The sequence below is a fragment of the Castor canadensis genome, chromosome 7, assembly GCF_047511655.1.
Source record: "Castor canadensis chromosome 7, mCasCan1.hap1v2, whole genome shotgun sequence".
NCBI classification, from domain to species: Eukaryota; Metazoa; Chordata; class Mammalia; order Rodentia; family Castoridae; genus Castor; species Castor canadensis.
The window spans coordinates 107,345,042-107,463,979 of NC_133392.1; the positions used below are offsets into that span (position 1 = coordinate 107,345,042).

The 118,938-nt window shown below is 44.3% G+C and overlaps 1 long non-coding RNA gene and 1 other non-coding gene across 2 annotated transcripts; both read right to left on the reverse strand.

Annotated features, from left to right (window-relative positions):
* Window positions 1-10,846: 10,846 nt before the first annotated feature.
* LOC141424660 (uncharacterized) lies at window positions 10,847-55,931 on the reverse strand. The gene is made up of 4 exons (XR_012449526.1): window positions 55,819-55,931; window positions 54,450-54,590; window positions 51,147-51,209; window positions 10,847-11,250 (listed from the first exon to the last, which is right to left on the reverse strand). It is a non-coding gene; the product is annotated as an uncharacterized lncRNA (long non-coding RNA).
* Window positions 55,932-63,335: 7,404 nt separating this feature from the next.
* On the reverse strand, window positions 63,336-63,445 carry LOC141425216 (U6 spliceosomal RNA). Its single transcript, XR_012450304.1, has one exon. It is a non-coding gene; the product is annotated as a U6 spliceosomal RNA (small nuclear RNA).
* Window positions 63,446-118,938: the final 55,493 nt, after the last annotated feature.

The window sequence follows — 118,938 nt, forward strand, 5'->3', positions numbered from 1 at the left end:
GTGCACAGAAGACAGAGGAGGTGGACTGGGATGTTTTTTTCAGAAATACAGTAACCGTTATGTCATGGAAGGAATTTTGCCTCACTCCCAAATTCATATGTTGAATTCCCACCCCCCAGTGCCTTGGAATGTTATGTATTGGAGGTAAGGTCTTTAAAGAGGTGATTAAGTTAGATGAGGCCTTCAGGATGGGCTCTGCTCCAGTATAACTGGCATGTTTATAAGACAAGGAAGAGTCGCCAGGGATACATGGCGACGTCCTCACAGAGCAAAGGCCATGTGAGGACAGAGTGAGAAGAAGTTAGCCATCTGAAGCCAAGTAAAGAGGCCTCAGCAGAAGTTGAACCTGTTGACACCTTGATCTTGGGCTTCCAGCCTCCAGAAAATGTTGTTATTTAAGTCATGTGTCCATAGTACTTTGTTATGGCAAAACACCTTACTTCCTCTGTTGGGACATTACTTTCATGGTGCAAGAACTTAAGAGATGTTAACTGCATGCTGTTTGCTCTGCTGTAGATTTAAAAAATGAGAGAGCTAGGATTTGTCCTCTCCCTGCACTGTCACACAGGCGGATCCCTGCCCTTCCCTTGCCCCTGCCCCAGGGGCATCTGCTGAACCAGTCCTGGTGGGAAACCATTTTTCTTTCTGGCTTTTATAAGAGCCAACATTCATTAAGGAGGTTCTGGAGGGGAGGAAAGAGCTGTTGTGGTAGAGGCAGGTTCTCTGAGGCAAAGAGGTGATGGAGGTCTGAGGGTGCCAGTGGGAGGACCAAGTCTCACTTCTGTGCCACATCACAGAGTAGCTGTTGGACATGTGGTGAGGCTGTGGACATACATTTTCATTCAGTAGAGCACTGGACCTCAAAGTGTGGATTATAGGCATTTCAGCAATTGACGGTATATATCCGAACCACAAGGACTGCTGGGAGTTTCTCTCTGCTTAGGGGGCCCTAGAACTGACTTCTGGACAGCATGGGATAGTCAGTGCCAATCAGAGCTGAGACGGACTCTCCCATTAGCCCAGAGAGATGGAGGGCCCTTGTGAAGCCAGGCTGAGCTTAAAGTTGAAAAGACAGCAATGTGGTATTTTTGCACCCCCCAACCACGCTTTATTTTCAGAACTGGGATATCAAAAGACAGGGCAGAAGCCAACTCAAGGCCAGGCTGAAAGCACTTCTTTCAGCACGAGTGGCTAGCCAGGAGCAGAGGAAGAATAAGCTTCCCAGTGTTTTTCCTCTGGCTCTGCCTCTGTCTCCTGGCTCTGTTTTGTCTCCTGACTAGGACTAATTACACTTGTCATCTTCATCAGAGGGATAGGGCTAAGATTAACAGGCTAATGTGGGGAAAAGCTCTTGGAGCTCAGTAGATGAAAGCGAATTTAATTAGCAGGGCGGTGGACCCTATGCCTCATACTTAGCAAAGGGTTAGTTAGGGTTCCTGGGAGGGACTTCTGCAAATGCCACCCAAGCCTTCCCCACATAGAGTAGAGCCTCAGCCCTAGAATTCTGTGATACTTCATGAGGGAAGAAAAACAAATGCACGTACCTCTGTAAGTAATTTCCAGAAGGCAAAGCGATGATGCTCATCCCTCTTTTTTCCACACAGGCTGATCTGCAGGAGCAGGAGTTAATTAATGACACACAAAGAGGCAAGCAGACTGTAGAAGTCACACAAGTGGGCAATGGCAAGAGAAAACCTAAGTTCAAATCCTGACTTGACCACTTCTGGGCTAAGAGAATTCAGACAGAACAATATCCCCAAGACTTCTTCATTTACCCAAATGGGGGTGACAGTACCCAAGTCAGTGGATACCTTGATTCATGCTAATATTAGTACTGCCTGTGCTTGCAGCATTAGTTGCATTGAACTCCTTTGTTCAACAAATACTTATTGTGTGATTTATTTGGGTCAGGGAATATGGACATGTATACCTGGGTATACAGTTGTGCCCTTGCAGAGCTGATGTGTGTATGTACAGCATGGTGCTCTCAATGAACCCAATTTCTTCCTTGAAGCCTTGTTTCCCTTCAAAGGCATTACTTGAGTATTTTTTTTTAATGAAAAAAGCCAGAAACTTGCTTGAAGCTACCCCTTTAAGAATCAGAGGAGATGCTTAGTTTAGAGCACCCCGAATTAGCCAAGAAAGAGTGGGATATTTTAAAGTGTAAGTGCTGCAACAAACCTTCAACCTTTCCTCTTACATTCCAGATGTGGGACCAGAGCTGCAGCTTTACCTGTTGTGTAAATAGGAGCCTTCTGGGGAGTTGGAAATGGGGGGCAGAGTCTGTCCTGTTCCCGAGACTAAGAGACCAGTTCCCACCAGGCGCTTCTCAGCACTTCTCACCACTGCGGCTCAGCACAGGTTGGTGTAAATATTTGGTTAACCTGTGTCTGTCTCCCAGCTGGACTGGGCTCTGGACCCTCACACTGGGTTCCTGATTGAATCTCCTGGGCCTGCTGCTACCAATGTACTACTGTGGGGCTCAGAGCAGGCAGCATCCCCTGATCTCTGTGCACTCAGGGTACGTGCATAAAGGTCTTCCATATGCATGTCTTCCAACCCTCACAGCAGCCCACAAAGTGGTCAAGGAGCATATGGCATAGCAAGGTTTGTGATATGACTTCTACACTGAGCGACAGTCACACTGCTAGCTGAGAGCAGGGGACTGGCTCCAGGGATCTGGCACTCACGCATCCCACCATGTCACCTTAACGGATGCTTGTAGCAGGCCATAGGCTGGCTGGAGGCGTTGGGGGAAGGTGGGTTGGGTGCACAGGGGTGACATTCGAAGCCTGTAGTTTCAGCTGCTAAGCTCCAGAGCTGCCCCAGGAGGGGGACTGAGTGCAGGCTGGTCTCTTTACAGACTATGTGGGTGATCTTAGGCAAATTACCTCCTATTTCTAAGTCAGTTTTCTCTTCTGTAAAATGGTTATTAAAAATGAGTAGGTCTGGGTAAGGCTGGAACGGCCATTAAAATCAAAATTTGTATCACAGGAAATGTTATAATCTAATGAGCTGTTATTCATGCCTTTCTTGTATTTGCTCGTTGATGAAATAACAAAAAATAAAACAAATTAACAAACACAAAAAACTGAATAGGGTTGGTGACGTAGCTCCATGGTAGAACACTCTTGCCTAGCATGTACAAAGCCCTAAGGTCAACCACCAGTTCCACACACATGCACACATGTACACAAATCAACCATAAAATCTAAACCAAAACGAGAGAGTCACTTCATGCCTGTTAGCATACAAAATAGAAAGTGGTAGGTACTGGTGAGGATGTGAAGAAATTGGAGTCCTTGTATACTTCTGGTAGGAACGTAAAATGATCCAGCCACTATATAAAACAGCACAGTGGTTCTTCAAAATTAAGACTAGAATCCATATCATCCAACAATTCCCAAAAGAATGAAAAGCAAAGTCTCAGAAGGATTTGTACCCTCATGCTCATAGAAGCATCTTTTACGACAGGCATCTTCTACAATGCAGAAGCAGCCTAAATGTCCGTCGATGGATGAGTGGATGAGCCAGATGTAGTGTACATACACAGGAATAGTATTTGGCCTTAAAAAGGCCACAACATGGATGAACCTTCTGGACATCAGTTAAGTGAAATGCACCAGTCACAAAAGGACAATACTGCATTAATTCCACTTACATGAGGGACCTAGACTAGGGGCCTAGATTCACAGAGACAGAAAGTAGAATGGTGGTTGCCAGGGAAACCAGGTGGAAGAGAAGGAGTGGGATTGTTTTTTGCTTATAGAGGTTCAGTTCTGTAAGAAACAAAGAGCTCAGGAGACCCACAGTCATGACAGTGAACGTACTTCTGCTTTGGCATCAGTTGAATTCACAATAAACTGTATACTTTTAAGATAGTAGAGCTTATATCATATATGTTTGACCACAATTTTTAAAACAAGCTAATAAAAACCAATAAGCTAATGTAACCCCAAGGAGTGCTGTGAATGTCAAGTGAGATAGGTTGGCACATAAACTCTGTAGAGTTAAAGGGTTAATGGCTTAAATGTCCAGGGAACTCCTACGGGACCTTGCATTTTAAGACAGGGTTTCTGTACGTTGGGCCCTACTGAAGTGGAGAGCACTGTCAGGCTATATCCAGTGTGGTAGGCCACCCAGAAAGGTTTATTGTTGGGGTTAGGTTTGGGGTTGTTTTAAAAGCAGGGAGGATTTTGGGTGCAGTTGCCAACTTCAAAGCAGATGCATCTCACCACCCATAGTCCCCGGGAGGATTAGAACTAGCCTCCAGGCAGGTAGGGCAAGAACAGGGCCAAGCCCCATTTGTGTATCTCTACCACACGCTGGTACCCGTTTGCTACCAGGTGCCCAATCTTCCAATGCTGGGAAGAAAGGCTCAGGAATGCTCACCCAGCCAGAAACACCAGGCCTGCATCCTGGTGGGCACTTAGCCCAGTGATCTGTGCTCCCCGGCAGGCTCTGCAGAGCAGGAACCATGACTTCCGTTTATGGACGCCCTGGCATTTTGCATACCCTGTCTCACTTTTAATCTTCACAACAACCAAATAGGGTGACTGTCATCTGTTTTTCAGATGTGAAAAATAACATTGAAAGAGGTGAAGTGCCTTGCTGAAACTAGCAAGTGGGAAAAACTAGATTTGAATTTGGCTTTATGCAAAGCTGTTAGCCCTCTTACTATGCTACACTGGAAATGAGTGAGTAAACAGATGAATGAAAATTGTAGGAACTGCCATGTCCAAAGGCCTTTCAAAGCATTTCCCAAGAATTCTGCAGTCATTTATTGACTATTTGCTCTTTGGCACCTCAGAGGGCTGGGTTGAAAAAATCAGGCCACAGCTGTCCTTATCCTTATGGGGCATGCAGCCAGTTAGAGATGAGCTCTTGGCAACTAATAATAGCTAACATTTGCTGAGTGCCTGAGCTATTTTATTTAATCCAAACCCAAAAACTTAGCCTGTGAGGTACTAATACTATTTCCAGTTTTCAAACGAGGATATCATGACTTCAATGGGTTAAACACTAACCTATGGTGCTTTGAACTCTGCTGCTTTGAAGTGTTGTCCTTGAGCACAATGGCTGGTCAGTGGTCAGTTACAAAAATGAGTTGGGTATAAGTGTGTTGTTGCAATTTGGTAAAGCAATTTTTTGTCGGTTGAATATAGTTACTATTTTTAAAGTTGGCTTGTACTTCATAAATTCATTTCTTTTTTTTTTTTTAACTTCCTTTTTTTTTTTTGTCAGTACTGAAAATTGAACCCAGGACTTCCTGCATATTAGGAAGTGCTACAACTTGGACCACTCTCCCAGTTCTTTTGCTTCTGTTTCGTTTTGAGATAGGGTCTCTCTAACTTTGCCCAGGCTAGCCTGGAACTTCAGATCCTCCTGCCTCAACCTCCCAAGCAGCTGGGATTACGGGCATGCTCCACCACACTCGGTTTTATTTCATTCTTTTAAAGTAACTAACTTGCTGGGCACTGGTGGCTCAGGCCTATTATCCGAGCTACTTGGGAGGCTGAGACCAGAAGGATTGTGGTTCAAGGACAGCCAGGCAAATTTTCCCAAGACCCCATCTCTAAAAATAACCATAGCAAAATGAACTGGAGGTGTGTCTCCAGCAATAGAGCACTTGCTTTGTAAGCATGAAGCCCTGAGTTCAAACCCCAGTCCCACAAAAAAATAATTTATTTTGTTTTATTTTACAAAACTACTGATCAACAAAGGATTATATAAAGCAACTGTTCCTTTGTCACAAATAGTTTGAGAAGCAATGAAACAACTAGTAATAGCAAACCTGGGATTTGATTAGAAAAGTCTAAATCCAGAGCCTATGCTTGTCCTGAGGGTTGAAAAATGGCTGCTGTACTTACAGCTATGCATCTGCATTCCAAAGAGGAAGAAGAGAAAGGAGAAGGGTAAAAGGCACACAGCAGTGAAGTCACACTGGCCTCCTTGCTGATCGTCTGTCACTCCCAACTTATTCTTACTGCACAAACTTTGATCTTGGTAGTCTGTCACACATAGAGTTTGCTCTGCACTTCTTTCCAATCTGCATTCGAATGTTCCCTCCTCAGACACACAGTCTTCAGCTACACTATCAAAAATATAACCACTGTCCTTCTGCTCTCTCGCCTTGTGCTGTCCAACTAAGTAGCCACTGACCACTTGTGCCTAGTGAGCACTAGAAATGTGACCAGTCCCAATGGAGGTGTGTAGCAAGTGTAAACATACTGGATTTCAGAGACACTGTTCAAAAGAATATAAAACATCTCACTGATAATTTTTATTAAGATAAGTGAAATACATTAATAAATTATTGATATACTTCTGTTCACTCTTTTAAATGGGACTGCTAGGAAATTTGAAATCACATATGTGGCCATCATTATATTTCTTTTTACTTGTGGTTTGCTTAAGGCCTGGCCTTGAACTCACAATCTTCCTGCCTCAACCTCTGAGGGCTGGGATTATAGGCAATATCACCAGGCCTGGATCATTATATTTCTGTTAAACAGGGCTCTGCTTGCTCCAATATAGTTGATTTTTCCCATAGGCACTATCACCACAGACATTAGATGAACTATTTATGTTTTATTTATTTACCGTCAGCCTCTCCCACTGGATGTATGCTCCAGGATGCCAGGGACTTTATTTCCTGCTCATCACTCCAGTCCCAGGACCTAGAACAGTATCTGGCATCTTGTGCATAGTCTTCCAGAACTGTTGTACGAGTGGATAAGAACTGAATGAGCAAAACCAACTGGGTTAGAGATCTCAGCCCCTCTCATCTTCATGTTTATGTCATTTTGCATGTGTGGCAATTTGTTTAAACTAGGTAAAAAGCATAGTGCATGTGTGTGCTCACTTTCATCTACACCTCCAGGGCAGTTAGGTAATACTCAAAGTGCCCCACTCAGAAACCCAACTCTGGAAGGGATGGCTTAAGCTTTTCAAATACAGAAATCTACACCAGGGGTTTGTTCATTAGCACCAAGAATATGAAGAGTAATTGTTCATGCAGGAGAAAGGGCAGTGTTCAAGGGAGCTTGGTTAGAAGGCTACAGAGCTCAGCTTTCCTGCAAAACAAGGTTTGAGAATCCGCGAACTGGACAACATGGTCCCTTGGGGCAGCCCTGGGGTTCGGAGCCCAAGTGCTGGGCCTTCTGCTTCCCCTGTGCCGTAAAGGCATGAAGCTTGACTTGGGTCTCTTGGGGAGCAAGTCTTTCGCGAAGTCTTAAAGGACTTCCTCCTCTATCCCCCCAAGTTTGGGGGTTCGTGCCTAACTTTCTAATAAATCCAAGTCAGGCAGAATTTGGTCCAAGGCCTGCTTTGCTAATAGCATATGCCCAGGACACAAGGTAGGGGGACTGGGTGTATGCCCTCCCACCGTCTTGCCCTACCCATCCACCTCTGCTTGCTGGTGACTACTGTCGAAAGGCAGCCGGTGTTAACTGACACATTGGCCTATGCCTGTTGGTAAGACTGTTGGCTTTTCCTCTTCACCCAGGTGCTGCTCCTCCACGGAGCACTCTCTGCTGCAGAAGCCTGACCTGGCTTCACTGCAGTGTTTCTGGCCTCTGCCAGGCCTGTTGCAACAGGCCACTTCTGCCCGGCTGGCGGGCAGGCACCTCCTCGGCATCAGAGGTCAGGGTGAGTTGCTCAGCCTGAGCCAAAATTGTAGAGGCAGCTGACATTCTCACGGCCAGGCCTCTGGAATTAGCCTTGGGCCTTTCTTCCCCCTTTGGAGAACAGAGAACTTTAGTCTTTAAAACTCAGGAAGGGCCAAGGCCAAGTTCTCAGCCCAGGGCCTCTGCCCTTGGCTATCTCAGGGTATTGCAGGCAGGCCCTGCATCCACGCCCGCACCAAGCATTGCTTATAGATAAAAAATGATGATTCCTCTAGCCATGCAGCGTTTATAGAAGAATAAAATGTATTGTGGTTGTGTGACCAAACTTTGCGTCACTATCTGAATCCATGGGTCCTACAGGAAATAATGCCACCTCCAGTGTCTTCATACTGGGAGTCTGGGTGCCACTGAGCTTACCACAACCTCTTGAGCAGGGGAGAGCTCAAGAGTTCAGAGGGCACTGAGACCAGTGATTCTCACATTTTTCTGGGTAAAGTCTTTTATTTTTATGTACTTATTTTATGCACATTTATTTGCGGTACTGGGGTTTGAACTCAGGACCTCACTCCTGCTAGGCAGACACACTACTACTTGAGCCATATTCTAGCCTTTTATTATTTTTAAATGAAATCAATGTTTTAAAAAGCATGGAAATCTCCCTATGTAAAAAAGCTCTGCATCATACAGGAGACTGGCCTACTCTGGGCCAAGGCAGACGTAAGTTAAGATGCAACAGCGTTCATGTCCCACAGCTGTTTGCAAGAGCTCCACACCCCTTCAGCATGGGGCCCACTATCTCTCTGGAGAAGTCACGCATTTAGCAACACTTATGAGTGCCTACTGTATTGATAAACACCATGAGCACCCACTGTGTACTGGAAGAATGGTAGGCCTTGACTGGCAAAACATTGTCATCAGCCACAGGACCACAGGGGTAGAGCTTGTGAACCTTTTAGGGGCCAGGGAAAGCTTTCTGTAGGATGGGATATCTCGTGACCCTTGAAGAAGGTGAGTAGATAGGAGAGTGAGAATGAAAGAAGCAAGGATTGTGTGAGTGTTCCAGGCTGAGGGAAGGCACTTGTCGGTAGTAATCCTTATAAACAATCCACATGATATCATGTAGGAAACCCTCTGAGGTAGGTACTGTTATTTGCCCCATCTTGTAGGTTAGAAAACCAAAGTTCAGAGTGATCAAACCTTTTCCCAAAGTCACACAGTAGAAAGTAAAAGAACCAGGATTCGAACCCAGATTTTCTGGAAGCAGACTGTCTGTGCTTCACCACTCTGCTGAACTACCTGAAATTTCAAAGGAGCAGGAAAAAAAAAATCAAGTTTGGTTCAGTGCTGTGGTAGACTCAGAAGGAAGGCTAGGAGGCTGGAGGAGCCAGACCATGCCTGACTTTGTTCATGGTGCTGAGGATCCTGGCCTTGATGCAAGATAGTGAGAAGCTATTGGAGGGCTTTAATCAAAGTGAGATGAAGAGTTCGCTGTTTCCTGCTATGAAACCAGGTTCTTATGAGATCATCAACTTTGGTACCATTATTTCCCAACTCCCTATTCATCTCAGTCACCTCTAGAAAGTCAAGTTCACTTCCTAAGTCATCCACCACCACCCCCGCCCTCAGTCCCATGGGACTCTGTACATTAGCCTGACCAACTGCCCCTGCCATTCTTCCATCAGCCTCCCTTTCTGCATCCTCAACCTCTTCTCAGAAGGTTTCCTCACTTCATGCCCTGTCAAAGCTGCTGTCAAAGCTTCTGTCAAAGCTACTTGGAAGCAGCTTGGCACTTTTTCCCTAATGCTCAGCCCCTGGACCAGATGGGACAGGTATGTGCCTTGCTTCCTACTGCCATTTCCATGCCACTGACTCCCTTCTCCTTCAATGCCCTCTTCCTTTGTCTCTCCATTTTGCCACCTCAGAGTAGCTCATTCCTTTCACTAACGAGTTCCTTCAACGGCCACCATTCTTGGTTACTTAAAAATTCAGATGAATCTCAGGTGGGTACTCACCACTGACTGCAGCACTTCTAGTCTCTCTACTGTCTACTCACTGCAAAATTAGTGCTTGCTCACATCCCCTCTCTCCTCAAGCTTCTACTTCTCTCCTTCCATCAGTCTCAGCTAATGGCCTTGACCTGTAGTGCATTGAGAAAAAGAAGAATCATTTAGAAATCACCTCAATCTTCCAACTTAACTGAGCATGTGCCTACATTCTGCACCTTTCCTCCTGTTCTATGGACAACACAGAGGACACGTGCCTGCTCCCATCTCAGACCAGGCCCTCTCTCCCTTCTTGCTTGGTTCTAGACAGTGCTGCTGTATATCCCTCCACACTTTCTTCCTTTCTGCTGTCTCATTCTGCTTGCCCTTAGCCCTCTATCCCCTGCCCCACAGAGGCTCAAGAATCAAGGTATTCACAAACAAAACCATGGGACCAAGGATGTAGCTCAGTGGAGAGTGCCTGATGTGCAAAGTCCTGGGTTTCATCCTCAGTCCACAAAAAAAAAAAAAAAAAAAAACCCATGCAGAAACTGATAAAATTTTATTAGCCGCCATTCAACTGCCCAATATGGTGGAACCAGTTGTCTACAGCTGCAACCTGTTATTTCTTACCTCATGTTCTCTTTCTCACTCTTTCTTTCCAAGCTTCTGATTGCCCTTCTCTGCTGAGAGGGCTCTTGGCAAAATGTCCAGTGACCTACAGATGACCAAACCTAATGGTCAGTCATTTTGCTATTTTTACCAGAACTTTGAAGAAGGATTTCACACTTTTCTATGCCCTCCTTCTTGAAAAACTTTTCCTTCTGGTTTTGGTGACACCAAGCTTTCTTGGTTATACCCTACCTCATTGGCAGCTCCTTCCTCATGTCCTGAGGCCCTTATTAGTCTCCATTTGTTCTCTCCCTTAGTGATCTAATTCAGTCCCACAGTTTAAATACCTATTTAAATCTATGCTTCCCAAATTATGCCTCCATGCTGACCTCCCAGAAGAATTCCTAACTCGTGTAACCAATGGCCTCCTCAACACATCCGTGTGGTTATCAGACCTCTCAAAATTTTTATTATAAATTTTTATCAGGATATATTCATTATACAGGGAGGGATTCATAGTGACAAATCCAATTAGGCTTATATTGTACATTAGTTAGATCACCCCCATCATCTCTCCCCCCTCAACCCCTCCTGGCCCCACTTAAAGCAATTGCAAGAAGTATCTTTGTTCTATTTCATATAGGTATATGAAGTCCATCAATCATATTCCCTCTCCTTAATCTCCCTTGTTCACTCTCTCCTCTCCCACTATACCCCCCACACTGTACCTATTTTACAGTCCTGTCTTATATTATTAATATTTAAGTTGATGTTCAAAGAGGTTTCTCAATGCAGACCTCTCAAATTTAATGTGGTGAAAGTTTGACTCTCCATTCCCTGCCAGCCTGAACTTTACCAGATTTCCTAATAGCCAAAATGACATCACCATCCACTCAGTAGCTCAAACCCCAAACCAAGGAGATGTCTTAATTCCCTGCCTTTATTCGTCTCTATCAGCAAGTGCTGTCCAGAATCCATTCACTTCTTGCTGCTGCCTCATCTTCTGTCCTCGGCCAGGTTCCCAGCATCTAGTACAAAAAGGCATTTAATTAGACTCTAGTTCCTCACTTGTTCCCTCACTCCAGAACATTCTCCATACCCCCACCAGGATTGCCTTTGCAAAAAAGCAAAGCATTGCATGTCACTTTCCTCTGGTAATATGCAAGATGCTGCTGTCAAGGTCTGATAAGGACCTCAGTGTCTTCTCACCTTACTTAGAATGAAACCTATGCTTCTTGTTCCAGTTTATAAAGTCTCCCATGCCCTGTCCTCTGCCTACTTTCCCCCTTGCTCACACTGCACCACTCATGGTGACCTCCTTTGTGCTTTGGACCTGGAAGGCTCTTCCTGTCATGGGGCCTTAGCTTGAGCTTCACTTTGCTGCAATGTTCCTTGTGGATCTTTACATGGAAGGATCCTTCTCCAGTCTCAGCTGAACTGCAGGGTCCTCAGAAAACCCTCTCCACTGTCATTCAACTTAAAGCATTGCCTTCCACCATCCTCCCACATCCATCCATTTTCTATCACACTGTCTCGTTAAATTTTCTTCCTTGTAGTCAGTGAAGAACAAACACAACCTGACATTTGCATATTTGTTTGTATATTTGGTATCTGCCTCTATTCCCCACCTCAACACGCATGCATGTACACACAACCACACACATATACACGTGACAATAATCTACATATGTCCCTGTGACTAGCCTAGAAGTCCACCCGGCACTCAAAACATACTTGAATAAATGAATTATAAACTTAAGTATTCCCCATTCCAAAATCCAAAATCTGTCTTAATAGGTAGATTTACTATGAAGGAGATATACTCTATAAAAAGAAAGATTTTCAGATGAAATATGAAAAGACTTTTTGAAGCCAGGCATCAGTGGCTCACACACCTGTAATCCTAGCTACTTGGGAGGCAGAGATCACAAGGATTGTGGTTTGAGGCCAACCCCAGGTAAAAAACATTCACAAGACCCCATCTCAATCAATAGCTAACGTGCCTGTCATCCCAGCTATGGTGAGAAGGATAACACAGGAGGATTGTGGTCCAGGCTACCCTGATAAAAGAGAGACCTATCTCCAAACAAGCATAGCAAAAGGGATAGAGCTGTGGTTCATGCAGTAGAGTGCCTGCCTAACAAGTGCAAAGCCCTCAGTTCAATCCTCAGTACTGCCAAAAAAAAAAAAAAAAAAAAAACCCAAACAACCAAAAACAAGCTTTCAGATAATTAGAGCTAAGAATGGATTGGACTTTTAGCAAGGGAACAAAGTTAAGGAACTATTATTAAGTGCCTATTACAAAAGGATGTCTCATTTCATCCTCCCTACAACCCTGCAAGGGATGTATCATTATCTCCATTTACTGGTTGACAGACAGGCTGGGCGAGGTGAAGAAACTGGCCCAAGGTCACACAATAGAAAGTGGGGTCTGAATCAGCGGTGTTTAACTCCCAAGCCCACACTTTGGCCAGCACAGTGATCTGGCTCTCTTCCTTCATCCTTCACTTCCACAAGCCTCAGGGTCCTCATCTGCAAAATGATGACAGTGACATGCTCCGTAGGATTGTGGTGAGGAGATAATGAGCAGAGAAGTGTTTACCCAGTGCTCAGCACATTCAATGCCCTGGTTGTCTACTTGTTCTTATCAGCAGCAGCGTTGCCCAATATTGCCAAACTACTAAATGGAGTGGGTAGGACATGGAGCCAGGCCAGCTTAACTCCAAAGTCTGTGATTTTCCTATAGCATTCAGTAAGAGGTTGTCTGATTTGCTAGAAAAGATACCCAAGGATAGACGAACATCACCTCTGAGAATCTCTCATGGCCAACAGTAATTAGAGCTAGGTGTTCCTCCACCTCCCTCTGCTTCTGAGTGGAGCTAGCTCACCTGGCATGGCATTATGGGAGTACAGGTGAGGGAGATCACTAGGGGCAAACCTAGCTGGGTTTGGATACAGTCTTACACAGTCTCGGGTGAGAGTAAGCAAGTTCCTTTATCTCCTGAGGCCTGTCTTTATCTCTGGAACTGGGATAATGATAGGCCACCTTCAAATGGTAGGATTGAAAGGGTTAATGCACAAAGTACCTATCTCTGTGCCCACAGAACCTGTTAACCATGACAGAGGCCTCCCCTAAATAGTGGTGCTGGTTGTTATTCCCTCCTACGAGCCCCTGGGTGAACAGTGCATTGTTTAAGTGCCCAGGGCAGGGTGTTTGTGCAGAACTCACTTCCTACAGTTGGACCTGGTATATTTATAATCAGTAAGGCTAGGCCCTGAGAGGGGCTAGATCCCTGTGAGGAACACATAATAAGGCAAACAAGCAAGCTGTTGGTGTTTTTGAGTCTCCGGGAAAGACTGAGGGCTATTTTTAGCTGTGGTTGTCTTGATTCTAGGGAGGGCACGGGTAGCCGTGTTTGTTACACTACGTTTTAACATAATACAGAGTCACCCGGCTGAAGGATCTGGTTCAGGTTGTTTTTATTAATCAAAGAGTGTTGTGTTTTATTTTCTCCAAGTCAAGATGTTCAGACTTAATGGCCAGCAAGCAAACAGCTCCCAATACACAGATTTAACCTAATAAAAATAAATCCTTTGTTCTATCAAGTTTCCATGAGGTATCCTAAAAACAGGGGAAAAAGTCATAAACACAGCATTGCCTGTGCTTGAGTAAGCCATTCTTTTAGGAAAAAAAAATTTGTGATTATTCTTTTGTGGATTTCACAAAAATAAACTTTGGAAGAGTGTATGTGATTCAGGAATGAAAGCAAGACCTTCCTATGGAAATTTTTTTGAGCTCTTCAGGTGCAAACATGTATCTCTCCTCTAAAATGCAACAAGCAGGGGGCATGGATTTTGGGGGAGAAAATCATTACAACAACTCCAGATAATTTGGGCTTGGAAACAAAATGTTGATGGGATGTAATAAACCATGTCCTTCAGAATCAATCTCAACATGTTCACTGAAGAAACACTTGCTGAGTGCCCAGGATGGGCCTGCCACTGGAGACGCACAAGGGTACAAGACAGACTCCATCTTGTCTTAAGAAAATTTAAGGCTTAATAAGAAAGGTAGGTAGGAAAGCAGTGTGACAGAAACATAGAGGAAATACCCTTCTGCAGCAACTCAGAAACTTCCAACTTGCTTCATAATCCTGGCACGAGGCTAAGAATTCCCATTAACGATGGCAGATTAAGCGTGCACATATGGTCAAAACAAACAAATGGAACACTCCCATGTCCTCTTTCCCACGCTCCAAAATGAAAGAATAAGAAAGAAGAAAGCACAAGACTCAGAACTAAGGAGCTCCAACCTGAAAGAGAGTCCCAGGGTGATGGTGAGGGGACCCGGGTGACAGCTGTACACCAGGAGTAGAGACCACTTGTCCAGATCTGAGCCCATTACAAGCCCCGAGAGATGGCTCCAAAAAGATGAAATCAATGGAGCACTAACTACATTTGGAGATATTTAGAAAGTATGCTACTGCAGATACATTTGAGGTTAAATTTGAGGTAAGTACATGGAAAATGAAGCAAACTTTAAAAATAAGAAAATAATTCCACAGGCAACAAAATACTGCACAGGAAAAGTAAAATATACATATATATATATCTAATGTGCTAGATGACACAGCTGTGAAAATACTGATGTGGTTAAAATTAAGTTCTATCTATATTAGGAAGATGGAACAGGGAGAAAGTGCGTGCGCACGTGTGTGTGTGCATGCGTGTGTGTGTGTGTGTGTGTGTGTGTGTGTGTGTTGAACATTGGGCTGATGGCAGAGCTAACCCCTATCTTCCTTGGTGCAAAGCCAATAATAGATAATGCTTAAAACTGAGAGATCACACAAAGTAGCAAAAGGAGCATGGGACTGAGAGGAATAAGGAAAAGAATCTGCTGAAGTGTTGAAGGTGGTTGTCTGTGGCCCGGGGACATTGCACCATGTGGCTTTGGGGAAGGGGAAGGACACAGGGAGGCAATAAACCATTTTTGTATCTAAGTATGTAGAACTTTTTGACACTTTGAACTACATGCATATATAACTTGGATCATCATAAAACTAAAATAGCAATTATACGAGAACACAAAGTGCTGGAATTCCTTGCTGTGTTTGTTAGCAAACGTAAAAGTCATGTGCATGTCACATGAAAACCTTTCGAAGAAAGAACTGCTGTCACATGGTGTGCCCAGGCTGACTGGCTCTTCATGTTATTTCCCAGATTTGCAAAATTGGCTTGTTGATAAAACATAATCTGCTTAAAAACTAGCAGGGAAATAATAACAGCACCGTCTAGCACCACAGGATGGTTGCAAGGGTCAAGTGAGGAAAGGCAGTTATTTAGCCAGTGCTCTATAAATATTGGCAAGTTGTCCTGTCTGTTCTCCTCGGTATAAGCATAGATGATTATACCTCCGGGTGATGCCCTTCAAGGGGTGAGGGAAGAGCTCATCTCTTTGCTTCCCCTTCTAAGGCCATACAGGCTACATGGCTGGAAGATTACATGTGGTGGTGAGCCATCTGGGACCATGGTGACACAGTCCTCACCCTAGGGATGGTGAAGACACAAGCTAGAAGGAGATATGCACTCCCATCTAGCCCTCAACTTTCAGTCTATCATGTAAGAAAGAAATGCATTTTATCCTAAGTCCCAGATGGCTGTCTTATAGTCTAATAAGGGCCTCTCTTGAATTCATGAACATTAATTGCAGCACTAGGTGCAACAATAATTTACCCTTGACTGAAGAATGGTCCTCCTCTGTGTCACACATGGGTGCCCAAATCTTGACCCGTATGCAGGATTGAAGGAATACCAGGGATCCAGGAAAAGACAAGGACAAGAATGTTTGGGCAGAGAGAAGAGCAAGGACATCCATGCTGCAGATAAGAGAGAAACAGAGGTAAGGGACCAGAAAGAAGGTAAGGATGGAGGGGAAGAGAGAAGTTGCAGGAAGTGAGGTTGGAGAAGTAAGCAATGGTAAAGCCGCAAAAGCTGTAGTAGGGAGTTTTAACTCACTCAGGGACAAAGATGATATGACCCCATTTTCATAGATAGGTGTGTGGGATGGGGAACGGGTTGGAGACTGAGAGTGTGTTTGGAGTTCTAGCAGAGGAAGACAGCTACTGGACCACCCTTGACACAAGAATGGTCCTCCTACCAGGGAAAGTCGTCCTCTTCAAGTGCACAGCTTCAGAAGGGATTGCCATGGAGTGGCGGGGGGAGGAGGGGGACACTCACATAACCAGTCAGATTAGCTGAATCAACCCTGGCGATCAATGGGTTAAGATGGTACAGCCAGATCACCCTCACATGCTGGATTGGCGATTGGAAAGAGTGGAGGCAAGGATAGCAGAAAGGAGCCTGGTTCTGTGATCTCCCTGAGTGGTGAAAGGGGCCTGGTCGAGGTCAGAGTAGGAGGGATGAATGGAGATGAGATATGACAGATTCGCCTGGCAGGGAGGTTCACCTGATTCAATGTGACATGAAGGTAAAGGGGAAATGGGCATAGGGAATCAGGCCCAGTTTCCTGACAGTCCTGCTGAAGGAGGACTGTGACCTTCATGGGGGCAGGGAACAAGAAGGGGGAGTGGCTTATGGAAGAGCATGGAAAGTGCTGATCTCAGGATCAGACTTGCTTGGTTGGAGAAGCCTAGAAAACTCCCAATGCTGAGGTGCAGAAAGCAGCTAGCTATCCAACAGCATCTGTAGTTACCCTAGAATTAGCCTTTCTAACGCATGTTTTTAAAAGTGAATTAGGTACTCAGCACTGGTGGCTCATGCCTGCAATCTTAGTTACTTGGGAAACTGAGATTTGGAGGCTTATGGTTCCAGGCCAGCCCTGGCTAAAAACAGTTTGTAAGACCCCATCTCAACCAAAAAGACTCCATCTCCATGCCTGTCATCACCGTTAAGCAGAAAGCATAAAATAGGAGGATTGTGGTTCAAACTGGCCTGGCCAAAAGTGGGACCCTATCTCCAAAAGGACCGGAAGTCCTTTTCCAGTAGAACATCTGCCTAGCAAGCATGAAGCCCCGAGTTCAAACCCTAGTACCACCAAAAAAGAAAAAGAAAGAAAAGAACTAGGCACACTTCTGAACAGCCACATCAGGTGGGTGATTGTAATCACCATTTCACAGCAGAAGACCCTGGGCCCCAAAAGATCTAAAACTGAACTTGGGGAAGTGAGAGGGCTAATCCCTTTGGTTGCGCAAAAAGAAACATCTAGATCATAGTTAAGCACACCATGCAATACTGAATCTTTGCCAACTGTGACTGAAGCACAGTCACCCTACTTATTACATCACTCACTCATTCATGTCTGGTTTTTGCACAGTTCTAGTTGAACGTACATAAGGAAAACAAGACAAAGTCCCAGGTTAATGTGTTTTCTTCTTTTCGAAGAGGCCGTTCTAACTGGGGAAGGTGGAAAGTAAAAAAAGCACCCCTATCACCACCCAGAGAATGTCATGTAATGAGCAGGAAGCACTGTGGTGGAAATTGAGCCAGACAAGTACAAGTGGGAGGGGAAAGGGGGACACTTTCAATTGAGTGAGCAAGAAAGGATCATTGAAATGTTATCTGAGGATATGCTGTGAGTAAAAGAGCCCACCATGTTTTTTGTTTGTTTGCTTGTTTTTAAAATAAGCTAGGAAAAGAGCAATCCAGGAGGAGGTGCCTGCCAGTGCAAAGGTCCTGTGGTGAGCTGGCTTTGGTGTGCAGGACCTATCAAAGATCTGGTGCCTGGAGAGTGATGAGAACAGGGAAAAGTCAACAGAGATGGGGTCAGGGAGGTGGGTGGAGGCTAGAGCAAGAGGTCTTTCAGGTCAAAGCTTGGACTTTATTCTATGTACAGTGGGTAGTCACAGGAGAGTTCTAGTTCTTTTATTTTTTTTTTTAATTGTTGTACTGGGGGTATGTGGTGATATTTACCAAAGCTCTTACGATATATCGTAGTTGGATTCACCCCCTCCATCATTCTCCTTTATCCCTCTGCCCAGGACTCTAGCTCTTGACATGATGAGTAACCCTAGCTACTGTGTGGTGAGTAGATTTGAGCTGGGGAAGCAGGCAAGAGTGGATGCAGGAACAAAAGACCAGTCTCCTCCTGCTCTGGCTAGGCTTCTATCTACACAGCCTTCACTTCCACAGGGCAACCACAAAAAAGCCGGAATTATCACCCCTTTTGTATGAGGGTACTATTTTGATCCTTCCACAAAGCCAAGCAGAGTTTTGAGCACATAGCTGTCCCTTTAATAATGTCTGATGCTTGATTAATAAGTTAAACAACTCATTGAATCCATTTATTCAAAGGATAAATTACCCCAATTAAAAGGGGTAAGAACAAAGCGCACATAGCAGCTGTTGGCCGGCACTGGTCAGGTGCTGGAGCGGGAAGCCTTGTCAAGTTCAATCAACAGGGTAAAGCCAGTAGTCCACGATGACACAGAGTTCCCATGTCTGCCATTGTTCTTTCGGCCTATATCAAGCTGTGTCCCTGTGCCTCCAGGAATCTGGAGGAAAACAAAATGTTCTCTTTTCAACCCAGTATTTTCTTCAGTGACTCATCATCATGCAGCTGTAACAGGTGTACCCAGGGGCCCCAGTGTGGATCGGCAGGGCACCTAGGTGGACTGCTGCTCGGGCCTTATCTGCTTCCTCACAGATTCTCTGCTTAACACAGGATCTTCGGGCTTTCCTTGCAAAACAGGGCCTGAATCACCGTGGAAGCCAGGGACAGGCATGGTCACACTTCCCGTTCTTAGCCCTCCAGTTCCTGGGCCAGGCCCAGTTGTCGAGGCCAACCACTGGATCACTGCCATCCTGAGACAGACATCACAGTGCCCTGGTGCTGCCTGCCCCACCCAGGCCCTCCTGGAAATCTCCCCACCCCAGCTCTTGTTGAGAGACTGTGAAACTCCCTGACCCCGTGGTGTGACAGCAAACCTCTGAGTCAAGAGATTCCTACAAAAAATGGCCTTGAGCTTGCCGCCTGGTGTGAAAGATGGCTAAAGTCAATCAAACTACTCTGTAAAAAGTGGAACCAAAACCCAGAGGCACTGGTAGCCAACAGTGGACCCTGGGCTCTGAAGGGAGACAGTAAAGGTTGGCAGAGCCTGTGCTAGGTCACGTGCCAGCAAGATGTAGCCAAAGATGCCTGGGGGTGAGAGGGGAGGGGGGAGATTGAGAGAGAAAAGAAAGATACAGAACTGTGCTGTATGAGATCGGGCCTTCTGTACCCATTTAATTTTATTTAAATAACAATGTTAACCAATTGATTACCTTAAGTTAATTTGTTTAAATTTAAATAATATTAGAAGTTAAAATTCAGCTCCTCAGTAGCACCCTGTAGATACAGAGCAGTTTTGTGGTCACAGATGGCATGAAGGACACACAGCAGAGTAAGGAAGTTCAGTGGCCATCCCCCAAGAGGTAGTCCATGTCCTTACAGTAATCTACCATGTTCCTCTCCCATCACCACCTTGGCTTCAGCTAGTTAGATTTTAGTTCTTATTTTAGCTCTTTATAATCAAAAGAACCTCAGCTAAGCCAATCGCAGTGTCTCAAGCCTGTAATCCTAGCTACTTGGGAGACTGAAATCAGGAGAATGGAGTTTCCAGGCCAGCTAGGGCAAAAATGTTTGTAAGACTCCATCTCAACAGAAAAGGCCAGGCATGGTGGCACTTGCCTGTCATCCCATCTAGGGTGGGAAGTGTAAAGTAGGAAGATTGTGGTCCAGACCAGCCAGGACAAAAAATGAGACCCTATCTCCAAATAACCAGAGCCAAAAGAGCTGGAGGTGTAACTCAAATGGTAGAGTGCCTGTACAGCAAACACAAAACCTTAAATTCAAACCCCAGTCTGCTCAAAAAACAAAGAACCTCAACTAAGAACATGTCTACTGAGTATTAATAATAAAAACAATTTATCAAGTACTTCTATGTATGTGCATTATGCCTCAGCTTCAACTTCTTTAATCCTGTTGGGAACCTAAGATTGTAGATATTTTGTCTCCATTTGACAGCCAAGGGAACCAAACACACAGAGAGGTTAAGCAAGTTGTCCAGGGTTTCAGAGATGGTAGGTGGTAAAGCAGGAATTAAATTGATCTTCCACCTCCGGTGATTGGTGTGTGGGAACCAGCCTGCATTTTGACCGTGGAAGCAGGCTGTAACAGTGGACACCTAAGGCCCAACTCTGTTACACAGTAAGTAGAAACTTGACACCTAAAACTTTCTTCGAGCTCTCCAGATTCTAGAGCACCTTCTTAGAGCCAGTCTGGTTCTGATCATCTCTCTCCCTTGTCTCCCTCTGTAGAAAGAAAGTTTGTGGCCTCAGATCGACTCTGCTGAGCCCATCAGGAGCAAAGTGCATGTCCCATGAACTTGGGACCTGCCAACAAAATTCTCTGATGCTAAAACTTTGCTGGGAGAACCAAGTTTGTCTGAGTTTGAGGGGGGCAAGCAAGGGGAGGCAGCACATAACTTTGCTGGACTTCATTTCCCATTTGGCTTTGCCACTTGCTTTTAATGACATGAGGCCAATCCAAGAATTCCAAGTCAACCTCACTCCTTTTACAGGAACCTCAAATTCAGCCCCTTGGGACCTGGCTCTATCTTTGGGCAGACATCAAAAACAACTCCTTTTTAACTTGGAAATAAGAGTCTTATAAGAGAATCCTGCTTCCTCCCCTTTTTATTTCCTTCTGAGGAAGAAAGTTAGGACCAGGGTTTGTGGGCAGCAGTGCCCCAGGATTTGCTGTTGGCACCAGAGACCTTGGGGCTGCCAGGCTGTGGGGGTTCTCCACACCCAGCTGTCGGCTGTGCCTTTCTTGTGCTTCCAAGTCCCCACGGCTCCTTCCTGCCTGCCCCAACCCCTCATCACCCTGCCACAGCTGCTTTCATTTTGTGTCAGGGGTGGGGGCTCAAAAGTTGCTGTCACATCCAAACTCCCCTTCCAGGCAGTGAGAAAAGCCTGACACACGTTCATCAGAACTTCCACAGCTCTGCAGGGTTCCTTGCCATTGTCAGCTGCTCTAACACTTGATCCCATCCCACAGTGGGATGGTAGTGAGAGTAGAAAGAAAGTAACTGGTGATTAGTGGACAGTTCCAAGTGGAACCTACTTTTTTCCACTTGGGGAGAGAGTAGCATTTGCCACATGTGAGTTTCTCCCAGTGAGAGAGAAGGTGGGAGAAAACTTGACCTATGCCCTCTTTCCTGGGGCTCCAGGTCACCTTTCTCCAGGAAGGCTCTGTGACTCCTGGAGGGGTCTGTGGTCCTCTGTGTCCTCATGCCATCTTGCATGTCTTTCTTTTGTGGATCTAACTGCCCAGAAATTGCAGCTCTCCTTGCTTGTCTTCCTACGAAGGCCGTCTCTTTCCTAGGAGTCCCCAGTGCCATGTATACATGTGGAAGTTAACACGTGTACTTGTAGGGTAGATGAATGGCTTTCGGCAGCTCCTCGAAATGCTAGAGGAGGCACAGGTGAGGAGGTGGCGGGATTATTGCTGTGCTAAACAAAGCTGAGGCTCTAATCCAAGGATGGCATTGTGGTTAGGAGTGGACTCAGGCTCTGTCATGTGCTAGCAGTGTCATGTGTGCCTCACTTTTTTCATTTCTAAAATAGGAACAATATGAATAGCTGTCTAATAGTGTGTGAGAACTACATGAGTTAATACATGTTGGGTATCCTGCATCCAAAATACCTAGTTGCAGAATTGCTTCAGATTTCTGAGGTTTTTGGATTTTGGAATATCTACATAGATTCTATAGATTGAGCAACACTAATCTGAAAATATCCTTGAATCTGAAATGCTCTAAAATCCAACTTCTTGAATGTCATGTCCGTAATACAAAAATAATTTCAGGTTTTGGATCATTTGGAATTTTGGATTCTGAGTGCTCACCTTGACCTGAATCTTTAAACAAGTTCTGATCCATAGTAAGTTCTCAATAAATGTCACCTGAAAAATAATGAAAAAGACCCTGGGGAGTTAGGCTTTCACATTGTCAACATTTGCACTGAATTTCTTTGTGACCACTTTACTGCCACTTCTCTGGCTTCCTTCTATGGCTGTGTCAGCCCATTTTGTCTCGGGTCTTTGCCTGTCCCTTTCCCTTAGCTGGCATGCCTTCCCCCAGGAAGTCACATGGCTTCTCTTCTACTTCACTTATTCTTTACTAAAATACTGTTTCCTCAGAGTCTTCCCTCCAGACTCAGTTGGAAAAGCCACATCCTGGTCCAGTTTGTGCATTCATCATGAGATGCACAGGGTGCCAGACCTCACATTTATGCTTTCCTTCATTTGATTTTTGATTCCATCCCCACTTAAATATCTTCTTCGTGAAGACAGGTAGGTACCTTGTTTTCCTCCCTGTATCATTCCCAGTGCCAGGAATAATGTCTACCATATAGCAGGTGCCTGGGAAATAGTTGTTAAGTAAATGAATGGATTCATGGAGCCCTTTTGAAAATCTTCTGTGAACCATTTCCACCATTTTTCCCTTTCTCAGACTCCCAGTAACACTCCCTCATGTGCAGCCCCTCCCCCTACTCATAGACTATGCCCAAACTTGCTCCCTGTCTCCTCTTCCCCCCTCAGTTAACCCAGATTGACAAAGCCATACCCTGTCTGAGGAGGCAGGTTTCTGGCACAAGCAGTTTGGGATTTGCTGACTAATCCAGAAAGATCAGCTGTCCCAGTGTCAGCTGTTAAGGGGACACAGGGAACAAGACAGACAGGTCAGTGGGAGAGACAGATGAATAGAATGACAATAACATAGGCACTACAGCCAAGTCAGAGAAGCCCAGGAAGGGTGGGACAAGCAGAGGGGGGCCCAATACCCACACTTGGGACAGAAGTCCCCCCTTGACCCCAAGCAAGGCTCCATCTGTAGCCTCATCCTAAATAAAGCACATAAGGATGACACACTGGTAATCTGTTGAATTCATCCTCAGTTGAAAAAGTACCTGGAGAACTGAGCTCTTGTGGACCCTTTATCGGTCCAGGAGCTCAGATTCTCTATCATCACAGAGGCATTTTAAAGGCCCGAGGGCACACTGGTAGTGTAATTAGCAGTGAGAAGAGCACTGGCTACTTTCAAGCGTGAACTTGGCTTTCAGATGTCAGGCTCAGAAGGGAAGGGGATTGATGACTCTCAAGTCACTGATTGGAAAGGCAATGTCTCACCAGCCTTGTGGACTGGGAATCACACACCCAAAGACCTTTCTCTTTTATTCTTAAAGTCCCAGAAGACCCCTGCCCATCATAGTTCCTTGGTATGATTTTAAAATAACTTTCAGAAGTGTCATAGATTGGATTGTGACTCACCCGCCCCCCAGTCCCACCCACCTGCTTACACACACACCAGATTCATACACTGAAGACCTAGGCCTCAGCTTCTAGGATTGTGACCTTATTAGAGACAGGGTCTTTACATGGGTCCTCAGTTAGGGTGGGCCCTAAGCCAATACAGCTGGTGTCCCTATAAGAAAGGAGGTTTGGACTCAGGCACAGAGGAGAGGCACAAGGAGAAGAGGCCAGGAACAGATTTTTCACACACAGCCCTTAGAGGGAATCGGTCCTGCTGACATTCAGATTTCAAACTGCCAGCCTCCCAAGCTGTGAGACAATAAGTCTCGACTGCTTAACACCCAGTTTGTGGTACTTGGTGGTAGCCACCCTGGCAAACTAATACACAGAGCGAAAAGCTATTCTTTAGACAGGGAGAAGGACACCACCCATGTCTTTCTTAGTCACTGGTAAATTCAAGTATTTTACTGAAGAAGAGGGAGAGAGACTGATCGTGCTTTTATAAACTCGTGAGGATGCTGGTCGAGTGTTAGGCACATAGATTCAGCTTAATTTAACAAATATTTACTTATCCTACCATGTGGCAGGCACTGGGCTGGAGGTTCAGGAAGTTAGTTCCTTGCTTTTGTGATATTCACCATCTGGTAGAAAAAGCGCACGTGACCTTGAACCTTGATCCTCCCAATCTCTACCTCCCACGTAGCTGGGATTACAGATGTGATCCACTATGTCCAGCCCACCAAGATGTATTCTTAATTGTGCAAATTACATGGTATAACAAATGCACTTGGTATGATACCATTTATTTATACATAGAGGGACATACAAATACTTCCTTGTAGGAATGACTGCATAAGAAAGAACTCTAGACGAATCCAGGGCACTTTGGAGTAATAAAGGAAATGACTAAAATGTGCAGAGGGCACAAAGGTAACACAGGGAGAAGTGACTAGCTCAAGTAAAAGGGAGCCAGCCAGGGGTGGCTTCTAAGCTGAGTGAAACCTGCAGTCTTCTGAAGGTGAACCTACAAATCAGAGAGACAGGACACCCCCTTCCTAATAACATCAGCCTGCATGTGTTGGCAGAAGCAGAGAAATCAGTTGTGGATTGTTGCAACACTGCTTGTAATATCAAAAAAGAGAAGTAAGCCAAATCTTTCACAGACAGTAGTTAAGTAAATTATGGTCTGTTCATGCCATGGTCACTGTTTAGAAAACTATACAACTGTTAAAAATGTATTCTTTTTTTTTCTTTTTTTTTGTGGTTCTGGCATTTGAACTCAGGGCCTGATGCTTGCTAAGTAGGCATGCTATTGCTTGAGCCACTCTACCAGCCCTATTTTTGTGAAGGTTTTTTGAGACGGGATCTCATGAACTATCTTCCTGGTCTGGCTTCAAACTTTGATCCTTCTGATCTCTGCCTCCTGAGTAGCTAGGATTACAGGAGTGAGCCACCAAAGCCCGGCTGTTTTTGCTTTTTGTTCATTTGAGACAGACCTAGCCTAGGCTGGCCTTGAACTCATGATCTTCCTGCCTCCATCTCCTGGGTACTGGGATTGTAAGCATGTGCCATCATACCAGGCACCAAAATTTGTTTGTTTTGTTTTGTTTGCAGTCCTGGGGTTTGAACTCGGAGCCTCATGCTTACTAAGCAGGCACTCTACCACTTGAGTTATGCCCCCAGTCTTTTTTTTTTTGCTTTAGTATTTTTCAGTAAGGGTCTTGAGTTTTTGCCCAGGGCCAGCCTCAAATGGTAACACACCTATTCACACTTCCCATGTAGCTGGGATGACAGGCACGTGCCACCACACCCAACTTATTGACTGAAATGAGATCTCACTAAGTTTTTGCTTGGGCTGACCTTGAATCTCGATCTTCGCAATCCCTGCCTTGGAGTAGCTGGAATTTATATGTACGAGTCACTATACCCAGCCCATCAAGATGTATTCTTACTTGAGCAAATTAAATAAATGGTAAAACATGCACTTGATATCACTTATTTATACATAGAGAGACATATAAATACTTCCGTGTAGGAATGAATACATAGAAAGAAGTCTAGAAGAATCTGTAAAAGACTGGTAATAAGTTGCCCAGAAGGATGGGGAGAAGAAAGGAACAAATAGAAACCACCATATTTTATTCTACACAGGTGTATGTTCATTTATTCTTTGTATTTCTTTTTTGGTGGGGGAGTACGTATATTCATTTAATCTTTGTGTTTTTGGGGGTGGTGTACTGGGGTTTGAACTCAGGGCTTTGCACTTGTTAGGCAGGTGTTCTACTGTTTGGGCAGCACCTCCAGCCCTCATTTAATCTTTTACAATAAAGTTTTTAGAAAAAAATTAGCTATCTGTTGTATGAGTCATTAGTCCACCTCTCTGGGCTTGGGATCCTGGGAATCTGCACAGGATGCCTGAGCCGACTGTTGGAGAGGTCACCTCCTAGAGAAGTCACCTTCCATGTCCTATTGCTGCATCTAGCCTGCCCACATATCTGTTACCCAAGTGGTCCTGTCCCCAGCTCTTCATTCAAAGGCAGGCAAACCCTACTTCAGATGCAAATAACTTTGGAGCCCTGTGGCACTTTGGAGCTTCATTTCCCCCATCAGAAGGCCACTGCAGGAATCACATAAGGCAATGCCCATTAGGCACTCAATAAATCATATCTGAGATGAATAAGAGAAAGTTGAATCACAGGAAATGGCAGCTGTTCAACTGATTCTCCAGTGAAGTCAGGGCATTCCCCCAGGTTGCTCTGAGCTGGGACCCACTGAGCTACCCCCCATCCGGCTTTGTGCATTTCTCCCGTTCTGATGAAAAATCACATCAAATCAAAGCAAATAGCAAAATCTGATAGGTCTGCGGGCTTATTTTCAATAAGTCACAGATTCTACTTTCACATACATACACAGACACACACACATGCATGCATGTGCCTTAAAACCATCAAAATATTGAACAGAACTATTCTCACTGGAAGAAAGCTCAATACAACACCATCCAAGAATACAAACTTGGTATGTCTTTTATCAAAGCATGCATCAAGAAGTTTCTTTAAAATGCTTGCTTGATAGCATTTAGCATGTGTTTTCAGAATAAATGAAATTCACCAAGCATGAAGTCGGTTGTTATGATATTTAAAATAATAGTATAGTGGACCCTAGTCATTTTCATCTATCCAGTACCTGAGCCTATTTTCTGCTTTAGGATACTCCCTCCTTTTCTGGGTCTTAGGAGGAAGAGGGGCACTCCTCTATCTGTAGAAGCTGAAAGAAAGCAGTCATCAGTCCTGGCAACAGGACTGAAACCTGTATGCTGGACTCAGCCATTTGGACGCCTCGATCTGGAAGCAAGTGTTATAAAGACACCCAGTAGCCTGTGATGATCACAAACAAATGGTGTGGGCATCTGGTGGCAGCCTTGCAGCCAGCCTCCAGTAGCGGCAGTGGCACACTGGGTCCCAACCAGACAGCTCCTGGGGCAAGGCCTGGGCTGTGTTCTAGCTGCCAGGTCTACCTTGATTCATGCCCATTTTCCACACCCGGTTCCTGCCCTCCTGTTGATTCCATGAGCTACCCAATAGCTTTCTAAAAAATTCCTATTTTCCATAAGTTAAACAAAGTTGATGCCTATTTATTTGTAACCAAAAATCCTGACCGGAACTAGTAACTACAAATTATTGAGCAGGCATGAGCCAGGAATTATTTTAAGCTCTTTACATGGGGTATTGAATTTGACCTTCACAACAACCTTCAGAGAATAGGGCCTGTTGCTTCCATTTGACAATGCAAAAAATTGAGGCTTGCGAAGGTTACACAGTTCACTGAAGGTCAGCAGCTGAGAAGAGGCAGAGTCAGGATTCAGATCCAGCTCCATCTATCTGAAAGGCTCTTCCTCCTAACCACATCCCAGGTGCTTGTGGATGGTTTAGGAGTGAGTCAAAGTGGGTTATATCTTGTCTTATGTAATCCTCACTACTCCTTGAGGTTGGAATTTTTAATCTTTCTTTTACAAATGAAGAAACTGAGACTCAGAGGGATTAAAAGTGACTTGCACAAATATTTATCATAAACTTTAAAGTTGTGCCTACCCCTTGATACAACAGTTCAAAGACTTGGTATTTTCCCAAGGAAATAATCAAAGATATGACCAAATATTGCTTATAAGATTGCAGTTTTATTATAGGGAAAAATGAAATGTCATCCTATGTTCGACAGTTGGAAATAGACAAAAAAGTTAGGGAATTCCCTCAAATAGACTATCATGCAGGTGTTAAAAACCAGGTTGCAGGGGCTGTAGGTGCATTTCAGAGTCAGAGTGCTTGCCTACGTGCAAGAAGCCCTGGGTTCCAGCTCCGAGTTAGGAAAAATTTTTAAAAGCAAGCAGTAGAAGGAATAGGTGAGTTTCTGGGCACCAGTAGTGAGTGTATTCAGAAACTCTTGCAAACGGTGGAAATATTCTAACTGCTGATTGCATCAATGGTTGCATGCATGCCAAAATTCATCGGACCACACACTTAATTTATCGCATGTAAATTATTCCTCTGTTTTTTTGGTCAGTACTGGGATTTGAACTCAGGGCCACGCGTTTGCTAAGCAGAAGCTCTACCACTTGAGCCACTCCCCCAGCCCCTCAATCAATTTTTAAAATTCTTTAATAGAAATTTTTTTAATCCAGAGCAATGTTCATAAAATATTAAGGGAAAAAAGTTCACCAAGCAGCAGTTATGCTACCTTCGCTTCCATGTGTTACCTGCGTAGAGAAGAAATAAGACGGAAAATTCAAAAATAACAATAGTGGTGGTGGCTGACTTTCTTTATATTTTTCAGGATTCTTTGGTGATCAGAGGAAACACACAGTAAAGATATTTTAATGGTTTGTCGGCATCACATGAGTATCAGAGGCTTTGGAGGCTGGGAATTCGGATTTCACAGCCAATTCGTCTTTCTCCTCTGCCTAGAACTGCTGCGTTGCGTGCTTGGGAAAATCTATAAAACTTGTTCTTGCCTGCTAGGAACCTGAACTCTGCGCGGTAGGGTTAGGAGAGAGTGATTGCATCTGGGCAGTGGAATCAGGCGCGGCCTCGCGGAGGCGGACTTGGTGAGATGCCTGGGCCTGGAGGAACTGGGTCCGGGGTGGGCGTGGTCGGTGGGCGTGGCCAGAGGAGGGCGGGGCCCGGAGAGGGCAAGAGAGCGGCTCATCCTGAAAAGGAGGCCTGCCAGAGTGTCATGTGAGGGTGGCAAAGGGCAATGGGGCAAAGGGGAGCCTTGAGTCACATGGTAGGGTCCCTCGAATGAGGAGGCCTGAGCTGTTGGACCAATAGACCACTTTACAGATGGCTGGGCGGAGAGACCCACAGGTCAGCAATGCTTAATACGATTCCTAATAAAGAATCTGCACTATAATGTGAATTCATGAGAAAATAAAGCACCGTCCTGAAACACCCAAGTTAGGGCCACTTTGGGGGACACGAATGACAAGTTTGCCTCTATCCTAGCTAACTCAGACTCTGCCAGGACCCCTAGACTGCTCGGGATGCTCAGTTGCCTCTCTCCACCCTCCCATGCAGACCCTGAGAGCAGAATCGGGGGACCACAGCACAGTGCAAAGCTGTGACTGGTACCGAGGAGAGGGTGGGAATGTGGCTGTGAGATGAATGAGGGTGACATTTGCATCATGAAAAGAAATGCAGTGTGGTGCTCTGAGCATGGACTCCAGAACCAGATGGCTTGGTTTTGAATGGAGGCTGTTTGTTTACTGGCTGGGCGACCTTGGGAAAGTTCCTTAGCCTCTCTGTACTTTGGTTTCTTGTCTATAAAATGAGATCATGAGGGCATCTGCCTCCTAGGGTTGTTGTGAGGCGTCAATGAGTTAGCGCGTTAGCACACTTAGAACAACGCCTGGCACAGAGCAAACCTGATATGAATGGTAGATACTGAGATTATTGTAGTCCAACCTCCTTATATTAGAGATAAGGAAACCAAAGTCCAAAGAAGCGGAAGTGACTTGCCCAAGACCACAAAAGGAGTTGGAGGTAGTAAAGTATGCAACTGTGAATCAGTGAGTCTCTGGAGTAAAAGGACGTATAGGTTGGCTGCTCACCATGTGCCTGATATTGCTCTAAAGCCTGTGCAGGGGACATGAGTCATATTCCCAGCCCTCAGGTTGGGGAGCAAAGATGTCCACACAAGAACTAGAACCAGGGAGCAGTACAGTTTGGCATGCAGCCCTACCTGGATGACACAGAGAAGATGGAGGTAGAAAACAGGGGGATCAGCATTGGGAAGACAGGAGCCACTTCCCAGAAGCAGGATTTCAGGTGGGAAAATAGTTTGCACCCTGGGTTTTCATTTTTCTGTGAGGAGGCTAGTTAGGAACCCTCCCCCCAACTCCATAGACTTTCCATCCACACCGCAGCCCAGTCTGGATTGGACTCTCACCTCCACTGCTTATCAAAGCAGCTGAGTGACCTTGAGACAGTCACCTGCTATCTCTGAACCCCAGGGTCTTATTCTGTAAAATGGATGTAAAAATAAATACCCTGTTCACTAGATTGTTGTGAGACTAAAAGGGACAGATCAATGGAGACCCCAGAAGATGGATTAAGATTAATCCTGTCTCCCTCTTTGGGGATTAGTCCTGTTTTTGCTCTCTTCTCTGACTGACCAGATGAGGGAGTCCTTCAATACCTCTCCCATGAGGGCCAGGTTCTAATCAAATCGAGAGTTTAAGCTCCCTTCCCCTGAGATCAGCCTGGGTTTGGTGGAGCAGGGTTGGTGAGGGAGGTTGTTGAGTATGGAATGAACACAGGTCTTAGAAAAGGGTGTACTGAGGACTACAGGGGAAGGGTCTTGAAGAGGGGAGGTGGGCACTGAGGACTAGGTATGGCTATCCCCTTGTCCAGCTTTCCTTTGATGAAAAAGAAGGGTGCTAACATCTGTAAGAGTAACTGTCAGTGATTTATTTAGTTATTTATGGTACTCCTGGGGTTTGAACTCATGGCCTTGTACTATGGCACTTGAGCCACACCCTCAGCCCTTTTGGCTTCCAGTAGCTTTTGAATAGGCTTTCTATTTGATGCCCAGGTTTGCCTGGATGAGATCAACTTTTTAAAACGCTTCCCACTTAGATGGGATGACAGGTGCATGCCATCATACCCAGCTTTTACTCATTGAGATGGTCTTGAATTGTTTGCCTGGGCGGGCTATAAATCTAGATCCTCCCAATCTCCCCCTCTGGAGGAGCTGGGAGTAAAAGTGGTGGGAAAAGATGAGTGTAAGAGATAAGGGGGGGAGGGAAGAGAATGTTAGCCATTGTCCTGGAGTGAGGGTGGTCAATGAAGGGTTTAACATGAATGGAGGACTATGACAGTTTTCAAGTTAGAAAGACTTCTTTATACCAGGCATGGTGGCACACATGCCTGTAATTCCAGAACTCCGGAAGACCAAGAGTTTGAACTCAGCTGGATTACATAGTGAGTTCAAGCCAGCCTGAACTCAAAAAAAAAAAGAAAGAAAGAAAGAAAAAGAAAAGGGAAAAGGAAAAGACAAGACTCGTTAGACAGCAGCTTGCCAGGTACGTTAGAGTGGGGGAATCCTGAAAGCGAGATGCCGTGAGGACGCGGTGTGCGAGGGTCCAGGAGAAAAGGTGAGGGCAAAACTAGGAATCTATGTGGTCATTTTCTCCCGAGATCCTCAACTCTGTGCACACTTGTCCTCTCCTAAACCTGCAGCATTGTGACTTCTCTCACCTCTGCACCTATGCTCCTCAGCCAGTGTGGTAATGATTTGTATATTTGCTTTCCCTCCACTGCCAGGTTAGGAGTTCCTTCCCTCTCAGCATCCCTGGGCCAAGGAGTGGGCACACATTTGGCATGACATCTTCTGAGGGTCATGGGGTTTAGGAAGAAGGGCAAAGTAGGAACTCAGCCTGAGGTCAGTTCAGGAGCCATGAAGCCCTGCAGGCTCTTCGCTCACTCACTTCCCCTTCTGTGTTTGTCCTTAAGCACACTCTGCAAAGAAATGCCTTAGCTTCCTTCTGCATGGTTTTGGGAGTCAACAGAAAGTCCAAACCTTTCTCTTGCCCACTTACCCAGGAGAGCTTTAAGGAAATAACACATAATCGGGGAAGGAAAGACCAGTGGTGGGAGGTGGAGGCTGCCTGCGTGGTTGTTTGCCTCCCCTCTCTTTGAAAAGTAGAGGGTGGTTCAGAATCCTGGCATTTTTCTGGAATATAATTTGCCAGTTTGAAAAGACCTCTGAGGACAGCATCACTCTTTCCTTGCCCTTCCACGACTTGCCCTTTGTTTTCTGTCCCATCTGTGTAGACACGGACATATTGCAGGTTGCAGGTTAACTGGGACTGAAAAGTTATCACCTGACATCTGTGCCAATCGCTTATGTAAAATGAGCTGATTCGAGTAAGCACATGTGCTGGGCAGGAGCTGCACACTCTCTCCCCCCACCACCCATGGCCTGTGAGCTTTGTACAGCCAACTAGGAACCAGTGCCCAGGACTGGGACTGTGTAGGATGCTGGAAAGAGTTGCCACCAAGAAAGGCTGGGACCTGTGGGCAAAGAAGTCAGACCATAGAGGACTGCGAGTCCCAGGCAGCACCTGTTCTCGGGGAGTAAATAATACGATGCCCTTGTGTCCTAATGCCTGCTTGTCGCCGAGCAGGCATCAAGTTCATCCTTCCATGGAGGTGGCCAGCCTTGCACCAGCATGCTGCTAGAGGAAAAGTGCTTTAGACAAGAAATTAGAGGTCCTGATGATGGCTTTTGCTCCCTGCTCAGCTCAGCCCAGGGCCCCTCTCAAACTCCATTCTGCAGCTGCTGTTCAAATGCAGGGCTCTGGTGGGAAGCCTGCCAAATATTTGGAACTGTTGCCCCCAGGCTCCGGACAGAAGCAGGGTGATGGGGGCAGAGAGCCTGAGACTGCACTGGGCTGCAGTCCCAGGAGGACAGGTGCTGGCGGCTGCAGTCTCATCCGTTTCCCCCTCCCTTCCTCTCTTCCCCCTTGGCTTGCCCCTGTTTACAGTCTGTTCCTGGGATGATATTTGAAGTATTCTGAATATGGGCGTCATAGTCCAGGAGGGAATGTCAGGCCCATTGTGAGGAAAGAGAATTAGTGAGTTGAAGACAGGGAAGACTAATTGCTCTATTAGGGAGTGAATCAGAGTTCGGCAATCACCCTGTTTTGAAGGAACACCAGTCATTAGTTGCGGTAATAGTGTGGTGGTGAAGACTGGAGCGCTGAGAGCAAACAGGCCTGGGTGTGAATTCCATTTTGGCTGCTGGTTGGTAGTAGGATCTGTGTCCCTGTTTGTGGGCTGATCAATCCCTCCAAGTTTGCCCAGGATTTTCCAAGTGCTAGGAGGGAGCTAAGGTCACACTCAGCTTCCCTATGGAAGAAGCAGAGTAGGTGAGACTCAGTGTTTATCAATGGGCCTGGCACATACTGAGTGCTCCGCTGACATGCTCCTTTGTGAGTGCCCTGCTGTGCAAGAGAGCCACAAATCCTGTCTCTGTGCAAACGTGGGAGCATTTGTTCATGGAGCTCATTCAGTTAAGTGGAGGGTGTTAGCTCTCTCTTCCTGGGAAGGAAACTTGTGAAAGCTAGAAGGGTCAGTCCATCCTCCTTGAATCAGCTCTGCTACATCAGGCCCTGGACTCCTTTTGTCCTGGACCATGCCACTTCCATATAGAGAGCAATGCATAAGCCTCTTGACACCTTTGCCTCTCAGTCCTCCTCCCTGCAGTTGGCAAATGTCAGCCCTAGCTCAAGCATCCCCTTCTCCAGGAACCTGTACTGACACTTGCCATGTGTCTCTGTTCTCTGCTTTCAGCATCCCCTTATACCTCTTCATTGTTGCATTCCCCTATGGCTTTGCAATAACTTGCTAATGGACTGTGTCCTGTGAGCTCCTTGAAGACAGGGATTGTGTCTGTCTTTCCATCTCTCCCAGAGCCAAGCACAGATCTTAAAACAAACCCAGTACGCCATAAATGTGGCCGAACTGAATTGGAGGGCTGGTGAGCCCTCCAAGGAGTATGGCCCTGGGCACAGGATCACTGCTCTTGGGCCCTCACAGACAAACTGTCATGAGTGGTATGTTTGCAGGGGCTGCTGACCCCGAAAGGTCTTCTTAATTCTCCTGTCTTCCCACCCTTTCTCATCCTCCCAGGGCAAGGTAAGGTCTGAGAAAGCAAAGGAATGCAGCTGAATTGTCTTTAACAAATTCTTTGCTGATAAGACCTGGGGGAGTTTCCAGACATTTTCCTATTCCTGTTCCAGCTAAGACATGGGGCTAAGCTACAGTGACTCAGCTGTGGAAAGCCAGGGCTGCTGAAGGTTCCCAGAGAGTCAAGTTGCTGCTTATGTGTCTTCATCCAGCCAGGGCAGGAAGCCACATGCAGGCCTGTTGTCCCCAGAGCCTCCTTGTGAAAGGGACAGGCAGAACAAGCACCGTGCTTGGGGTCAGAGTTTCCATCTGGAAGACTGGTGATGAACCCAGGAATGGCCTTGGAGTTGGTTCTGGATTAGAGTCCTGGCCTTGCAGTGTACTAGCAATGTGACCAAAGCAGTGTGACCTTCCTGGGCCTCAGAGTCCTCCCTGCAGAATGGGGAAGAGGCAAGTGCTTGCTTCAGGGGGGTTGCTATGAGATTGAAAAAATTGATGTCTTTAAAGAAAAGAAGAAGAAGAAAAGAAAGGATTGATTTCTACACCATGCTAAGCACTCTCCAAGTAAGGTTGCTGTTTGGTAACTAGTTAGTATGTGAGCTGCAGCTCGTGGATCTGGGGGGCCATGAGTGGAGCCAAGTTCCATAGCTCACCAGCCTGGTAAGTCTACTTGGCTGTGGTGTCATCGCCTGCTCTCAGGCCAAGTGGCATGTCCCTTATTCCCCTAGCCACCTGTCCCAAAGCTCATTTTCTGAGGCTGGTATCTGCAGGAAGGACTGGTTTACCCACAGCCCATTGTGTTTGCAACATGTGTGTTTTGCCTTAGCCGGCTGGAAATGCATGACTGTGACTTTGTCTCAAGGGGACTTTTCCTCCTGAGGTCAGGCTGGGTCTGCCCTCTGACCACCAAGGCCTTGCCTGTGGTAAATTTCCTCTGGACACATGGCACGAGGCTCATGAATGCCAGTTTTTTTGTTTGTTTCTTGCTGACATTTAAAAAAATTTTTTATTCATTTATTCATGTATTATGTGTACATTGTTTGGGTCATTTCTCCCCCCTGCCCCCTCCCCCAACTTCTCCCCCTGCACACTTCCAGACAGAACCTGTTCTGCCCATATCTCTAATTTTGTTGAAGAGAAGACATAAGCATAATAAGGAAGACAAAGCATTTTTGCTAGTTGAGTTAAGGGTATACAGAAAGATTCGTAGCATTGCTTTCATGTACAAATGTGCTACAACCCAAGTTGATTCATCTCTAACTGATCTTTACACAGATTCCTGATCCCCTTCTCATGTTGACCTCTGTCGCTTTAAGGTTTCTGTATTAGTTCTTCTGCAGTGGGGACATCAAACGCTTTCATGTTTTGGGTTTCCTACCTATTCCTGTATCTCCCGTATGTGCTCTCCCCTTGTCATGTGATCCAAGTCCTACCACATTGCTGCATTTGCCCTAGATCTAAAGTCTGCATATGAGGGAGAACATATGATTTTTGGTCTTTTGGGCCAGGCTAACCTCGCTGAGAATGATGTTCTCCAGTTGTATCCATTTACCTGCAAATGATAAGATTTCATTCTTCTTCATGACTGAGTAAAATTCCATTGTGTACAAATACCACATTTTCTTGATTCATTCATCAATAGTGGGACACCTTGGCTGTTTCCATAACTTGGTTATTGTGAATAGTGCTGCAATAAACATGGGTGTGCAGGTGCCTCTGGATAACCTGAGTCACATTCCTTTGGGTACATCCCCAGGAGCGGGATTGCTGGATCCTATGGCAGGTCTATGTTTAGATTTTTAAGAAGCCTCCACATTTTTTTCCGGAGCGGTTGCACCAGCTCTGAATGCCACAGTTTGACTGTGATTCCCCTTCTCCTCCCCACTCCCTGCACCCCCTCCCTTTTTAATTTTTTTTGCAGAGACAAAGCCAAAATGGAAAATCTGTGCTTACATAAAGAAATATATTTAATATCAGATGCTATCTTTCCTTGAAGTGTATCAAAGAAAAGTCAAATGATGGCCTGTCGCTGATACAGAATAGCCTGCTAAGTGTGGCCATGCCTCCTTGTCAAGTCACCAAGTCTCTATTAGGCTGTCAGTCTTTGGAGAGGGAGTCCTGACACCTGTGTGGATGAAGAAACCCTGCAGAAAAGGGACATTTCCAAGGTTATCGGTTGGCTGCAGGAGAGGCGGAATTTGACTGAGGTCTCTCCTCTTCTGCTTTCTAACAGCCATGCAAAATTCAAACACTGAGAATTAAGGGGACTCCTGCCTCTGAGAGTCTTTCAGTCCTCTAACCCAAACAAACCAGTTGGTTTAGATGATGGGCAGGTGGTTCTTGACAGCTCAGCACCGGGGAAAAAGGAGAGATTTTCCTGCAAGGCTGACTGTCCCCTGAGTCTACACTGGATAGGCCCCACCATTCACCTTCTGTGGGGCTTGGGACCAGTTGCCCCACTTCCTGATAACCCTCTTTCCTCAGCTATAAGACCACCTGTTCTGGTTAAGAAAACCTCGCACAGACTGGTAGCAGCAAAAAGAAATCCACATCCTATTATGATGCCCTTCTTCTTATCCTGCCTCCTTGTGGATAGCCTGTCATTCGCAAAGTGGATTTACAGATTTTTCCCCTTCAGTCCTCATAAGAGCCTTCAAAGATAACCAGGAGAGATTATGAAGATTCATTGAATAAATGGCTATGTGGATGCATGAATAGTAAAGTAACATATGCAAAGCACTCACCAAATGGAAGTACTCTGAGCACTTTACCTGCACAGCAGCGCTCAGAGCTGAGTGCAATTATCATCCGGTATTACAGATGAGGAAACTGAGGCCCGGAAGACTTCGAATAATTTGCCTAGTGTTATTCCAGTGCTATGTGACTTAGCTGAGAATGACCGCAGAACATGGGCTCCAGAGTGTTGAATCAGAATACTATATTCACTGACGGACTAAATGACAAACGAATGAGTGTAGAGGCCAGGAAACCCCCATTTTACAAATGACATCATAGCAGACCTGCCCACGGTCACATAGTTGGTTTAGTGGTGAAATGGCCATCACACAACAGGGTTTCACGTCCCCATCTCCTTTCGGGTAGCTCTAGTAGCCCTTGGACTTGCTTTGTCCAATAAAATAAGAGTGAAAGTTGCAGATAGTATTTCCAGATGGAAACAAACCGTAGCATCTGCCACATTTCTTAGGAACACGTGTTGAAATGGAGCTGCTAGCTTCCTAGGTCCCTGGGGAGCTGCAAAGAGGGAGTCCACCTGCTTACCAATGATAGCTTCAAGTGTTAAGCCAGTGAGAGAGGGGGCGGGGCTTGTTACCATGGCAGATTCTACCTTCTCCTGACTGACACCAAGAAGGTAAGAATGAGAACTTGGGTTACCAAATGCCTAGTGCAGCTCCTGTTACATTATCCAACCCGTCAACCCTGCACTTGCCAATGTCGCTCCCCGGCTGGGCTCAGCTGATTGAATGAGCTGGGTCATGTATGGCATGAAGGGAAGACAGCTGTCAAATTCCAGCTCCTGAAACAAGGCCCTAGACAGACATTGACAGCTTAGCATTGCTGGTTTGAAACACCAGACCCTGAACTCAACCACCACCACCCAAAAATGCTGCATTGTGTTCATTTTTTTTTTTTTGCAACAGATACAATATTGTGTAAAGAATGAACTAATCTGAAAGAACCATAAGTGTGACATTGTCTCCTAAAGGTGAAGGGGTCAAATTTAATTTGTATTTGACTGACTTTTTTTGTTGGTACTGGGATTTGAACTCAGGGCCTTGAGCTTGCTAGGCAGGTACTCTAACACTTAAGCCAAATCCCCAGCTATCGACTGACATTTTAAAAGGTTGTAAAGAGTTTGGAGAATAATTACATAATCAAATATAATACAATTAAACAGCTGATATTGACATCAAGAATGCTTAACTAATTTTCAGAAAGTGTTTTGATTAGTTACTGAATCCAACCAGAACTGTTAGAAACCAGTTTCTCTATAAAGAGTACCCCTTGTTTTTAATTAATGAGGGAAGGTTACCCAAAAGGGAAGGATCAGGATTTCATTCAATCAAAAACTTGCAGTGGCCCACGCCAAGAATTTCATAGTGTCTTGATCCAGGTGGACTTCTCATACATTGTTATATTTTTCAGCGACCTTGACTTTTAAGAAACTCCACATTCCTCCTTATGTTTTCAGCATTTTCTGAATTTGTGTACATACCACTCATAATAAATCGAATAATCAGAGGGCGGGGTTTAATTAAATCGGGATGCTTCCTCTCCTGAGATTGTCTGGCTGTCTTTGGGGTCATTACAGGCCAAGGTGAAGATGAATCTGAGCCCAGCTGTGTGGCCTGGCAAGAGCAGACCCACAGCCCCGCCATGTCAGGGCTGGCTGAGACCTGGGAGCACACTGGCTACCATCTCTCCATTTTAAAGATGAAGAAACTGAGCCCAGAGAAAGGGAGCTCACAGCTAGTGAGTGATGCTAGATCCCATGTCTGGCAGATGGGCGAGTTCATGCATTTTCACTGCCCTCCAGTTTCATGAGTCTGAAGAGCTCTGCTGAAACTTAGGCAGATACAAGGTTATGCCCTGTGTCCTGACACCATCTTCTATTTGCAGGACACTGTTCAGATGTGCTCTCATTATGTTGCCTAGACAAGTCTCTGGATGCAAATGATTCACCTGCCTCAGCCTGAGTAGCTGGGTCTACAGGCATGCCCTACCATGCCTGGCTCAGTTAAAAGATTTTGAGGTATGCTATTTTATTTAAGCTCTTAGCAACCCTGAGAGCTACAAAGGACATTTCATACTAAAACTGGGTCTTCCTATTTTCTTGACCCCTCTTCCCACACAGCCAGTCCCTTCAAGTCCTGTATTCTGGATGACACCAGTCATAACCTGTTGTCGCAATTCCTTAACTATGTGGTTTGGGGCAAGTGACTTAACCTCTTACAAAATGGACATAATAATGTAGGTTGTCAAGATGGTCAGAGGAGATAACGCGGGGAGGGCAACTGGTCTACATTTATTTCTACGTTACAGCTCACCGGGCCCTCCATGGATGCATTTGACCAAGATCATTGTGGCATGCCCCTTCCGCTCCCTTCTACGGGGTCTTCTCCATGTCAGAGCTGGTGCCCTCCGCCTCACCAACCTGCCCTGCAGTGCAGGGTCCCCTCCTCTGAGAGACCTGCCCTGACTCCTTCAGCCAATGTAGGTATATTATAGGCGTATATTATATGTATGTATGTAATTTTTTTGTGTGACTGGAGTTTGAACTCAGGGCTTTGAACTAGCAACTCCAATCCATTTTGCTCTGGTTATTTTCAAGATGAGGTCTCAAGAACTGTTTTCCCTGGCTGGCCTTGAACTGTGATCTTGCTGATCTCAGCCTCCCAAGTAGCTAGGATTTACATATGTAATTTTTTTTTACCCCTCCCTACATACGTAAACTTTTAAAAGACTTCAACCATTTTTTTACTTTGTTAGAAGAGTAGATCAAGACCTGGAAGGTCTTTGCTTTTCTTCACTAGCTTTGAAAAGCAAGGGTAAGATGGGCTTGGGATGTGGCTTGGTGGTAGACTACCTGCCCCAGTACAGCAAAATTGTGCAATCAGGGATAGAGGAGAATGGGGAGAAGGGAGGGAGGAAAGCCAGGGAACGGAGGGCGGGGAGAAGAGAATGACTACATTTGTTACCTTATTTAATCCTCAGAACAACTCTGTTAGATTTCCACTTAACAGACGAGGGAAGTCAAGTGCCCCATCCAAGGGCATGGAGCCAGAGAAGATCCTTTATCTGCCTACTTCTGAAGCTGGTGCTTTTCCCGAAAAAACAGGCTGCATTCTTCTTGCCAGGTGATGTAGGGTAGAGGTTAGGGGCACACCATCTCAGTTAGACTACCTGTGCTGAATTCTACTAGCTATGTGACCTTGAATGAGTTAATTTCAGGCCTCAGTTTCATTGTCAATAAAATGATTAAAAAGAAAGTGATCACTTCATGTGGACTTCTACAGGCAAGTAAAGCCCATAGAAAAATTCCTTGTGCTGAGTCAGCCCACAGTCAGCATTAGTAATGAAGGCTCCTTCGGACCCTCCCTCCCACCTCCACGCAGGAAGGGAGCCCTGGACCTGGCAGAATCTGCCTGCCCAAGAGGCGCCAATTCGTCTATACTCCAGACCCAGCTTCTCCTTTCCCAGGCTCACGGCCCAGCCAGGATCACAGCTGCTCAGGTCAGGACGGGTAAGCTCAGGTCCTCTTCGCAGGTGATTTCCAACTAGGACACGGGTGGACTTTTGGTGACAAGAACTATTTGTAGAGAGCCGATCAATGAAAGGAAAGTTCTCTGTCTTCCCTTTGGCCAGTTTCATCTCTTGGTCTCCACTTGGGTTTCTACCTCACACGGCAAGAGTGTCAGCTTCTGTATTGTTCTCATCTCTCCCTCAGTTCCCAACATTGCTAGGGCATCGCCCAGCTTCTCACAGCTACTCAATGGAGGAACAGAGGTTTGAACCTAGAGGATCTGATTCCAGACCCTGCTACTTGACCCCTGCCCTACAGGGCCTCAGTGATCCTGGGAAGAGCACACATACCTTCAGGACAGCATTGGCTCCTCTTAGGTTTCCAGCTCTGATCAGCACCTAGCTTCTTACTCATAGTAATCCATTCCTGCTGGTTGCCTGACAGCAGTAAATGCTTTCACTTCATCTCTTCTCTTCAGAGGTGATTAGGCTCAAGTTTAATTGAGGACAGGTTGGAACAGTCATTCATTGATTCATTCAACAAACATTTACTGGATGCCTAGCCTGCAACAGGCACTACATTGCATGCTCAGATATGAAAATGAATGAGAAAAGACCTTGTCCTGGTGCTTAGAGTCTATCTCAGGGAGGCCATGCAAGGGCTCTCCATCCTGGATGGACATTTTAACCTCCCATGGCACTTTTTAAAAAAATGTTCATACCTAGGTCTGACCTCCAGTGATCCCAAATTTGATGTGAGGCCCGAAATGTTTCTATGTTTAATTTTGTTTGTTGATTTTTTTTTGGTTGTTTTCTCTTGTGAGACAGGGTCTCACTTATGTAGCCCAGGTTGGTCTCAAACTTACAACTCTCCTTCCTCAGCTTCCAAGTGGTGGAATTTTTTAAGATGGGCACTGGTAGCTCACACCTATAATCCTAGATACTAGGGAGGCAGAGATCAGGAGCATCCAGGTTCAAAGCCAGCCCAGGCAAATAGTTCTCGAGAGAGACCCTATCTCGAAAATACTCAATACAAAAAAAAAAAAATAGAGGTCTGGCAGAGTGACTCAAGTGGTAAAGCCCCTGCCTAGCAAACGTGAAGCCCTGAGTTCAAACCCCAGTGCTGCCAAAAAAAAAATCACCCAAGTGCTGGGATTACAGGTATGTGCCATAATGCCTGGGAATGTTTATTTTAATAACTTTTTATTTTAGAATACATTTAGAGTTACAGAAGTATTATAAAGATAGTAGGGAGGATAGTTCCTGTGTATACCACACCCAGTTCCCCTATCACTAACGTCCTGTTTAGTATAGTATATTTGTCACAATTAATGGACTAATATCACTGTATTGTTAGTAAATAAAATCCATGCTTAATTTAGATCTCCTTTTTTTCTTTGCTGTCCTCTGGTTGGCCCAGGATTCCACTCAAGGTGCATATTACGTTTAGTCATCCATGTTTGCTTAGGCTTCTCTTGGCTGTGACAATTTCTTGGCTTCGGTGTTTTTTTTTTAAGTTCCTCAGAATTTCATATGCAGCCAGAGTTGAGAACTTCTGGCTCATCCTGGAAGCAGGATATCTGCATTCAGTTCTGGCCTGACTACTTATTAGCACTGTGATCTTGGTCCAGTCGAGCAATCCCTGTCACTTCCATTTTCTCATGTGTAAATTGGGGCTATGAATAATAACCAGCCTGGAAGTTGTTAAGCAAGATTCTGTGAGGGCAATGTTCCCAACTTTTATACCATGGCACTCAGAGAAAATACGTAGTTTTTGTATTGTGTATTAGTATAATACACAAGGCAAATTATGAATCTGCTCTCACTTCCTGACGAACGCTGAGTGACCAGCTGGGGACAAACTCAGGACGCTGTGAAGAACAAGAACAGCCAGGCCGCTGACACATAAGGAAGGGCAGAGCACTGGCTCTTGGAAATTGAAGAGAGGATTGCTGAGCCTTGCACGCTGCAGTCCAGACCTACAGCAGGCCTGCCTCTCTGGCGCCACCATCTGGTGGCATCTGGGTAGTTCACCATTGCCGATACCTGCCAAGACACAGGTATCCCCAACTGAGATTTTTTTTTTTTTTTCTTTATGGAGAAGATTAAGACTCCGGCATAGCAAATAAAACCAATTTCCTAGTGGAGGGGGAATCAAAACCCACAAATGAAAAAAATTTAACACTGTCTAGCTCATAGCAGAACCTTGAGAATATATACATGTAATTAAGAAATTTGAACACTTGATAATTGATCTAATACAAAACAACTTATTACATTTGTGATTCATGGTGTTGAGGTTCATAGAACAGCTAGGAAGTCTTCAATGGTTTTTTTTTTTTTTTTTTGGTGCTGGGGAGCAAACCCAGGGCCTCATGCATGCCAAGCGAGCGCTGTGCCACTGAGCTACACCCCAGCTCTAATCTTCAAATCTTGAGCTGAATTCCACAGGGAAATATTTGGCTTTTGAACCTGGTTTTCCTTGTCTAACAGGTAGCAGAGACAACAGGCCCACCATGCCCACCTTCTGGGCAGCTTCTTTCTTTGCATCATGAGCCTCTAGTACCACCACACTTCACACACCTTGGAGCAGAGAAATTTGGGAGACTCGGGCATGTGCAATGAGTGGTATGTCTCCAGCAGCCTGAGTGGAGACAGCATTCTCTTGGCATCCACTTCTGTTCCTGGGACTGGGTGTGGGCAGCATGAAGGTGGCGACAAGCCCCTGCACAGGGTCCACAGGGTGCCCTGCCTGCAGAGGCTATACCACACACTGGAGCCATATTTGCACAATGCCAAGACACTAGTCACTTTAACCCCAGGCAAGAGCTTTGTTTCCTCAAAGTTCATCTCCAAATCAAGCCCCAGGTTCAAGTGCACCAGATCATCTTGAGTAACAAGGAAGGCCTATTTGCTCCACAGGTAATAGGTGTTCATTTCCTGAGGCTGAAGAAATTAGAGAAGGAAAGACGGCTAACTAGACATGGCTCTCCCTGCAATTTGCCTTCCACATGCCAGCACACCCCTTTCAGACAATTCTTGTGCTTTCAATACCCAGTGAGATTCATGGATGATTTAAACATAGTAATAAAAGCCCATGTTCAGAAAAAGAATTCTCACCATTGTCGAGGGTTTCTGTATTCCTCATTTTATAGTGAAGAGCATAAATGGCAAGAATTTTATAGTCAATAGACTAAGGTTCAAATTTTGGCCCTGCTATGTGATCTTGGGTAAGTTACTCAACCTCCCTGATCCTGCATTTCCTCATCTGTAATGTTGGGGTGAGAGGCAAGGGGAAGCTATCTTCAAAGAATTAGGTAGGGAAGAACCAGAAGGAAAGTCAAGAGCTTAATAGAGCAGCTGGCACGTGGAAAGAGCTTAAGTAATGATAGTTAAAACTATGGTTATTCTCACTACAACTTTGTAAGGCCAGGCAGGAATTCTCCCCCTTTTATAAATTAAGAAATTGAGGCTCAGAGATGCAGAGACTGATCTGTGTAAGAGGCAGAGCCTGCTGGGGCTCAGACTCAGTGTTTTCCAAACACCGATCCCTTCCTCACACCACACAGAATCTGCCTAATCTGCCTGTTCTGCTCCCTGTTCAGCTGGAACTGAGGCAATGTGGCTGGAGATGCACCTGGTCAGAGGGAGTCAAAGCAAAGATAGGAAGGTCCATCAGCCAGGTGTGAGCTGGACACCCAGAACTCAGGGATGAGGGTCCAGACACAGGATGCAGAGAGTCAATTCAGGCTCCTGGAAGGGAGAGCCAGAGCAGTGTGTGAGGCTGAGGCTCTTGGTGTCAAAGGACAGAAGGCCAAAGAAGCATCTAGTAAAGGTTGATTCAGGAAGAGACACAGTGACCAAAAAGCCAGTCAAGGGGGCATAAGGAGACATTCAGAAATGGGCAGAAAGATAAAAGAAAGACTTAGCTGGGGAGACCCCAAGACAGCATTGACTATGTCTAACTTACCCTTTGGGAAACGGGGAGGTAAGAACTCTCCAGTCAAAACATTCCTTTAGGATAACTTCTAATGTCAAGAAAAAAGTGTCCTTTCTTTCTTTCCTTGGCTAGGAGAAATAGGATTTGATCTGGGATGCTCTGGATGTCCATATGATGTTCACATGTCAGTCCAGTGGAAGTAACCAGAATTTCTCCAAGCATGCCTTCCAGAGGATGTGGAGTCATCCAGCTCCAGTTCTTTCTGGGAAGCATCCTTTCCAAAGTGATCTGCCAGATTCTGCTTGCACACCTTCGGTATTGGGGAGCTCACTGCCTCCCATGAAAGCCCTGTTCATATGTAGACAGCTCTGAATTTTAGAAAATCTTTCCTTACTATATTTGTCAGGACTCTTTCAGTTGCCAGTGACAAAAAAGCATGACAGAACTATCTTCAGCAAAAATAAATTAGCAAATAAATAAGGAATATATTGTGTCCTAGACCCTTGATATACCACCCAGAGTGCACTCCAGTAAAGGACTTCAGCACCAGCAGCTGGAGAGCTGCCAGGTGCAACTGCCAACCCCTTCTGGAATTGCTTTGCTGGTGCAATCGTTCTATGGCCACCCACAGGCAGTCAGTGAGCACTGCCATGGCAGATACACCCTGTTGTCATCAAGTCTGATGATGCTGAAAGGCCATGCTAGCTCCAGGACTCTTGGCTTGGCCGAGGCTGACTCTGGGTCTGTCTTGGGTTTGAGTCCTCCCTCTGCATCTTCCGTTCCCTTTCCCTCTCTTCCTTGACCCCTTGGGCACTCCTTAATAAATATCCTGCACTCTAACCCCCACCTCAGAGTCCCCTCTCCAGGGAATGAACCTTCAACATATTGGCTCACCCACCTGAAAGATCTAGGCCCCATCAGGCCCAGCTGGTTCCAGGGGCCCAAGAGGAGGCAGAGCACAGTGGTAGCCCTTCTCATGGCTCTGCTCTCCTGTGTCTTGTCTCACCTAGGCTCTCCAGCATGGTCTCCAGCAACCACAATTACCCATGCTGTGCTACATCCCATGGAGGGAAAGATTTTCACCAAAAAATTCCATAAGAGTTCAAAGTTTACCATTCATTGAGCTAATTTGAGTTGCAAACTGATTCTAATCCATTGTGGCCCAAGAGTATGGGCCATGCTGATTAGCTTAGGCTGGAGTCTTCTGTTTTCATGGGACAGAGTCAGCTGCCCAAACAGACCATGGGGGCCAAGAGTAAGGAGGGACTGCCCAAACCCGTATGTGTTCCATGGCCAGAAGAAAGGGAACCCAATACCGAGCTGGCCAACACTACAGAGGTCTAATAGAATTTTGCCATGTGGAAATTGGTCTCCTTGCCATTTCCACTCATGGAGGTCTTCCTCACCTTCAGCCTGCACCTCCTTTTGGTCTTCTGTCTTTTCCTATATGCATGGCCATGAGTCTTCTCATCTCTCAGGGCATTGTCTTCTAAACAACCTATTATTGTCTTGTCTTTAGTATCCACCCGTGTTGCCTAGAATGAAATGTTAATGCTCTTAGGGGAATATATGATCATCATTTCCTCCTTCTAGATAGTCCACTTCTGTTGATGGAGCCAACACTCGAAGTAAAGCACTTCCTTGGTTGACAGGAAACCTGACTGATCACCAATGTACTGTTTGCTACACTCTCTACATTGCATCCCAAATTCTAGTGCTGTCCTACAGTTCCTCACTCCCCAAGGCACCATTATATTTGGAGCAATGTCATATATAATAAATCAGAAATCTAAACACATTGATTAGCTATTAGAACTCATCCTACTCTGACTTGCTGTGTGTTGCTGTATAAAACTGCATGAGTGAGGAATCCATGGAGTCAAGTCCTGAGGTCCAACATGACAAGCTGTGAGACACATCACAGGTCACTCAGTCGCTAGTGCTCCATTTCCTCATATCTAAAATGACTTAATATCTATCTCATTAAAATGAATTAATAGCATCTATCTCATACTGCATCAAAACAAAACATGTGTGTCTGAAACGGCTTTGAAAACTGTGTGTGTCTATGTACACAGGTGTCTCTGAGCACTCATGGGGCTTGATTCCAGGTGCTCAGGTGTAGTATTTGTGTAGAACCTACACACATCTTCCTGCACACTTTAAATCCTATCCAGATTATTTACAATACCTAATACAATGTAAATGCTACGGAAATAGCTGTTCTTACTGTATTGTTCAGGGGATAGTGATGAGAAAAAAATAATGTATGCATTCAGTACGAATGCAGGTTTTAAAAAACATTTCTGATCAGTAGTTAGAAGCAGAACCCATAGATACAGTAAGCAAACACCTGGCCTCTTACACTGCCACACAACTGAACTATGTTGCAGTCTAAAATGTTTTTCTTACTGTAGGTCACAGTTAAAAAAATTTGGAAAAAAACAAACAGTGGTCTATACAGCATGGACCAAAATTTCCAGGCCTATATCTGTGTTCTTCACCATTACACATACACATACACACCACACACACACACACACACACACAACTGAAAGAAAAGCTTCACAAGACAACACTTACTCAGTATCTATAATTAAGTAAACACATAAAGTTAAATAACAAACCCAATTTTCACTAATATTCCAATACAACATTAAAAACTATCCCAAAATCTGTGATACAAAACTGAGAATGCTGGTCATCCCCTCTGCCTTGATTTCACATCCCATCAGTTGGGCGTAAGGCAGCCTCAAAAACTATCCCAAAATCTGTGATACAAAACTGAGAATGCTGGTCATGCCCTCTGCCTTGATTTCACATCCCATCAGTTGGGCATAAGGCAGCCTTAAAAACACAGGCCTGGGGTTGCAGACATAGTTCAGTGGTCCACCACAATGCCCTGGATCAGATCCTCAGTGGCAAAAAAATGAAATATCAAGTAAATACAGGTCTGGCAGAAGAAAGATCCAAGTATGTAGTAATGACAACAGTGCGTGGCAAGGACAGGTGCAGTAGGCAGGCTTGATGGACTCGTGGAGAAAGTGGTAGCTTTCTTGCTGAAAATTAAAGCATGACTGGGGGTCACCAAGTCTCGAGGAGAGAGAAGCGCCGGAAGGCAGGAGCACTGCTGGCAGAATGATGGGCCTGCAGGGAGTATGCTGACACCTGGCCTCTTGCCACTACAGCAGAAGGGAAGGAGCAGTTTTACTACCTCAACTGACACAGTTAGAAAAGGTCACTGAACTGAATATTTGCAAGGCAGAACATGAAAACATCCTTACAAAAGATATGCATGCACACAAATAAAAAAATATATGTCCTGCAAAACTGTAAGATACAAAGACAGCAACTATGACCAGGGCATCATTGGCTGGGTGGGATGAAGTTCATGATGACTCTCTCCCACTTCCTTAGGGACAAGTCAATTAGACACTATTTATCTAATTGCTCACACGCACTTGTAATCTCAGTGGAAATGAAACTGCTTAAGTTGCAAAGGTGATAAAGCTTTAAAAGATGTAGACAGGTGTGGTTCCTGGCTCCAGAAAGCTCCTTTCTCCAGTGTGTCCGCCCTCCCTTTCCTCCCCACCTCAGACCCTCCCTCCTGTCCTCTGTGTTACTCACACCTGCCCACGAGGCCCTGCACCTTGGGCTGCAGCTCCCAGGGGAGAATGGGCAGAACCACAAAAAACACCTTAACCACAGCTCAACTGTTCTTCCAGCTGACTCGGCGTCACACTCCATTTTCTGGCATTCTAGCAATTGGGACTCTGATTTGACCTATTTCCTGGTTCTGATCCATCTCCCTCCTGCCAGGACCTGGCTCCTGTCCCTCACCCCCTTGGTGTGGCACTTCAGCAAAGCTTTTTCTTTTTCCCCTTGGCTGGGGCCTCTGCCTTCCTTTCCTTTTTCCTCTCTGCGTAATCCTTTCACACACCTGCAAGCAAGCTAATTGTGCCAAGGATCCTTAGAAATCAGATGGTCTGAGGAGGAGTATGTATTGTCTTTTTTTTTTCTTTAATCATTAAAGAAGCGAAGGAAATTGAAAGAAGCACAGAACAGAGTAGTTTCGAAGGAGAAAAAAAGATCCAGGGGGGTATGAGGAAAACAGCAGCTGAGAATAGAGAGGGAAAAAGAAAGAGTGTACCCAAGTGAGCTCTGCATATCCACGAGGCAACAAGAAGGTAAAGGATTTAGAGGATGGCTTCAGGCAAATAAAGGAAGAAGCCAACAAAACAAAGTTCTTTCCTGCATTAATATTTTGCTGTGTTAGACTCCATGTACCTTGCTTTTCAGTTGCTCCAACACATCAAGTTCTGACCTATCAACTGTAGCCCTTCTGCCTGAGCACACCCCCATCTGCCTCCTTCTTACTCAGTCTATAAAGTCAGCTTACAGGTCTCTGCTCAGTGATGCCTTCCTGGACCCTGAGGCCTAATCCCCAATTGTAAACTCTGCTCTCCCCCTTCTTTTTCTTTAGCATCCTCTATGTAATGGTGATTACTACATTGAATCTGCCTTTATCTCTTGAAGGTATCTCTTCTCCATTAGGCTGTAAGACTTTGAGGGCAGGGGTCCAATCTAGCTTAGTTTTGTACCCAGCTATGCCTGATGGCCCCTAGATCTTCTAGTTAGTGAGACCATTCCCTAGCAAGTAGACTCTGAGTTGGGTTTAGAGTGTAGGATATTTATTAGGGAGTTCCCTAGAGGTCAACACTTGAGAAAGGGAGGTGAAGGGCACAAATATGCAGAGGGAGAACTCAGTCCCAGTACAGGTCCAATGACAGCCTCAGCTGAGTGGAGAGGAGCCCTGGAGCCAGCATGGCTTTCCAGAGTTATGGGAATTGGGTGGAAATGACCAGGCATTTATACTCCAGCAATGATCACTCATTCATTGTGGGTCACCCCAGTAAGTGTTGTCACTTTGGGCAAGGTAACTTGACAACAAAGCAATCCCTGACAGGAAGGAGTTGGATCAAAAGGTCCTCTATGGTGATGTCACCAATGGCCATAGCTAGTGTTGTGGTAGTGGGAGTCTTTTCTCACCCATCTCTCCATTCACAAATATTTACTATGTGCCTTCCAGGTTCCAGTCTATCTATCTGTCCACAAGAAGAACCTATTTATCACACCACAATTGTACATTTCCAAGATTGGAGAAAGTATGGGGGTAGGTGGAGGGGACGGTGAAGAATGGGGAAAAAGAGACCACCAAAGCAAAACCCATACCTGTGGCATAATTTGAAAAAGGAACAAATAGCTAATGGATGTCAACTGCAGAGGAGCACTAACTGTGCATTATTTTATGTTCCCAGTAAGTGACAGTCAGTCCTATCTCATTTTATGAGAGGAAACTGAGCCTTATACAGTTGGTATAACTTGCTTACAGTTAGAGAGAGTCAAGTCTCCAAGCGGTGCCAGATGTAAACCCAGGTCTTCCTGAATAGAGGGCTATTACTCAGTTTTGCCAGGAAACCTTGGCTCTGCCCTTGCCAGCAAGCCATAAGCTTAGCAACAGAAGCCTTCAGTGGCAAATGGACCTTGTGGTAGCCAAAGAGACATTACTGGAGGTAGCCAGATATCTGGCACACTGAGTCAGGTGCTCTGTGTCTGCTCCCCCTGTGGGTGAACCCCAACCTACTATCCTGACCTGACCTGACTCTTGGTTGCTCTATTTACTGGGTGAGTCAGTGCAGCCCTGCTGACCTGGGCTGTGCTTTGACTCTAATTAACCTGGCCATCACCACAGTGGCTCAGTCAAGAGGCCCATAACCCTTTCTCTGACACCCTGCCTATAACTGGGTCAATCATCACATGGAGTATAACACATGTAGGTTATACTCTGTGAAAATCTGCAAACCCAGGTCTTCCTAAATAGAGGGCTATTACTCAGTTTTGCCAGGAAACCTTGGCAAAACTGTGTGCATTGTGTGCATTGTCTGTAAAAATATAAATCTGAGCTATACCCTGCTCAGTTCATAAACTCTGGACAGGATCAAAATCCACCTCAGCTTTGATTCCCAGTACAGTACCCAGTACAGTAGCTAGCTAGAGCAAATGCATATGGTATATTTGATAAAAAAGTAAAACGAATCAACAGACAAGCAATGAGCAAAGCTAGAGTCATTCAACAGAAATTACCAATGTATTCTGCTGTATCAGAAAGATCTAGATCTAGGACAACTTTTATCCATTTAACAATACACATCGACGGTTGCTAGAGGCCAGGCATTGTGCTAGGTACAGGAAAGACATCACTGCACAAGAAGATACATACAGTTCCTAAGTCCAAGAGCTTACAGGAACCAATATTAAACAACTTGCTGACCAAATGGCAGCTATTGTGATAAGCAGCACGGAGAAGGAGCACCGTGCATAACCAGTCTGATCCAGTCTTGGGGACATTTAAGCAACCTAAAAGATGAATGTGAATTAACCAGGACAAGAGGAAACAGGCACTGTGAGCAGGAAGCAGCTCTGTCAGTCCATAAGTCTAATGAGCTAGAGAAGACCTGAGTGGTAAGAGCACACGATGAAGAAACAGGGCAGAGTGACACTGGATGAAGCTGGAGAGGAGGGTGTGCCCATGTGGGGCACAGCGAGCCGTGGCAAAGGAGTTGAATTTTTTAATGAAAGAAATGGGAGAGCTGGGCCCAGTGGCTCACACCTGTAATCCTAGCTACTCAGGAGGCAGAGATCTGGAGGATCTTGGTTTAAAGCCAGCCCAGGCAAATAGTTCATGAGACCCTATCTTGAAAAAAACCATCACAAAAAAGGATTGATGGAGTGGCTCAAGGTGTAGTTCCTGAGTTCAAACCCCAGTACTGAAAAAAAAAAAAAAGAGGGGAGAAACCATTGGTAAAGATTAAGAGGACAGTGACATTAAGAGATTGGTCTTTAGAAAAATCTCTCTGGCTGCCTGTGTAGAATATATTAGAGAACAGGGCATATGCCATGTCCCAGCTCAGCAAGTTGCACATGGTAAATAGGTGCACTTTTTGTTAGTATATCAATCATTTGTCAGTAACAACATAACACAAGAAGTGGGAAGAGACAGAGAGGGAGGGGAGGGAGAAAGGTGGCAAGGAGACAGACAAGAAGAAGAGGGGAGCAATGGAAATGGGGTTACCAGGAGATGTGGTGGTAGGTCACAGTGCTGGGGACAGGACAGGACTTACCTGTGGGTCAGCATGATTCTTTCAGTGCCTGGTTAAAGTCACCCACCTTTAGTTGCCATGTTCAACCTCAGGTCTCCAGACATCTGTTCCACTCTCACTCCCAGCCCATCTGTGAAATACAGGAAAGGTGGTTTTTAGGATACTGAGAAAAATGGTTCTGGGGGAGACTACAGGGCCCATCTTGAGAGGTCAAGTAGGGCACTGTGCTGGCACAGCCTCCATCAGGCTTGCTTAGGTAGGGCATGCAAACCCAGCTTTCCAAACTTGAGGCTGAGAACCAGAGCACCCTGGTGACACCCTATGGCAGCCTGTTGGATTGGCCTTTGCAAAGATTGGACAGAACATGTAGAGTGTCATGGCCCACCAAAAACAAGAATGTGGGGGAATCATTCAGAAAGATTGAATCTTGGAGTACAGTGCGGGCAGGGAAAATGAGAACTTCGAGAGGCCTCTGAACTGACAGGGCTAATGATTATCCAATCAGGCAGTAGGATGGAGTAGGGGAGGTGCAAGGAAGAGGAGGTGTAGATTCGGACACCTCCTGGATATCTTCCTTGAGTATCTGGGTGGCAGGTGGTGTCATCTCTGGGACTGGAAACCATAGGGAGGAGCAAGTAAAGGAGGCAGCTGACAATCTCATTCTAAACACATTGCGTCCCCAATGCCAGTATCCAGATGGTGATGACAAATGACCTGAGCTCAGAGAACAGATCTGAAATGGAGGTATAAATGTACAAATGTGAGACTCACTCATCATCAAATAGGCAACATTAAAAACCAATGGAGTGGAGGAGACCACTCAGGAGAGATGAGTGGAAAGAGAGAGTTCAGTGTGAGAGGAGCCAGAGCCTGGGGGGGATATCTTCACGACACTGTCATCAACAACAAAGGCTAAGGGAGAGGCCGGAATGATCACGTGAACGCACCACTGATTTTTCTGCATAGGGCTTGGAGCTTACTGGATCAGCAGTGGGTGAAGGTCAGCCAAACAATTTGGCAAGGCAGCCTCAGGGGGAGGGAGAGAACTGTGTTTATACCCTGATCACCCTTGAGTAAGTCAGCTCTTGAGAGGAGAACAAGAGGAACTCGAGTGCAACTCTTGAGCAAAAGACTCCATGTGAAACTCACTTCTGTCCCCCTCCTTGTTGTGTTTGTGGCTTTGAAATTCTGGACACCACTCTAAGTGTCAAAACCTGAGAAAATCTAATTTCACAGGTATGAAAGGGAGTCTGGCCCTTGAATGCCAGTCTTGGCTAGCAGAGCTAACTGGGAAATCTGGCTGGTTTTGCTGTGAGCTCGCCCACCCCCAGCACACCCATGGAACATCCATCCAGTTGTCAAGTCTCACAGCCCTCAAACTGAGTTATGTAAGCTCAGCAGATTTATTAAGAGTTATCTATCAATTATATAGCTAAAACCAGGGAGGAGTCTGACAGATTTATGCAGAGCGTGACTCAGGTGCCTTTCTCCTACAAGGCCCATAGTGTAGTCAACTGGAACCCACCTATACATGCTATAAGATCACCTGCTACCTTACAAGTGGCAGCCTCCAAGAAATACATTGCCATATATAGATAATGCACACACATATATCCATGTAAATGTCCACATATCTGTGGATATGTAGAAGTATGCAAATAATTTTTTTGCAAATAAGAAAAGCATTACTGGAAGTAAAGTCCTAAATTCTAAGCCTGCCCTTATTAATCTCCCTTTGCACACTTGCCATAATGTGTGTGTATGATTGTATATGTGGACAGAAGTATTCAAAAAAGCAAAGTGTATTTTGAGTAATTTTTTCCCATAAGGGAAAAAGCACTTGGTTCAGTTCCTAGTGCATTTGCTGGTGAGGAACAGGCTTCCTGGAGAAGGTGGCAACTGATTGAAGCCTAAGGGGTGGCATGGGATTCCAGAAACTGGGGAAGCCTAGGGAGTAACATTCCAGGTAGAAGGAAGAACCTGAGCAGAGGTGGGAAAAGGTAGTAAGGGCCTCAGGAAATGTCAGACTTAATGCTGCTGTGTCAGCTACATCAGAAAGAAATGGAAGAAAAAGATGGAAAGTCAAGTCGAAGGGCCTTGAATTTTGACTGAGATAATTTGGACTTTATATGTGGAAGTGGGGAATGGAAAACCTTGGAAGGGGTTCATCAGGAAAGCAATGTGCTCAAAGTTATCCTTTGACCTAATCTGATCACAGAGCAGAAAGAAATTGAGAAAAGAAAATCTAGATATTACAATACCAGACCAGTACAGAACTTGCAATAGTGATGTGGGTGAATGTCTACTAAACAGAAAGGTGCATATAATAAAGTTTAAGGCTTATTTAAGTCAGTTGCTAATTGATGTGTATTATATAATCTCATAAGAGATATACTCAGGGGCCAGGCGTAGTGTCACAGGCCTCTAATCTCAGCTACTTAGGAGGTAGAGGCAGGAGGATTTCAAATTCTGAGCCAGCCAGGGCAAAGTTAGTGAGATCTTATCTCAAAATCAAAACAAAAATGAAAGGGCCAGGGCCTGGCAAAAGTGGCAGAGTGCTTACCTTGCAAGTGCAAGATCCTGGGTTCAGTCTTCAGTAGAAAAAGAAAAAGAAATACACGCGGGGCAGGACATGTAGCTGAGACTCAGTGATAGAGCACCTCCTACAATATGTGGGGCCCTGGATTCGAACTCCAACGAAAAGAAGTACACCAAAATATAAACGTTACCTATTTCTTGTTTATTTTTCTATTGGTTTTGCATCTTTTATATCACTGCCTGCAATGAACATTTTCTTGTGAAAAGAAAAAAAAAAAAAAGAGGGGAAGGGAGAAGGAATCTGCTCTGTCAACCAAAAAAGTCCATCAAAGTATTTCTTCCACAATAAAATCATTGGCCTTAGAGTTGGACCATGACTTTCCCCTCATTTAACAGCCTTGACTAGGGTCATGGCACCCTGACCTCTGAAAAAGGGAGGCAGCCACCAGAACAGGACGGACATAGTCCCTGCCCTCTGAGGTTTTCAGCATGGCCAACCCTGGCCCAGGAGAGCCTTGAGATCTAGTTTAGGTGAAGACTGCCAACAGCCGTTGTGACTTGGGATTCAAACTGCACCGCTCAGGCTCAACACATTGTTGACAGGAGAGTTTTCTAGTCATCGAGACCAACTGTAATTAATGACTGTGTTTAAGAGCAGTGAAAACCAAGTCTGTGAACATTCCACAATGCCTCCAGACATTTTTTAAACTCAAAAGCTGTTCTCCTTTAGTAGTTGCTAAGAACAGGCTACATCAGAATCACCACCCACACCCCAACTCCACCCGTCAGTGATTCTAATTCATCCACAGCAAAAAAATGTATTTGCTCTTACCGTGTGCCAGACACTGTTCTCAGTGTGGGAGCCCAGCCACAATCAAGGCAGAGCTGGCGGTCAGACCCTTCCATTTCATTTCCTGGATGGCGCCCACCATGCTTTTTATTTTCTCAGTTCTTCCTACTCAGCTCCTGGTTTCTGGAAGGTGAGAAGGGAATGTCAATAGCCGAGATTTGAGTTGGATTTGGGGAGGTTTTAGTTGCTGTATGCAGATCCCAGGCAAGCTGCCTGGCCCACAGGCAATTCTCAGCCAGTGACTGTTGAATGAATGGCCTCCACATCCCACAAGTGTCAGACTCTCTGCAGAGCCTTCTCCCTACCTTTCTGCCTGCTTTATTCCCAGACTCCCTCTTCGCCACTTTCCCTGAAAGACTTTCTGGAATTTGCCAGGTTCTCTGTTGTTTACGCTCTTGGTTCCTAGATGTCTCCTTTGAGCACTTACCACCATAGAAATTATATCATTGCTTAATCTGTTTCTTCTGTTAGCTTAGAAACTGCACGAAGGCTGGAGCTCAGCTGGCCTTACCACTCTACACCCGGTCCCCAGCACACAGGCTGCCCGGTGGTACCCACTCAAACATATTCAGTACCTTGAGTTAGACCATCTCAAAAAAGCTAAATAAATAACGGAACTCCATCACAGAGTTATCCTAGATAACAAATTTCCTTTTCTATAAAATGAGTTGGCTCTCCCCTGGGAGGGAAAAAGTACAACTCAGCTCTCAGCTTTGGTTTGAAATACCATACTTCAGTGACATTAGGACTTGAGATTTTGGCTGGCAGAGTGGCTCAAGTGGTAGAGTGTCTGCCCAGCAAGCATAAGCCCTTGAGTTCAAACCCCGGTACCACCAAAAAGAAAAAAGAAAAGTCTTGAGATTGTTGTACATTTTGATCCCTCTGAAGCTGAATGTGCCTTATGATCCACAGATCATATATATGTGCCTTATTTAACAGAACTTTCAAGACTTTCAATAATGATGCACCTTATGTTACAAGAGGAGTTGATTGATGAAATGAGGATGGGATGATCATCTTCTTAGTTTTCTTGCCACAAGAGTAAGCCTTGCCCAGGAGTTTGGACTTAACACTGTAGGTAGTAAGGAGCTATGGAAGGGTTTTGAAGGAAGGAGCAACATGGCAGCTTTGCTGCTAAGAACCTCTCTGTCCCATGCTGGTGGAGACAAGTGAACTGGAATAACCTGCTTGGGGAAACAGCAGGTTCCCACTGCTTCCTTTGGAACACAAAGGGTTTCAGTTTCCTGTGTTAAGGCCCCTGGGTGCCATGTTACCAGCCCTCTTCCAAGGGATCCCAGAGTAGCATTCACTTCTTGTTAACAAACATCCCCTGCTCCCCCCGCTCTCTTACCGCATGAAGACCTGACTTTGCTGGTTGGATCCTTGGATCCTTCCTCCCCAGGCAGCGGGCCCTAACCACGCACGCACAAACTACACAGGCTGTCCATTCATTAGCTAGTAGAGGGTAGGAAAGCTAGAAGGGAGAAGCACATCCCAGTACAAAGGTCAGACCACCCCTCCCTCAGGGCAAGTGACTGCAGAAGCCAAGTTATAACCAGAAAGCCAATTTATTCACTTCTAATGAGAAAATCAACTTTCGAGAGTACTGGAAGTTCACACTGGCCAGAGCAACTTGTTCTTGCCCTGTTGAAAAATGAATACCAAGAAGCAAGCTTATCCAGAAAACTTGGTGAGTGAAGAATTAGGGCAAGGGCTGAACATGACACAAAACTTCCTCACCCACTATGGGGTTGTTTAGCCAGTGAACCTCCTAGCTCAGCTCCACTGGCCACACCTCCTTCTCACCTGGACACAGAATGGACAGACAGCGCCAACATTTGCCCCTGAAGCTTGTCATTTTCTAAGCTTCCAAGACTGGCTAATTTCCATCTCACACAATATGGCCCCCAGCCCCCCAAAGTAATCTGGGCTTTGTTTACTCCCTTATTGTCACAGTCAAACCCAGTGTCACATTTGAACAGTCTCCTGGATTTTTCCCACAAATATCTTATCCCAACCACAGCATGTGTTTTATTGTTTAATCCCTTCCAAATTGATTTACGAGTTCCACAGGACTCCTGTCATTTCCTAGGAACTGGCAACAGAGAAAATGACCTTCTTTTTAATAAGGAACTTAACTCCAACTTGACATCCAGATGTGGATCCCCTTCTTCCTCCCAGGGTTGGAGTTACCTGCAGAGCTTGCTTCCAGGGCACTATGAATTAACCAGGTTTAGGTGCCTGGGTGAGAGGCCCAGGAAGTTCTCCTTAGCAGCCTCAGGCCTTGATGTCCTTGGGTGTGCACTGCAGGGGGCATTCTGTCAGAATCTTAGGAGCACATATGAAGCTCCATGGAGCTGGAGTCCCATCCCAGCTTTGCTGTAGACATAGCATTGACATTTGTCCTCTTGAAAGATTTTTTGTGTGTGTATGTGGTACTGGGGTTTGAACTCAGGGCCTTGCAGTTGCTAGGAAGCCATGTCCCCAGCCCTCCAAGTCTTATTTTTTAAATGGGATAATACTTGTCTCTCCTTGGAGGATGAAGTAAAATAACAAAGCACAGTACCTGGTGCTGAGTAACCAGTGTTTCTTGTTCCTTTTCTTCCTAATTTTTCTCATCACAGTGGCTTATTGCACAAAAGCGTAGTCCTCTAGAAAAATGTTCTTCCTCTCCCCTCTGCCCACCCCACTCACCCATGCATTTTAAAGGTGGTGAGAGAAGCCTAGCAGTTCATTTTTTTTCCTTACAATATCTTAAACATACCAAAATAAAATAGGGAAGAGAGGGAAGACAATGAGCTCCAAGCTGGTAGTTATTGAAACTTGATATTAGGTACATTAAGTTGTTCTCTGGAAATTTTCCATATTAAAACATTTTTTTTTTTTGGCAGTACTAGGCTTTGAACTCAGGGCCTGGCACTTTGCCGTGTTCACGGACATTTCAAGCACAGTGACAAGGACAGAGTAGTGTGATTGGGAGTCTGGTGGGGCACTTTACCCAGCTTGGGAGGAGAGAGGCTGACCCCACAGCCTCTGCTTCTGTCCCACACCCAGCGGGTGACATGAGCACTGAAGAGGCAGCAGGATGTGCAGAGGACACTCCAATAGACATCATTTCATGGCCGTAGGATTCAGTCCCTGGTATATATGTCACCTTCTCTGAAAGCCTCCTCATCTTTCTCTCTTCCAGGCTGAGTTGGGCCTTCCAGAGCCTTTTCATGCTGGGGAGGGACCAGGAGAGGAGGTGTCCCTGAAAACCTGGGCTACTGCAAAGGTCCCATCTTCAGGACTTGACAGTGACAGGCTTGCTTGTCCACCAACAATGCTGGCGCCTCCATGTGGCTAAAGGGTGACCATCATCAGCGGTGAATTTAAGCAACTCTGATGGTAAGTCATTTGAGAAGCCTCTGGTCTCTTCAATATTTGCACATAAATGAGCTTTGATTAATATATTTCTAACACACTGCCTCAAAGCTGCAGCATAATTGAAATTTGCATAAAAATTGACTGCTGAATTGTAATTATCTGTTTACTTATCTGGCAGCGTCCCCTTCCTCACCTCTTCTCCTTTCCCAATGGAGTAGAAGGAGGGACAAAGGGAGGGAGGAAGAACAGAAGGGATGGAAAAAAGGAAAGAAAGGTAGGAAGAAGTGGAAAGTCTGCTTGGTCTTCCCCTCCCCCACTCCCAATGTCAATGCTATGTCATATGAAGGGTGACATTAGCCATCATCTTTTCTGTGCTGTTCAGGATTTGACATGTAAGTGACTTAAAATCCTGCTGCTGACTAGCTTCTCCAACTTGGGTTTGTCATTTCACTTTCTAGAATCTTCATTCCCTCACCTACAACTTAAGGATGGGCAGCACTGACCTGACATCCTAAGGGTCATGGAAGGGTTATGCTAGATAATGCGGGAGAAGTTTGAACATTCCAAAGCCCTGAAGATACTTTAGGGGTATGTTCACGGCTGGTGACATGGCCTCCACATGGCCTCCACAGCCTGGCACTTCCTCCTGACTCACCGGCCCCATGATGAGCCCTGAAGGTTGCTGAGCTAATGTTTGAACGCCCTTTAAACAGGAGAAGGACTTTAAAACAGCTTGGGTCACTTCTGGATAGGTGGCCTCTTTATGAGTACAAAGAAGAGCAAAGATGGACTTTCTTCTTCCCTTTAATTTTCTTTCAAAAAGGGAAGTGACTAACTTCATCATTAGTGCACACTACCATGTTTGAGTCAGCCCCAGAGATCTCTGGGACGGGATCATTAAAAATATTATTATTCCTCCTTTTTTTAATGGGAAAAGCATTGTGTGTTTGTTTAAAAAATGTGAATGATACAGGAACATAGAAAATAAAAGGTTAAAGCCCTGTTCTTCCAAATACGACTCCACTCTTTCCCTCATGGGCCAATGGTAAGAGTACAGAGGTGTAGCCTTCAGTTTTTAGAGACAGGTAAGATAGGTCAGTGGATAGATTATTCTGTACGTTCTGTCCTGCAAATTTCTTTTTCCACTTACTCATAAATAAGGTTTTAAGACTGGAAATTGAGAAACGAATGCAAATGCTTTAGCAAGTACTGTTCGTTCTGTGTTTCTTAAGTCAAAACACAGAGTTGGAATGGTATCCTAACATTTGAGAGGAAAATCATGCCCCTGAGCACACATTTATCACATGTGTGTCCACCCGGACTAGAACGTGAGCTTCTCAAAGGTGAGTCATATTCCCCAGGCCAGCATAATGTCTGGCTTCATGTTTGTAAGTGAATAAATGAATGAAAAAATCTACTATGACACTGGGATCCCTGCAGAAGCAGTCCATGAAGTAATCCATCCCAGGCCCCTTCTGTGCTTTATTGTGTCTGCTTTTCCCAGCTCTTTGGCACCTTGCATCATTTCACAACAGTCCGTTAGTGTATATGGCACTTGGTTCTTTATCTTATTATTTTACAGGTGGGGAAAACTGTGTCTCCGTGAGATGACAGAGGCAGGCCTAGAGTCTAGATATTTTCTGTTGCACTCCACTTTTTGGGTTCGCCATTGCCAGCCTCTGTTGTGCAGAATGGCCAAAGGAGAACAGAATCAGTTTGTTGTCCACACTGAGCACTCACTGTGAGGCAAGAGGTGAGTTGGGAAGGCTTCTTTTGTTCTGACCTGCATTAGTGGGCAGTGTACTACAGTCCTCTTGTTTGCAAATCCATCTTCTGCCATCTGCTGGTGAACCCAGCGTTTCATTATGGCCATTCATCAGCCCTCATAACAGAGTTTCCATCTATTGAAGGGCAACTTGGTGTCATGAGGTTGACATGTTGGATTTCTATTACTCATCAAAGTGGACCCATAAGTAGAGGCACATCGGATCCCCATTTTCAGTTGGAGCAACTGAGGCTCATGCTGTTTAGGAAACTCCTCCAGTGTGTATTGGTTTCTTAGGGTAACAAATTGCCACAAACTTGGTGCTTAAAACATTAAGTATTTATCTCCTCATGGTTACTGAGGGGACAAGTTTGAAATCCAGGTGTTGGCAGGGCCTCACTCCCTCCCAAGGTTCAAGGAGAAACTCTGGTCCTGCCTTGTCCTCCTCTGACACCTTGCTCAACACAGAGTTGCAGTCCTTCCAATCTCTGATGACCTGTGGTCTCCTCCTTGTCTCACCTCTCTGCTTCTCTTAGGATATTTGTCATCAGATTCAGAGACCACCAGGGTGACCTCATCTTGAGACCTTTTTCCCAAATAAGGTCATCCTACAGTTAGGATGTGTACCTGTGTTTTGGAGGTCACCATTCACCACACCACGTCATGCTGCCTAGTCGGTAAGCTGTACAGCTGGCACTCCACCCCACATCTGCACAACTACAAAGCCGGTGCTTTTTGTCACTGGCTGGCGCATTGGCTTGGCTGCCCTCAACGCTCCCTTCTATGTCTGCTCCACTTCCCGTGCCCACCATTTTAGGCATCTGCTTCTCTCCTATCAGTGAAGCCCCCACCCCACAAAAAAATCCTTGCCCCCTGACATTTCCCTCCATGGGAAATGTAGGGTGTAGGGTGTAGGGTGCCCACCTGATTGACTATCCAAATTTGAGAATGGAAAAGTAAGCATGAGAATTAATGACTGTCCTAGAGCAGGACAGGGCCAGGTGATCGGGGTGGAAGAAGTCCCTGTCCTGTGTGCCCAGGGCAGCCCTCTCCTGCTGGATTCCCCCAACAACTTCTGTGTTTCTGCATTCTGAAGTAGATCCTCCTCCCATGGTGCAGCCCCACTGACAGGTGTCAGGGGACCTTGAGGCTCCGGAGATACCCAACAACTGATGGGTTGCTACACATCGACTTTGTGCCACTGAACACTGGGACATACTCTCCACCCTGAAGGACTTTACACACAGCAGGCAAGCCAGGGAAATGGCCCCAGCTACAGAAAGGACAAAACAACATGAGCAGGCTGCTACCTGAAGGGGGAAGTCACACCTAAGAAAAGGCGAGGTAGGGAGAGGAGATGGAAGATGGCAGTGCCATGGGGTGTCCCACATGATACTGGGTTCATCCTGTGAGGAAGGTCTGGGTCCACACTCCATTATCAGAAGCCTTGGGCACCAGGTGTGTTTTGGATTCAGAAATTTCTGGATTTTAAAGACATAACATGTTGTCAGTTCCATTTATTATGTACCTCCTCCAGTGAGGTCTTGGGTCTGTGTCTCATGAGTAAAATTTCAGTAACACTAGGAAAACGTGTACATTCACATTAAATACAACTAACACAGACTAGAAAAAACCTGGTGTCTGTTCAGGGCAGGGTTTTATGGCCAAATCAATTCAGGACAATTAGATCTTACTGCCACGTGGGTTAAGAAGAAATGAGTGTTCATAGCTTTTGAGTTTGGGGATTGTACATAAGCCTGCGTTGTTTCCTCTGATTCGCAGACAAAGAAACTGAGGCACAGAGGAGTTAAGAAGCTTGTCTGCGACGCGCAGTAAGTAGAGGTGTGCTGGAATTGGTGCATGCAGCCGTCTGCCTGGCAGGTGCAGCCTTGTGCTGTTTCAGGTGACTTCCTTGCGTCCTACCAAGCCCTCAGGCACAGCACAACTCCTGAAAAGACCCACACCTCCAGTCCTACGCGATTTTGTAGAAGCACTCGCATCAAAGCCTCAAGTCATGTGAACGCTCGTAATCCTTCTGTCTGCAGATGTCTGGGACGTGTTGATTTTGAGACATCTGGTAGTGTGAATAATTCAGCCATCTCAGGCAGGAGGGTGACATTCTTCCTCGTGAACTTGGAAGGGACTTTTAATTAAAAAGGCATGCATGACAATGCAGGCAGAGTTGTTTAGGCAGCAGAACCAGACAACAATGCTTTGGTGACCTACTTCAAACACACGTGGGGCTGAGGGTGTGGCTCAAGCACCAAAGCACCTGCTTAGCAAGTGCAAGGGCTTGAGTTCAAACCCCAGTACCACCAAAATGAAAAAAGGGAAGGGAGGAAGGAAGGAAAAAAAGAAGGAAGGAAAGAAGGAAAGAAACACACGTGATTGCTCAACTTTATAAAAAGAAAATAAAGTTCCCAAGAGAGTAATAATTATTCCTGACAGCGCCTTTAGAAGAAATGGGCTAAGAGGAATGGAAATACCTAGTCTAAGAATAATTCAAAGTATTTGCTTCCTCACTGATGATGCTGAGTCAGGCTCCCTGCCACACACCCCCTTCCCTCTCTCTCTCTCTCTCTCTCCCTCTCTCTCTCTCTCTCTCTCACACACACACACACACACACACATGCATGCACGCATACCTTGTGTGCATCGTGTAGTTGGTGAAGCTTAGAAATTTGTCCCTTCTCTCCTCTTTGCTGCAGAGTTGAACCCTGCTGCACGGCTGTCCCCCTGCTAGAGTCAGCAGGCCCAGCATTCTGCCTGGTTAGGTTTAGCTCCTGACTTACCACCACCTCTGCCCCCTGGGAGAGAATTCATTCCAGGCTAACAAAAGTGGAATTTTTCCATCCAGAGTTGAGACTCTCAGCCTCTCCTCACTACTAGGTTTTTCGTTTGTTTCTTTGCTTGCTTTTTTTTTTTTTTTTAACCATTGTTTTGTCTCCTTTTTGATATTCTTTTTTAAAAAATAGTGGCCATTAATTGTACAGAGGGGTTTCATTGTGATATCTCCATGGATGTGTACAGTGTACTTTGATCAAATTCAAACCCTCTATTATACAGCCTTAGCCCCCCTCCAATCATTCCCTGCTTTTCAAACAGTATTTAGTAGTTCTATCTTCATATAAATATACATATATATGTAATTCAATTTTGTTCACCTCCCAATACCCTTTTCACTCCCCACTCCTTTGAGTCCCCCCATAATCCCCTTTCCCACTCATGTCCCATCATCATCACCATTTTAGGTCTCGATTCTACACATGGGTGAAAAGATGTGTTTGACTGAGCTTGGCTTATCACTTGACATACCTCCACGTCCATCCATTTTCCTGCAGCAACATAATTTCATTCTTCTTTATGACTGAGTAATATTCCGTATCACATTTTCTTTATTCATTCGGTTCTTGGGCACTTAGGCTGATTCCATAGCTTGGTTATTGTGACTAGTGCTGCAACAAATATGGGTGTGCAGGTGTCTCTCATATGTTGATTTAAACTTCTCTGTAGGTATGCCCAGGAATGCTATATAACAGAATCATCAGGTAAGTCTACTTTTAGGGTTTTTTTTTTTAGGAGCCTCCATACTGATTCCCATTCCCACCAACAGTGTGTAAGTGTTCCTTCCCACTCCCCACCCACCCTACATCCTCACCAGCAATTTGTTGCTGCTTGTTCTCTTGACGACTGCCATTCTGACTGGGGCAAGATGGAAGCTCAGTGTTGTTTTGATTAAAAATATGGAACACTTCATGAATTTTTGTGTCCTCCTTGCACAGGGGTCATGTTAATCCTTTCTGTGTCTTTCTAACTGTAGTAGATGTGTTGTTTTTTCTCTTGACACAATGTCATGCTCAGAAAATGCCCTTAACATGTATTTTGTGTTTTTCTCACACTTCAGCTACAGGGAAAAGATAACTATTTGCCTAAAACAACCCAGAGTTTTTCACTGAAATTGAAATACAATAATGATGGCTGATAACTTCACTGGGTGAGAAGCCAGATGTCTTCACTGTGTGCCAGACGGCTCCCCACACTGTGTGCTTGGCCTTGGGGGACATAAGTGATCAGAATTCAGCTTCCAGAACCAAACTGTACTATGTACAAATAATAACAGCTCGGGAGAACACCCTGATCTGGTTTTGGAGGAGTACTGGCAATTGAACTCAGGGTCTCATGCCCAGTAATCTGAAAATTTGAAGTCAGAAATTCTCCAAAATCCTAACATTTCGAGTTCTGATTTGATTGGAAAATCTCACACCTGACTTCATGTGACAATGGTTGCAATCCAAAACACAGGAGCACTAAGAATATTGTATATTACCTTCCAGGTGGAGTGTGTCAGGTGTGTGGAGGCACAAAAGAGTGTGCATACACATATGTATGTATGCATGCAGATATTACAAAATCTAAAACAAATTCAAGTGTGGAACACTTCTGGTCCCAAATATTCCAAGCAAGGGGTACGTGGCCTGTAAATGCCTCTAGTATTTTTATTTGCCAAGCACTATTACAAGGACAACCCTTATGTTCCTTTCATTGTAACCAAAACGACAGCCCCATGAGGTAAATTCCATTGTTGGGCTATCTTACAGGTGGGGAAACAAAGTCCCAGAGAGGCTAAGGAACTTGTCAGCTAGAAGCATAGTGGTGAAGCTGGAATTATGACTGACACACTTCAGCCCTAAAGTCCTTGTTCCCACCTGTCCTAACGGGACTGTTGTCTCTCTTTGGGGACAAGGTCTATGTCTCGTTTTCCCTGAATCCCAGCTCTCAGCACTGCACCTGCAGAAATAGATGCTTAAGACCTGTTTGAGGAGGAAGGCAAAAAGAAAGTGAGACTGGGGAGGAGAACCCTTGCAACCTCTCCGTGGCCCAGGGTCCCTTCAGCAGAGGCTGCTCATGACTCCAGCCCAGCCACAGGGCTGAAAGGCATTGCACTGGGTGGAGGTACTCTTGCGGGGCACAGGCGGAGAGCCATCATTGTGCAGGGTCCATTCTCCAGTCATACAGTATTTTCTAATATTCTTAAGGAAATATTTAGACTGGAATATTGTGACGACTATGATGACACAGTGCAAGAGCCAGACTGTGAGTAAGGAAAACAACTGTGAGGCTTCTTCCACAGGGCTCCAGAACATGTCACACCTAGTAAATGTAAGTATCATGTTTTACAGGAGTTAATTATTTGTATCTGTCTCTCCCACTGGCAAAAGGATTGCTGAGAAACTTTGTTACTCATCCTTAGTTTTGAGTAAGTAGTTAAACAACAGTCCTGAGAAGTCAGTTTATGTGTGGTAGGTAACATTAAGGGTTCATCTCTTACTGTGTGACATTTGACAAGTTACTTAACCTCTCTGAGCCTCCCTTTTCTTATGTTTTAAATAGGAATTAATAATAGTGTTTTCCAAAGGAAACTTCTCCAGTCATGCAGCAAAGTTCTCAGGCTGCTGCCTGAAGGAGGAAGTTGTATTTGGGTAAAGGCACTGGGGAAAAAGGGAAGGGAATGTCATAGGAGTGTGTCCCAGCAGGCATTATTTCAGATGGTCTTGATGATGGAGAGATTTAAGTCAGGTGAGAGGAACGCTGAGTCCTTGGCGGTTAGTGAACAAGAGTAACAAGCTCTGGGTACATATGGGAAAAGTCAGCCAGATTTTATGAGTAACCTGGGGAGAGAGGGAGACAGGCATGGAGATCAGGGCAGAGAGGGGGACAGGGGACTTCCAGCCCTTCAGCCTGGTGACATGGCTCACTGATCCTGAGGATGGCAGGGAGAACTGGGTTTGGGAGGCAGGTGGTAAGTGCAGTTAAGGACACGTTGGGGAGGACGAGCGTGGGCATGTGTCCTCCTTCTCCCTGGTGTGGGACCCGTTCTTTGTTCCCTGCCTCTGTGGAGTGACATTTCATCAATACCAGCCTTGAAAAGCCTTTGCAAAGAGCCCCCAGATGTTCCCTGCCTGCAGGATCGAAACAACCTGCAGTGACAGCAGCTTTCAAACACTCACAGCCGTGGCTAGCTTTCTAGTTGACTTTCCGTGCAGGCAGCTCAGATGGCCTCGCCCCAAACCAGGCTCCCTGGCTCCCTGCGCCGGGAAGAAGGTGCAGGATGACCACAGCCACCCCGTCAGCAAGGGTGCCCGGGAAACATTCAGTCACAGTGTGCACATTTCTTCGTTTTTGAGTGAAGAGTCATTTCAGTAAAAATAGCAAAGTATGCGAAGCCTCTAATGACAGGTCCTTCTCCGTTGCAGTTCTGCAACCTGCAGACATTTCCAGGAAAGTCCACTTCACACCAACTCGGAGGGCTCTTTCCAAGTGTCATAAAGCTACAACGACCTGAGCAAGTCTGCCACCCAGTGCCCAGACCTCAAGCAAGGAGAGGTCCCGCTGCAAGGGTGGGCAATTTCTTTTCTCAGCAGGGAGTTCTAAGAGGTGGGTCTCCAAGCTGGGGACATTTAACCACCACTTGCTGATGCCTGCCTCAAACTAAATCCTTCAATTATTCTCTCATTTAATCCTTAGAAGTAAACAACAAACACAGAGGATGAGTCTCAGAGAGGGAAAGGAACTTGCCTGACACCACACAGCTACTAAATGATGGAGAAGAGATTCTAATCAAACCTTTCTCCCACCCCACAGTTCCCAGGGCTTCTCCCCTAGACTGAACCCCCCCCTCCAGGATGTAGCCTCCCTGATGACCACAATCTATATGGGTGCTGCTTAATTCCACGTCCTCCAGCTACATTTGTCCATCTGACACTGGTTTTCTACATATATTCTCGCCTCACCAAGGGGGATGCTTGTGGTGTCCTATCATCCACCAGCATCAGAAGACTGAAAGTCACATCCGTGAAGAAACTCAGTAAAGATGTCTCTGGATGGACACTGGTTCTCCTGGGGCTGGGCAGAGGAGTAAACAGTGGCAACCAGTGTTGCTGACTCTGAAAAAGAGGTCGCTATGTGGAGAAGTCTGCACAGGTGACTGCCTCACCCATCTCCTCCTTCTGGACCAGGGATGTGACTTGGTGGTAGAGCAATGCTGAGCAGGTGCAAGGCCCCGGTTCCATCTCCAGCACCCCAGAAGTAAGGGAACACAATGTACTTAGGCCACAGCACTGAGTTCTATGCAGAGCACAGCTGGGAGAGGAATATTCAGAACTGAAAGACAAATCAAATGGGAGAGGATGGAAAAGTTTGAAGAGACGTTTATAGATTTGTTTCTCTTCTCTGAACCATTTCTCTTTCCTCCAAGTTGCCTTCTCTTTGCCTTGGGTCTCTTAGAAGTGGAGTCTGTCAGGCTAGAGCAGGCGAGGCTCACAGGGCTGGGGTGGCAGAGGAAGAGTCAAGACGACACATGCACCTGCCTCAGGCCCAGGCAGCACATGTCACTTCGGGGTGCACTGGTCCCTAGTGGGGTGAAAGTCCCCCTGTGCCCTAGTTGGGGAGGACTCAGCAGTCTCCATCCCAGAGGCTTCCTTTGGGTGTCTGCTGGTCCTTAGATACTGATGTGATCAGGAGCAAGGAGAATTCTTGGAAGACATCAAGGTTAATGGTAAAAGGCTAGTGTTAAAAAAAAAAATCTTGAGCTGGTGGAGTGGCTCAAGTGGTAGAGCACCTGCTTAGCAAGCACAAAGCCCTGAGTTCAAACCCCAGTACTGAAAAAAAAATTATCAAGTTACAAATTATCTACCATAAAATCCATTCAAAGTACAACTCAATAATTTTTAGTAAATTTACCAAGCTGAAGGATCCAGTGGTGGAGCAGTTGTTCTCAATCTCGAACTGTTATAAAAACTTCACAGCAACTAGGTTTGCAAATCATATCCAATGGGCAAAGACTGCAAAAAAAAAACCTCCAGGAACAGCAACTTCAGCTCTAAAACGTGAGTGAGTAGGGACCAGGTGACATCGAGACTTGTGATACCCTAAGAACTGGAGGACCCTGGTCACCAAAGGAAATCACAGGGAAGCACAGTGGACCACTTAGGGGTTGGGGAAAGGTAGTAGTCTTGGATGAGCCCAAGGAAAGACACCCGGGAAGCCCTGACCTCGCTGTGGTTGAGGTCACAGCCCTGTGAACTCTGAAAACCAACAAACCAACCCATTTTCAAGGACAAAGCCCTGCTCTGAGGAGAAAATTTAGTCTAAAGAATCAAATCCAAACTGAGCAAAGTAAGAACAATTGTGGGCAAAGAAAAGAGGTATCCAAGGGCTGGTGTAATCCTAGCTACTTGGGAGGATGAGAACTAGAGGATCCTGGTTCAAGACCAGCCCCCTGGGAAACAGTTTACAAGACCCCATCTCCAAATAATCAGAGCAGTAGAGTGCCTGCTTTGCAAGTATAAAGCCCTGAGTTCAAACTCCAGTCCCATCAAAAAAAGAGGTAAAACTAAAAGGGAGGATTGCGAAGATCTCAGAAAGTAAGGGGTCATATTTTAAAAATTACTTTGGGAAATCAACAGAAGGGGGAGCTCTAGATCCACGAACCTAGACATGTTCATTTGTCAGTGTGTCCTGAAAGCAGAGAGAAACTGGGATCACCAAAAATGAACTGCAGGATAGGACTGTGGTCAAACCCAACAATGCTTCATAAGAAAAGCAGACTCAGAAGAGAATCATTTCAGTATAGACAATGGGAGAACACCAAGACATGTCACAAACAGATGGAACTTGCAATATAATACTTCAAAATAAGTTTCAAAAAACAGAAATGATGAAAAACAACACAAAGCAAAATGAAAAACAACAACAACAACAACAAAAAACCCTGAACAGCAGGGTGATCCAGGAAAGGGAAGATTGAAAACAATGATATAGTTCAGAAAAAGAGCTAGAAAAGAATGAAAAACTGTCTCAGGAACATACGAGGGGCTAGAGGCATGGCTCAAGTGGTAAAGCACCTGCCTAGCAAGCCTGAGCTCAAACCAGGGCTTCTGGTACTGCCCTCCAAAAAAGACTATACAAGGAGATAGTCCCACAGATGCCTAAACCAAGTGGAAAATGTCTTGAGAAAAATAGAAAATAGGAGAAGTGTTAAATACCAAAAAGGAAAAGAGAGAGATAAAAGGGACTTGCAGGAAAGTGATGAATGTGAACAATAAGCAGTCTCCAACACGTGTGACAAGGTCCTCAAAGAAGAAAACCAAAGCCATGAAACAAAGGGAATTGCTAAAACTCAAAACTTCCTTCAGCCAGGCACTGGTGGCTCACACCTGTAATCCTAGCCACTCAGGAGGCAGAGATCAGGAGGATTATGGTTTGAAACTAGCCCAGGCAAATGATTCAAGAGACCCTATCTTGAAAAACCCTATCACAAAAAATTGGGCTGGTGGAGTGGTTCAAGGGGTAAGCCCTGAGTTCAAGAACCAGTACTGCAAAAAAAAAAAAGAAAAGTTTAGGGCTGGGGACATGGTTCAAGCAGCAGAGAGCTTGCCTAGCAAGTGCACAAGGTCCTGGGTTCAAACCCCAGTATTGCAAAAATAATGATAATAATAACAACCGATAAATCAGTAAGTAGACTTTAAAATTACATATTGCAAGACTGACCTCATAGGCAGAGTTGAATGGTGGTTCCCGGAGGCCTGCGTTTGGGGGAGTGGAATGTGGAGAGACATTAGCGAAGGTGCATACAGTCCACAATGGAAACACAGAGAGACAAAAGTAGGTAAGTGAAGGCCCGGAGTGCAGGAGCAGGGACGGGATGGGTGGGGAAGGAGAGGACTAATGCTTACAGAGTTTCGTTCGAGGGTAGGAAATGCTCTGAAATTGATCAAGATGACAGTCACACAATTCTGCCCTCAGACTGTACATTTTAAATGAGTAAACAACTGGATTTGTGAGTTGTATCTCAATAAAGCTTTAAAAAAACCTACATATTGAACAGATTCGTTGTATATATTTGAAAAAAATTAGCCTATGAAAATGGGGGGGTTCTTTGTGCAACCAGGCCCCCAAAACATTTTTATAAGAAAAAGAACATCAGAATGTTATTAGATGTTCAATATGTATGCATGAAGCCAGAAATCAAAGAAGTAACATATTTAGGATGCTCAAAAGAAAATGAGAGCTGAGGATTTTAAGTCCACCTAAACTGACGCTCAAGTACACACACCCCGAGTACACTGCGGGGGCCAATCCAGGACTTGGGAAACCGTATTTCCAGGGGCATTTTCTAAGGAATCTATTAGTGAGAGCTCAGGCAACCAAAGCAGCTAAAATGGAGCAACAGAGAGTCAGCGGAAGTCATCCAGCTGGGAAAGGAAGATGAGTGACAGAATTAGAGGTCGTCATTTTGCAAGTGCTTGTGAGTTAACAGACCTATTCAATGATACCCCGTGGCTACCTACATTACAGAAAAAGAGACAAAGATGGAAGGACTCAGCACCACGTGTGAGCCTTAAAAACCAATAAAGCTATTGAACCTCTAGAGCTGGGCACTATTTAACAGGAAATGCAGGGAAAGGCAAAACCACACCACAAAAATGCAATCAGTACAATTCAAGTTGATGGAAACCCTATGGGGCAACCAACATTTCTTTTCAGTTAAAAAGAAAGTGGGGGGCTGGAGGCTTGCTTCAAGCGGTACAGCACCTGCCTAGCAAGCACAAAGTTCTGAGTTTAAATCCCACACAGCCAAAGTAAATAAATAAATGGGAAAGGCCAGGTGTGGCAGTGTATCTCTATAATCCCAGCTCTTCAGGAGGTAGAGATCAAGAGGATCATGGTTAGCCTGGGCAAAAAATTTAGCAAGACCCCATCTCAACAAACAAGACTGGCATTTAGGGTTATAATTCCAGCTATATAGGAGGCATAGGTAGGAGGATCACTGACTAAAGCTGGCCCTGAGCAAAAATGCAAAACTGTATCCAAAAAATAACTAAAACAAAAAAAGGGCTGAAGGCCTGGCTCAAGTGGTAGCAAGTACAAGGCCCTGAGTTCAAATCCCAGTACCACCAAATAAATAAATGGGACAGTTTAGAGATTTTAAAATATTCTGAAGGTAAATTAATCAAGCTGTAAATCTTTTTTGATCTCAATTCAAGCTAAGTATCTATTGGGAAAAATACAGAAAAAGCAAGAAAATATAAACATTGACTATTTGATGAGATTAAGGATTTTCTTAGGTCAACACTCATATTGTGCTCATACTTTAAATGCATAGCCTTTTTTTTTTTTTTGAGATGGAGTGCGGCTAAGTGGCATAGGCTGGCCTTGGACTCACTGTCCTCTTGTCTTAGTCTCCTGAGTAGCTGGGATTAAAATGCACAGTGTTTATGTATTAGAAATTCATACTGAAATATTTACAGATGGAATTATATGAAGTCTGGGTTTTGCTCAGAGTAGCCTGGAATGAGGGCCAGAGAGTAAGTAAGGGCATCTAAGAAGCAAGCTTGACGGAGAGTTGATTGAAGTTGGGGGTGGCACATGGGGTTCATTCCGCTCAGCTCGCTACTTGTTTCTATTTGCAATCTTCCATAGTAAAGCATTTTCAGGAGAGAAAGCCTGTGCATACTCTCCTGGAAGGGGGTGGAGAGTAAGGGAACAAAAAACTAATTGGAGGGTTTGGGTGTTGCTTTCCAAAGTCAAATGGTCTGTAACACTTCTCTTCCTTCTTAATTCCTCCACATTTGACCATTTCTGCCTCTCTCCCTCTTTAAATAAGTTATTTTAACTCTTAGCACCCATCCTTTCTCTCTCCGGGTTTTCTTCCTAATTACCTGGAAAAATCTCTCTGACTTCTTCCACATCTCCATCCCGATACTTGATTGATGTTGGCATTTTTCAGGGTTCTCTCTCTAGACCCAGCAGTAGGTGCCCTTCAGGGTATTTTCTCGCCCATATGACAAATCTTAATTTCTCCTCTTGGGAACATCCTCATGCCATCCTACATTCATGGGGATGCACCTTTAATAGGCATGTTTGGGTTGCCTTCTGGCTTTCCTTTATCCAGGGTAGAGAACTGATTGAAGACTGACCAATCAAATTCCTGCTTCCCCAAATCAGGAACCAGCATCTAGTTAAACTCTGACTGGGACTGTGGCATGAGAAGGTGACACCTGGGACGGCATCATTCTAACAAGTAGGCTAAGATGTGAAGAAACCCACTGGGGAAGAAGAGAACACAGTACACAGGCAAAGAGCAGCTGAGGTGAGAGTCAATGAGAGCCCTGGCATGACGCCTCAGCTCCCAGCTTGCAGGACCTTTCAGGGGCCTACGACATCCCCACCTGTGGCTTCTAAGAGAGCCACAGCTCTGTCCTCAGCTCAAGTTCCTCCTGTCCAGACTCACCCACGGTCATGGCTACTAGCAATTTAAGTCCCACCCACTAGTCCTGCACGAGTTCCCTCACACTGGAGCGCATCCCAGAGCCCTACGCTACCCAGTTAGAAGACACCACTGCTTTGTGTTTCTAGAGGAGAGAACTCCGTAGCTCTGGAGAAATCCCAGCTGGTGCACCTTGCTTGTCCTTGCCTCATCCTGTCTTGGGACAGAGGCTTTCTACCTTGGCTTTCTGACCAAGAAGTAATCTGCTCCTTGGCCTTCCTCTCGGGCCCTGTCCTCCTTTCCCCAGAGTAGCTTACTGTGGTGCCCCACCTGACCTCTTATCTGGAATTCCCTTTTTTCTTTCTTTTTATTTTTTTCTGGTACTGGGGTTTGAACTCAGTACCTCATGCTTGCTAGGCAAGTTTTCTACCACTTGAGCCACTCCACCAGCGCATAAGAATTCCCTTTTCTCTGTGCCCGGTCACTTTGACTTACTACTTGTCTTCTCTCCACAAGAATAGCCGTGGCCTCAGCTGTGGCCTCCAAGAACCTGTACATTCACACTGGCATCCATTGGCACCTGCTCTGAGGCCCCAAAGACTTAACCCTTCTTAGAAGAGCCCACTCTAGAGAGAGCAATTCCATGGCATGTGCTGTCATTTTCCTCCATTCCCACGACAGAAATGTTCACTTACTGTCTCATTCTTTCTTGTTGATGCTAGACAGAATGTCTCAGAATGGGTTTAACATGGTTCCCCAGTGCCAAGGAATTAGCAGGCAGAGTGGGTTCTCAGTGTGAGAGAATGACAGCATCACATTTAGAGAACTATTTGGGGAAATGGGTTGGGTTCCACCTTAGCCCTGAGATTTCAGGAGAAAGCATGACTTCAAATGCAGCAGTCTCACAGGCAACTGGAACACCAGGATTGGAGAGGAATTCAGACCCAGGGGACAAAGGGAGGGACACTTTCTTCCTACCTTGGGATCTCTCTGCAGCTGAGCTTGCTCCTCTCAGCTGCCTTCAACCCTGGCCAGGGGCCCCTGCATCCCTGGGGTGGTTAAAAACATGGGTACCAGAGCCAGGCCCATCTCTGGGTTTGAAGTCCAACTTACCATTCACCAAGTGTGAGGCCTCAGGCAGTGTATATAGTTCGCCTCCCAGAGCGGGTGTTCTTCCCCTGCAAAACTGGATAATCAGTTCGATCTAGAAGTGAGAAGTAAATGAGTTCATATCGATAAAGGCTTAGAATGGAGCTCAGTAAATATTATCCCACAAGGAGACTAGAGTACAAGCTCCTTGAAGCCTCAGTTGATTGCCATCTTTTCCTGGCAAAAGATGAGTGTGACTAAAAGTGACTTCAAAATGGACTTTGAAGTCCCAGAGCTCAAATCTCAGCTCTGCCACTTGGTGGTTGGGTGACCTGAGAGTAAATGTCCTCCTTGTGAAACTGAGATGATAAGCACTACTCCATTGAATCATCACAAGTATTAAATGAGATGATGCATGTGACACTTCAAGGACACAGCAAGCCCTCAAAATATGCAAACACTTATATAAGCAAGGCTTTGTGTGGTGTTGTGGCTGTGGAACCAGACTGCTTGGTTTTGAATTTGGTTTGGCCATGCTGTTGCTCTATTCTCTTGGCAAGTTACTTAGAACCTCCTAGGCCTCAGTTTCCTCCTCTGTAAAGTGGGAATGATGGTGACACCTTCTTAGTAGAGTTAGGATGTGGGTGAAATGAGAAAATACGTGTATTGCCTAATCTCTGTGCCTGTGACATATTTCAGCTTATTATTGTTTGCTTAATAAGTGAATGAATTGTGGTAAGGTTTTTAAAAATGCACTTAGCTCGATTTGGTAGAGCGCTCGACTAGCATGTGCGAGGTCCTGGGTTCAACCCTCCAGTACAGAAAAAATAAAAATAAGAAATAAATAAATACACTTCATAATTACATATACGGAGGCTGAAGTCAGATTCAGGTGGAGACGAACTCATGAATGCAAGGAAAACCCTGATCAAGCCTCTCCCTAGTGTGTGACATGGAGACAATTTGCACCAAGACCAGGCCGCTGGAGCTGGAAGGATCTTTGTGGCTGGATGGCTGTGCCATGTTTCCTCCTGAAGGGTCAAAACCAGGAATGAGTCAAATGACCACACTCTTAGTTGTCAAGCAAGCTTGGACCACGATTCAGGTCATGTTTGTGCTTTTGTCATTGCAACATGCTGCTTCTCTACTCCGCAGCTGCCCCCTGTGAAAACGGACCTTCTGTTTGCAGGTAGGAGGTGTCAGGCAGCCATGAACTTCAAACTCCCCTTGAGCTAAAATTCAACGGGAGCGGTTGGAAGATGAGGCGAGAATAGCGTAGTACCAGCTTGCTGCCTGCAGAGGGAGCTCTGAGCACAGGCTGGGAAGCACCAGCCTGTAAAGCGCAGACTCCCAGGCCCTGCCCACCTGAAGTCAAGTCCTCCCCAGGCGTCCTGCGGCCGGCCCACCCCTTCCCACGCAGCAGTAGGAAATGCCAAGGACCTGATGGCAAACGCTTGCAAAGCCTTCAGGCCTTCTTCCATTCTAGGGAGGAGGGGGCATCTGTGTACATCCCATTACCCCTCTGAGCTTCATCTGAACGTTGGGAAGGGCTGCATCTGTTTTGCCCGTTCCAGGATTAGAAAAAGACTGAAGTGCAGGAAGTTACTGCAAATAAATAAGCAGAGACAGGCCTCAAGATTTGTGTGCCACTGCAGATAGCACACTTTCTGGTCTTCTGATTCATTTGTAATTGTAAAATAAATCATTGAGGATCACAGAGAGCTATTGTTTATATGGGTTCCATCTACCAGTATTTATCATATTACTGAGGCTGAGTGTGGTGGTTCACACCTGTAATCCCAGCACTCGGGAGGCTGAGGCAGGAGGCTCAAGAGTTCCAAGCCAGCCTGGGCTTCATGGCAGGAGCATGTCTCAAAAAAGACAACTGCAACATAGTAATAATACTGAGAAACGCTTAAAGTATATACTTATTTTAAAATAGCAATGTTAAATCATTATATATTCGCATAAATATCTATTTTAAATTATTTAATTTTTGAATTATCCTACATTCCTAATGCAGAGTGATTTCACTGTGGTAATCCCCTGTGTGTATATGGTGTACCTCGAACAAGTTCACCCCTACACTTATAAACAGAATTTCTGTGGAAAAATTTCTCCCAAAAGTACATTTTTTTTCAGATCCCTCTAATGTTTGGCTTAATAGAAGCAAGCAGAATTTTCCTGTCTGTTTAGGTCTATAAAGATTTCACAGTCGTGTAACCTCTGAAAAATTCCACTGTGCACTGTGTGAGGATGAGAGTGGAAAACATTTGTGACCTTGAGGACTCCCTGAAAGTGTGTGGAGGGCATGCAAAGGTCCTGGGGCCACGGTTTGAGACCTGCTGGTGTTCGGGGCAGTCTATCTCCCTGTTAATATAGGCACCAGCCAGGTCCCAACTTGCATGACACTGGGTGGGTTCCAGCTTTCCTTGCCCCACCCTCTCACCACTGCCAGCGGCAGAGTGATTATGTCAAAACCCTCAAGTGACTTCCCCGCCTGTCCATGACGCTCAGAGGCCTAAGGACCAGGTCCCTAATCTGATCTCTCAACAGCTGAATTTGCACCCTCCATTCAGCCTCCCGCCAGGCGCTGCGGTGCCCTCTCCCACCTCCTCCACGCCCCTTTTGCCTTCAGACTCTCGCTCCCTGCTGGAGATCCTCTTGGTCACATCTTCAGCATCCCTTAGTTATGCAATGTGACCTTGGCAGGTTTTGGGTATTACGAGGCAGACATAACTGGTGGTGCATTTTTCAGCCTACAGTAGTTACTAACACCAAAAGCTGAAAATCAAAATGCAACCTCCATACCGCCCCGGTGGCTCATGCCTGTAATCCCAGCTGCTTGGGAGGCTGAGATGGGGAGGATCGTGATTGAAAGCCAGCCCCCCACCCCTGGCAAATAATTCATGAGACCCTATCTCAACCAATAGCTGGGTGCAGTGGTTCGTACCTGTCATCCTAGCAATGCAGGAAGTGTAAGGTAGGAGGAGCTCAGTTCAGTCTGGTCTAGGCAAAGGTGAGACCATATCTCCAAAATAACTATAGCAAAAAGGGCTGGAGGTGTGGCTCAAGCTATAGAGTGCCTGCCTAGAAAGCATGAAGCTCTGAGTTCAAATCCCAGTACCGCTCCCCCATCTCACCTCCCAAAAACATGCAGCCTCCCTGAGCTGTGCAGGCTTTGGAGTCAGCCACATGTTCCTCCATGGAGACAATGCTCCTTCATCTGATCACTTTAAAGATGAAATGACATAATCCACGTGAAGCAGAACCGGTTGCACCATCACCTGCCAGCGTTGTTACTAGCAATAGTATAGCACCGACTCTGCCTCGGTTTACTTAGGCTCCCTTCACAGCACTTGTCATGCTTCATAGCCACGCATTTATATTGGGTGACTGTTAAGTGCGTGATGGTTCTTTAATTGATTTAATTATGTAAGCATTACCTTAATCCATCATCCTTATAAAAATTAGTCTACTTAGTCTGTCTCTCTCTTATTAGATCATGAACTCCACCTCATTAAGAACTGTTCTGCACACTCTCAGATTCCCACAACCTAGTCCAATATCGAATGCGTATGTAGCTATCATTCCAAGAATATTCCTGGAATAAATTAATTAACTCTAACCTTTAAACATTCCAAGAATATTCCTGGAATATTCTTTTAACTTTTTAACTTTTAAAGCATCGATCTGGTTTCCCATTGCCATCAGGATGAAGTTCTTTTTACTCGTCATGAAGAGATTTTTTCACTTCCCACCACTCCCTCCCAGCCTTGAGCCCTGCTCTGCAGCAGTAACAAATTTGGCTTCCCCTCTCAGGTCCCCAGGAGCTTCTTCTACCACTGCAGCTTTCTTTACCTGGAATGCCTTTTGTCCTCCCTGAGTGACTGAAACACACACACACACACACACACTACCCTCACCTTGTCCCCTGGATAATTCTCACTCAACTTTCTTACCCAACAGTTCCAACAGAGGCAATTCCCCATAGCACCCTCAGCCCTAGCATTTTAGATAAAGGGGCCTACCAGGTCCTCCATAGCACCTCACGCTCCTACTCACCCTAGTTTGATACCCTGCCCCCAGCCTGTGAGACCTTTAAGCGTGGCAGGGACTGGGTTTTCCTCCCTGTGCTGCTCCCAGAGCCCAGCAGGTGTGTGAACAGAGGAGGTACTCAGTGACTGTTAACCTGCAGGGACTGAAGATTTATCTCCACATCCTCAGACCAGCGGGACACCAGGTACAGCAACCCTCCACAAATGTTCGTCCGATGGCCAGCACATCTTGCCCCACAAGATGTCCAACCTCTGTTAACAATAAATTATGGGTGGTGTGTTAGCCCCCATTGCTAGGCTCCAGGAAGGACTTCAAAACACAACAAAGCAAAGCACTGTCCTTCCCTCTGGTACTTATAGCAGCACACAGTAGGCAGCTCCTGACCCTTGTCAGACACTTGTCACCACTGGGCACTCCTCTCACCAAACACAACATCTCACCAAAAGTGTGGCTGAAGTGTCATTCCAAAGTAGCCTCTATTTCCCCCATTCTGGGGGCGTTTCTCAAGCTCCCAATGTCACCACCGGCCCACTCTGCACCTGGCTGCACTCTCCCATAGGTAATACCAGGCTCACAGGTTCACAACAAACCAGCTAACCCACTGTGCATCCAGCCCTACTCCTCTGTTCTCTCTCTTCCACCTTCCTGACACTTCCCCAGGCACTCAGAAGAGCGCTCCTGCCTTGATCCACTCCTATCTCAGTGGCAGGAACCCAGAGCAACAGTCCTATCTTATGAAACAGAGCAAAGCCATGACCCTGGTGGCAGAAGAAAGGACAGTTAAGTGGCAGGAAATAGGTTTGAGCAGAACAGTCTGCAAAGCACACAGACACACCCAGTGAAACGGTGATAGAACCTTATTTCCTGTATTACGGAGGGAAAAGCGTGTCCATCTGCTACCAGGGAGCAGAGGGCTGGTTGCGCAATTGCATCCTTTATAACTGTTTTCCTAATTTGTTTCTTTCCAAACATGCTCACCATTTGCAAGCCTATTAAACATCTACCACCAACTGTAGGGCAGAGGAGATAAGGAAGGAAAGTGCCATGTGAGAAGAGGCTCCTGTGTGCCAGACAACTCCGTGCTGGATGGATGTTAACTCTCTGATCCTCACCAAAGCAAACACACAACCAAAAGATGATGCAATGGTAGATATTTGCCCTGTACCTCCCAGGTCCTCTAAGAGGTGTGAGCGGTCACACAACTGGTAAGCAGAACTGCATGATGGGAACTCAGTTTCTACAAAACCCATTCTTTGTGCACTACACAATTTTCTATTACTGAGCTACTGCTAAAAGACAGGCACTTTGCAAATGTTACTCCACAGTAGCCTCCCCATTTTACTATGGGAAGTGGTTTCAGTATCCATTGTATAGGTGAGAAAGCAAAGGCTCCGAAAGGCTAAGGACCTTGTCCAGTCCATATTTACAAGTCAATATTTCACATCTTAAAAAAGAATTACAGGAAAAACAGCTCGAGCTATATTGAGCAGTCAAGGATGACAGGAAATTAGGTCCTTACAAAATAGATGGAAGGCCTGGAGGAGCAGGGTCTAGGCTGGGTCCCAGGAGTGACGCTCAGAACCCCACCCAGACCAGTTGCCAAGATGGCATCCTAATTGCTGGTTATCATCACCTCACACCCACCCATTATCAGTGAGGGCTCTGTATAGGCAACCCAGAGATCTGAGCAACCCCACCCTGACCCCCACTTAACTCCACGGTCATTAAGTCTTCAGCGAGCACATCTCAATGGTGGACTCTCACCACACCCAGGACCAGGAAAGGAGGCTGGGATTTTACCTTCAATCTAGAAGGGACAGGTGCCTAGCAAGTCATTCTACATATCTGTCATACTCTGAGTTACCACAGAGCAGCCAACGACCAAACCTCTCCCCATTGGAGCACGTGTTTGTCACTGATCTGCCATGTAATGTCCCACTGTGACCCTCTCCCCTACTTTTTATCTACACCACCAGCATTGGAAACTCCAACCGCTTTTGGGGACTCTCTAGGAATTTGGCCAGCACATTTGTGGATTTCTGAGCTTGTATTGCCTGATTCAAGTTTCATCTACTGTAGAATGTGTTTAGGCCTTAAGTCAGGTACTCTGTAAACACTGTCCATGTACTAACTTATGTGATGCACTCCTCATGGAAATCCATGAAGATTAAATTAGGTGACATGAATACCTGGTACTTAATGCTGGGGACATAGCGGTGTACAGTAATGACAGCTATTATTATCAAAGATTGGGGAACAGACCGGCCTTGGTCAGACACAGTCTGGAATCCACTTCCAGGCAGGGTGCCTCAGTTTGCTTCCATGCTGCAACCCTGTCACCTGTGCAACTTGAATTCTCACCTCTAAAGCACAGGTGATACTAGTTCATTTTTCTCCCTGGCTCCTCACAGGGTTAGGAAGCCTTTGGGGCTGGTGTTGATCTTTTCTATGTTATAATCCCACCATCTAGCATGGTAACTAGCTCATGGAGACTTTCAATCCACAGCTGTGGTCTGAGCGCATCAGTGTGGAAGGGAGTTTATGGCCAAGCTGGACCTTGTAAGATAAAGACCCCGGTAGGTGTAAACTCTCTTGTAATAATATGGAATACAGACGCACTGGCCTCTGAAGGTCAAAAGAGGCTATTTTTTTATTGTTTTATTATTCATATGTGCATACAATGCTTGGGTCATTTCTCCCCCCTGCCCCCACCCCCTCCCTTACCACCCACTCCGCCCCCTCCATCTCCCCCCCCACCCCCTCAATACCCAACAGAAACTATTTTGCCCTTATCTCTAATTTTGTTGAAGAGAGAGTATAAGCAATAATAGGAAGGAACAAGGGTTTTTGCTGGTTGAGATAAGGATAGCTATACAGGGAGTTGACTCACATTAATTTCCTGTGCGTGTGTATTACCTTCTAGGTTAATTCTTTTTGATCTAACCTTTTCTCTAGTTCCTGGTCCCCTTTTCCTATTGGCCTCAGTTGCTTTTTAAGGTATCTGCTTTAGTTTCTCTGCGTTAAAGACAACAGATGCTAGCTAATTTTTTAGGTGTCTTACCTATCCTCACCCCTCCCTTGTGTGCTCTCGCTTTTGTCATGTGCTCAAAGTCCAATCCCCTTGTCATGTTTGCCCTTGATCTAATGTCCACATATGAGGGAGAACATACGATTTTTGGTCTTTTGGGCCAGACTAACCTCACTCAGAATGATGTTCTCCAATTCCATCCATTTACCAGTGAATGATAACATTTCGTTCTTCATGGCTGCATAAAATTCCATTGTGTATAGATACCACATTTTCTTAATCCATTCGTCAGTGGTAGGGCATCTTGGCTGTTTCCATAACTTGGCTATTGTGAATAGTGCCGCAATAAACATGGGCGTGCAGGTGCCTCTGGAGTAACCTGTGTCACAGTCTTTTTGGTATATCCTCAAGAGTGGATACCACATTTTCTTGATCCATTCATCAGTAGTGGGACATCTTGGCTGTTTCCATAACTTGGCTATTGTGAATAGTGCTGCAGTAAACATGGGTGTGCAGGTGCCAAAAGAGACTATTTTGTAATATGTCAGGGAATGTCATTCTCCCAGGGGATGAACTGTTGGGAAAGAACAAAACCTAAGGCTGCTCTGTGCACGGCGTGGGAGAGGTCAGAGAGAGGGCAGCACCTCTCATGGTGCTGAGGCAGCCTGCTCTTCATATGAGTGAACATTTCCTGAAAGGATCCTTGCAGATCAATTTTCCACTTCATATATTGCACATTGGCATCTTCCAGGGTCTTCAGCGCCATTGCCAAGATGGGTTCAAGGTCAACAACACGATCCTATCCAACTAGATTTATCATGTCCTTCCTGAGAGAGTCAGCTGAGGCCTGCTGAGCTGCTGCTGCCTGCCAGGCTCTGGTGGACCCTTCCCTCTGCATATTAATGTCACTCCTGCATGCCCGCCCCCTGGCAGGGACTGCCGTATCTACCTGTCTCACAGGACAGGAAGTGTGCAGAGCTGGAAAACTTGTTCAAGGCCTCTCACCTGAGTGGATGAGGAACCAGGCTTTACACTAGGGCTTCTGACTGCAGGGCGTGTGCTTGGCACAGCAGGAGCAAGCACCTTGACTCGTGTCCTTTCACAGCATCCCTCACAATTGCAGCCCACAAATTGGGTCACTAGCCAGAGCATCTGCTTAGAGGGCCAGAGTCATGCGTGTGGGGGTCACAGCTACATCCTCAGCACCAATGCATACAGGGCGTGGCCCAAAACAGAAACCTGCTTCTACTCATTGAAGGAATTTTTAAGTGAAAGAATGAAATTCACAAACAGAAATGACAACAATTCTGCTTTTCGGCTTGGGGTGATGGTCACACACATGATGCTCCCCAGAGTGTTAGAATAATTCATTTACTGTCTCTGCATTTCTACAAATGTTCTCCTCCCTCAAAGGGAGAGAACTTGAACTTTCTTAAAGTGCACTCAGAGCACTGTGGCCCTGCCATAAGTGGCACAATGCCCCACTCCCACAGGAAAATCTGAGCTGCTGGAAATGGCCTAGAAGGCCCCTGCCAGCCTCTGGACCCTGTTAGCTGCTCTGAGAACTGGGCTCCACCCCATCATCCCCAGCCCCCTACACCAGCCAAGCCACTCTGAACTAGCTCACCTTGTCCCAGGATGGCTTTTTTTATGTGAAATCTTCTCCCTGCCTCCAATCCCACCACAACCTAGAGCCTTGATCATGAACCTGACAGGCATTTCTTTTTTCCAGATGAGGTAAAATTCTCATATTTTAAAGTATACTTAATCACTTCCATGGCATCCATTATAGTCAATCGTCTGCAACCATCACCATTATCTAAGTCTGAAACATTTTCATCACCCTAAAAAGAAATCCTGTACCTCTTAAGCAGTCACTCCCCATCCCCAACCCTTAGCCTCTGGCCATCTGCTTGCTGGCTCTACAGCTTTGCCTGTTCTGGACATCCACACAGACAGGGTCATATAATTTGTGACTTTCTGTGTAACTCATCTCATAGGACTCAATTAAAGCTCACCTGCTTAACAGAGTCTTCTTGACCATTTTCAATGGCTGCGACCCCCTTGGTACACTGTTTCTAAGTTCTCATGGACACCCCGCTGTGACACCCATTCTCTTTCTCTGCTTCTCTCATAGTACTTATGATCCAGATCCCTCTTACTTGCATATGGCCTTTCTCCTTCCACTACTGTGAGCTCCTTGAGGGCAGACAGCTCCAGCTGTGCCGCTAAGCTTTGTTATATTTGCAGTAGTTAGCAGTGCTGAGCACATGGCGGGTTCTGACAGGTGTATGCTGAGTGCATGGATCAGCTGGTGTTTCTGGAGCCTGGATTTCAGGCCTGGCTTACTGCTTTCCAGCTGGGTGAGCTTTGGGAAATTACTTAACTTGGCTGTGTCTCAGATGCCTCTATGTGCAATGGTAACGACAGTAGACTCCAGGTCAATACAACGTTGTAAGGGTAAGACACGCAGAAAAGTGCCCAGCCTATAGGAGAGTTCCATAAGCATTAATTTAAATGATTCTGAAAAATAACTTTATTATCATGATCTACGTCATTCACAATAGAGGCTCAAAAACATACTGATGGCACATGGAATAGGGGTGACTGGGCAGCACCCTCACACCTTGAGGTTCACAGGCTCACTTTGAGAATGAGACAGCAGGCAGTAGGGTGCTGTGCTGCCTTCTGCAACTCCTGGGGTTCTTGTCTGGCTTCTAGGGGAGATCTCAGATTGGCCACTGGCTAGGGAAGCAGCAGGGTGGCGAGATCTGCCTTGAGAGATCCTTGATGTGTGGATGGAGGCCTTTGCCTTCACCTTCACTATCTAGAGTCAGGGTGCTTGGGTCTTGGCCAGCTCTGCTGTCTCATCCTAGGCCATAGTCAGGAGGCAATAGAAGACAGGGCTCTGGCAGGGATCTGGTGGACATGGAGTTCAGCTTTGCCTCCAGAACACAGCAGCTCTCTGATCTGAGACATACTACTTGCTTCTCTGATCCTTGTTTTCCTCATCAGTAAAGCAAGGACCCTAAGAGTTACATTGGGAAGATTCAATAAACTAAAGTTCTTAGCCCAGTGTCTGAAACACTGGATGTGTGCTCTTAGCAAACAATTCTGCTTTCCCTTCTGGGTCTCAAGTTACTCGTCTATAGAGTAAGGGAAATGAGGCTAGACTATAATTACTGGAGTATTCGTGAAGTTCACTCCAGCTTCAAAATATTCTCTTTTTTTAGGGGGTGGAGGGATAGGGACAGAGTCTCACTGTGTAGATCACATAGGCCTTGAACTCATGATCCTCCTGCCTCTCCCTCTTGATTGCTAGGATTATAAGCATGAGTCACCATGCCAGGCTTCAGCTTCAAAACATTCTAAAACATTCTATGTTTCTTTAGCTAATTTAAAGTGGTCAGAGTCATATTGCAAGCATTTCATGACACTACAGAAACACCACCCTCATCCAAACTCTTGATGCTAAAGTGCAGGTTTTAACTCTCTGGTAACCTTTGTTGAAGTCTTTCATGTGGTGATACTGCTCCATGTATTGTATATAACGGAATAACCTCAATGAAGTATGGGCAGCAGCCCTGTGGTGTTTTTAAAATATATTCACAAATTCTTTGCTATTTCTTTCCTGGTTTTCCTCTTCTTGAGTGTGGACTGAACTTAGTGACACTCTTCTTAGAAACAGGATAAAGTGGAAGTGTCAATGTGAAGCTTTAGAGACTAGGTCATAAGAGGTCTTGTGCGTCCTCCACCTACAGCCATACAAGTGAGCCAGCTTGCAAAGGGATCCCTCAACCCCGGTCAAGCCTTCAGATGACCACAGCCCAGCAGCTTCTTGAGAGATCCAGAGCCAAACCACCTCACTAAGCTTTTCTGAATTCCTGAACCACAGAGGCCATGTCATAATAAATGCTTATTGTGTGAAGCCAATAAGTTTTGGGATAATTTGCTATGTAACAGTAGATAATTAATACAGCCTCCTAATCAAGTGTATTGATACTTGTGGAGTGAAATGAATAAATATTCACAGCCAATGACTTCAACAATTGTGTCAGTTCAGGTCAAGCTTGGCTGCTGCATACATTATTTCCAACTTTAAAGAAGAATTTTAGGGGCTGAGGGTGTGGTTCAAGTGGTAGAGTGCTTGCCTAGCAAACACAGGTCCCTGAGTTCAAACCCCAGCATCACCCCCCAAACACACACCCCAGAAAAAGAAAGAGTATTTTAGAGCTTGGTATGTAGCTCTTTGTTAGAGCATCTGCTTAGCATATATGAGGCCCCGAGTTTGAATCCCAGCACCAACAAGAAAAACAAAAAATAATTTTGGCTTTCAGAGCATTTCAATTTTAATTCCAATATGAATTATAGAGGAGAAACTGTGCATTGGGGTTATATAATACAAAACTCTTGGGGGCACACTTTTCAGCCCCAGTGGGCTTGTCAGAGAATGATATACCAAAGAAACAGTGATGTGAGCTGAGTTAATTCATGTATATCTATATTACCTGTCTCCCTTATTAAACTGTACACCCAGTGTATGTGGACTTTCCCATCTTCAAAGGCTTGCAGCCAGTGACAGCTTTGGAGGTAAACCACGTAGGTTGAGTTACAAGTATAGGAAAGAGCTCGACTTATCTGGAATGGGAAGTGGAGGTGAGGGCAACTAATGCAGATTCTGAGGTCCTGCCTGGCTCTCCTGAATCAGAAGCTCAAGAGTGGGCCTGGCAATAGTGGTAGCTTCATGGCTTGGGTAAGTCAGTCTTTAAACCTGAGTTTCTGCTCCTATAAAGTGGCGATAATAATACCTGCTTCTTACAGTTATTGGGAGGATCAAAGGGAATGGTGTAAGAGAAAAGTGTGGTGGGGCCTCATGTAAACACGGTTTCTGCATTGAATTATACAATCAAGGTGATCTCTGGACTCCAGGGAGAATGTTTGTAAATACAGAACACCAGCCTCATGGCCCCCTGAGGCAGCAGCGGGAGCAGCAGCCTAAGTGACAACCACAACAATGAAATGTTGAATGTGCCTGGGCCAAGCACTGCTCTAACCACATAACTAATAAAAGTTCTCATGGTGACCCTATGAGGTAGCTGCTTCCTTTTTTTTTTTTAACAGATGAGGAAACTGAAGCATAGAGCAGTTAAATGACATACCAAGTTATAGTTTGTAAGTGGCAGAGACAGGATTTGAACCCAAACTATTTGGCTCCAGAGAACCAAAGTAATCAATAACAGTAAGCTTTACCAAGGTCTGCCAACCCTGAAATAAGAGAGACCCAAGTCCCAAAGAGTTTTCATTTCTTTTTGTTTTGTTCTTGGTGGTACTGGGGTTTGAACCCAGGGCTTTGTACTTGCTAGGCAAGTGCTCTACCACTTGAATCACACTGCCAGCCCTGCTTTCTTTATGATGGACAGCTATTACTCTGCCCCAGGAACAGAGCTGAAGCATGAGATTTCATAGGAATTTGTACGCCCAGCACAGTTGGTTCTCAAGTCCTCACTTGGAGTGGTTTGGAGCAGACGAAGAGGAGCACCAGCAGACAGACCCTCGACCTGGGGCAGGAAGACGCTTCTGGGGACAGCAGTCCAGGAAGGGCCATCAGGCTCCCTAAAGGCAGGCAAGTTTACTTCCATTTGCCTGGGCTGACACAATCCGCTCTCCTTGCCTGGAATTCTCCAGTGGCTGTTATCCTTTTGGTCCATTATCCTTCCAGCCTTTCGATCTTCAGAGAGGCAGAGACTGTGTCTGATTATTCCTTTCGAAATAAGTGTTCCTTCTCATCCCCCACTCTCCATCATTCTTTATAGTGGTCTATTTTATGTCCAATCACACTTTCCATAATTGGTAACATCTTCTTTGCTCTGTTACTTGTTTTTCTCTTTTCCCGACTTCTCCAGCAGGGCCAGAACCATGTCTGTTTTCTTTGCTATTGTAAACTCCAGGGCTCACGCCTGTCACTTGTTAAAAATATGCATGGATATACTGGCCTTTTTCTCTGCTGTCCATGTGGACATCATCTTATCATCACTGCATCCTGTGCCTTTCTCTGTGAAGGGAATTGCTGCACTAAGGCAAGGGACACACCTGCTTTCTGCACTTTCACTGTCTTCAGCAGTATCTCTTCTGTGCCTCACCCCAGTCTTTACCACAAACCACCACATCTTTTGAAAGAAAGACTGAACCAAGTGCAAAGAGCCACCTGAAAAGAGTGGACAGTGGCTCTGAATGCTGTGTTTTTAATAGGAACTGGCTTTAAAGCACTGGAATCTTCACTCCTAGAAGGAAAATAGAATGAATTAGGGGGCAATGGTTTTGTGTTTGTTTTTGGGTTTTTTTGGGGGGGGACAACACTGGGGTTTGAACTCAGGGCCTCATGCTTACTAGGCAGGTGCTCTTACTGCTTGAGCCGCTCCACAGCCCCAGCATCTTTAACCCCTGTATCCCAAATCTCTTTAAGCCAATTCTTTTGACACCCAAGGTTTGAACAGGTTAATCCATAGCTGAGATCACAGCTGGAGACAAATGATGGCAGAGAGACGGTACCAGGCCCCATGCTGCCACCCAGCTGCAGACAGTCCATAGTCCTATTGACCTTGGCAAGAAAAAAAAATGTCAAAACATAGTTGGGGACTGGAGAGTAACTTCCCTGTTGAGTGTGTTCTTCCCAGTGGCACCCTGGGAAAGCAAAACTGACAACTCAGAAAGACTTCAAAGTGGCAAATGGTGTAAGTCAATGAGGAAACCAGGCTGACACCATCATTAAATCTGCAGGAAGGATGTCCCAGAAGGCAATCCCTAGAAATAAAATGCCATGTACAGTCCAAGTCATCAGAAAGCCTCTAGAGCAGGAATTTCCAGCTTGACAAAAACCAGCCACTTAGTGTTCAAAGGGAAAGGAAACATTTGTCCCAATTCCTTGGACTTATGCTGGTTTTGAGAGTTGGAATTAGTCAATGAAATTTCAGTTTCTGAATTTCAATATTTGGCTGTGACCCTGGGTAAGATTTCTTGATCTCTCTGGGTCTTTCTATTCTTTTGTAGGCTGGAAATCACTGGAGGAGCTGCCCAAGAGGCCATGAAAGATTAAGCAAATTATAATATAGACAAGCGCTTAGTACTGAGTCTGACCATAGTTAATGCTATAAAACTGTTGAAAGCCAATTTTATCCTGCAGATGTTTACATGACTACAGCAGATTTGCTCACAATGGGGCTTGTGCATACATCCAGTACAGTGTATCCTAATACCAGTTTGCTCTTCATTTCCATCCTGGAGTACCTGAGGACAAGGACTCAGTCAATAAATCATCAATAAGTATTTATGACTAATAATAAGGGTGTTGAAGGGCATATAAGGGATATTGCAGATACCTGTTGGTGTCTGTGGGGTTCCAGGCCCTCCCCACACACAGATACCAGAGACAGATGCTCAAGTCTCAAGTGGTGCATTACCTGCCTATACCCTATGCACATTCTCCCATGTACTTTGTATTATCTTTACATTATCTAACTGATGTAAGTGCTGAGTAAATAGTTGTCATGCTATACTGTTTAGGGAATAATAGCAAGAAAAGAATCTGTAAGTGCTCAGGACAGATACAATTTTTAAAAACATTTTTGATGTGCAGTTGACTGAACTCATGGATATCGAGGGCCAAGTGTATTGTTCTGAGATTATGAAATGCCTAACACACAGTTCCTGCCCTTAAAGAGTTCACAGTCCAGTGGGGAGACAGAACTACAAAAAGCCCATGCTGTGATTAGTTAGATTTATAAAAGATGGATGAAAAAAACTGCTCTTAGACTTTGCTTAGCCAGAAGGAAAGAGGAAAAGAGGTAGTGTATAAGCCAATTTTAAGGAAGGAAAAGAAGGAGGCATTGAAGGTGGTGACATCTGAGTTGTGTCCTCAGATGAGGAAGGGCAACAGCGTTCTCTGGACAGTTGAAATCACATGTGTGCGTTTCAGGCTGTGATGGGAAAAGCAAATCCATCTGTGTGGGAGGGAGCCATTGTCCCACTGGACTACCAATTCCTATAGCACAGGTCAGCAAGTCTTTGTAAATGCCTGAATAGTAAATATTTTCAGCACTGAGAGCCCTCTAGCCTCTGTCACAACTACTCAACCTTGTCATCACAGCAGGAAATCTCCCACAGATGACACAAATGTCATGGGCAGATATGGTGCCCAGAGGCTATATTTGGCCTATGGTCCTCGTTTGTCAGCAGAATGAGGAAGCTGCCCTTCTGGCTTCGCAAGGACACAGTGCATGAGGGTGTCTATGCTGGGGAGCTCCTCACATAAGCAACCTTGCTCTCTGCACTGCTTATCAATTGCTGTGTTAGAAATGATCTCAAAACTTAGGGACTTGACAAACAGTGTCACAATTTCTGTAGGTCAGGAAGAACTTGACCCAGCTGTTCTAGCTGAGTATCTCTTATGAGGTTGTAGGCAGGATGTCAGCTGGTGTATCTTGGGGAATCTACTTCCAAGACAGAGCAATCATTTGATGAGGAAGCTGGTGCTGGCTGAAGATACTTTGCAGGAGACTATTTTCCCCCCATGGAGCTACCCAAGTGTCTTTCACAGTGTCGGGGCCAGCTTCCATCTAGAAAAAATGGTCCAAGAGGTCAAAATGGAAGCTGTGACGTAGCCTAGCCAGTCACACACTGTCACTTTTGCCCTATTTTATCGGCCATACAGACAAACATAGATTCAATGTTAAAACAGACAGTCTGCATGACATAAGTACCAAGAGGTGAGGATTTCTGGAGGCAACCCCGAGGCTGGCTAGCTCCTCTTTTCTCCATAACCACAGTGCAGTGTGCCCACTCTCGTCACTCTTCTTCCTCTATTTCCACCAGATGTGATCACAGAACTCCCAGAAAATCTGAATGCCCAAACCCCTTGGATTATCCTGAAAGACAATAAGTGGACCCGCTGCTTAATATGGAAACATTAAAAAGTTCTGTGACTCCTTGCTACCTTTGCTCTCCTGCAGAGCATGAGAAAGACCAAGGTACAAACACAGGAAGTTTATCTCTTGAGTTCTCCCTTAAGGTAGTGGCTTATTGGATGAAGCCATGAGTTACTTCACTCTACCTTTCAGCAGTGAAGTATACACTAGAATTGGCTAGGAGGTTTTACCTGGAGATGCAGTTTACTGTTGGCTAAACAAATCAAATGGGAGCTATTTAAGCACACGGCTCCTGAGTCAGCTCCATTCCTATTGAACCATTTGGGCACAGGATGCTAACATCTTAGAACTGAAGAGAAGTCATGGCTTCACCATTCTGCCACTGTGGCAGCATCCCTCCCTCCCCCAGGACCCCTGACAAACAGGGGTGACTTACTCTGCTTATAGGTATCACAGGCTGCTATTCTCTGGGCAGGGGCAGGAAGAAGCTAAGCATCATTTCTGCAGAAATTTGTCTGGCCCATGGGTTCTGTGCTTTGTGCTGGGCAAAAAGGAGAGGAGTCAGTTGTTTCATAAGTTATTTTGATTGTTCAGGTGATAGGAATCCGTGGAGAGAGAAATAAAGGTGATCCAGGAGGATATGTCATATGACCCAACTCCAGGTGTGGACTATATTTGAAACTCTACAGCCGGAGAGATGAGGACTGGTAGCTGAGGAAGACATGGTACAGTTGAAAGATGGTGGACTCTAGAACAATATGGTGGACTCAGATGACAAAACTGGCACACAAGTGGGACCTTTCTCCACAGCTCTGCTCTGAATCCAGCCACCACTGAGGTATGAGGGGGCACAAAGGAGGTACCCTTGACATGGGTCTTGGTGTCCTCACAATGACAGTCAGCAGAGATATCAGAGAGACAGCTTAAACAATGTGACAGCAGAGGCACCACTGAGAGGGAAGCTGCCATGCATGGTGGGGCTTGTACCTTATACATGAGGTTCTAGTCTCATGTGAGCTCTCCATTCAGACCTCCCGGAAATGACCAGAGCATCTCTGGGTCAGAGAGACAAAACACTCTCATTTGACAGGTAGGGGCCTACAGTCATCTTGCAGTGTTTTGGCAAATGTGACATCACTACAGTAGTCAAGTGCATGAATTTTGGAGCCAGATTACCTGTGTTTGAATCAGTGTGGCTTGAGCCAGTTACTGAACCTCTCTCAGCCTCATTTTTCCTCACCTGTAAATTGGATATAATAACAGATTTATTTCAGAAGGTTGTTGTGAATGTTCCAGAACTACTATAGATAAAGTACTTAGTGCATTGACTAGCACATAAAAAGACCTACTTAATTACTGAAAAAAAAATGTTTGCACTCTAAGGTTGATGATGCCTGAAACAACCTTCTTACATAGGCTTTCTGGACTAGAACTCACTTCAGCTGCAGAGCCTGTTGCATCTTAGAAAATTCCAGGCATTAAAATTTCTTTCTGAGCCAGGTACAAGTGGCTCATGCCTGTAATCCCAGCTAGTCAGGAGGCAGAGATCAGGAGGGTTGCAGTTTGAAGCCAACCTCAGACAAATAGTTTGAGAGGCCTTATGTTGAAAAAACCTATCATAAAAACAGAAGAAAGAAATAAAGAAAGAAAGGAAGCAAGCAAAGAAGGAAGCAAGGAAGGAAGAAAGGAAGAAAAGAAGGAAGGCTCACGGAATGGCTCAAGTGGTAAAAGCGTCTGCCTGGCAAGCATGAGGCCCTGAGTTCAAACCCTAGTACTGCCAAAAAAGAAAAAATTCTTTCTGATGTTAAGACAATTTGATTTGCTTTCTTGGTACTTCTCCATATTGTTTTCAATTTTTCTCTGAGACATTCCAAAATACACTGTTCCCAGGTTAACAGCTCATTGAGTTTTATCTTGTCCAAGCTAGGCAGCCCCAGGTCCTTCAAGCATTCCCCAGAGAACAGGCCTCCAGGCCTCGATGTGAACATCAAACAGGCAGCCTCGGGGCTGTCTCCAGAGATCCCTTTCCTCTGAGATGAACATGTGCTTCTCAGAAGAAAAATGTCAGATTAACCTAACTGTTTCAAATTAATTTCATTTGGGAGAGCAAGGGAAAGGAAAGGAGATTTCCAAATAGGGCCAAGGCTTTGTCAAAGCCCATCCCTCTAAGATAAAGATGGACAAGACAACTGGCTGGCCTGAAGAGAGGCCAGCTGAAAGTGTAACTTCATCCAAGGAGTGAGCCCAGCACCTGCCCCTCCTCATGAAAAAGCTGCTTTTCCCAGCAGAGAAAGGTGTGGTCTTCTTCAATATCCATAGGGGGCTTGCCCTAGAACTGGGTCACCAAAATCTACAGGTGCTTAAGTCCTTTATATAAAATCATCCAATGTTTGCAAGAACCCTCACAATGCTCTAATATACTTTATTTATTTATTTTCTTGAGACAGGATCTCACTGTGCAGCCCATGCTGGCCTTGAACTTGTGATTCTCCTGCCTCAGCCTCCTGAGGGCTGGTATGACAGGCACATGCCACCACACCCAGAACATCTAATGTATTTTAAATCATCTCTACATTATGTATAATACCTAATGCAATGTAATTGCTATGTAAATAAGTGTTATACTACATTGTGTAGGGAATAATGACAAGAATAAAGTTGGTACATGTTCATAGAGGCACAACCATCACAGGCCTAAACTACATTTTTGTTCCATAGCTACTTGATTGAATTCGTGAATGTGGAACCCATGGATACAGATGGCTATATATAGTATGAGGTCAAGGAAAAACAACTTCTCCATGAATCTGGGATGGGCCACAATTCATCCTCCCCTTCCATGGGGACATAGGCTTCCCTCTTCCCATACTCACTGTTAGAAGCCCTGCGGCAGCACCCACACCTCCAGGACACAAGGCTGCCAGATGTCAGCATGGCCAAATTTTGGTTTCACTTGTTCAAGATCTTTTCTTTCTCCCTCCTTCCTTCCCTCTCTTCTTCCCATTCTTCTTTCTTTCTTCCTTTCTCTTGTTGAGATGCTGGAGTTCAAACCCAGAGCCTTGGCCATGCTAGGCAAACCCTCTCCCCCTGAGCTACCTCCCCAACCCTTGCTCAGGACTTTCTGAATCATTTTCTTCTATGGGTCTAAGGTGTGGAGGACCAGGAGGTAGAAGGAAGGGTAGAAAACATCATTTTTGTCTCAAGCACACTTCATTTCCTGCAGAATGGCAGTAGAAACTCTCTTTAGTTGCTTTCTGTTTGGCCATATTTAATGAATTGTGCCCAAGTTTTACTTTGGAAATAAGACCTTCTCATTTCTCTCATTAAAAATATTTCTCCCCTTTCTCATCAAAAGAGAAAAATCTATCAACTATAGTCCATCATCCAAAGGCAGCCTTCATTAATGTACTCGTGGATTTCTTGCTGAAATGTATATCAGAGCTTGTTATCTCTTTTAAATAAATATATAGCCACAGTTTATAATACACAATTCCAAGTCATTCATACATATCACGAAGACTTCTTTCATTACAGTGTGCTTTACACAACTGAATTTTAGCTGTTTTACTGAGATACAGACAGCATGCCACTCAACTGACCTACGTAAAATGGACAATTCAATGGTTTTTAGTACATACAGTCAAGCAACCATCACCACGATCAATTTTAGAATATTTTTGGTAAACTACAAAATACCCAATAGCAGTCACTCCCCATTCTCACTTTCATCTCACACCCAACCCTAAGCAACTTTGAGTCTATTCTCCACCTCAGATGTAGACCTGTTTTAGACATCTCACATAAATAGAATCATATAATGTGTGATCTTTTATGACCAGCTTCTTTAAAGAAAGGATAATCTTTTTCAAGGCTCATTCCATTCATATTGCAGCACGTATCAATACATCACTCCTTTTTCTTGTGAAATAACACCAACTATATGGATATATGTCTATATCTTATTTATCAGTCTGTTAGCTGATGAATCTTTGGCCTGTTTCCATTTTTTAACTATTATGAAGAATGCTGTTGTGAGCAGCTGTATACAAGCATATGCTTTTATTTCTCTTGTAGGTGGGACTACGTGGTGTGCACTACCATACCTGGCTACAGATTCTTTAAAATTTTTTATTTTTTTTAAAGAGTTTTGTAGTTCAGGTTGGTCTTGAACCCACTCTGTAGCCCAGACTGGCCTCAATTTACAATTCTCTCACTTCAGTCTTCTGAGTGCTGGGATTAAGGGCATTCATCAACATGCCTGGCTTACAATTTGATTTTTGTGAGTTTCTGGCATTACAGGGGAAGGTTGATTTTGGGTACATGGCCAGTGGATTTTTAAATCAGTGCTAAATACATGTATACTTTTTAAACTTTATAACAGCCACCAGATGGCCACTATGCACCTCCTCCCCTGACACAAAGAAGAAGCATTGATGAACAGACCTGGTGGGGCAGACCAGGGAAGCAACAACAGCAGCTGCTCTTAGTCTGTATCTCCGACATCCTTTCTCACCAGATTTTTTTTAATGACTGCAAAATATGTTACTACCTTCAAGATGGTTTAATCTTTCCAATTGGGAATTACTACAATAAATTCTATGAAGTCAGCATATCTACAATTGTGTTTTCAAATAAATCAGTAAAACCTAGAAAAATCTATAAATGGCATAAAATTATCTATAAATGAAGCTATTAAATTCAAGAGAATATATACTTTAAAGGTGCGTAGTCTATCTATCTACCTATCTATCTATCTGAAAGAGGGTCTAACTAGGTAACTCAAGTTGGCCTTGAATTCACTAGGTAGCCCAGGATGGCCTCCAGCTTGAGATCCTCCTGCCTCAGCCTCTCTGGTGCTGTGCTGGGATTACAGGCATATACCACCATACCTGGCAAGAATTAGTATTATTTTTTAATCTTCACTCACTTGAGAGCAAATATTTTCCCAAGTTTTTTTTTTCTAGCTGTATCCCTTATTCATAAATTTTGTGATTCTTCCTTGCCCCATGTTCATCTGTTTTTCTTGCTTTTTTGTTGGAACTCCTGATAAGGCCCATCTCATTGTTTGGTTCCCTATTGTTCATCACCATGCTGCATACTGATCAAAAGTTCTTGCTGGGTCACTTAAATCTTCTGCCTCCACTGTGAGAACAGTTTTTACTTTTTTTTTTTTTTAAGTGCTGGGGTCCTGGGTGAAGGGCAGAGAAAGAGAGAAAAGAAAGAAAGAGAGAGAGAGAGAGAGAGAGAGAGGCACAGAGAGAAAGAGAGAGAAAAGGAAGGAAGGGAGGGAGGAAGGGAGGGAGGGAGGGAGGGAGGGAAGGAGGAAGGAAGGAAGAAGGAAGGAAGGAAGGAAGGAAGGAAGGAAGGAAGGAAGGAAGGAAGGAAGGAAGGAAGGGAGGGAGGGAGGGAGGGAGGGAGGGAGGGAGGGAGGGAGGGAGGGAGGAAGGAAGGAAGGAAGGAAGGAAGGAAGGCTTGTAGAGTGGCTCAAGCGGTCAGAATGCCTGCCTAGCAAATAAGAGGCCTTGAGTTCAAACCCCAGTGTTGCCAAGAAAGAAAAAAGGAAAAAAAAAAAAGCAAGCATGTTTAGCATTTTTTTACCAGCTGTTTCCACTCCTGGAAGAGCTTGTCTGAAGTGTTTGTGTGGCTAGTTCTTTCTTCTCATTTAAGCTCAGTCCAAATAACACCTCCTCAGACCACCCAAACTAAAATAGGGGACCCTGCTTCTCTTAGTTCATTCTGATTACATGGTTTGGCTTTCTGATCTTCTCAGCACTATCTCTAGAAGGAATTCTCCTGTTTCCTTTATTCCCTCTGGAATAGAAGTTCCGTTAGGGTTAGGACATTATCTGTCACATTCATTTCTATGTCCCCAGTATCTGGCACACAGGAAGTGTTCACTAAGTGTTTTTGCTGAATGATAAAATGAAGAATTGATTAAATGATAAAGGAAAGCAATCAATCATGGATGTTTGCAATATATACACATTTAGAAAACTGAGTTTAAGTGGACTTTTAGAAAATTAAACTATAGGAAAAAAATTAAGGCACATTAAACCACTTAAACCAAGAGCATCTCAATGATTTAGGGCTACACAGTCCAATATACTCTGCTACCTAGCTAATGAACATTTGAAATGTGTGTAGTCCAAATTGACATGCTTTGTAAGTATGAAATGTGCACCAGAATTTTCAAGATCTCATATGCAAAAAGAATATAACATATCTCAATAACTTTTCTACTGAAATGGAACTTTGGATATTTTGGGTTGATATAAATTATTAAAATTAATTTCACCTGTTTATTTTTACCTTTTAAAATATGGATGGCCACTGGAAAAATTTAAATTACATATGTGACTACCAATGTATTTCTTATGGACAGCTCTCTCTAGGACAATTGACTGGTTTCCTAGGAAGTTCTACTGTGATTCTTTGACAAGCAAACCTTTACCTTTTAATAAACCTTTGGAGCAGAGGCAGAAAGAGAGGTTAGAACTAGCACTGGCTTAGGAAACAAAGCAGGCTGGGTTTGGGCCCTGTCATATCATTAACTGTCAGTGTGATGGCGAGTAAACCTTTTAACTTGGCTAAGCAGGAAGTGCCCCCAGTCCGTTCAGTGGAGGGTGGGGGTTTGAACTGATGAGCTCTCTCAATACCAGTGATTCCATTCTGCACCTTTCTTACCTGGTTTCATCAGGTGGGTTAAAGCAGTGTGCAAACTGCAAACTGTTCTCTGGCCTTAGGCTGGACCCACGTGCCTTAGTATGAAGACACTATTTTGACAGAAATGGTCTCAGGCAAAATGGAGAAGCACACAGAACATGGCTTTGTAACTTTTCAATGCCCTTTCTGCCTCTGTCCTCTTGCCCTAGACTTAAAGAGAGGCTTTCTCCTTCTTTCCAAGATAGTCAACAGTCTCTATTTGGGTCCTGTCTTTTCCTGTGTACCATAGTATTTTCAACCCTTTTCTTTCTCCTGTGTTCCACTCTTCACAGTTCTTCTGGCTAACATATTAATTTACTAAACTGTGCAAATAGCATATTCATGTTTGATAAAGAATTTAGGGCCTGGTGTGGTGGCTCACACCTGTAATTCCAACCACTCAGGAGGCAGAGATTGTGAGGATCATGGTTCAAGGCTAGTCTGGGACAAAAAGTTAGCAAGACCCCATTTCAACCAATAAGCAGGTATGGCAGGGTGCACGTATGATCTCAGCTGCTCCAGAGGCCATGGGTAGAAGGATGACAGTCCAAGGCCAGCTGCAGGTAAAAATGTGAAACCTTACCTGAAAAATAACTAAAGCACAAAAGGGCTCAAGTCATAGAGCACCTGCCTAGCAAGCACAAGACCCTGAGTTCAACCCCTAGTACTACCAAAGAAACAGAAAACAACAATAATAATTTGCATACATTACCTTTCTTCAGCTCACAGACACCCTGAGAAATTATTATCACTGTCATCTCATCTCTACTATTACCCCTATCATCCCTATGGTACAGGTGGGAAATCCAAGGGCCAGAGATGTTTAATAGCTTGCTCAAAGTCACACTACTAGTTAGTAGTTGAGCTGGACATTGGCCCTAGGCCATCAGACTCTAAAACTGTTGGAGTAGCTAGTTAGTTACTCTGATCCATTAAATCACATCATGGGGAAAATTGTTGAATAAAGCCTGATGTTAGTATCCCAGGCTAAAATGCACACTCAGCCTAAAGTTATGATTAGTTTTGGGCACTGTGACTAGACTGGTATAAGGTAAAAAAGGTATTTTGGGGTCAAATGTCATTATCTTCCCTTCCTCAAAGCATACTACTTTGTTCTACTTTGTATCTGGGCTGAATATGTACAGGCCTAGCACAGAAGACATGCTCAAAGATGATTTTTTTTTCCTCCCTGTTTTCTTGGCTGCCAGACAATGTTCTGTCATTATCAGTACAAAACCTTAGTGATGGGATAGCAGCTTCACTAATAGCAAAATACAAAGAGGTACCCCTTGAGTGCAGACTACTGCCAGACGCTGGGCTAAGCACTTCTGGTACCCTGCCTCATGCACTCATTCCAACCTCATCACACGCCTGGGAAGTCAATCCTTAAACACATGGTCAAACACGTGTGAAAACAACCTGAAGGAGAGGTGCCAGTGGCTCATACCTGTAATTCCAGCTACTTGGGAGGCCAAGATTAGGAGGATCAAGGTTTGAAGCCAGCAGGGCAATTAGTTCAAGAGACCCTGTCTCCAAAATAACCAGAGCAAAATGGACTGGAGGTGTGCTCGAGTGGCAGAACTCCTGGTTTGCAAGTATGATGCCCTAAGTTCAAACTCAGTCCCACAGAAAAACAAAATAAACAAAACAAAAACTGGAGAGTAGACCTTTTCCCACATACATCAGATCATGTTATTAGTCTTCCACTCAAACCTTCCAGTGGCTTCCTAATTCATTTAGGGTAAAAATTTAAGGACTACATGGCTGACCGCCCCTGGAGCAGCTCATTCTTCCTCATTCACTCCAAGCACAACTCCCACCTTAGAGTCACTGCCCCTGCTGTTCCCCTTAACCAAAATCTTCTTCCCAAAACTGAACTCTGATCTCAGCTCCAATGCCATCCCCACCCCCAGGGGCCTTCCTTGATCACCCCTTACCCTGCTTTGCTCACTGCACTTGTCACCTAACATCCAATACATTTATTTATTGTCTGTTTCAACTAGATTGTCAAATACATAGGAAAAAGAACTATGTCTGTCTTTGCTCACTACTCCTTTTTTTTTTTTTTTGCAGAGCCTTGAATTGTACATTGCAGGGCTCAAAGAGTAATTTGTTGAAGGAAAGGTAGATGGAAGAAGAAATGGAGGGACAGAAGGGATCAAGGCAAGAAAGAAATATTAATATCTCCATGAAGAGTTGGAGATGTTAGCTAAGCAAATCGCTCAAGTTTACATAGCTAATTCAGCAGCAGCACTGAGCTCTTCAACTTCTCCTAGCCACTGTGTGGCTCTGTGGTTAAATATCACCTCAAACATGCTGGGGCATCAGAGAGTTTGTAAGCAATGCTACATGATCTCTAAAATAAAACAGGCCTAAGTAAGTGTCATTTATAGATTATTTGTTCTTGTTTTTTGGTAGTATTGGGGCTTGATTTCAGGGCCTTGGCTTGCTAGACAGGTGTTGTACTTGAGCCACCTTCCCAGTCCAGATTATTTGATTAAGAAAGAAAGAGAGAGAGAGAGAGAGAGAGAGAGAGAGAGAGAGAGAGAGAGAGAAAGAAAGAAAGAAAGAAAGAAACCGAAAAGCAGCATAGGTTTTCTAGGCAAAAACAGATAATGAGAGCGGCTGGAATACTATCTTTGGTTTTGGTGTAGTACTTTATTTTCATGCCTTCTCACACACACTCTAAGTCATGGAGGAATCCTTTTTCTGTGACATGGGCTAGTTGTGGCAAATACCTGGGCATGGGGCTTTTCTAGAAAGCCATGATCTAGGTATCTTAGAATGCTGACTTGTCCTTTCTATTTAGACCAAGATAACATAAGCCTTTAGACATCCAATTTGTAGGTCATCTGTAACATAGCTGGAAAGCTAGAGACTGGATATTATCCTTTTTTCACTCTTTCAATTTATAGTGAACAAAAAGTGAATAATAATGCCCCAAATACATAAACCGGAGAAGGCAAGCAATAGAAAGCCCCTTAGGCAACATCTGGTCTACCCCCTTCATTTTCCAGATGAGGAACATACATCCCTAGGAGGTGGATTTCTACTTATATAATAATTATGTTTGACATTTACTTTAAGGTTTAGCATGGAGATATGCCAAATCAACCAAAAAAGCTGAGAATACATAGCCAAGAAATTCCATGTGTTTCCTCAGGAACTGCACTGAATCATAACATCAGTTTTCTTTTCAAGTCTCTAAAATCTAAGTCCCACTAAAAATGATCTCATGTCTCAGGGGAAAATAAGTAAATGAGATGATTAACCATATGTAATCCAAATAGGACAAATTTTGGCACTCCTGGTTTGTCCTGGACCGCTTGATTCAATTCTCTAATCTTCATGGTTTAATCTCTGCTCAAGCATGCTGACCTTGTGCTGTAGATATGAGGCTCAGCCTTTAGCCAGGTAAGAATTCATGTCTAAGTGATTTATGTGAGCATCTTCCATGTGAGTTTATGCAAAATCCTCTGCATAGACTACTTATTAGCTCCACCAGAGACAAGTCTGAACTAACACTTTTTTTCTCCTTTTTTCCTTCTTATTCTATTTCTACTTTTCTTCTTTTTTAATAATTTCATTTATTATTGATCTGTTATTCCTTTTTCATTAATTTTCTTCATCCCATCTTTTTCTTTCTTTTTTTTTGTGGTAGAGGGATTTGAACTCAGGGCCTCACACTTACTAGGCAGATGCTCTACCACTTAAGCAACTCTGCCAGCCCTCTTTTCTTCTTTTCTGATAGTAAACACATATTGGATACAAAAATTCTGGGTAAGTATAGTTAAATATTGATAGCAATATACATCTGTAATTCCAAACATTAACGCATTTTCATATGTGGCGTTTAGAAGTCTATTAGCAAGGTGACTAGATAAAATTCACAACTTTTTTTTTTTTGGTATCACCAACAAGAACTTCCTTCATGTGTTCCTAGGATCAATATTCAGATGAAATCTCAACATGGATAATGGAGTCCATGGTGGGAAATCTTTTGTAATTGTGACCCTGAAATAACTTACATGGTGGGAGAGATTTGAAGGTTAAGGCCATTGTAGGCAAGCCATGGTTACACCTCTTGGCAGCCTGACCACCTGTGTTAGAATTCCAGCTCCATTACTTTTTTAGATAAATGAGCAATTCAATTCCACAGAGCCTCCCCTATAAAAATGGAAACAATCCCTCTTCTGTAAGATTATAAGCATCTTGTGGGATGTCCTACACAGACCCTAGTGCAGAGCCAGGATAGCATATCCTCCTCACTCAGCATGAGCCACTCTTATACCATGGCCTTCAGAACAGTACCATGGCAACCAGAATGAAAGGAAGTGTCAGGAAAGGCTAACTCTGTGCTCTGAATCATCAACAGTTTCTGCTGGCAACTTTATGTCAGGTTATTTATGGAAACCAAGCTGGACCAGGCACAGCCTGCCATTGCCTTGGGCTTGGGAAGCCAGGGTAGTGGTTGCCTGGGGTGCAAAGGCATTCCCTGGACTCCCCTAGCCCAATCATGCCCTTCCTCAGTCCAGCATGTTGTCCAGATAAAATCTGGTGGAAATGAGGAGAATGGACACCAAAGAAGCAGGAAGAACAGAGGCCATGGAGGGATAAGCCACTGACTAGGAAGAGGTGGTATGGAGTCAGAGAAATACCTCCTACCTCCATGCCCTACTGGTGGGGGCAGGAAAGGAAAACAAAGTCAGCCAGTTAGTAACTATGACAGGAAAGGGGCCTTCCCAAGCCAAAGCCCTAGGGAAATCAATTTAGGAAACTAGGCAGTGCTTAACTTGTTAAGCCATTAGAAGAACAAAAATACTGAGCAAGGGTTCCAGGTGTCTTGGGAAAAGAGACAAAGGGTGGCATATGCAGGGAGAGATTCAAATAAATACATTTTTTCTCCTGTTGTCTGTGGAAAGGAAAACACACATACCCTCTTTTCAGTAATAAGAGGTTTGGTCTGTGCCTCTCTTTGACTTCCTCACAAACAACCACAATGAGCAGGCTTCTCAGATTACTCTTGACCTTTGGATGTTGACCCTTGGAAATGCATTCTACAGCAAGATCTGAGAAAACCAAATCAAACCCACTGACTTCTTGTGAAAGATGGTTTATTTCTGCTGGGGGCCCTGTTTCCCCTTCTAGTTCCACTCCACAGTTATAACTCTTACAAACACACACACACACACACACACACACACACACACACATACACACACATGCACACACACACACACATCAGATCATCTCTGCTCTAATTAAAATCCTTTGTAGCTTCCCTTCTAAGACTAAAAGCCAAATAACAAACACTCACCCTCTGACTATTCAGTATGTTCAGCTACCCTAGCTTGTACTTCTTTCTACTTGGGCTCTTTCCCACTTAGGGCCTTTGCACCGGCTGTTCTCTGTATAAAATGCTCTTCCCCCTGATTGTTGGATAACTGACCATTTCCTATCCCACATAAATGTCACCTCCTCAAGAAGGCCTTCCAGAACCACCCAATCCAAAATACTCAGTTGCTCATCAGCAGTTTTCACTTTCTGGCATTTTTCTTGCATACTTGCTTATTGGTAGATGTTTCTCCCTCCTACAGGACATAAGCTGCAGGATTGCAGTGCCTTACAGTGTTTCCACACTGTAAAGTACTGCTGACCACTGGCAGAGCTCAATACCTACTGTAGACAGGAAGAATGAAACTCTTATTTCCCTACTCTTTCCCTCACTGCCGTCTTTGATGACCTCCTCATGCATTTTGCTGGTACCTAGTTCCTTCCCAACTCTCTTCCACACCATTCAAGTACAGCATACTCAAGACTTCATCATACCCTGGGGCTCCCACTTACTCATCTCTAATTTGGAATCACTCTGTTTTCTTCAAAACCTGCATATCTTCCAAGCTTCCTTTACCCCACCTCCCCTGAAGTCAGCTATCCTATTGCTCAACTCTTCTCAGACCCCTAAGCCATTAGCTTTCTCACAACTTGATTACATGAACAGATTTTTAGCTTCATGGCTAAGAACATAGGGCTGTGCTGTGGTGACACAAGTGACCCAAATGAGGTTTTCATGAAGATAAAATGAGCTCAATACAATGACTGGCACATTATAAGTACTCAATAAATGTTAGGCAGTCATATTACCATCACCATTATAACTAATTTTTCTTCTTTGCCTCTGTCCCCTATCCTCTCTTCCCCCTTTCCTGTTTACTCACATTTGGTTAGTTTTACTCTCCTGGGTACATTTATATGAGGTGAGGATGGGATCTCACTAAGCCTTCTTAGTAGTGATACAGGTATCTGATGGGTAGAACTAGCTTGGTGTGAACTGAGAAAAAAAGGAGACCCTTCCAGGCTTCCTGGAATCTCGTACACTTACCATCCTATGGTCTCAGAGCTCTAGCCATCTGCTCTCCATGGATGGCCTTTAAAACTGTTGGGGAGACAGAGGCTCCTTAAGTAAGGTGAGTGGCGGTGATGATCACCCGTGTTTTTACCCATCACATGCTTCAGAAGCCAGTTTCTGCCCTTTGGGAGTCATCAATTCAAGGCTTACAAAACTGCCTTAGAATTATTTGCCTTTCTTATTCAAAGGCTCAGGCATTCTGAGAGGCAATCCTTAGAAATGACCATAGATAATTCCTGGTCTGGTTCCGTGAAAGGAAGACAGTCAGAGTGAGCACAAACAAGAAGCTCCCTATGTCTTCGGGTTGTGGTTCTGTGACCCAGGGAGACAAATTGGGAGACCCTGTCTTTGCCTCTCTGCAGATATGCCTCAGGACCCAGTCACAGGCAATTTTTCATTTGAGAAAACCCAAATTCATTCCAGGATGATTGCCACTGATTACAAAACAGAATACCAAATGTGTATAAGAAGAGTTTATCAATGAATGAATAAAGGAACTCAGAAATGGGTTTGACTAGAGACTCTCTACTAGAAGAGATTGCCAAGTCTGAGCCTGTCAAATCAACCAATTGTTTCCTAAAACACTCTAAGCACATTCCATGTGCCAGGCACTGTGCTGAATGCTGAGAATATAGAAGTGACCAGGGCAAGCCCATTCCTACTCTCACAAAGCTTCAAGTCTAGCAGAATGTACAGGTGAGGGTGTGATGGTATAATAGATGCTACTGCCAGAAAGGAAGGTGCAAACTCAGCTCTCTGGAAGCACATGGAGAAGACACTTAATCCAGACCTAGAGCTTGGAAGGCCATCTTGAAGGACAACATGATGCTTGAAGAATGACTGAGTGCAGGTGGCAGGAGGGGAAACCAGGTTAAAAGAAAGGGTTCCAGGAAAAGCAAAGAACATATGCACAGTGCTTTGTAGGGGCTGACCTGGTGTAGTCCACTGCCAGAGGTTCAAATTTCATTGGTCTTGGACAGAGTCCAGGACTGGGGATGGTTTAAAAGCTTCTCAGGTGACTTTAATGTGTGGCCAGGGTTGGCAGCTATAGGCACCAGAACATAGATGAAAGGAGTGGTGAGAGGTAAGGTTAAAGAAGTAAGCTTGACAGATCACGCAGGGCATAGAAGACTGTAAGGAGCTTGTGTTTTCTTCTCTGAGCACTGGGAAGCTATTTAAACATTTAAGCAAAGGAATGGTGGCATGAGCAGACTTGCACAATTCAGAACATCCCTGTTGTGGAAGATGGATTGGGCTGGGGGTGGGGAGCACAAATAGAAGTAAGAAAACCAGTTGGGAGGCTTTTGCAATAATTCAGACAAAAGATAATCATAGTCTAAATAAAGTTGGCTACTGGCAGCAGGGATGGAGAGAAGATGAGTTCTAGAGATATTTAGAGGCAGAAATGCTAGGGCTTGATGAAAGATTGGCTGTGGGAGGGAGATGGAAAGGACCATCCCTTTGTTGATACAGTTGGGTGGAGGATGTATCATGCATTGAGATACAGATCACTGGACAGAAGGCACCAAATGCAGGGGAGAAGCTGGTTTGTGGGTTTGTGGGTGGGGACAACCTAGAACCTGTTGAGTTTGAGGTGCCCACAGTCAATAGAGAGTACCTTAAACTTGAGGGGACACATCTAGGTTGAAGGCAGAGATTAAGAAATCCTCAGAAAAGGTTGGGAATGGATGAGATCATTGGAAAGAAAAGTGTAGAGTGTGAAGAGGAGAAATATGCTCGCAGAATCTCCAAGTTGTTCTCTGCCTCTAGATAGACAGCCCTAAACCTATTAGAGGAAATTATGCTGAGTAGTGAGTGACGGCCTAGCTAGTTCTCTTCAAGTATGTGAGCTGGCTGACCCTAGCCAACGATGTGAACCTTGCTGCTCACCAGTCACTTACACTTGTGTCCTGGACCTGTGGAACTCAGATGTAGGAAGCAGTTCCTAATTCCATGGTTCTGCTCAGAGGTTTCTAAATAGGGGCGGGAGGCCGGGGGGTGGGGGGGGGGATGTTAGACATCTGAACCATTTTAAAGAAAGCAAGTCTGAATTATCTGATAATGGGAACATTTGAGAACTAACTGAACACAAAGGTCCTGGGAGGACTTTGCTGTGGAGAAGGAAAGGATGGGCAGTTAACTAGCAGGCCTTTTCTTAAGCTCTGTGTGATTGTGATTTTTTATTTTATTTTATTTTTTGGTTTGCAGTCTACATGAATCTGAGTGCCTTGATAAACCTCAGACTCCAGAATCAACTTCTCTTGTACTGTAAATAATGATGGCAAAGCTCTTTTAAATTAACCAGTTTCTTTTACTTCTTACAACAGCTTATAAAGTAAATAAAGTAGGCGTGAGCCCCATTTTAAAGCTCAGGAAACCAGACTTGAGCTAATTAGCTTGACTATAGTGCTGAAAATGTAAGTGGGGCTGAGGATCTAAATCAGTTTCTCAACACAAATTCACTTCAGCCTCCCAACTCTGGCTTTTACCTCTTTACAAAATGACGTTTTAAACCAACCCCCCCAAAGAGCTCCAAGACACAGGAGAATTTAGAGCAAAGCTTAGCAAGGACTTCCTGTGATTACTATGTGTCTTTTTCTTTTGCTCTTAATCTCACTCCAGCATGAAGAACACACATCCACTACAAAAAATGTTGGAGAAAGTTGTCTGAGGTGGACAGAAGGGCCCAAAAGTCCCGAAAGAACTGTAGACTCTGAGGACTGGAAGGGACCAATGGATCATCTACTTTAATCCATGGTTCACAAGCAGAGCAAGTGAGGGTCAGAAAGGAACATACCTCACATGTACTCATGTAGCCAAATGTGGCAAAACAGAGCCCAGAACCCTATGGCAGTGTGAAAATAACTTCAGATTCAGCATTGAAGCAAACGAACAAAAAAAAAAATATGTGGGGGGTACAAATAGCTGACCTAAAAGAAAGATTAGATACTCTGCTACACATTCTTCTTTTCTTCTGGATGTATCTTCATAGGACTCTGATTGAGAAAGTTAATTAGGAAAATTACTGTGGTGCTCTCTTTCTCTTGTCTTTTACCAAAATCATAGGGGAAGGTAGGTGGAAGTGCCTAGAAGGTAGAGTGGGTGGAATTGGGAAATTGCTCTTTAAGATTTAGGTTGGTGACAATGGGATTGTTGGTTCCACCAGTTTATTATTCACTAGTCACTAGAATTAACCATAATAATAGCTTGCATTTGTATAGTATATCCTAATTTATAAAGACCTTTTATGACATTATCTCATTTGATCCCACTGACAACCTTGTAAGATAGACAAGGGAGGTATAATTACCTCAGTTTATGGATGAGAAAACTAAGACTTTAAAGAAGTTATATGATTTATGTATTCAGATATTAAACTAGAGTCTGGACTAGAAACCCTGTGTTCTTACTTAGAAAGCTTAAATGTTACAAAGGTCATACAGCTAGATAGGACTTGAACTCCAGGGAGGATGCTCCCAGAGCCTGTGTTTTTGACTACTATGTTCCACTGGTCACTCAACAGACATTTATTGAGCGTGTCTTGTTTTCTTAGGCCCTTGCTCACTCTAAATATAATCCACGTGCTCTTGCTGAAGTAGGTGCTCATTAATGAAGGCATGCTTGGTAAAGGCTTTCAGAAACTTCTCCATACCTCAGCAACTCATTTGACCATGGGAGCAAACACAAGCCAAATCTCAGAGTCCCCACAAGCACTAATTGCAGGGAAGATGAATGAAGAGGAGACTGACTTGCAGCCCAAGACTGTCACTTCAAGTCTTCTCAGCCTTCAGGTATTAGGCTCACAAGTCGCTGCTGTGGTCCATGTCAGTCTGGATCCAGAAGTGATGAAAGCTCTTATTCCCAGGAGTCTTTGTGTGGTCCTATCTCTTGCCCTATTAGCATTTCTTCTTAAAAACTAGTAGCAGCTGTTGGCTGTCTTGGAAATTGTCCAATCTTAGTAGAGCATGTCACAAAGCACACAAGGTCTCTTCTTGGAGCTGGACCCCTGGGGCAGGTGGCTTACCCAGGCAGCTCCATAAATAGCACCTGTGATGTGTGAAAGGGGAGGGGTCAAAGGCCTGCCAGCTCTCCTCAGAGATTGTAAGCCAGTGAGTTCCAACAGTGAGTCCTGGAAAAGGACAGCTCCTGTCACATAGGTCTAACATTGAGGAGTCCTTTTAAAAATTAGTTCATATTGCGAGTGGTTTAGCACATTCCTCTCTTTCCCTCATTCCCTTGCTCCCCTTTCTCTCAGTCCTCTCCTAGCATGCTTTTTCCATCTTGTCTGTCAGATGATATTGTATAAGAATTCAGACTGAGATTTCCTGACTATTTATAGAAGATAGTTGTGCCCCGTCAGCCAACGCAGGAACTAACGTTTGGTTCCAGTATATGCTCATGTAAAACACTTACAGAAACGTGTTGGTTCTCAAGTGTGCCTATGTCCCCCTTGTCCCATCATATCAAAGAGTCCTCTTTGAATAACATGTCCTTCTCCTAGGTCCTTTTTAATTAAATTCTTTGTAGTCACAAAGGCATTTCATGCTAGTTCAAAGTTCATAGGCTATATAAATGTATAGTTAAAAGTGTAAATGAACTTTGATCTCTAAGAAAGCAACTGTTAATACTCCATCTCTCTCTCTCTCTCTCTCTCTCTCTCTCTCTCTCTCTCTTTCACTATCTTTCTCTCTTTTAGCTTGGAGGCTTGTGAAATGATTAAAGGGAAAGATAGGGTACTAATGGTAGGTACAGAGAGGAGAGAGCACAGACAAAAATGTTTCTAAATAAAATCAAAAGGATGTTAGAAGAAGAGAAAAAAATGAAGAAAATGTGCCCTAGTCTTTCAGCCTAGGTAACTGGGAAGAAAGTGTCTCATGGACACAGGACACATGCCAAAGGACAGAACCAGGAAAGATGTTTAGTCTGCTGTCATCTTGTGTCAATTATCATCATTCTAGGAGGCACAGGAACAAATGCTTGAAAGCCTTCAGTTAGCCTCACTGATGTGTTGTTTAGTATTCTGAACTCACCACTTTAGCATCTCAGCAGGAATTAGAAGCTAAAAGGGAAAGAGAAAATTCAAATGCAGAGAGACTGACTTGCCTATTTGAGGAATCTAAATTTTTCAATCAGTACCTCCCAAGGCAGTTGCTTGGAACATTTCAGCTGTGGAATCCACATTTTCTATAACTCACTCACAGCTTTTTCAAAGTTTAAGCATGATAACATATGCAAAACCAGCTTATTCTTTGACAAAAGGCTGGGGACTGCAAATTGAACCAAAAGTACACCTTAAGATCAAGGTGGGAGGTAGACTGTTTCTAAATTAGAAATGTGTCTTGGTAACTACTTTGGTGGCACATTGTTTTATAATTACAGTGGACCAAGAGTCAAACTTGCGATCCCATCACAATTGCCACTACTTAATGTTGCTGATGTATTATTGGAAAATCCTCCTTTTAGGACCTTAACAAACCGGTCCTACTGGTCTTTCTCTTTGTTAATGAAGAATCCCAACAGGTAACACTTGACATTCAGTAGGGAATCTTAACACTAGTTCCCTTCCATCTTGAGTGAGGCTGGGGAGAAGTTGGCCTTTGGTCCTGCTGACCTCGGTGTGGGAAGGTAATTGCTGCTGATTCACAGCGGTAGCTCAGGCAGGCCCCGACTCCGAGATTCCCCTTCTGGGAGGTTTTTGAAGAGGTGATGATTGCTGGATCTGTAGTTTTCTTGCTTTTTAATGATTACAAAAGAAAAATAAAAGTGCAGAGATAATGTTATTGATACTGTGTTGTTATTTTATTTCATTTTAATTTGTCATTTTAGATTTTTTAGTGTTGACTTAACTAAACCGAAGCTTAAGTTTTCTCAGCATTGTCTCAAGGGGTAGTATGTGGGAGGATTAGTAGGAAAGGAGGTGTTTTAGCATTCCTAAAGGCACCAATCGAAGACTAAAAGTGAGGTAGGGATGTGGCTCAGCGGTACAGTGCTTGCCTGTCTTTCTTAAGGCCTTGGTTCAATTCCTAGTACTGCAAAAGCAAATAACAACAACAAAAACCCCCAACATTGAAAGAGGTGACATGCAAGAGCTTTTTTTGGTTAAACAGAGAGACCCAAAGAGCAAACTCTCTCTCTCTCTCTCTCTCTCTCTCTCTCTCACTGTCACATGAGTTAAGTGTAGGCAGTATGAGCTGTTGTTAAGATATTGCCATTTGAATACAAAGGCCTGCAGTAATGTCACATGTTACTTGAGCAAGGCAAACTGGTTGAACGTCTAGACAATTTACCAGGCAGTGGCATCACTTGGATAATGTCGCCAGGTTTGTAGGAAGATCTATTTGTTTTGAAGGCTCATAAATTACAATTATACCAAGAGATGTTCAGATGCTATGAAGCTAATTTACCAAACTCAGGAGAGACATATGTATAAAACCTGGAGAGCTGTTTACTTATTCCCACTGAGAACTATAACTCGACAGCATATTGTACATGTCAGCCAATTGACTGCATTATCAACTGTGAAGGAACAGAACAAGATTTAAACATATTTACCAAATCCTGGAAATATGGCATCAAGATTGTATAATTAGAGATCTTATCATCCTTTTAGTACCCTAGGAATAGAACCAGTCTCATAAAGAAATTGGAGTTTTGGACCCAAGTTTCAAACTCCTGAGATTCCACATATCAGGTCCAACTCTTTGCCCCCCTATCCACCAAATAAAGGGCACAGAAAGGATATTTAATACATGGCCTGGGACACACCATGGAAAGAAACAAATTAAGCACTTCAGCCCATTTTTAGCCATCTTTGGGGTATTTAGCTTTAAATAGGCAAAGAATTAGGGCAGGGGACAAAAGGTATGAATAGTTAAACAGTCCAGTTACAAGTGTGGCCTGGTTGAACATTATCTCAGTCCTTGTTCTTCTAGTGTTCCAGAGAAGTTGCTATCACTGCCATCACTTGAGGGGAGAACTTGGTTCCCAAAACATGATTACTTCTGCTCCAGTGTGCAGCCTCATCATTATAGGCAATTGTCCTCTTTTGGAGGAGTAGGCTGTCCTGCCAGACTCTACTGTTCCTTAGGGGTAGTTTTGGCCCCTGGGTGTAATATAAGAGGTACTCATAATTTTGCTGAAAAGCATGGCCCATGAGGTTAACTAGAAGCAGGAGAAAGCATGGTGTCTCTGTCTCCATTTTGTATCTATTGCCCTTTGCTCTGAGCCATTCTCTTGAAGGAAGGACAGGAATGATCAATAACATCTTTATGACAATGGACTGAAACTTCCTGTAAAGAACAGCCGGAGCCTTGCAGGATAGACCACCCTTCCAAATGAGGACAACTACACTATAATGATGAGGCTGCAGCCTGGAGCTGGAATAATCATCTCATGGGAACCAGATTGCTACCCTCAAGTGATGACAGCGATAACATCTTCTCCAGAACCCTCGGACTGAGATAATGGTCATGCCTGTGACTGGGACTGTTTAACTTTTGTTCTGGTTCCCCAGTTCTTTGTCTATTTAAACCTCTAACTCATGTCTGTACCCCGAACATGGCTGAAGATGAGCTGAGTGCTCACTCTGCCTCTTCCGACAGCATGTCCCAAGCCATGTAATAAACCTCCTTTATCTATCCTTCACCATGCCTCTTATTTGGCATTTAGGGGCCAGGGGCCAGACCTGACATATGCAAGTCCAGGAATTTGGGCCTTGGGTTCAAAACTCTGGTTTCACTAAAGATGTTATTGATCATTCCTGTCTTTCCTTAATTTTGAGATGACTGCAGGAGAGAATGGCTCAGTGCAAAGGTGCAAAATGGAAAAAGAGACGCCAAGCTTTTCTCCTGTTTTTAGTTAATTCTTGGGCTCAACTAAGGAGTCATGCTTTTCAATATAACATGTGAGACTATTAACAGATTTTAGCCCACTCACCTTTCAAAACCTGTTTCCAACTTTTAATAATAGCTGTTTTCAAGGATAGGTCTGCCTTTATGTGGGGGGTTTAAGACTCTCTCGGATCATGTCTTTACTTACTGAGTTCATGGCTTCTATTTTGATTAATACTAAATGCTCTTCTCAGAGGAACCTGAGTTCAATAGGCTCTCAGAAAAGCTAGCAGGTTAACCCTGTAATGACTACAGGGTATCCAGTTATGGAATGAGAAACTATAGCAAATGATTTTTTTCATGGATCTGTGGATAAAACAGGAAAAGGAAGAAGGCGTGGAAAAGTTGGAGAGTTGAGGCAAGTGAATAAGGAGAGAGCTGACTTCAATTTAATTAACTAAAGAAATTATTTACCAAGGAGAGAAACAGGGAATTATGTATGTTGAATTTTCCCTTTTCACTGTTCATTGGCAAATGTCACATTTGGTAGCTGTACATCCAAGGAGGCTCCTCTGTGAGAAAAACTAGTCAGTGGCTCTTGGAACTGTGCCTGTGGAGCAGCCCCCACTGTGAAGTCACCTCTCTTTGAATCACCCTGAACACTTTCCACCTCCATGCAGGAATTGGTTTGGTCTCAATTCCAGCTTCCTCTGTCTAGTTATTAATTGGTTCAAAGGACTTTCACTGAGCACTGAGTGAGTGGGTGGTGTAGAAAATAAGTAAGACATTGTTGACTCACAATCTAAGGAAGAAGAAAGGTGTAGAGAAAATAGTTTTAAACTGAAAGTTTAGAGTTTTGCTGAAGGAAAAATGGAAATACTAGGGAACGCAGCACACAACAGGGCCTCCAAGCACTGCTTGTTGCACCCCGCAAATGCTGATACCTTTTGGACTTCCATTTCTTTGGGTGTATTTTTTAAAAATCTCCCTTGAGACTTCCTTTTTGATCCAGAAATTATTTACGTGGCTATTGTTTAAGTGTTTGGAGATTTTTCTGTTACCTTTCTATTATTCTAACTTGATTTCACTGTGGTTGGAGAACACACCCTGTATGATTTCATTTGTTTTAAATTTGTTAAGGTTTGTTTTATGACCCTGGACATGGTCTGTCTTGATATATGATCCATGAATGTTCGAAAAGCATGCATATTCTGTTGTTGTGGATAGAATATTCTATAGCTGTCTATTGGATTCTGTTGGCCAATGGTGCTAAGTTCTATATCCTTGCTATTTTTTTGTCTACTTCTTTTATCAATTTTTAAGAGAGTTGTATTGTAAAGTTTCTGACTATACGTATTGCATCTGTCTATTTCTCTCTTCAGTATATTTTTCCTCTTCTGTGGGTCTGGGGTTTGAACTTAGGACTTCATGCTTACGAAACATGTACTTTACCAGTTGAGAGACACCTCCAGTCTGGTTTTGCTGTTTATTTTTGAGGTAGGGTCTCTTGAACTAGTTGCCTGGGCTGGCCCCAAACCACCAACCTTTAGAACTCAGCCTCCCAGGTAGCTAAGATTACAGGCGTGAGCCACCAGCACCCAGCTATGCTTCGTGTATTTTGCAGCCTTATCATTTGTTGCATACATGTTTAGTTAGGGTTGACATGCTCTCTTGAAATAGTGTCCCTTTTGTATTATATATTGCCCTGCTCTGTCTTTGGTAATTTTCATTGTTCTGGAGTCTACTTTATCTGATCCCAATATGCCATGCCTGCTTTCTTTTGATTAATGTTTGTATGATATATCTTTTTCTATCCTTTTACTTTCAACCTGCATAAATTATAATTATTTGAAAAGAGTTTCTTATAAACATTTTGTTGGATCATACTTTAAAATTCAAATTCACTCTTTCTTTATTTGTCATTGGATTGGTATAATTAGACCATTTATATTGAATGTAATCATGGATATATTAGGTCTTAGGTTTGCCATTTCATTTTTTTGTTTGTTCTATTTTATTTGGCTGGTTGGTTGATTGGTTGGTTAGTTGGTTGGTAGGTTTGAGACAGGATCTTGCTATGTAGCCCAGGGCTGCCCTGGAACTCATGATCCTCCTGCTTCGGCCCCTTGAGTACTAAGTAGGATTACAGGCATGAGCCACCACACTTGGCTTTATTTTCTTTTCCATGCCTTCCTATTAGTTATTTGAACATTTTTGGTCATTCCATTTTGATGTATGCATAGTGTTTTTGAGTATATCTCTTTGTATAGCTTTTTTTTTTTGTACTTGCTTGAACTGTAGATTAGACACACATAATTTATCTGCCACTGTCATCATTTCATTAGTTAGAATGACACGAATAGCTGAATTTTAAAGTGTATAGCACTTTATTATAGGACATCACCTGAGAAAGACTTGATGGCATAGAGGTCCAGATTTCAGAGCTTCCTCAGGTCTCCAAGGGGCACCTGCTGTCACTTCCATAGGAAATAGAGATGTACTGAAATGCTTATCTAGAAAGCTACCAATTACCCATGGTAATGAACCCATGCTAACAAACAGACAGACTAGATAATTAAAACCCAGATGGAATTCCTAAACTCTAAATTTTAGCTGCATATATCAACTTGTTAAACTTTTAAGAAGGAAGTTTAAAAATAACAAAATTAAATTATTCAAATTTCACCTGATGATTTTACTTTTTAGCTAATATTTTATGCAGAGAAAGAAAGAAGTCATAGATGACTCACGCTGTATCATCAGACTGCAGGTACTTTGAGCGAGTTGGTATGAATTGGATGTTTGACTTTGCAAGATGTTGAGATTTGGATGTCACGTGCATATGGCTTTGAATTCCAGCTTTGCCATTCACTAGCTATGTAGCATTAGATAAATTGCTTAACTTTTTGGATAGCTTGTTTTCTAATTTGTTCTCTTGTTGTGCTCCTGTTGACTTTCACTGAGAAAAATCAAATACCTTTATTTCAGCATATTTCCAAACTAGGACTCTCTTACCAACTGAAGCTTGTATTTATTTATGCCATCTAGTTATAAACATGAGGTGGCTATCAGAGAGTAGAGAAGTGTGCTAATATCTTGGTAACACGAAAGAATTACCTATTTGTTCCATTTGTTTAGGTGTTCCTAAAGAACATTTGTTTTAAATTAATATTTGCTGATCACTGACCATGTGATGAACAGGGGGTTAGAACTTTGACATTTAGTGTCATGGTTTCCTTTGATTGTACACATCGTGTCATCTCTGAGATCCAGAGAAACTAAGAAGCAGGCAGGAAGGGAGCTGACCTAAAAATCAAAGTGTGGGATCCAGATCAGAGTTGCTGAATAATTATTTGACCTCGAAGAAGTTACTTAGTTTCTTTATGCTTCAGTTTCCTCATCTATTAGAGGTTAGACCTGTCTTTGGGGAAGCTGTGAGGGTGAATTAGGTCATGTCCATAAAACAGTTGAGGTCTTTGGAAGAAAAACATTAACAAACCTATAAAAAGCATAATTAGTGTCATCATTACCTTGATTATTGCTGATGAAGAGGCATAGTTCAATGCACATGACAACTTCAGAGTTGGGAAGATTTGTTTCAGAGAATGTGTGGAGCATTTTTTTCCCACTCTTTTGTGCTAGATTAAAACAGCTCTCTTCCCACAGAGAGCTTTTGCTTACAGAACTGGCATTTTATTGCTAGCAAGTCCCCTAAGCCATCACCCCTCTCTTTCACAATGCTTAAAGACCTCTTAGGAGAGTTTTAGGTGGAACTAGAAAGATGGAGGCAGGAGGATGGAGAACTCAAGGCTAACCCAGGCAAAGTTAGTAAGACCCAATCTCAAAGACAAGATACAAAACAAAAGGCCTGGGCTGTGGCTCAAGTCGTACAGTGCTTGCCTAGAGACCCTGGGTTCAACCCCAGTACCACAAAGATTTTCATCTACCTGTAGCCTTCTCTACAAATTCTACAGAATGTCTTCTGGATTAAGAGATGGACACAGCACCCAGCATGTTCCAGGTGCTGTGCCAGGTTTCCCTCCATTCTCCCATTTAATTCTCAGAACAGCACAAGACACTCTTCACTCTTTCATGTAACACTCTATGCAGAGGGCACCTAATTGTGGGGGCTTTTCAAAGCCCCCCTACATAAAAGAGTAACCAGTCCTTCATTTCCAATCCTCTTTCTTGACTTTATTTTTCTCCTCACTAGCTACAATCAGATGCACTTATAATTCTTGGTTTATTCTCTGCTCTCCCATTAGAATGCAAGGTCTGTAAGAGCAGAATTTTGTTTTGCTATCTAAGTGCCTAGTACATGAGGGGTGCCCCTCAAAATATTTGTGAGTAAATTAATGACCCTATGGGTTAGATAGGATTATATCATTTTATGAATGATGAAATGGAAGCTTTGAGATGCACCCATGGTCACACAAGATGCAATGGAACTGGCACTAGAAAGTCTCTCTAATCACTGATCTCAAGCCACACTGCTTTCAGGGAAGATCACAATGCTGAGAGTTCATTTGTTTCTGTGAGAAGAGTTGTGACAGCAATAGGAGCTAGATAAAGGCAAGGGCTGTCTGTGTCTGATGAGTCAGATACATTGGAGGAAATAATTAGATTCAAGTAAATTGTCCTTTTCTCCCCTTCCAACACCTCTCACATCTAAGAATGATATCTCAGTCAGCTTTCTTTCCAGGTCTAGCTGAGAAGACCTTAATTTCAGAGGCCCAAGATTTCTCCCCTCCTTCGTCTACTTTCTATAACCTCTCTATTCATTTGCCGATACCTCAGTTCTTCTAAGGAGAAAGAGGGAAAGAGTTTTATTAAGCACTGATATACAGCTCCAGTGCATTAGGATGCTGCCTCTATCCCTACTACTCTCTGGAGGATTTGCTGGTAGCAGGTATTTTAAATTGACATTTTATAGATGAGAAAACTAAAGATAAAAAAAGTGTAAATATCTACCCCAAGGTGTCTCAACCTGACTTCAAAGCTTGTGCTTTTTATCTGTATAGATTAGAGAAGTCAGTCAATGAGACTGTGGACTTTACCTTTTGGGTCAACCCACTGGAATTTTTCAACTGGGATTCAGGTTGGCTTACGAGAAGATTGATAACAAATGCAAGTTCTCGAGTATGATGGAGTATGACAAATATTCAAGATCACAGGGATTCTAAGACCAGAGCCAAATGGCAAGATTGCTATCTTGGTGTTTGGTTGAGATGTGTCACCCTTGTTTTCTATACCCTGTGCTCAGACACTCCTTCATATGGGGAGAAAGCAGGACCCAGGTCTGTGCACACTCTACCTTTGAGGCTTTGCCCTCTCTAGACACGATGTCTCTGCCTGGGGAAGAAGGTCCCAATTAAAATACATTACCCTAAGGCTGGTAGAGTCAGAGCAAGAAAATGGCTCTGACTCTGGAGAGGGAATAGTGGCCAAGCTCCAGGGGACAGAGGGGAATTAGATCTGACATTTTCTTCTCTACTCACCACTCTCTACTTCCTCCCCACTTCCTATCCTGATCTCCCCACTACCACCACCACCACACAATCTTTCTATCTATCCCACCTCACATTCTAAAAAGACCCCTTCTCAGACAGAAACTAGCTCTGGGGGAAATACAATAAATATACAAAAAGCTGCCAACCTCTCTGGAAACCTGGGAAATGGAGATTCAAAAGAAAGCTAACAAACCTCAGAAGAGTTTTAAAACAGGGGACAGATATGGTCAGAACATTTTTAAATGTACCCCTTTGTTTGTATGGAGGATTTTTATGTTTTTTGTTGTTTGGGTTTTTTGAGACAGGGTCTTACTACGTAGTCCACATTGGTCTCAAACTCCTGATTCTCCTGTCTCAACCTCCTACATGCTGGGATTGACTGGAGATTTTAGTTCAGTATATAATCCTTTGATACATCTTAAAAACACAAATTATTCACCTTCAGGTTTTAAAAATATCACACCAACAGGGCTAAGGTGTGGCTCAAGTGGTAGAGCACTTGCTTAGCAAGCATGAAGCCCTGCGTTCAAACTCAATTACTGCCCAAAAAATAAGTAAATAAACAATAATAAAACATAAAAAACAGACCAATGAATACCATGGCATTTTGATATTTAAAAACAATGCCATAGCCTTATATGCAAAAAACTAATTTTGTAACTACCTTTTACTTTTCTTTTTCTATGTCAGAAGTATTTTTCTTACCTTGGGACTTTATAAAGACAAACAAACAAAAATTATCAGGGAAGAAGCAGCAAAGGGCAAGGAACACCAACATGGAAAACTTAGATGGCCATAAAATTCACTTGATAGAAGATGTACCTTTACAGCAGTATCAGGGTTAAATGTGAAACTCAGGAATCTTTGGTAAGTTCTAAAAACTGAAAATTGTTTGGTGATTTTCTGTTTTGTTTTGTAAGTCTTTCTGTGGCAAGACCTAACCTGACCTGAATTCATTCAGTAGCAAAACCTGAGCTGAGCTCATATGTTATATAGCTATAAATAATCTTATTTCCCACTTTGCATGAATATTCATACACTTCACTGCAGAAATATTGTCTGATTATGATTATGAGTCTTTCCTATACCACACTGGAGTGTTATATAATATACTTTTATGCACATATTATCTTTCTTAAATCTGAGGGAAAAAATCTGCATTCTGAAACCTCTGGCCTCCAAGCATTGGGAAAAGGAATTAAGGACTATCTTTCTCTCATCTCAGGTATTAACAGCTGTATTAAAATGTTACAATAGGAAAACACCTTACCTTAAATACAGCATCTCTCCTTTTTTTTTTTAATGTATATCCTGACTTCTCTTTTTTGACAGTACTGGGATTTGAACTCAGGGCCTCACAGTTGCTAGTCAGGCATCTACCACTTAGCCATTCTGCCAGCCCATCTTCTCCTTTTTAAAAGGTGAAAACTAACGTCTTTAGAGCAAGAAGCTCCAAGTGTACAAATGGTAATATACAGCATCCCCACATCATCTTTCTGATTCTGTAGAAATTCAGTCAGAGATGGCCCCTAGGATGTCTTGGTCTGAACCATCTATTTCTTCTCCTGATTCTGAGCCTACCTTTCACCTACCTTCTCTCAAAAGTTGAGAGAAGCCCAGGTCATGGGTGGCCTTTGAGAATCTTTACACCCCCCCCAACATAAGTATATATGCTTATATATACACATACATATTTGTGTATAAGCTAAAATTATTGCAGTGATAATCCTATGTGGATTTAATAATGGTTTTGTTAACATATGATAAAAGCAATATATTTGCCTATATGCAAAATAATTAGACACCAGCGGCCAGCGGCTCACGCCTGTAATCCTAGCTACTTGGGGGACTGAAATCTGGAGGATCATGGTTTGAAACCAGCCTGGGCAAATAATTTGCAAGACCCCATCTCCAAAATAACCAGAGAAAAATGAACTGGAAGTATGGCTCAAGTGGTAGAGTGCCTGCTTTGCAAGTATGAAGCCTTGAGTTCAAAACCCAGTCCCACCAAAATAGTGATAATAATATTCTATTATTATTATTATTATGCTTTATAATTAGAGTATCTATGAATATTACTAAAAATATTAATTGATACATTACAGGTGGTGCTATCCAGCAACGGAAGACAAGTTTCAAATTGTATAATGAGAATGATCTTCTTTCAATATGTCTCAAGGACAAGCATACAATTTTATTTGAGACAATGTCAAGACTACTAGGGAGGGCTTTAAATGGGAGGCCCAGACCACAGGGCTGTCCTCTACAGCTCTGTATCCAGCCTCCTGGCTGCGTTCTCCCGGGATTGCTTGCTTTCCTGTTTTAATGCTAATATGCCAGCTGCAGAGAACTGTGTCTCTAAGGCTGTCCAAAGCAGAGTCCTTCAAGCAAAGGCTTTCCCTACATTACATATTTCTGTCACTGAATTAATTTTATCCTTATGTTTTGTTTCTGAGCTTAATCGTAATAGAACAGACCCACATTCATCAGGGGCCATGACTCCTCTTCAATCAAGATTCCTGCAAAGACTCTAGAAATCAGTGACTATTCTCCAACTCATAGTGGAAGGATGGGCTGTTAGAATCTTTGTGTCTGAAACCTGTTGGAGCTGAGGCTGGTGGTGTGTACCTGCAATCCCAGCACTGAGAGGCAGAGGCAGGAAAATTGCAAACTTGAGGCTGACCTGGGCTACACAGCAAGTTTAACGCCAACCTGAGTTACATAGTAAAGACTCTATCTCAGAAAAACCAAGGGTTGGGGATTTAGCTCAGTGGTAGAGCACTTGCCTAGCATGTATAAGGCTCTGGGCTCACTTCCCAGCAAAAATGTATTCACATAAAAATAAGTAAAATAGTAAAGTGTTTTGGAAAAAAAGGCCATCTCATGGGCCAAGGGCTGCCCAGAGACTATTCTCTTACTCAGAAACCTTTTCCTTTTTAGCAGCTTCCTGCCTTTCACTGCAATTGTCTCCCTGGTAGAGGAACCACCTGCCCTGGTTCTCTGAGGGCTGAATGTAGCCAAATGACCTCAGGTTTTCTGCTAAACTACTTCATGCCTATTGTTTATAGCTGTGGTTGTGAGATGTTATGTAACTTGCCCAATATCTTGCTGTCAGTAGATTGCAAAGAAAAATGTCAACAAAATTTATTCTTCATTCCACTATACTAGATAATTCATTGAGTTCTGGGATTGTTTGTCATGTAGCAATAGGTAACAGAACATTCACACAAAACTACCACAGCTACCACTCATCAGAAAAGTGCTAAAAGCAGCAAGTCTGTGAAAAGATCTTTCTGTTCACATACACATAACAAGAATGTGGCTGGGTGGGCTCTTCCTTCTGACTTTTACAGTATGTGTAAGGGACTGTTGAGTCAGTTATAATACAAAACACCTAACTTTGCTAGACTGTGACTCACATGTCTTTCTCTTTTCCTCAAGGAATTCATGAAATGCTTTGATAAGTGCCTTGAGACCCTTATGAAACGTGGTAATTCTATCAAAAGAAAAAATAGGACTGAGCAT